Source organism: Gossypium arboreum, chromosome 6 (genome assembly GCF_025698485.1).
Source record: "Gossypium arboreum isolate Shixiya-1 chromosome 6, ASM2569848v2, whole genome shotgun sequence".
Lineage (NCBI taxonomy): Eukaryota > Viridiplantae > Streptophyta > Magnoliopsida > Malvales > Malvaceae > Gossypium > Gossypium arboreum.
The window spans coordinates 81,278,115-81,422,293 of NC_069075.1; the positions used below are offsets into that span (position 1 = coordinate 81,278,115).

At 36.0% G+C, this 144,179-nt stretch overlaps 1 protein-coding gene and 1 non-coding gene across 20 annotated transcripts; both read left to right on the forward strand.

The window, feature by feature from the left end:
* Positions 1-42,673: 42,673 nt before the first annotated feature.
* LOC128294552 (small nucleolar RNA R71) lies at positions 42,674-42,779 on the forward strand. The gene has a single exon (XR_008284862.1). It is a non-coding gene; the product is annotated as a small nucleolar RNA R71 (small nucleolar RNA).
* A 45,066-nt stretch (positions 42,780-87,845) lies between these two features.
* Positions 87,846-106,075, forward strand: LOC108486239 (type IV inositol polyphosphate 5-phosphatase 3-like). Of its 19 annotated transcripts, none has more exons than XR_008284233.1 (13): positions 87,849-88,003; positions 88,160-88,191; positions 88,316-88,475; positions 88,646-88,723; positions 89,672-89,744; positions 89,876-89,980; positions 90,225-91,128; positions 93,311-93,495; positions 94,578-94,686; positions 94,804-94,946; positions 95,028-95,265; positions 104,489-104,549; positions 105,735-106,075. XR_008284233.1 is itself a non-coding variant. In XM_053029718.1 (12 exons), exons 2-11 carry the CDS (start codon positions 88,162-88,164, stop codon positions 95,233-95,235), a joined length of 1,995 nt encoding a protein of 664 aa, XP_052885678.1. In that variant the 5' UTR covers positions 87,846-88,067; positions 88,160-88,161; the 3' UTR covers positions 95,236-95,265; positions 104,489-104,870. The 19 variants fall into 19 exon arrangements, 10 of the variants coding, with proteins under 10 accessions (XP_052885678.1, XP_052885683.1, XP_017645676.1 ...); XR_008284232.1 differs by having other exon boundaries at positions 104,489-104,543; XR_008284236.1 differs by having other exon boundaries at positions 104,494-104,549.
* Positions 106,076-144,179: the final 38,104 nt, after the last annotated feature.

Consider the following 144,179-nt stretch of genomic DNA (forward strand, 5'->3'; position numbering starts at 1 on the left):
AGAAAGAAAACAAAAAAATTTTGTTCATCCTTGTTCTCTCCTTTTTGGCCGAAAATACTAAGAGGAAGAAGAGATTTTTGCTTCATTTTCTTTGTTTAGAAGAGATCTAGAAGGAGATTTGGCTAAACTTGCATCAAGATTAAGGTATGTATGAGGTTGTGTCATGACATTCATGCATGTTTTAGTTGCCAACTTGATATTCATGTTAGCCATGGTTCAAATCCTTGTTATGCCATGGAAGTGGTATTTGGTCAAAGTTGATATTGTGATAAAGCCATTGCATGCTAAATGTGAAGCTTGATGATGATGCATGCAATGATGGATTGTCTACTCTTGAAATTTCTTTGTAGCAATCTTGAGTAAGACATTGAGTTTTTCTTTGTTTAACCATGACCGAAGTTGAATGGGGCATGATTGGGATGTATTCGGCCATGATGCATTCATGAGCATGGTTTATGCTTCATGCATGTTAGTTAAAACTTGTGTTTTGGATGGTTATGGACACCTTGAAATTCGGCCTTGCACCTATATGTGTAAATATGTTTGTTTGAAGAAGAAATTTGTTGAAGAATGTTGTGAAATTGCATGTACATCCGGCCTAGTACATGTATAGTGTGAAAAAAACCTTGAAATTATTTTTGATTTTTATGTATTTATGACCATGTATAATCGGCCACATGAGTAATTTGAGCACTTGATGTTATGTTAAGATTCTTGAGCTTAAATATATGGATGTATGTATATGTGGCCATATAATGGCGTTTTGATTCAAAGGTTGAATAATAAAGTGAGATGATATGAGATGCCGAATGTGATTGACTAGTATACATTATTGATAGAAATATTGAATACTTCTACTTATATTCGTTAAGCTCAAGAGCAAAGGGGAGCTAAATCCGATAAAGGGAAGGAAAAAGTGATCGAATAGCCGTTGAAGCCGTTCGACAACATCCGAGGTAAGTCCTCAAGAAATGACCCTACTCGAATTATGTGAAATGAAATATGGATGTGTAATGATTATTGATATATGTGTGTATGAGTATTTGAATGATACCCGGGCTAAGTCCCGAAGGCGATTATGCTAGTGATATGTTTGAGCCTTAGTAACGAAAATGAAACATGGATGTGTAATGATTATCGATGTATGTGTGCATGAACAATTGAATGACATCTGGGCTAAGTCCCGAAGACATTTATGCTAATAATTATATCCGGGTTAAGACCCAAAGGCAATTGTGCTAGTGACTACATCCGGGCTAAGACCCGAAGGCATTCGTGCAAGTTGTTAAATCCGGGCTAACACCCGAAGGCATTTGTGCAACTCGTTATATCCGGGCTAAGACCCGAAGGCATTCGTGCATGTGGTTATATCCGGTTGTATTCCGAAGAAGCTTGGGCTGAAGGTGAGCGTTGGTTGCTGTAATAAATTTAATTAGTACGCTCGAAAAGCCCAAAGGATAAGGTATGTTTACTTGTGCATTTCCAAAGTCGATATGTTTGAGTAACATTCGTTCAATCAACTAACGAATTTTCAGCTAATGAATTGGTTGATATCTTGTGAAAGTATATAATGATGAAGCGTGAAGTAAATATGATTATGTGTATGTGGATTAATGAAATGATTCATTTGGCTATGTGAATGTAATGCTTTAGTTAAAGCTGATTTTATTGCTTGAGACTTACTAAGCATAAAAATGCTTACCCCGTTGCTTTGGCTCTCTGTTTTATAGATTTTGCTCGTTAGCGATCGGATTCGGGATCATTAAAGTCGAAGTCATCTACACTATCAAAGCCTCCATTTTGGTATAATTTTGGTTGAACTTTGAAATGGCATGTATAGGACTACCCTATTGTTGAAGTCATGTACCTTTCGGTTTTGTGTAAGCTTGGATAGCCATGCGAAAATGGCTTATATCGTTTTAGTATGATTCTATAATCGTTTGTATGATGATCATTATGGGGTATGGAATTGTTTTGAAAAGATTAGCCATTGGAATGGTTAATCATGATCACACTTTGTGCTATGTATGCAAAAGGGCCAATTGAATCGTGGAAATCATGAAATTAGTAAAGGTTACCTTGAAAACAGATGCTGGCAGCAGCAGTGGTGTGGTTTTGAAAAATCACCAAAATTTGTAGGAATGGTATTAAATAGTGAATAAGTTATGTAATTGAACCTTGATGAGTCTACTTTCATATGGAAGAAACGAAACGGTCATAGAAGTTACATGTTAAGAGTTATTAAAGTTATTGTGAGACAGGGCCAGAACGGTTTCTGGGTCCCCTGTTGCAATTTTAAAAATTTACTGTAAATCATGCAGAAAGAATTAGAAGTCATGCCTTATATGTGCAGATTCCATTTTGAGTCTAGTTTCATTAGAAACAAACGGCACCAGTATTAAAGCCCTGTACAGAGAGATATTCAATTTGTAATGCGCGAAGGTCAGAGCAGTCGATCCCTGTAATATGGGTGACTTTAACTAATAAACTGTACCAATTGGCCTGGCCAAAAATTCTAGAAATAAATCCATGGAAGGATATATGAGTCTAAATTCAGGGAAAATTTACGGAACCAGTTTCCGAGTTTTGAAACTCGAGATATGATTTTTAAGGCGACAGTGATGCAGTTTTCCAGCCTGTCTGGAAATGCCAAATTGGTCGGTGCTTTAAGAGGATTTAGCTCGTTAACCCCTCGCGTCCGACACCAGCGATGGTCTCGAGTTCGGGGTGTTAAAATTTTATTGGTATCAGAGCTACGGTTTAGTCGATTCTAGGACTACCGTGATATGTTTGGGGTCTAGCTATACATGCCATTAAATGATGAATTGATAGTGTGGTGATTTCTAACAATTTGACTTCGTGTTTGTTTATAGCAATGGATCCCGATCCCAACCGAGCAATAGCTGATGATGTGGAGAGTGTGGCGCCTGCTCCCGCGCAAGGGACAGCACCGGCGGACTCTCAACCTATGGCCAGCAATCCGAATGATGAGGCTAGGCAAGCCTTTTATAGTGTGATGAATGATTGGTTTAACCAATACATTCGAACTAACACGGCTGTTCCACAACCTCCATTCCCGACAAATGCAACCCCAAGACCTACAATACCTCCGAGAATCGACCAAATAAGGTCAAGTAAGCCCCAAGTCGATAGGATTCGAAAACATGGGGCCACTGAATTTAAAGCTACGGATGATGACGATGCCGAGCAAGCTGAATTTTGGTTGGACAACACTATCCGGTGCTCGATGAGCTATCTTTACACCGATGAGTGCTTAAAGTGTACCATCTCCTTGTTACGCGATTCCGCCTACTATTGGTGGAGTACTCGACTTCGTGGTGCCTAGAGAGCAAGTGACTTGGGAGTTCTTTCAAACCGAGTTCAAAAAAGTATATCGATCGAGATTCATTGACCAAAAGCGAAGGAATTTCTTGATCTTAAGCAAGGCTCTATGTCGATTCTCGACTACGAACGAAAATTTGTGAGGCTTAGCCAGACGCATACGAAATTTCGTCCGAAGCTATTATGTAAAAACGCGAGGATGGGCTGAATGATGATATAAGGATGTTCGTTGGCATTCTCGAAATACGAGAGTTCGTAGTACTTGTTGAGCGAGCTTGTAAAGTCAAGAGCTTAGAAAGGAGAAACAAAAAGTTGATGTGGGAACCGGAGAATTCGAAAAGGTCCTCGGAAAGTCTCTTCAACAGCATTGAAGAGATTTCGAGATGATGTGAGCCGGTCTAGAGGCGCTTGGGCTTTTTAGACGAGATCGCGGTCGACCCCTGTGACCACGAGTCACTTGATCGCCATGGTGGAAATGATCGCCGAGAGAGAGCGAGTGTCCGCATTGTGGCAAATGGCATTCGGGAGTCAGAGGTTCTGTGATCGCTCTGCTATAAGTGTGAATCGGTGACCACTTTATCAAGGATCCGCCCGAGGTTGCTTGAACAAAATGTAAGTCAAAGTGGAAACCCGGTGCTACCACCGCCGAGGTAGGCCATTCAGAAATGCGGGCAATGCTAGTGGCGGTCAGAGAGGGTCGAGAGATGCTACAACAAGACCTGAGGCTCTTGCTCCTGCTAGGACTTATGCCATACGCGCACGCGAGGATGCTGCCTCACCAGATGTTATTACCGTACTTTCACTCTTTTCGATACTAATGTGATTGCTTTGATTGACCTGGTTCTACTCATTCTTATATATGTGAAACCTTAGCATCCAAGAAGACTTTGCCTATTGAGTCTCATCGAGTTTGTAATTCGGTGTCAAACCCTTGGGTCATTACGTGCTTGTCAACAAAGTGTGCAAGAAAAGTCCCTAGTATTCCGAGGTTCTTGTTTTCCGCGGACTTGATGCTTTTGCCGTTCGATGAATTCGACGTTATTCTTGGTTTGGATTGGTTGACCATGCACGATGCGGTTGTAAATTGCAAAAGCAAGACTATCGATCCGAGGTGCGCGAATAACGAGATAATTCGGGTTGAGTCTACGGACTTAAAGGGTTGCCACCGTAATATCGCAATGTTGGCCCGAAATATGTAAGAAAAGGGTGCGGCGTACCTTGAGTATGTGCTCGATGCCAAGGAGTCGAAAAGAAACCCGAATCTGTGCGATGGTTTGTGAATACCGGATGTTTTCCTCAAGAATTGCGGGTTTACCACTGTTCGGGAAATAGAGTTTGGCATCGAATTGGTACCGTACCACTCCAATTTCGATAGCTCCGTATTGTATGGCAATCGACGGAATTAAAGGAGTTAAAAGCTCGATTGCAAGAATTGGTGGATAGAGGTTTTGCTCGCCTGAGTTTTTCGCCTTAGGGTGCGCCGGTGTTGTTTGTGAAAAGAAGGATGGGACCATGAGGTTGTGCATCGACTATCGTCGACTTAATAAAGCGACGATAAAGAACAAATATCCGTTATCACGTATTGATGACTTGTTCGATCAACTCAAGGAGCCTCGGTGTTCTCGAAAATAGATTTGAGATCGGGCTATTATCGATTCATGAATTCGAGATTCGGACGTACCCAAGACTGCCTTCAGAACGAGATATGGTCACTACGAGTTCCTAGTGATGCCGTTTGGACTTACTAATACCCCTGCAGTATTTATGGATTTAATGAATCGGATCTTCAGACCATATTTGGATCGGTTCGTAGTCGTGTTCATTGATGACATCTTGGTCTATTCAAGAAATGAGACCGAACATGCTGAACACCTGAGGTTAGTGCTGCAAATTCTACGGGATAAGCAATTATATGCTAAGTTCAGCAAGTGTGAGTTCTGGTTAAGAGAGGTTAGCTTCTTGGGGCATGTGATATCTGCATCGGGCATTCGAGTCGACCCGAACAAAATTTCAGCCATACTTAACTGGAAGCCTCCGAGAAATATTACCGAGGTTCGGAGCTTTTTGGGGCTGGCCGGTTATTACCGACGATTTGTAAAAGGTTTCTCAATGATAGCCACGCCAATGACGAAGCTACTCCAAAAGGACGTAAGGTTTGAATGGTTGGAGAAATGTCAAAAAAGTTTCGATCAACTGAAAACTTATTTGACTAAAGCCCCAATTCTAGTGCAACCCGAATCGGCAAAGAGTTTGTCATCTATAGTGACGCCTCCTACTTGGGTTAGGTTGTGTATTGATGCAAGAAGGTCGAGTTGTGGCCTATCGTCGAGGCAATTAAAGCCACATGAGAAAAATTATCCGACCCATGATCTCGAATTGGCTGCCATCGTATTCGCCTTAAAGATTTGGCGACATTACTTATTTGGTGAGAAGTGCCATGTGTATTCGGATCACAAAAGTCTCAAATATTTGATGACTCAAAGAGACTTAAATCTGCGACAAAGACGTTGGCTCGAGTACATTAAAGGATTATGAGCTGGTCATTGACTATCACCCGGAAAGGCGAATGTGGTTGCGGATGCCTTGAGTCGTAAATCATTATTCGCTTCTGAGCGATGAATGTGCACTTGTCCGCTTGATCCGACAACGTGTTAGTAGCTGAATTGAAAGCCAAACCATTGTTGATACATCAAATTTGTGAAGTTCGAAGGTCGACAATGAGTTGGTTGCAAACGGGGCGAGTGTGTTCAAACAAGGAATCGGAGTTTCGGATCGATGATGACGATTGTTTGAGGTTCAGAGTCGTCTGTGTGTTCCAAAGAATTGAACTTATTTCGATATCTTGAACGAAGCCCATTGTAGCCGAATGGCGATCCACCCGGAATACGAAGATGTACAACGATTTGAAACGTCGGTTTTGGTGGCATGGTATGAAACGAGACATCTCCGACTTTGTTTCGAGGTGTTTAATATGTCAACAAGTGAAAGCGGAACATCAAGTGCCTTGAGATTACTTCACCGATCACGATACCCAAGTGGAAATGGGATCGAGTCACAATGGACTTCGATCCGGACCGCCATTGTCGATGAGTAAGAAGGATGCGATTTGGGTCGTTGTAGATAGATTGACTAAGTCGGCTCACTTTGTCCCCGTCGTACGGACTTTTCAATGGACAAACTAGGCGAATCAGACGCTTCTCGATTGAGATTACACGGGTGCCTATTTCCATCGTGTCGGATAGAGATCCAAGATTTACCTCGCGATTTTGGAAAAAGTTGCAAGAAGCTTTGGGTACCAAGTTGCATTTTAGCACCGCCTTTCACCCCCAAACCGATGGTCAATCCGGCGGATAATTCAGATACTTGAGGATATGTTGAGATGTTGCATCCTCGAGTTCGATGGTTCATGGGAACGGTATTTGCCTTTGATTGAATTCGCTACAACAACACTTTCAATCAAGTATTAAGATGGCACCCTATGAGGCTTTGTACGGTCGTAAATGCCGTACACCATTGTTTTGGACTGAGCTCGGTGAAAGCAAAATTTTCGGGTGGATTTGATTAGAGATGCTGAATGAAAGTGAAAGTAATCCGTGAAAGGTCAAGATAGCCTCCGATCGTCGAAAGTCGTGAGCGGATCTGAAGCGTAAAGACATCGAGCATCGTGGGAGATAAAGTGTTTCTCAAGGTTTCACCTTGGAAAAAGATACTCAGATTCGGAAGTGGGGGAGAGTTGTGACATCCCTAATTTGACCCTAGTCGGAAAGTGGTTTCGGGACCACTAAACCGAGTCTTATAAGTAATTAAAAGTTATATTCTATGTTTATGATGTTAGTAAATGCATGTGTGAAAGTTTCATGCATTAATTTGATCATTTCTATGTGAATTTATTAAAATGGACTTGTATGAAACATTGTTGAAAGGTGATAGGCTAATCTTACAATGGTCTAATAGTACATGCATGCAAAAGAGTGGTTTTGCATGTCAATTTGCCCAAAAAAAAGGGAAGAGTGGCCGGCCATGACAAGAATATGGGCAAGGGAACATGTTTCCAACATGTTTAGTTAGTGGATTATGTAGAAAAAATAAAGAAATGAAAAAAATGAGCATGGATGCCCCCCTTTTGTTGCCGTGAGTAGAGGAAAAGAAAGGAAAAAATTTGTTCATCCATTCTCAAATCTTGGCTGAAAATACTAAGGGAAAAAGGAAGGATTTTTGCTTCATGCTTGGTTTAGAAGAGAACTAGAAGGAGATTTGGTCATACTTGTGTCAAGATTAAGGTATGTTTGAGGTTGTGTCATGAGATTCATGCATGTTTTAGTTGCTAACTTGATGTTCATGTTAGCCCATGGTTCAAATCCTTGTTATGCCATGGAAATGGTATTTGGCCAAGGTTGATATTGTGTTAAAGCCATTGCATGCTAAATGTGAAGCTTGTTGATGATACATGTAATGATGGATTGACTACTCTTGAAATTTCTTTTAGCATTCTTGAGTAAGACATGGAGTTTTCTTTGTTTAACCATGACCAAAAATTGAAAGGGGATGGTGTGGGATGTATTCGCCATGGCATGCTCATAAGTGCGATTTATGCTTGTTGCATGATAGGTAAAATTTGTGTTTTGATATATGTGTATATGTGTTTGTACATGATGTTACAAATGGATGTGAAAATATATGCTAGATTGGGAAAATTTGATTAAATGTTCATGAGATGAAATTAGGTGATTAAAAGATGTTAGTTGACATTGTACATATATATATATTCGCCATTAAAGTGAGTATGTAGGTAATGTTGAATCAAGTTTTGGTGCATATTCGGTTAGGTGTATAATCGACCAAATGGGCGATTAGTAAGAATGGTTGCCGAATATACAAGCATACATATGCATGTGTAGTTGAATTATGAATGTTTAGCAAGATGGTTAAACTAGTGATTTATTGATTAAGCTCAAGGAGTTAAAGAAGGAGAATCAAGCAAGGGAAAGACGAAGGTCATCGAGTAGCCGACTTGGAACTATTTTACCCAACACGAGGTAAGTCATTAAGCACATATGTTTGATATTGCTTAAATGATTGTAAAATCTATGCAATTGTGTTTAATGGGATGCTATATATATATAAATGAAATTGTATGTGTATGGAGTGATGACAATTGTTGAATGTAAAAGAAATAGTGAAATGTGTAGAAAGTTTGCTTTCGGCACTAAGTGTGCGGGCAATACGTGTGTACGGTGATTGAGATTGGCACTAAGTGTGCGTGCTGGAAATATATGGCACTAAGTGTGCATGCTGGAAATATATGGCACTAAGTGTGCGAGCTCAAGGGTATGGCACTATGTGTGCGGGCTTAAATCGCATGGCACTAAGTGTGCGAAATCGAGTATTAAGCACTGTGTGTGCGTACTCTATATATATATATATAAATATCTCCGATCGAACAATTATATGGAGGGTGTGTCTCCATCGAGTTGAGTATGGACAGCGGATCGGGTAAGTACCTTGAGCTCATGACGAATAGGTAATATGTTCATGCTCGGGGTTGAGCTTGGTAAGCTTTAAATCTATGTGATGATTGCAATTGTATGATTGTGGTGAAAATGAGTTGGTGTGTAAAATGCCTCAAATATCTTATTGTATAGAATATGAAATGTGGATGTATGACTTGGTATGAGATTGAACCGAAGGTCCAAGGAACTATGATATAGTTCGATATGGATGGAGTACTTAGCCTCGTTCATTATTTCATGTTGTAATAATTTTATTAATGGATGGTTGTGGAATGCTTATGACTTACTGAGTTGTAAACTCACTCGGTGTTTTCTTGTCACCCATTTTAGGTCTCTTGGACTCGTATTGTTATGTGCTCGGAACCGTCGTTGAAGTCATCACACCGGCTGAAATCTTGTGGTATTGTTTTTGTTGTTGAAGAATATTTGGCATGTATAGGCTATTATATTTTGTCGAATTGTGGGTTGTAAACTTTAAGCCATGTGAAAATGGCCTATGTGGTCGTCGAGTGGGATGCTAGAACCTATAGCCACGAGTCTTAGAAACTCAAATTTTGATAAGGTGGCCATAATTTGTGTCATGTATGATGGATGATTAAGGCCAAGGAAAAATTCATGAAATTGGCATAGTCTACTGCAGTAACTGTTGCAGACAGCAGCAGTGGGATGAGATTGAAAAATCACTAAAAATAGTAGAAGTAGAATTAAATAGTGAGTAAATTATGGAACTGAACCTTGATGAATCTATTTTTATATGGACGAAATGAAACGACCATATGAGCAGTATACTGAGAAATATTAAAGTTCTCGTGAGACAGGGCCAGAACGGTTTCTGGGTCCCCTGTCGCGACTTTTAAAATTTACCATAAATTATCCAGAAATAATTAGGAGTCATGCCTTATATGTACAGATTCCATTTTGAGTCTAGTTTCATTAGAAACAAACGGAACCAGTATTAAAGCCCTGTACAGAGAGATATTCAAGTTGTAACACGCAAAGGTCAGAGCAGTCGATCCCTGTAACATGGGTGACTTTAACTAATAAACTGTACCAATTGGCCCAACCAAAAATTCTAAAAATAAATCCATGGATGGGTATATGAGTCTAAATTCAGGGAAAATTTACGAAACCAGTTTCCGAGTTTTGAAACTCGAGATATGATTTTTAAGGCGACGGTGACGCAGTTTTCCAGCCTGTCCAGAAATGCCAAATTGGTCGGTACTTTAAGAGGATTTGTCTCGTTAACCCCTCGTGTCCGACACCGGCGATGGTCTCGGGTTTGGGGTGTTACACAAGTTGAGCCCGAGGTTCATTGGACCATATGAGATATCCGAGCAAGTCGGTCCAGTGGCATATCGTCTGATTTTGCCCCCTGAACTCGAAAAGATTCACGATGTCTTTCATGTTTCGATGCTTCGACGCTATAGATCTGATCCATCGCACGTGATTAGTCCGTGGAGGTTGAAATTCAAGCCAATATGAGTTATGAGGAAGAACCGATTCGTATCCTATCACGTGAAGTGAAAGAGTTGCGAAACAAGCGGGTTCCGCTAGTGAAAGTGTTATGGCTCAAACACGGGATAGAAGAAGCTACTTGGGAAACCGAGAACTCTATGAAAGAGCGATACCCAACCCTATTACCGGTAAGACTTTCGGGGACGAAAATTTCTTAAGTGGGGGAGAGTTGTGACAGCCCAAAATTGACCCTAGTCGGAATGTGGTTTCGGGACCACAAAACCGAGGCATAAAAATAATTTAAAATTTATTTTGATGCCTATAATATGTGTGTGCTCATGTGTGACATTTTTGATGATTGATTTAGTGTTATAAAGGTGAATTCCACTAGAAAGGACTTAGTAGTGAACTTTGAAAGTACGATAGGGAAATGTGTGATGACTAATTAAAGCATGCATGCAAAACAATGGACTTGCATGTCAAATTCCCCTTTATAGGTGGTGGCGGCCATGACATGGTTTATGGGCAAAGAAAACATGTTGAAACATGTTTTGTTAATGGAGCATGAAAGAAATGATTAATAATTAGATGTGGGAAGAGAAACAAAAAAAAATGTGTGTGAGAGTGTAGCATTCCCCCCCATTGCCATGCAACTAAGAAAGAAAACAAAAAAATTTTGTTCATCCTTGTTCTCTCCTTTTTGGCCGAAAATACTAAAAGGAAGAAGAGATTTTTGCTTCATTTTCTTTGTTTAGAAGAGATCTAGAAGGAGATTTGGCTAAACTTGCATCAAGATTAAGGTATGTATGAGGTTGTGTCATGAGATTCATGCATGTTTTAGTTGCCAACTTGATATTCATGTTAGCCATGGTTCAAATCCTTGTTATGCCATGGAAGTGGTATTTGGTCAAAGTTGATATTGTGATAAAGCCATTGCATGCTAAATGTGAAGCTTGATGATGATGCATGCAATGATGGATTGTCTACTCTTGAAATTTCTTTGTAGCAATCTTGAGTAAGAAATTGAGTTTTCTTTGTTTAACCATGACCGAAGTTGAATGGGGCATGATTGGGATGTATTCGGCCATGATGCATTCATGAGCATGGTTTATGCTTCATGCATGTTAGTTAAAACTTGTGTTTTGGATGGTTATGGACACCTTGAAATTCGGCCTTGCACCTATATGTGTAAATATGTTTGTTTGAAGAAGAAATTTGTTGAAGAATGTTGTGAAATTGCATGTACATCCGGCCTAGTACATGTATAGTGTGAAAAAAAAACCTTGAAATTATTTTTGATTTTTATGTATTTATGACCATGTATAATCGGCCACATGAGTAATTTGAGCACTTGATGTTATGTTAAGATTCTTGACCTTAAATCTATGGATGTATGTATATGTGGCCATATAATGGCGTTTTGATTCAAAGGTTGAATAATAAAGTGAGATGATATGAGATGCCGAATGTGATTGACTAGTATACATTATTGATAGAAATATTGAATACTTCTACTTGTATTCGTTAAGCTCAAGAGCAAAGGGGAGCTAAATCCGATAAAGGGAAGGAAAAAGTGATCGAATAGCCGTTGAAGCCGTTCGACAACATCCGAGGTAAGTCCTCAAGAAATGACCCTACTCAATTATGTGAAATGAAATATGGATGTGTAATGATTATTGATATATGTGTGTATGAGTATTTGAATGATACCCGGCTAAGTCCCAAGGCGATTATGCTAGTGATATGTTTGAGCCTTAGTAACGAAAATGAAACATGGATGTGTAATGATTATCGATGTATGTGTGCATGAACAATTGAATGACATCCGGCTAAGTCCCAAGACATTTATGCTAATAATTATATCCGGTTAAGACCAAGGCAATTGTGCTAGTGACTACATCCGGCTAAGACCAAGGCATTCGTGCAAGTTGTTAAATCCGGGCTAACACCCGAAGGCATTTGTGCAATTCGTTATATCCGGGCTAAGACCCGAAGGCATTCGTGCATGTGGTTATATCCGGTTGTATTCCGAAAAAGCTTGGGCTGAAGGTGAGCGTTGGTTGCTGTAATAAATTTAATTAGTACGCTCGAAAAGCCCAAAGGATAAGGTATGTTTACTTGTGCATTGGAAAAGTCGATATGTTTGAGTAACATTCGTTCAATCGACTAACGAATTTTCAGCTAATGAATTGGTTGATATCTTGTGAAAGTATATAATGATGAAGCGTGAAGTAAGTATGATTATGTGTATGTGGATTAATGAAATGATTCATTTGGCTATGTGAATGTAATGCTTTAGTTAAAGCTGATTTTATTGCTTGAGACTTACTAAGCATAAAAATGCTTACCCCGTTGCTTTGGCTCTCTGTTTTATAGATTTTGCTCGTTAGCGATCGGATTCGGGATCACTAAAGTCGAAGTCATCTACACTATCAAAGCCTCCATTTTGGTATAATTTTGGTTGAACTTTGAAATGGCATGTATAGGACTACCCTATTGTTGAAGTCATGTACCTTTCGGTTTTGTGTAAGCTTGGATAGCCATGCGAAAATGGCTTATATACGTTTTTAGTATGATCCTATAATCGTTTGTATGATGATCATTATGGGGTATGAAATTGTTTTGAAAAGATTAGCCATTGGAATGGTTAATCATGATCACACTTTGTGCTATGTATGCAAAAAGGGCCAATTGAATCGTGGAAATCATGAAATTAGTAAAGGTTACCTTGAAAACAGATGCTGGCAGCAGCAGTGGTGTGGTTTTGAAAAATCACCAAAATTTGTAGGAATGGTATTAAATAGTGAATAAGTTATTTAATTGAACCTTGATGAGTCTACTTTCATATGGAAGAAACGAAACGGTCATAGAAGTTACATGTTAAGAGTTATTAAAGTTATTGTGAGACAGGGCCAGAACAGTTTCTGGGTCCCCTGTCGCGACTTTAAAAATTTACAATAAATCATCCAGAAAGAATTAGAAGTCATGCCTTATATGTGCAGATTCCATTTTGAGTCTAGTTTCATTAGAAACAAACGGCACTAGTATTAAAGCCCTGAAAAGAGAGATATTCAATTTGTAACGCGCGAAGGTCAGAGCAGTCGATCCCTGTAATATGGGTGACTTTAACTAATAAACTGTACCAATTGGCCCGACCAAAAATTCTAGAAATAAATCCATGGAAGGATATATGAGTCTAAATTCAGGGAAAATTTACGGAACCAGTTTCCGAGTTTTGAAACTCGAGATATGATTTTTAAGGCGACAGTGACGCAGTTTTCCAGCCTGTCTGGAAATGCCAAACTGGTCGGTGCTTTAAGAGGATTTAGCTCGTTAACCCCTCGCGTCCGACACCGGCGATGGTCTCGGGTTCGGGGTGTTAAAAATTTATTTAGTAAATCATCCAGAAAGAATTAGAAGTCATGCCTTATATGTGCAGATTCCATTTTGAGTCTAGTTTCATTAGAAACAAACGGCACCAGTATTAAAGCCCTGTACAGAGAGATATTCAATTTGTAACGCGCGAAGGTCAGAGCAGTCGATCCCTATAATATGGGTGACTTTAACTAATAAACTGTACCAATTGGCCCGACCAAAAATTCTAGAAATAAATCCATGGAAGGATATATGAGTCTAAATTCAGGGAAAATTTACGGAACCAGTTTCCGAGTTTTGAAACTCGAGATATGATTTTTAAGGCGACAGTGACGCAGTTTTCCAGCCTGTCTGGAAATGCCAAATTGGTCGGTGCTTTAAGAGGATTTAGCTCGTTAACCCCTCGCGTCCGACACCGGCGATGGTCTCGGGTTCGGGGTGTTACAAATTTATTTAGTAAATCATCCAGAAAGAATTAGAAGTCATGCCTTATATGTGCAGATTCCATTTTGAGTCTAGTTTCATTAGAAACAAACGACACCATATTAAAGCCCTGTATGAGAGATATTCAATTTGTAACGCGAAGGTCGAGCGAGCATCGATCCCTGTAATATGGGTGACTTTAACTAATAAACTGTACCAATTGGCCCGACCAAAAATTCTAGAAATAAATCCATGGAAGGATATATGAGTCTAAATTCAGGAAAATTTACGGAACCAGTTTCGAGTTTTGAAACTCGAGATATGATTTTTAAGGCGACAGTGACGCAGTTTTCCAGCCTGTCTGAAATGCCAAATTGGTCGGTGCTTTAAGAGGATTTAGCTCGTTAACCCCTCGCGTCCGACACCGGCGATGGTCTCGGGTTCGGGGTGTTACAAATTTATTTAGTAAATCATCCAGAAAGAATTAGAAGTCATGCCTTATATGTGCAGATTCCATTTTGAGTCTAGTTTCATTAGAAACAAACGGCACCATATTAAAGCCCTGTATGAGAGATATTCAATTTGTAACGCGAAGGTCGAGCAGTCGATCCCTGTAATATGGGTGACTTTAACTAATAAACTGTACCAATTGGCCTGACCAAAATTCTAGAAATAAATCCATGGAAGGATATATGAGTCTAAATTCAGGGAAAATTTACGGAACCAGTTTCGAGTTTTGAAACTCGAGATATGATTTTTAAGGCGACAAAGGACGCAGTTTTCCAGCCTGTCTGGAAATGCCAAATTGGTCGGTGCTTTAAGAGGATTTAGCTCGTTAACCCCTCGCGTTCGACACCGGCGATGGTCTCGGGTTCGGGGTGTTACACTTGATGCTTCATTAAGGTGCCCATTGTATCACGAATATGTCTCCAACTCTTGTTGACTTGTACAATCTAGTTTAGGATGGCTGATAGTAATACAATGGCCCTTGCGATAAAAGTTGGGAACATCATGCATGACATTGATCGCGTTATTTCATGATAGGTTTTAAATATTATAATTAATCGTTCTTGAAACTAACTATTATCGCGATGTAGGCAAGTGTACCCATTGAACAATAGTATAGTTTTAACAAGACCGGATTGTCGAACCCAAAAGAACTAAAAGTACTAGTAATGACTGTCTTTTTATTATCTAGCCTAAGAGAAAAGAGGTTTTTATTTTAATTAACTAATTATCTAAACTAAGAACGCACAGAGAATGGAATTGGAGAATTGCTTTTGGAAAATCGATTGAATGAAGACAATACCTAAGGAAAAATCCACCTAGACTGTACTTGTTATTCTGGCTCTCAATCAAACAATTTATTCTTAACTTGTTCCGTAGAGATCCTTAAGTTATGTTATTATCCCTATTCAAGACTAATAATGTCTAATCCCTAGATTGAATAACCAAGACTTTTCTCTAATTAACACTCTAGGGTTGCATTAACTCGATCTATGGATCCCCTTATTAGGTTTCACCCTAATCCGGCAAAATCTTGTCACCCTATGTCTAGGCGCGCAATCAACTCCGCTTAATTATGATAAATGTACTCTTAGACAGGGTCTATTCCTCCTCTCGAATAAGAGCTTATCTTGAATCAAGATCCGGGATATCAAAACAAGAATTAAGAACACATAATTAAGAACAAGTTAAATATTTATCATACAATTCGAAAATAATAACAAGATTCGTCTTAGGTTTCATTCCCTTAGGTATTTAGGGATTTAGTTCATAACTAAATAAAAAACATCTCGAATAATAAAGAATACAAAACATAAAGAAAACCCAAAACTCCTGAAGGGGAATTGAGGAGAGATCTTTAGTCTTAATGATGAATCCGGCTTCTGAGATGAATCAATCGGCTTCCTTGGAGTAATTCCTTACTCCCTATTCTATATGTCCCCCTTTTCTCCTCTTCTATGGTGTATTTATAGGCTTTGGAATGCCTATGAGCCCTCAAAATTAGCCTTTTCCAAATTGGACTCAACTTGGGCTCGGCACGGACACGCCTCTATGACACGCCCGTTTGCGATTACTTCAGGCTGTGCTTGAGCTTGTTAGAATGGCACGGGCGTACGGGATGCCCGTGTGAGGAAGTCTAGGCCGTGTTGAGCTCGTATTTTGGCCCATTTTCTCCGTTTTTGGCTCGTTTCTCATTCTTTTCACTCTCCTATGCTCTCCTAAGTATAAAACATGAAATTAAAGCATTAGGAGCATCGAATTCACCAATTCTAATGGAAAATCATTATAACATCCTGAAATAGGGCCTAGTCAGAATAGTGGTTTTGGGACCACAAATCTGACATCAAAATATTTATTTTGTGATTATTATGAGGCCTAGAATATGAGTATATGCATGTGTTAAAGTTTCATTTGGAAATTAGGGGCTAAATTGAATAAATTGAAAAACTTGGTTTCTAGAAGCAATTTGTATGAAATTGCTTGAAATTATGAATTAGAGGGTCTTGGAGAGCAATTTTCCCAAATTCTAAATTTTTGGACAAAAATGGGCTTGCATGGATGAAATTTTAAAGAAAGGGCATAAGGGCATTTTGGTCATTTGTCATTTTAATGAAATAAAATGGGAAAAATGAATCAAAATCAGCTCATTTTCTCCTTCATCCAGCCGAATGTCAAAGGTCACCATAGCTAGGGTTTTCAAGCTTTCCAAGCTAAATAGTAAGTGCACCCAAGCCCCGTTTTTCATGTTTTTTGTATTTTTGAAATCCTGGTAGCTTACTCTTCCTATTTCTACCCATATTTCATGCAAGGGTTTATGTTCAAAAATTTACCCATGCATGAGTTATTGATATTTTGATGGATTATGGAGGAATATGAAAGATAAATGTGTGTTAAACATCTTTTTCTAGTTGATTTTCATAAGAAACCCTTATAGGGACTATTTTGAAAAAGATGTAAATGTGTGGTAGAAATGAGAAATTAATGGATAATGTGGGCTACCATAAGAAGGAAAAGTGTTTGGCTAGGCTTGTGTAAGATAGAAAGTGTATGTGTTTCATTATCCAATCCTAGAGACTAAATCGTAAAAATGTGATAGGTTAGGGGCAAAATGGTCATTTGAACCGGGGGTTGATTAAACTTGAAATGTACAAAGTGGGGTATTAATGAATTAATTTTACTGTTATAAACCCCGAGGAACAAATTCTGGAGGTCGATCCTGGTAAATGCAAGGGTTCGGAATAACTGAAACATATTCCCGAAAAGAATACCAGGTAAGTTATCTAAAGTAAACCCCTAATATGTATAATTGCATGATTTATGAATGCATTATATTTGCATTTATTGATGGCATGAAAATGTATGAAATGCATATTTGATAATGAATTGTTGATGTAACACCCCGAACCCGAGACCGTTGCCGGTGTCGGACACGAGGGGTTAACAAGCCAAAACCACTTATAGCACCGACCAACTTGACATTCCCAGGCAAGCTGGAAAACTGCGTCACTGTTGCCTTAAAAAGCATATCTCGAGTTAAAGAACTCAGAAACTGATTCTGTAAATTTTCCCTGAATTTAGACTCATATATCCATCCCTGGATTTTTTTCTAGAATTTTTGGTTGGGCCAATTGGTACAGTTTATTAGTTAAAGTCACCCATGTTACAGGGGTCGACTACACTGACCTTCGCACGTTACAACTTGAATATCTCTCTGTACAGGGTTTAAATACTGATGCCATTTGTTTCTAATGAAACTAGACTGAAAAAGGAATCTGGACATATAAGGCATGACTTCTAATTCATTCTGGATAATTTATGGTAAATTTTCAAAGTCGCAACAGGGGACCCAGAAACCGTTCTGGCCCTGTCTCACGAGAACTTTAATATCTCTCAGTATACAGCTCATATGATTGTTTCGTTACTTTCATATGAAAATAGACTCGTCAAGGTTCGATCACATAATTTATTCACTATTTAACACCATTCCTACAAATTTTGGTGATTTTTCACATCCACGTCACTGCAGCTGGCAGCCTCTGTTTTTAAGGTAGGCTTTACCTATATTGTAGTTCCCATGGACCAACTATAGTCTAGTCATACTTAGGTCCACATATGATCATATTTAGCCATTCCAATGGCTGATCATGTGACCAACACTCTCATTCCAAACCATAATCACATCATGAAACCAAATATAATTACAAACCACATATGGTCAAATTCCATACTCCACTTTTACGAACCATTTTCGCATGGCACACATACATATACATCACAAAGTACTTAAAACAACCGAGGGTGGTCCTATACATGCCATATCCAAAACTCAACTAAAGGAGTACCAAAAAGGGCTTTGATAGTGTGGTTGACTTCAACTTCTATGATCCCGAATTCGATCGCTAACGAGCAAAATCTATAAACAGAGAAACAAAGAAACGGAGTAAGCAATTTATGCTTAGTAAGTTTCGAGCCATAATATACACACAACCAAAGCATAGCATTCAAGTAGCTAAACAATAATTCATATGCACAATTTCTCAAAGACATGCTTACTTCACAATCCTAACTCTTATATTCATACACAAATAACGGCCTAGTTAATGCCGATAGCTCATTTATCATTAGAGCGAATATTCATACGACTTACTCATAGTGTGCGAAGCACACAAAAACATACCTTGTTGCTGGGAATTTCACAAGTGCATTAACTGAAAATTTTCCAGCAAGTTCAAAGTTCTCGAATCACATACCTTCGGAGTTTATCCGGATATAGCTACTCGTTCAAACGCCTTCGGACATAGCCCGGTTATGGTAACCCGCACAAAGGCCTTCGGGACTTAACCGGATATCACAATTTGCACAATTGCCTTGGGCTTAGCCCGGTATCATAACTCGCCTAATTGCCTTGGGCTTAGCCAGATATCATAACTCGCACAATTGCCTTGGGCTTAGCCCGATATCACTCGAACATTCATACACATCTTTGTTTCAATTTCATAACACAACTTTTATGCACAATTCACTTAGCAAAAATATCATTTCGGCTCAATGGCCACATACAAAGGCACAATTTCGATTGCTTATTACTTCATTCAATCGAATCAAAATCTAAGTTTCGATACTCAAAACTTACCTCGGACGTGGTTGAACGATTTCGACGGCTATTCGACGACTTTTTCCTTCCCTTATCGGATTTAGCTCCCTTTGCTCTTGAGCTTAATTTAACAAATAAATTGGTTTTATCATTTGAGCATCGAAGAGGAATTCAAGATACCTAGCCAATATATATGCTCATTAGGCATCAAAGTCGCATATGTACGAAATCACGAATCGAACTCAACACATTAGTTAATATTCCTCTTAGCGAATTTTCTAAGCCAAGAATAGGCATCAATATGCTTGCCTCTAACCGAATGCATGCACACCAATTTCCCTCATGTGGCGAATATGCATGTCCATGTTGAGGCCAATTATGCACTTAATACCACACAAAAACAGCATGCATTTTACTAACTAACGATTACATATTGTAGCTCAATACACATCTCTCATGTACTTCATAACCAAACATCATCACAAGCAAATATATACCTTGAAATAGTATATATGTCATGTCAATACATCATGTGCAAACATGTATACACATATAGGTGCAAGGTCAATCTCAAGGGGTTCATACCCATCCAAACACAAATTTTACCAATCAAGTAACAAGCATAAATCATGCTCATGAATGCACCATGGCGAATACATCACAACCATACTCTTTCAACTTCGGTCATGGTTAAACAAAGAATTCAATGTCCTACTCAAGAATACTAAAAAGAAATTTCAAGAGTAGTCAATCCATCATTACATGCATCATCAACAAGCTTCACATTTAGCATGCAATGGCTTTAACACAATATCAACCTTGGCCAAATACCATTTTTCATGGCATAGCAAGGATTTGAACCATGGCTAACATGCACATCAAGTTAGCAACCAAAACAAGCATGAATCTCATGACACAACCTCAACATACCTTAATCTTGATGCAAGTATAGCCAAATCTCCTTCTAGATCTCTTCTAAACTAAAAATGGAGCAAAATTTCCTTCCTTCTTAGAATTTTCAGCCCAAAGAAAATGAGAATGGATGAACCAATTTTTTTCTTTTCCTTTCTCTCAACTCACGGCCAAGGGGGAAGCATGGATGAGACCATTTTTTTTCTTTCTTTGCCCATGCTCTTTATTTTATTATTTCACCTAATGCACCAACAAAACATGTTTCATGACATGTTTTGCCCATCCACTCTTGCCATGGCCGGCCACTTCATGTTGGGGGGGGAAATTGACATGCAAATCCCTTATTTTTGCATGCATGTTCAACTAGTCATCACACCTTTCCCCATCATACTTTCAAAGTTTACTACTAGGTCCTTTCTAATGAAATTCACATTTATAACTCTAAATCGAAACATCAAAATGTCACACATGAATTAACACATATTATAGGCATCAAAATAAATTATAAATTATTTTTATGCCTCGGTTTTGTGGTCCCGAAACCACCTCCCGACTAGGGTCAATTTTAGGCTGCCATAGTTGATAACCGTTTCAGTTGAGGTTAAAAAGGGAATTCGATAGATAAACCATGTTTTACATGTGGAATGAGATCCTGCATGTGTTGCAGTAAGGATTTAGCCCAGACAGGTAATCCGTGATCTCAAGTATTGAAAGGAATCTAGCCCGGACAGGTGTTCCTTGAACGATCAAGCCTCCCGAAGAATATGTGTGCACTATGGATTTAGCCCGGACGGGTAATCCGATTAGGGTCTGAATTTAGCCTGGACTGGTAATTCAGATCCAAGCTCATTAAGCATGTTTGTCACTATAAGGGATTTAGCCTGGACCGGCAATCCCGACATAACGTTATTAGTTCATGATATGGGGAATTTAGCTTGGGCTAGTAATTCCACCATGAAATGTGAGGTTTACGGGAGTGCATATATGTAAAATGATCATTCGTGAGAATTGACGGATACTGGGTATTCCATCGAGATTTCCTAGAAACTCAATGGGGTTAATATGATGTATGCTAACAAGATGATGAATGATGAACTCATCTATATAAATTACATGATGTTTTGTTAAGTGACTAACTTATTGATTGAGTGCATGTGATAGGAAATCATTTTATAATGATGATTCCATGATTTAAGTATGGATGTATGCTAATTACTTGGTAAGTTTACTTTCCGGTTATTCGAGCTTACTAAGCATGTGAATGCTTACCCCTCTCTTTTTCCCTGTTTTACAGAGCTCGAGGACTTATAAGGATTGGAAGACAATTGGAGAGTCAACACACTATCAACTAGTCAAACTTTGGAATAAAGACACTACTATTTTATTAATAGCATGTATAGGCCTTTGAGTATTTTGTCAAATGTGTAATTTGAATTACCAAATGAAGGCATGTAAAGATGCATTCATCTTTTTGTATAAGGCCATGGAAAATGGCATATTTGAGAGTAGGCTATGACCTGCCTTTATCTGCATGTTTATGCTCCATTATGATGGGTTGCTACAAGTGGCAACAAGTTCAAAAACGAGCCAAGTCTTGAATGTATTGCAATAACATAAGAACCCATAAATGCTAGATGGGAAATAACATTTTTCATGAAACCAATGATATGAGGTTTCCATGGAACTAACTTCATCAAGATCATTTACAAGTGTATAATCATGTTTTACTTTGAATTTGGTATCTATTAAGAAGAAGCAGTAGGAAAGGGGCGACTAAAGGCTTGGAAAATAGCCTATTAAGGTCCATATGGTTAGACACACGAGCGTGTGTCTAGGCCATGTGAGACACACGGGCCATCCCCATGGGCGTGTGGTACGATCGTGTGTCCCCTGCACCTAAAACTTTAAGCTAAATTATCACACGGGTAGGACACACAGGCGTGTGTCTTGGCCGTGTTAATTTAACAGAATGCTCAAGTTTTGAACACGGGGTGAGTTCACGGGCGTGTGAGTCCACACGGCCCACCTACACGGGCGTGTGCCCCTTTTTGCTAAGGAAAATGTTCTGAGGAGCCCAAGGGAAACCGAACGAGCCTAAATTTGTCCCATGTTGTCTTTTGATATGTTATAGGTTTCGAAGGCCTATATAAGGGACGAGATGTTCATGATTGAAAGGTTTTAAGTTTAAATGAAATTTTGTGACCTGGGTTCATGTACCAAAAGTGTAAAGTCTCGGTAATGCCTCGAGCCTTGTCCGGGATTGGATAAGGGTTAGGGGTGTTACAATCATCCATAAAATGCTTTAAACATGGGGTAAAAATATGTATAAATTATGGTTTATCAAATACCTCCACACTTAAGCATTTGCTTATCCTCAAGCAAAGTTCTCAACTCATAATCAAAATAAATTCTTCTCAACTTATAATTTCTATCGATAATATCTCAAATTAATCCAAAAGTAAGCATACATTGAGAATTTCAACTAAAAGAACATAAAAGTTTCAAACATTCTGAGTTGAGTATTTAATCATGCAAACATAGGTGTCTCTCCTCATCTGAGTAATTGCCTTTGATTCAGAATATCACAAAGTTTCACATCGTCACTGAAGATTCACTCAAATCACTCGAGGTGTTTAAGGATAATAAATGAAGCACTCAATAGTCAATAATGAAAAGTCATTACCATAGGCTTGCATGAAAATCAAATCTCCACCGCTATAATTTAAGATGATACATCAATCAAAAGGTCTTTAAAGGGTTGTAGTGAGGCTTGGTTAAGGGGGTGTGGTCACAAGCTGAAATAAAGGGTTAGAATCGAGATTGAATTGAAAAATTGCCTAACTAGAAAAAGAGTTAATCTTCACTTGCGTACAACAGAGCTTCTTTTTAGAATATGAAATTACAGATAAGTATACATAGTTTTTTTTTAAGAACAAGTTAAATATTTATAGACTAACTTATTACAAACAAGACATAGCTAAGCAATATATTCAACTCAAATCTCGACAAAAATAGGAATCAAATTAATTTAGGGGATTTCAACAATAATGGGTTAAGGGTTAATATTGAGGTTAATACAAGGAATGACGTTAGGCTCAAGGGGGTTTACTAGGGGTTAATCGTGGAGGTAGGCTTTTCATGGCATGAGTGGGTTAATCCTAAGTGCCTTAATCATTTTGATATATCAAAATCAAATGTTGTGGTCTCGACATCCATAATCAAGCAAGTTCTAGAATAACAGTTCAATACTGACGCGCTCAAATCAATAATAAAAGTGAGCATGAAAGGATTAATAGATGCTCAAAAGGCCTAAAAATCTCACAAAAAATTATGGCTTTTTGATGTTTAGACTCGTGAATTCCAATTCAAAGTAATACCTAGACTTGGGGAAACGACCTATAATTTTAAATTCTTAAAAATCAACTTATCATGCTTGATTCTCTATTGCCTTAAAGTTTAAACAATCAATGCATAAATCCCTATGTTTTAATTCAAGATATATCAATCAAAATCATAAATCAATTAAAATTTATCCTAAATATGATATGAGATCTTTTCAAGAGAACAAAGTAACCATTCAGGGATTTTTCTGATAATGACATGAATGCCCCCCCACACTTAAGATGTACATTGCCCTCACTGTACAAAGATAGGTATTATAGAATATAAAAATAAGATAGGCAGAGAAGTGAAACTTCCTGTATGATGAATTCCTCGAACTAGAGTTTTGGAGAGTAATCGGTTCGAGAGTGGAGGAGGATACTCCGGCGGTCGTAGAGGTTCATTAGTCCAAAAGTCTTGTGCCAAAAGAATATTATATCTAGTGGTAGCTATGGTCGTGGTCGATCAGGACATAGCAGTCGTGGAGAACCTTTCCCAGTGGAGTTTTAGCTCCTATGTGACGATGAGCTTAAGAGCTCTATATAACTGTGATAAAATCAGGAACTTTCTAGGGGATATTAGGAAGAATAATTACTCAAAAAGAAATAATCGAAATTAATAATTAAAAAATAAAATTTCTAAAATCTAATAAAAATAAAAAGTAGTTTCAATAAAAATTAAAAACATAAAATAATAAATAAATATTTTTAAACATCTTCATCGCTGGATGGTTCGCGAGGTGGGACTGGTGATGAGATGTGGAGGTGCTGACAAATCTGCTGTAGAGTAGCATCAATGTTGTCAAATCATTGAAAACACTGCTTGTAACACCCCGTACCTGAGACCGTTGCCGGAGTCGGACACGAGGGGTTCACAGACTAAATTCACTTATTTTCACAGTCTATTTGAAAATTTTCCAGACAAGCTGGTTACTGCGTCACTGTCGCCTTAAAAATCATATCTTGAGTTTCAAAACTTAAAAACTAGTTTCGTAAATTTTTCCTGAAACTAGACTCATATATTCATCTACAATTTTTTTCTAGAATTTTTGGTCAAGCCAATTAGTACAGTTTATTAGTTAAAGTCTCCCCTGTTACAGGGTGCGATTACACTGACCTTCATGCATTACGACTTAGATATCTCCCTGTACAGGGATTCAATACTTATGCTATTTATTTCTATAGAAACTAGACTCAAAAAGGAATGTATACATATATGGCATGACTTCTAAATGTCTCTGGTTGATTTATAATGAATTTCCAAAGTCAGATCAGGGGATCCAGAAACCGTTCTGGCCCTATCTCACAAAAACTTTAACATCTCATAATATACTGTTCATATGAATGTTTCGTTACTTTCCTATGAAAATAGATTCATCAAGGTTCGATTACATAATTTATTCACTATTTAATTCCATTCCTACTATTTTTAGTGATTTTTCACATCCACATCACTGCTGCTGCCAGCATCTATTTTTTTAAGGTAAACTTTACCTATTTCATGATCCTCCATGGATCAACTAGAGTTTATCATACATATATCAAAAGTGATCATGAATAACCGTTCCCATGGCTAACCGTTACCAACATTTCCATACCTCTCGACGGACAACATACAAAACGATTATAATGCTATGATCAAAGTATATTTAAGCCATTTTCGCATGGCTATCCAAATTTACACAAAACTGAAGGGTTCATGACCAACAACAAAAGGGTAGTCCTATACATGCCATTTCAAAGTTCAACCAAAAGTATACCAAAAGGAGCTTTGATAGTGTGGGCGACTTCGACTTCAAAATCCCGAGTCCGATAGCTGACAAACCAAAATCTATAAAACAGAGAATTAAGGAAACGGAGTAAGCATTTAATGCTTAGTAAGTTTGAGTTATGAATTTAAACACAACCAAAGTATAGCATTCATGTAACTAAACAGATAATTTCATATGCACAAATTCTCAATATCATACTTACTTCACATTACCAACCCTTATATTCATACACAAAGATCAACTTAGTCGAAGGCCAGTAGCTCATTTATCAACTGAGCGAATACTTATTTGTAAGGGCTCAACTAATTCAAAGCACATACGAAACATACCTTCGGAATTTAACCGGATATAACTACTCGTTCAAATGCCTTCGGGACATAGCCCGGTTAGAGTAACTCGCACAATTGCCTTCGGGACTTAGCCCGGATTTAGTAACTCGCACAAATGCCTTCGGGACTTAGCCCGGATTTAGTAACTCGCACAAATACCTTCGGGACTTAGCCCGGATTTAGTAACTCGCACAAATGCCTTTGGGACTTAGCCCGGATTAGTCACTAGTGCAGATGCCTTCGGGACTTAGCCCGGTTTTCATCCAAATATTCATACACATATCAATAAATCATGACACATCTATATTTCATTTTCATAATTGGAGTTCAAACACACGTCACGTATTAAGCAATCCCATTTTCAGCTCACTAGCCACATACAAACAGCATGGTTTAGTTTGCTTTTTGACACGATCTCAATGCACATACGGCTACCCGTCACACGTATAGACAAATTAATTCAACATAAAATTCAAGTAGAATCATCATATCACCGTATATTTGTTACGCTCATACGTCATGACTTAATCAAATCGTAAACTAAGTCTCGTTACTCGAAAACTTACCTCGGATGTTGTCAAACGATTTCGATGGCTATTCGACCACTTTTTCCTTCCCTTTATCGGATTTAGATCCCCTTTGCTCTTGAGCTTAATTTAACAAATAAATTGATTTAATCATTTGAGCATCGAAAAGAGGAACACAAGGTACTTAGCCCATATTTATACATTAGACATTAAAGTCACATACATGTGAAATCATGCATCAACTCAACATATTATTAATCCACACTCCCTTTTAGCCGATTGTCTAACCCAAGATAAAGGCATCAATATGCTTGCCTCTAACCGAATACATGCAACACTAATCTTCTCATGTGGCCGAGTATGCATGTATATGTTGAGGCCAATTATATGCTTAATACTTCCTACAAGTATGGTTACTTGTATTGTTTATATATCGTTTTGTTTCAAACTCAAAACTCGGCTAATACGCATTTATACACTAGTAATCAAATACTAACATTATGCATTTCATCATACTACCATTTCACATCTACTTTCTACCATGGCCGAATGCATCAAGACATCATTTACCCTTACAAGGCATAAATTTCACCATCAAAACTAACAAGCTTATAATCCCATGACCGAAACCTCTAACAACACCAATTAAAAATACTTCATGGGTTTGAGGTAAAACCAAGAAAGAAACTCATGAATATCGAGATATAAGCACTAACATTGTTCATCTAGATTTAGCATGACACAACATCCATCACCCTTATAATCACCATAGCCGAAACCTTACTCAATCCAAAATTCAAATCTCAACTTGGGTCACAAAAATAACTTGATATCTCACCCACAACATCAACACCAAGCAAGAATGATGCATCCATGGCCGAGTGTCATTTCCATCACATAGTAAGATTTAGTGTGACATCCCTAATTTAACCCTAGTCGGGAAGTGGTTTCGGGACCACAAAACTGGGTCACAAAAACATTTAAATACCTTATTCCATGCCAAATATATGTGAAAATGCATGTGTGAATTTTTAATTCTTTGATTTAGTTAAATTGAACGTGAATTGAAAGAAAAGGACTCATGTGAAAGGATTTAAATATATGTGGCTAATTTTAAGAGGTTAGTAAAAGAATGAAGTAAAATAGATGGAGTTGCATGTCAAATAGTCCATTTCCTAAGGATAGTGGCCGGCCATGACAAGATTATGGGCAAAGGGAACATGTTTCCAACATGTTAGGTTAGTGGTGTATGTAGGAAGCCATAAAATAAAAGCTAGCATTAAAGAATTGAAAAAAAAAAAGAAAAAAATGATGAGCATGGATGCCCCCCCCCCATTTGCCGTGAATTGAACAAGAAAAACAAAAAAAAAAGTGCTCATCCTTTCTCAAATTTTTGTATTGCCGTGAGTGAGGGAGGGGGGGTTTGGAGAAGCTTGGCCATACTTGCAACTAGATTGAGGTATGTTTGATGTCATTCCTTAAGATTCATGCATGTTTTAGTTGTTAGTTTGAAACCTACCTAGCCCATGGCTTAGATTTCTTTGCTATTTGATGGAGATGAAGTTCGGCCATGGAGGTTGTCTTTCTTGGTTGGTATTTTAATGTTGTTGTGACGAAGCATGAAGAGAAGTGAGATGAATGTTTAATAAAAGGAGATTTTTGTGCCATTGAGTTCTTGTTGTTATATGTGTATGTGCATGAGTATTCGCCATGCTATAGAATCCATGTTGCAAAATAATTAATGCTTAATGTGATATATAATAGTACTTGTGAATGAGCTTGAGAGTATCTAAATTATTAGTTGGAGGTGCCGAATGTGGTCTTGGATGAATTTTAAAGAACAAAGAAATTTTGGGTGACTATAGGTCAAGGACATTCGCCAAAGGCTTGTGTGCTAGCAAAGTCGGCCTAGATGGGGTAAATGTTAAGTGTTAAATGTTCATGAGATAAAATTTTGTGATTTGATGAATTAATGATGATAGTATAGTTGATGTCATGTATAAATATGTGGCAAGACGGTTAAACTAGTTAATTTATTGATTAAGCTCAAGAAGCTAGAGGTGGAGAATCAAGCAAAGGCAAAGGAAAGAACATCGAGTAGCCGAGTTGGAACCATTTTACTCAATACAAGGTAAGTCATTAAGCATATATTTGATATTGCTTAAATGATTTTAATATCTATTCAATTGTGTTTAATGAGATGAAATATGTACAAATGTATGTGTATGAAAAGATGATATTGTTGAACGTAAAAGAGATAGTGAAATGTGTAGGAAGTTTGCTTGGCACTAAGTGTGCGAGAAATAGATGTGTACGGTGATTTAGATTGGCACCGAGTGTGCGAGCTTGTAATGTATGGCACTAAGTGTGCGAGTTTGGACTATATGGCACTATGTGTGCGGGCTTGAATCACATGGCACTAAGTGTGCGTGATTGAGTATTAAGCACTATGTGTGCGAACTCTACACATATCTCTGATTGAATATTTATATGGAGGTGTGACTTTATCGAGATGAGTATGGACAGCGGAAAGAGTAAGTACCTTGAGTTCATGGCTAATAGATGCTATGTTCAAGCTCGGGGTGGAGTTGGTAAGATTTAAATCTATGTGATGATTTCAATTGCATTCCCGTAAATAAGGTATCGTGGAATAGATAAAAGTTCATTTGATTGCATGATTGTTGCGAAAATGAAATGATGTATGGAAATTACTTCAAATATCCTATTGAATAGTATATGAAATGTAAATGTATGACTTGGTATGAGATTGATCCGAAAGGTCTAAGGAACTATGGTATAGTTCGATATGGCTGGAACACTTGGCCTTGTTTCATTATTTCATTTTATGATAATTTTATTAATGGATGGTTGTGGAATGCTTATGACTTACTGAGTTATAAACTCACTCGGTGTTTTCTTGTCACCCATTTTAGGTTTCTTGGACTCGTCTCCTTTTGGGTGCTCGGAACCGTCAACGAAGTCATCACACCGCGAGCAATTTTGGTATTGTCTTCTTAGTCAACTTAGGAGAACATTTGGCATGTATGGGCTATTTTGTTTTGTTAAATTTTGGGTTGTAAACTTTAAGCCATGTGAAAATGGCCTATGGGGTCGCTTTGAGTGGGATGCTAGAACCTATAGCCACGAGTCTTAGAAACCTTAATTTTGATAAGGTGGCCATAATTTGTGTCATGTATGATGGATGATTAGTAAGGCTAAGGAAGGATTCATGAAATTGGCATAGTCTCTGCAGTAACTGTTGCGGACAGCAGCAGTGATATGAGATCGAAAAATCACTAAAAATAGTAGAAGTGGAATTAATTGCTAAAAAATTACGTACTCGAAGCTTGATGGGTCTATTTTCATATGGATGAAACAAAACGACCATATGAGCTGTATTTTAAGAGATATTCAAGATTTCGTGAGACAGGACCAGAACGGTTTCTGGATTCTATGTTTCGACTTTGAAAATTTACCATAAATTATCCAGAAACAATTAGAAGTCATGCCTTATATGCATAGATTCCCCTTTGAGTCTAGTTTCATTAGAAACAAACGGCATGAGCATTGGAGCTCTGTACAAGATGATATCCAGGTCGTAATGCGCAAAGGTCAGTGTAGTCGAACCCCAAACAGGGGTGACTTTAACTAATAAACTGTACCAATTGGCCCGACCAAAATTTTAGAAATAAATCCACGGATGGATATATGAGTCTAAATTCGGGAAAATTTACGGAACTGGTTTTCGAGTTCTGGAACTCGAGATATGATTTTAAGGTGACAGGGACGCAATTTGCCACCGGACTGGAAATGTGAAAAATAGTCATGTGACACATGAGAGTTGGTCCGAGAACCCTCGTGTCCGACTCCGTGACGGTATCGGAACGGGTGCTACAATTTTATTGGTATCGAGCTATGGTTCATCGGTTCTAAGACTACCGTAGCGCGTGTGAGTCTAGCTATACATGCCAATGTGTTAGTGCTTAAAATGTGATGACTTCGACGGTTGAAATTTTTGTTTTGATTAGCAAATGGAACCCGGTAGAGAGACCCTTGGCGGATGACGTTGAAAGTGTAGCGGCTGCTCTGCGCAAGGGACACCGCTGTTGAGCCTCGGTCATCCGCGAATAATCAAGATGAAGGCGAAACAAGCCTTCTTCACCATGATGAATGAGTGGGTCGCGAATATGCCCGAACCAATCCGGCTGTCCAACCATTCCCAAATTTAAATAATCCACCCAAGAGCCCGTAATTCCATCGGTTGTTGATCCTGTGAGGTCGAGTAAACCACCGTGGACTTTATTAGGAAGCGTGGGGCCGAGGAGTTTAAGGCCATAGTTACTTGATGATGCCGAAAGGGCCGAGTTCGCTTGATAACACCATTAGAGTGTTTGATGAACTGTCATGCACACCGATGAATGTCTTAAGTGTGCTATATCCTTGTTATGAGACTCGCCTACTATTGGTGGAGGACCTTAATTTCCATAGTCCCAAAGGAACAAGTTACTTGGGATTTCTTCCAAACGAATTTCAAAGAAATACATTAGTCAACGGTTCATCGATCAAAAGCGTAAGGAATTCTTGGAGCTCAAGCAAGGTCGTATGATGATGTCTCGAATCTGAACATGAGTTCGTAAGACTTAGTCGGTATGCTCGGGAGTGTGTGGCTGATGAGGTTGTTATGTGCAAAAGATTTGAAGAGGGATTGAATGAAGAGTTAAAGCTACTGGTGGGTATTTTGGAGATAAAAGAATTTGTAACACTAGTTGAATGAGCCTACAAGGCGGAAGAGCTCGGAAGGGAGAAGAGGAAGGCTAAATTTGAAGCTAGAGATTATCGTAAAAGATCGACGGGCAAGGCTCCATTTTCGGCTGTGAAGAAGTTCAGAGAGGACACAAATAAGTCGAGGGCGACTCCGGGGATTTCCATTAGAGCACGACCATCGATGGATTCACGAGCTACTTCGGTAGCTAGTGTGAGCAATAATCGTCAAGAAAATCCCGAATGCCCCCAATGTGGAAGACGACACATAGGTGAATGTTGGGGTAAGTCTGTTAATAGGGCCTGTTATGGATGCGGTTCGAAGGACCACTTCATTAGAGATTGCACAGAGCTAGATGAGAAGAATAAGATGCAAGGTGCAAGATCTAGTGGGACGACGGCTAGAGGTAGACCCCCGAGGATTTCAGGAGGTAGGGGTGGTAATCAGAGGGGGGTCTCTGATACGGTTGTTCGATCCGAGACTCGTGCTCATGCTAGAGCATATGCTATCCGCGCACGAGAGGAGGCATCCTCCCCTGACGTTATCACTGGTACTTTCACTCTCTTTGATACTAGTGTGATTGCATTGATTGACCCTGGCTCTACTCATTCATATGTATGTGAAACCTTAGCATCCAGTAAGACTCTACCTGTTGAGTCTACTGAGTTCGTAATTCGAGTGTCAAACCCTTTGGGTCAATACGTACTCGTTGATAAAGTGTGCAAGAGATGCCCCCTAATAATTCGAGAATCCTGTTTTCCGGCCGATCTGATACTTCTACCATTTGATGAATTCGATGTTATTCTTGGTATGGATTGGCTGACCGTGCATGATGCAAGGTGGATCGCAAAAGGAAAACCATTGATTTGAGGAGTGCAAATAATGAGGTAGTCCGAGTCGAGTCTACTAATTTAAGAGGAGTGCCAGCGGTAATATCTTCTATGACCGCTCGGAGATATGTGAAAAAGGGGTGTGAAACATACCTTGCGTATGTGTTTGAGAGTAAAGAGACGGAAAGGAAACTCGAATCGGTACCAGTGGTTTGTGAGTATTCAGATGTTTTTCCTGAGGAGTTACCGGGATTGCCACCGGTTCGAGAAGTGGAATTCGGCATCGAAGTGGTACCGGGTACTACACCGATCTCAATAGCCCCGTATCGTATGGCATTAACGGAATTAAAGGAATTGAAGGTTCAATTGCAAGAATTGACGGATAGAGGTTTCGCTCGACCGAGTTTTTCTCCATGGGGAGCACCAGTATTGTTTGTGAAGAAGAAGGATGGAACTATGAGATTGTGCATCGACTATCGTCAGTTGAATAAAGTGACGATAAAGAATAAATATCCGTTGCCACGAATTGACGATTTGTTTGATCAATTAAAGGGAGCCTCGGTGTTTTCAAAGATAGATTTGAGGTCGGGTACTATCGGTTGAGGGTCCGAGAATCGGACATACCCAAAACCGCTTTTAGAATGAGGTACACCACTACGAATTCTTAGTGATGCCGTTTGGGCTCACTAATGCCCTACGGTATTTACTGGATTTAATGAATAGAATTTTCAGCCATACTTGGATCGGTTCGTAGTTGTATTTATCGATGACATTTTGGTCTATTCGAGATGAAACGAACACGCTGAACACCGAGGCTAGTGTTGCAAATTTTACGAGATAAGCAGTTATACGCAAAGTTCAGTAAATGTGAATTTTGGTTGAGAGAGGTTAGCTTTTTGGGGCACGTGGTGTCCGCATCGGGTGTCAGGGTGGACCCGAACAAAATTTCAGCCATAGTCGATTAGAAACCTCCAAGGAATGTTACCGAAGTTAGGAGCTTTTTGGGGCTTGCCGGATACTATCGACGATTTGTTAAAGGTTTTTCGATGATAGCTGCACCGATGACGAAACTACTCCAAAAAGATGTTAAGTTCGAGTGGTCGGAACGCTATCAAGAAAGTTTCGATCGACTAAAAACCTGTTTAACCGAGGCCCCAAGATTAGTACAAATGAGTCCCAGAAAGAGTTTGTCATATACAGTGACGTATCCTTGTTTGGGTTAGGTTGTGTGTTGATGCAAGAAGGTCGAGTTGTGGCTTACGTGTCGAGACAACTAAAGCCGCATGAGAGAAACTATCCGACCCATGACCTTGAACTAGCAGCCATAGTGTTCGCCTTGAAAATATGGCGGCATTACTTGTTTGGAGAAAGGTGTCATATTTATTCGGACCACAAAACTCTTAAATATTTGATGACTCAAAGAGATTTAAACCTGCGACAAAGACGTTGGCTTGAGTTGTTGAAAGACTATGAACTCATCATTGATTATCACCCGGGAAAGGCCAACGTGGTGGCCGATGCTTTAAGTCGCAAGGCACTGTTTACTTTGAGAACGATGGATGCTCACCTATCCGTTTCACCCGATGAGGTGCTAGTAGTCGAATTAGAGGCCAAACCGTTATTGATTCATCAAATACTTGAATCTCAGAAGGTCGACGCTGAATTGGTCGCTAAACGAGTCGAATGTGTTTCAAATGAGGAATCGAATTTCAGATTGACGACAATGATTGCTTGACGTTCAAGGGTCGATTATGTATTCCGAGGGATTCGAACTTGTTTCGAAGATTCTGGACGAGGCTCACAGTAGTCGAATGTCACCCACCCGGTAGTACTAAAATGTACAATGACCTGAAACGCCAATTTTGGTGGCCCGGTATGAAACGAGACATTTCTGAATTTGTTTCAAGGTGTCTGATATGTCAACAAGTGAAAGCGGAACATCAAGTGCCATCGGGATTACTTCAGCCAATCATGATACCTGAATGGAAATGGGATCGAGTGACAATGGATTTTGTATCTGGGTTACCAGTGTCGGCAGGTAAGAAAGATGCAATTTGGGTTGTTGTGGATAGACTGACTAAGTCGGCTCACTTTATCCCCGTGCGCACGGATTTTTCGCTCGATAAGTTGGCAGAGTTATACATCTCCCAAATTGTTCGATTGCATGGGGTACCTACTTCTATCGTGTCGGATAGAGACCCAAGATTTACGTCGCGATTTTGGAAGAAATTGCAAGAGGCTTTGGGTACCAAGCTGCATTTTAGCACTGCTTTTCATCCCCAAACCGATGGTCAATCCGAACGGATAATTCAAATACTCGAGGATATGTTGAGATGTTGCATCCTTGAGTTTAGTGGTTCATGGGAACGGTATTTACCTTTGATTGAATTCGCTTACAATAACAGTTTTCAATCAAGTATTAAGATGGCGCCTTACGAGGCTTTATACGGTCGTGAATGCCGTACCCCATTATTCTGGACTGAACTTAGTGAAGGTAAAATCTTCGGGGTTGATTTGATTAAGGATGCCGAGCAGAAAGTTCGAGTAATTCGTGAAAGTTTGAAAGCTGTTTTGGATCGCCAAAAGTCGTATGCGTATTTGAGAAGAAAAGACATTGAATATCAGGTTGGGGACAAGGTATTTCTCAAAGTTTCACCCTGGAAGAAGGTGCTTAGATTTGGTCGTAAGGGCAATTTGAGTCCGAGGTTCATCGGTCCGTATGAAGTATCCGAACGAGTTGGGCCAGTAGCGTACCGATTAATTTTACCCCCTGAGCTTGAAAGGATTCACAACGTTTTCCATGTCTCGATGCTTCGACGATATAGGTCTGACCCGACACACGTAATCACTCCATCTGAGGTCGAGGTTCAGCCTAATTTGAGTTATGAAGAAGAGCCGGTTCGCATTCTGATGCGCGAAGTAAAAGAGTTGCGCAATAAGAAAATCCCATTGGTGAAGGTGTTGTGGCATAAACAAGGAATTGAAGAAGCCACTTGGGAACTTGAGGACTCTATGAAAGAGCGATACCCGAACCTATTTATCGGTAAGATTTTCGGGGACGAAAATTTCTTAAGTGGGGGAGAGTTGTGACATCCCTAATTTAACCCTAGTCGGGAAGTGGTTTCGGGACCACAAAACTGGGTCACAAAAACATTTAAATACCTTATTCCATGCCAAATATATGTGAAAATGCATGTGTGAATTTTTAATTCTTTGATTTAGTTAAATTGAACGTGAATTGAAAGAAAAAGGACTCATGTGAAAGGATTTAAATATATGTGGCTAATTTTAAGAGGTTAGTAAAAGAATGAAGTAAAATAGATGGAGTTGCATGTCAAATAGTCCATTTCCTAAGGATAGTGGCCGGCCATGACAAGATTATGGGCAAAGGGAACATGTTTCCAACATGTTAGGTTAGTGGTGTATGTAGGAAGCCATAAAATAAAAGCTAGCATTAAAGAATTGAAAAAAAAAAGAAAAAATGATGAGCATGGATGCCCCCCCATTAGCCGTGAATTGAACAAGAAAAACAAAAAAAAAAGTGCTCATCCTTTTTCAAATTTTTGTATTGCCGTGAGTGAGGGAGAGGGGGGGTTTGGAGAAGCTTGGCCATACTTGCAACTAGATTGAGGTATGTTTGATGTCATTCCTTAAGATTCATGCATGTTTTAGTTGTTAGTTTGAAACCTACCTAGCCCATGGCTTAGATTTCTTTGCTATTTGATGGAGATGAAGTTCGCCATGGAGGTTGTCTTTCTTGGTTGGTATTTTAATGTTGTTGTGATGAAGCATGAAGAGAAGTGAGATGAATGTTTAATAAAAGGAGATTTTTGTGCCATTGAGTTCTTGTTGTTATATGTGTATGTGCATGAGTATTCGCCATGCTATAGAATCCATGTTGCAAAATAATTAATGCTTAATGTGATATATAATAGTACTTGTGAATGAGCTTGAGAGTATCTAAATTATTAGTTGGAGGTGCCGAATGTGGTCTTGGATGAATTTTAAAGAACAAAGAAATTTTGGGTGACTATAGGTCAAGGACATTCGCCAAAGGCTTGTGTGCTAGCAAAGTCGGCCTAGATGGGGTAAATGTTAAGTGTTAAATGTTCATGAGATAAAATTTTGTGATTTGATGAATTAATGATGATAGTATAGTTGATGTCATGTATAAATATGTGGCAAGACGGTTAAACTAGTTAATTTATTGATTAAGCTCAAGAAGCTAGAGGTGGAGAATCAAGCAAAGGCAAAGGAAAGAACATCGAGTAGCAGAGTTGGAACCATTTTACCCAATACAAGGTAAGTCATTAAGCATATATTTGATATTGCTTAAATGATTGTAATATCTATGCAATTGTGTTTAATGAGATGAAATATGTACAAATGTATGTGTATGAAAAGATGATATTGTTGAACGTAAAAGAGATAGTGAAATGTGTAGGAAGTTTGCTTCGCACTAAGTGTGCGAGAAATAGATGTGTACGGTGACGAGATTGGCACCGAGTGTGCGAGCTTGTAATGTATGGCACTAAGTGTGCGAGTTTGGACTATATGGCACTATGTGTGCGGGCTTGAATCACATGGCACTAAGTGTGCGTGATTGAGTATTAAGCACTATGTGTGCGAACTCTACACATATCTCTGATTGAATATTTATATGGAGGTGTGACTTTATCGAGATAAGTATGGACAGCGGAAAGAGTAAGTACCTTGAGTTCATGGCTAATAGATGCTATGTTCAAGCTCGGGGTGGAGTTGGTAAGATTTAAATCTATGTGATGATTTCAATTGCATTCCGTAAATAAGGTATCGTGGAATAGATAAAAGTTCATTTGATTGCATGATTGTTGCGAAAATGAAATGATGTATGGAAATTACTTCAAATATCCTATTGAATAGTATATGAAATGTAAATGTATGACTTGGTATGAGATTGATCCGAAAGGTCTAAGGAACTATGGTATAGTTCGATATGGCTGGAACACTTGGCCTTGTTTCATTATTTCATTTTATGATAATTTTATTAATGGATGGTTGTGGAATGCTTATGACTTACTGAGTTATAAACTCACTCGGTGTTTTCTTGTCACCCATTTTAGGTTTCTTGGACTCGTCTCCTTTTGGGTGCTCGGAACCGTCAACGAAGTCATCACACCGGCGAGCAATTTTTGGTATTGTCTTCTTAGTCAACTTAGGAGAACATTTGGCATGTATGGGCTATTTTGTTTTGTTAAATTTTGGGTTGTAAACTTTAAGCCATGTGAAAATGGCCTATGGGGTCGTTTGAGTGGGATGCTAGAACCTATAGCCACGAGTCTTAGAAACCTTAATTTTGATAAGGTGGCCATAATTTGTGTCATGTATGATGGATGATTAGTAAGGCTAAGGAAGGATTCATGAAATTGGCATAGTCTCATCGCAGTAACTGTTGCGGACAGCAGCAGTGATATGAGATCGAAAAATCACTAAAAATAGTAGAAGTGGAATTAATTGCTAAAAAAAATTACGTACTCGAAGCTTGATGGGTCTATTTTCATATGGATGAAACAAAACGACCATATGAGCTGTATTTTAAGAGATATTCAAGATTTCGTGAGACAGGACCAGAACGGTTTCTGGATTCTATGTTTCGACTTTGAAAATTTACCATAAATTATCCAGAAACAATTAGAAGTCATGCCTTATATGCATAGATTCCCCTTTGAGTCTAGTTTCATTAGAAACAAACGGCATGAGCATTGGAGCTCTGTACGAGATGATATCCAGGTCGTAATGCGCAAAGGTCAGTGTAGTCGAACCCCGAAACAGGGGTGACTTTAACTAATAAACTGTACCAATTGGCCCGACCAAAAATTTTAGAAATAAATCCACGGATGGATATATGAGTCTAAATTCGGGGAAAATTTACGGAACTGGTTTTCGAGTTCTGGAACTCGAGATATGATTTTAAGGTGACAGGGACGCAGTTTGCCAGCTGGACTGGAAATGTGAAAAATAGTCTATGTGACACATGAGAGTTGGTCTGAGAACCCCTCGTGTCCGACTCCGGCGACGGTATCGGGAACGGGGTGTTACATTTAGACCATGGGCTAGGTAGAACTCAAGCTAACAACTAAAACATGCATGCGTCTCATGGAATATCATCAAACATACCTTAGCCTAGTTACATGCATGGCCGAACCTGTTCAACCTTTCTTCTTCCTTCCTCCTTAAAATTTTCGGCCAAGGATGAACCAAAGGATGAACACTTTTTTTTTGTTTTCTTTTCTTCAACTCACGGCAATGGGGGGGGAACAATCACACACATCCCTTCTTCTTTTTTTTGTTTCTCATCCTACTAACACTAATATTTTATTGCCCATGCTCTTTATTTTATTATTCCTTACATAATGCATTAGCCCAACATGTTTATGACATGTTTTTAGCCATAACATTTTGTCCACCCATGCTCATGGCCGGCCATTACTAATTGGGGAGGGAAATTTGACATGCAAGTCCCCCCCTTTTGATTACATGCACTAATAGCTCTTTATAGATTATTCTATCACAATTCAAAAGTATCACGCATAAGTCCTATTAACTAAATTCACATGCAATTAACGAAATCGAAGCTTAAAACTTTCACACATTCATATTCACATATTTTAGACAATAAATATCATATTTAAATAATTTGGTGACTCGGTTTAGCGGTCCCGAAACCGTTTTCCGACTAGGGTCACTTTTAGGGCTGTCACACTGCTGCTCGAATCGGTTGAGGCACTCAAAGATGTCAGCATATGAAGCCTCCGCATGAACTAGACGAAAGGGTGGTGGTGGCTGGGTTGGTGGGTCCTCGTGCTGTGGGGGGACATCATCAGGAATGTCCTCGTAGGCCTCTTCCTCAGTAGATTAGGTGAGATGATACTGGGGAGGGTAGGTTCCTCGGTGCCTCTCGATCATCCTTATGCTAAGCATGCTCGAGATGCCTTATGGAGACATCTGGCCGATGAGGGTGAGGGATGATTCTTGGGCCACGGTGTTGAGAAGCCCGAAGTGTCGCGCCAGTCGAGTCACGTAGGGGCCAATGGAGATGACCCCCTTCCGATACCACTCCATCTGGTGCTGAATCGCAAGGGCGATGAAATAGGCAAGGTCAATGACGTGCCCTTGCGACATACACCATAAGAAGTAAGCATCGTGAGTGTTGACGACGCCTGTGCTCTCTCGCCTCCCTGTAATCGTGTGAGCCAAAATGGCGTGTAGGTAGCTCAGGGATGAGAACTGATGCCTTGGAGCGGCTAGGATTGTAGGAGGCTGCGCCAGGGGACAAAGTGTGCCAGCACTTCGAGGGAGAAAAATATATGTGGTGAGTGAGAGCATATAGTTCATTTTCCTTCTTAAACTCCTCCGTATATAAGCCTAGTGCAGCACCAAACTCTGGGACGCTTAGCTGGCGGACTAACCCACTTAGGCGAAACTGGATCGTGCCAGGATCATAGTAATTTGTCATTACGGTCTGAAGATGGAACGTTGAGCATAGTTCCATCATGACCTCAAGATACATGGCTCGATAATCCCAAAGAACAACTCCTAAGGGTCGGTGGTTAGGAGGGCCCGAATCGCATCAGCCATCTGAACTTGTTCTACGGTAGCCCAGTTGATGCAGCGGCCTGCAATTTAAGGTCAGGCTCGAAGTATTTGGAAAAGCTCTTCATGGGGCCCTCGGGGGAACTGCAGGAGAGGGTGACGAATTTCCATGGTTAGACCCGTAGAAGATGACGCTCTCTTCCTCTCCTTCGAGGCAGGTACGGCAGCCTTTTTACCACGTGAAGATGACATGGTACCTGCGTTTAAAATCATCAAGTCATCTTGATGAGTGGTTAAAGTAAAGGGAATACAATTTTCAAATAAAAAGCAGAATTTCAGCCACAACCAAACATAACTAATATAATAATTTTGTGACCTTATCATTGTATGAAAATGGGCGTAGTAATGGCATGTGTAGGAACAAAGAGTGAGGCTTTTCTAACAACATGATTGAAAAATGAAAATTGAATGATAGACATTGGCATGGAAGTATCATAAGAATGAGCATGGTAAAGTCATGGGTATGGGGTTTCCCTAATAACTTGATTTAACATGCAATGTATAATAACTAACCTAAGAATGCAAACGAAATGATAAAATAATGAGCAAAATGAAAAATAGTTCAAAAGCAATGAAGATTATGCTAATAATAAGCATTAGTAATAAGTAAAATAGAAGTGAAAGGAGTAAACAAACGCTAAGGGAGAGAGATTGAGCGTTAAAAACGAAGTTGGAGGCGGACCACGGGCGTGGCAGGGAGGCCGTATGGAGTTGCAGCGGCTTGGGTTAGGGTTTTTGAATGGGGAAGAAAGTGAATAGTGTAAGATATTTATAGATTTTGGGGCACATGACCATGGCACACGCCCGTGTTCCCCAATTTCATCCCGTGTGATTCGTGAATTTCAAATTTGGGCGCGTCTAACATTTAGTACACGTCCGTGTTCCTCGGGCATGTGGGTTCACTCGGCCATGTCGTACAACCATGTCTAGCTTTGTTCACTTCTCCCACGCCCGTGTGTGCAACCCCACGCTCGTGTTAATTTAACAGGTTCGACCACGGGTGTTCCACACGGGCGTGTCGAACACCCGTGCTGTTTTGACAGGCTTGACCATGGTTCTTCCACACGGAGGTTTCACATACCCGTGTTGTTTTGCCAGGCTCGACCACGACCATATTGCACGGCCGTGGCGTTTAATCGTAGCCCGTGTTAGGAAATCTTTTACATTTTCATACGGCATTAAGCAGGCCTGTGTGCTTGCTCGTGTCTCTGTGGAAACACCTGTATTCAAGATTTCTATTAGTAAGTTAGGAGTTAAATACCAAAATTTAAAGAAATTAATATTGTTAGTGCTTGGGTTGCCTCTCGAGAAGTGCTTATTTATAGTCTAAGTTCGACTTACCTCTCCAGTGAATGGTCATGGTGGTTTGAGCAGTTTATACTCCTCATTCCTGCTATCAATCTCATCAAAATAAGGTTTTAATCGGGTGTTGTTTACCTTAAAAGTGCCGAACTTGGGATGACTCACCTCCACCGTACCGAATGGAAAAATACTGAGTACCGTAAGAGGGATTTCCTCATTCGGTGTGGTAGTGACAATGTGGGGATCTGCGGCATCTAATAAGACCTTATCACCAGCCTTAAGTTAATTTAGAAAGGTATCGGGCTCATTTTGGCGTAGTTTCGGTTTGTCGGGTGTTCTTGGTTTGTACGTCCTCCATTCATCGAGTTCCTCAATTTGTAATCTTAGATCTTCATGAGCAGGTCCTCTACTAGTGCTTGAGAATGACTCATGTGCTTCTTTCAGACTCATTTTCTGCAAAGTAGGTTGCACCATATTGTTAGTTTTAGTAGAATGGTTTAAATGATCACTTTCAATTCCTGATGTGTTGCTAGAATTGTGAGCTTGAAGCGTGATTATTTCGTCTCCCACCCGGAGTGTGAGTTCACCTGTGCCAACATCAATGATGGTTTTAGCAGTTGCTAAAAAGGGCCTTCCTAGAATTAATAGAGTGTTGCTATCCTCTTCTATGTCTAGAACAATAAAGTCAACGGGATAAATTTATCGATTTTAACTAGCACATCTTCAATAATACCTCTAGGGAATCTTATAGTTTTATCTGCTAATTGAATGCTCATCCTAGTCTGTTTGGGTTTCCCGAGACCTAGTTGCTTAAACATTTTGTAAGGCATGATGTTGATACTAGCCCCTAGATCAGCTAATGCATGATTAACATCTAAACTACCAATTAAGCAAGGAATAGTAAAGCTCCCTGGGTCTTTTAGTCTGTTAGGTAGTTTATTTTGTAGAATGGCCGAGCAAATTGCGTCCAGCTCCACATGCAACGCCTCATCCAACTTCCGCTTATTTGCTAAAAGTTCCTTTAAAAAATTCATTGCGTTTGGCATCTGCGATAGAGCTTCAATAAAGGGTAAGTTAATATGTAATTTTTTAAGAGTTTAAGGAATTTACCAAATTGTTCATCTGAGTGGTCTTTCCTTGTCGTGTTGGGGTATGGCACATGAGGTTTATATTCGATAGTCACTGGTTTGTTTGTATTCTGATCTACCTCACCTTGACCTTTGCTTACCACAGTTTCTTGCCTCGGTTCTGGTTCAGGCTCAATGACTCTTTCGTCATCTTGAATATTAATTGCGTTGAGTTGTTCCCTTGGGTTAGGTTCGGTATTACTTGGCAAACTTCCTTGTGGTCATTCGGAGATTAGTTTGGAAAGCTGGCCTATCTGAGTTTCGAGCCCTTGGAACGATGCTTGTTGATTTTTAAGTGTTGTCTCAGTATTTTGAAAACAGGTTTCTGACGCTGATATAAACTTTGAGAGCATCTCTTCAAGGTTTGGCTTCTTTTCCTATTTGTAGGGTGGTTGTTGGTAGCCCGGAGGATGTTGTGGTCTTTGATTTCCTTGACCGCCCCACGAGAAATTGGGGTGGTTCCTCCAACCTGCATTATAAGCATTACTATATGGATTGTTTTGAGGTCGAGGATTATTACCCATGTAGTTTAATTGCTCGTTATCCATGTTGTGGCCATAGGGTTGGTATTTCAAATGGTTTGTTCCACCTCCACTTGTTTCGCACTGCATTACTGGGTGAACCTGTGAAGAATTAAGAAAACAATCAATATTTTTATTTAAGAGTTCATTAGAGAGCATGGTGACCGAATCAACATTGTAAACGCTGGCTGTTTTCGTTGGCTTTGTCCTCATGACTTGCCACTGATAGTTATTTAGTGACATCTCCTATATAAACTCATAGGCATCTTCCGGTGTTTTATTTTTGATGGTTACGCCAGCAGCTGCGTCAACTATTTGCCGAGTCGAATGATTCAGACCATTGTGAAATGTTTGTACTTGGAGCCAAAGCGGTAACCCATGGTGGGGGCATCTTCTCAAAAGGTCCTTGTATCTCTCCATGCATCGTAGAGTGTTTCTAAATCCATTTGCACAAAAGAAGAGATATCATTACGTAATTTAGTCGTTTTAGCCGGCGAAAAATATTTTAGTAAAAATTTTTTGGTCATTTGTTCCCAAGTAGTAATTGACCCTCGTGGTAACGAGTTCAACCACTGTTTAGCTTTGTTTCTTAATGAAAAGGGAAACAACTAAAGACGTATGGCATCATCAGAAACGCCATTAATTTTAAATGTATCGCATAGTTCTAAGAAGTTGGCTAAATGAGCGTTGGGATCCTCATCCTGCAAACCATCAAACTGAACAAATTTTTGTATCATTTGAATAGTGTTAGGTTTTAATTCAAAAGTATTTGCAACTACATCACGTCTAACTATACTTGATTCAGTTCCTGTTAAAGAAGGTTTAGTATAATCATACATAGTGCGTGGAGTAGGATTTTGATTAACCGCAATTGCAGGAGGTAGCTGATTGCCTTGGTTTTCAGCCATCTCTTCGGTTGGGGGTTGAGTATTGTCTTCTTGCTCGTTCTCCGTGTATCTTAAGCTTCGTCTTATTTCTCTTTGGTTTTTACGAACTGTGCGATCGATTTCTTCGTCAAAAAGTAGTGGCCCTGACGGGTTTCTTCTAGTCATAAACTATAAAAACCTGCCATGAGATGGAAAATTAAATAAGTAATAATAATAATATTAAATTAAATTGCAAGAAAAATAAATGGCTAAAGTAATAAAAATTAAGCGTTCCTAATATCTCAGTTCCCCGGCAACGGTGCCAAAAACTTGATCGCGTTATTTCGTGATAGGTTTTAAATATTTATAATTAATCGTTCTTGAAACTAACTATTATCATGATGTAGGCAAGTGTACCTATCAAACAGTAGTATAGTTTTAGCAAGATCGGATTGTCAAACCCAAATGAACTAAAAGTACTAGTAATGACTGTCTTTTTACTATCTAGCCTAAGAATAAAGAGGTTTTTATTTTAATTAACTAATTATCTAAACTAAGAATACACAAAGAATGGAATTGGAGAATTGCTTTTGGAAAAATCGATTGAATGAAGGCAATACCTAAGGAAAAATCCACCTAGACTGTACTTGTTATTCTGGCTCCGAATCGGACGATTTATTCATTTAACTTGTTCCGTAGAGATCCCTAAGTTATGTTATTATCCCTATTCAAGACTAATAACGTCTAATCCCTAGATTGAATAACCGAGACTTTTCTCTAATTAACACTCTAGGGTTGCATTAACTCAATCTATGGATCCCCTTATTAGGTTTCACCCTAATCCGGCAAAATCTTGTCACCCTCTGTCTAGGCGGGCAATCAACTCCGCTTAATTATGATAAATGTACTCTTAGACAGGATCTATTCCTCCTCTGAATAAGAGCTTATCTTGAATCAGTATCCTGGGATATCAAAACAAGAATTAAGAACACATAATTAAGAACAAGTTAAATATTTATCATACAATTCAGAAAATAATAACAAGATTCATCTTAGGCTTCATTCCCTTTAGGTATTTAGGGGATTTAGTTCATAACTAAATAAGAAAACATCTCATAATAATAAAGAATACAAAATATAAAGAAAACCCAAAACCCCTGAAGGGGAATTGAGGAGAGATCTTCAGTCTTAATGATGAATCCGGCTTCTAAAATGAATCAATCGGCTTCCTTGGAGTAATTCCTTACTCCCTATTCTATGTGTCCCCCTTTTCTCCTCTTCTAGGGTGTATTTATAGGCTTTGGAATGCCTATGAGCCCTCAAAATTAGCCTTTTTCGAATTGGACTCAACTTGGGCTCGGCAGGGACACGCCCATGTGACACGCCCGTGTGCGATTACTTCAGGCCATGCTCGAGCCTGTTAGAATGGCACGGGCGTATGGGATGCCCGTGTGAGGAAGTCTAGGCCGTGTTGAGTTTGTACTTTGACCCATTTTCTCTGTTTTTAGCCTGTTTCTCGTTCCTTTCGTTCTCCTATGCTCTCCTAAGTATAAAACATGAAATTAAAGCATTAGGAGCATCGAATTCACCAATTCTAATGGAAAATCATCCATAAAATGCTTTAAACATGGGGTAAGAATATGTATAAATTACGGTTTATCAGACATCATCCATTGAAGTCATTGCTTCATGTTTTCTTGGAGCAGCTCTATCATAAACAATCTTTGCTTCTCCATAATTTACCATTCCTCATATACTCCCTTTTCATATACTTCGTCATCGTACCATGCAGACATCCTGCGTTCCTCGTCCCAACTACTAATTATCATATTCATCATCAACTGCATCTATAATTAAATTAAATAGTCAACAAGGTATCAAAAAATATAAAATATTAAAAAATATTAAAAAATATTAAAAATATTAACACACTATCTAACTCTTTTATCTTTCAACAAAGAAATTAAACTAATAAAAATTTTCACAGTCACAATCCCTGGTAATGGTGCCAAAACTTTAACTGCCTCCAAACGTGTGAACGCTTAGAGTAAAAATTGTGAAAATAAATAGATATAAAATCAATGTGGTATCTATAAGTGAATAGGTCAAGTTGTAATATAAATGAGTGTTACAACGGAACACCAGGAAGAAATTCGAGGATCGTACCTAAGGGATTGCAAATTGGAGAATTTTATTATTAAACTAATTACAAAAAATAATTACTAATCTAATCGAGTCACAAATTAGTAGTGTGAATCCAAAAGATTATGGTTAATTAACAAATAAAAGATTAACTTATCTTTGTGGTCGTAATTAACCTCAAGACTCAAGTTTTTATTAGAGAAATAGTTATTACCTAGACAGTATTACCTCTCAGCCTCTACTGCCTAACTAATTAACCAATACACGCTTACCTCTCAACCTCACTTTCCTGACTGGGATAAATACACGATTTACTTGGTAACCTCATCTCTTGATCCATTTTCCTATACTACTTCCTAGGGTCGTCAAGCCTAGGGTTTAAAAAACATGCATTCACAGAAACTAATCCTACGGTTCTTTCGTTAATTACTCCTAAAGCAGTTAATCAATTCCATAATTGAAGCATGCTAGATATAAAGAAAACACATAATTTATTCTAATATTCATACAAACATTAGTTGATCAAGCTAACGAAATATAAATAAAAGAATAAAATAGAAATAAAGAAATTGCTCATTGATAAATATAAGTGCGGATCTGAAGTAATCTTCTTTCGCAATCATCTTTATAACAGAACAAGAAGATTTCCGACTACGTGAACATAAAAATAAACTAAAATTGAAAATTGAAGAAAAACTATTTTTGTCTAACTTCTCCCCTTTTCGGGTGACCTTAAAATGACTTATATAGGCTACACATTACTTGGTGCCCACATAACCCTGGATACACTTTGATACTAATTAATGCAATATACTATTAAATGAATAGGGTTCAAATTAAGAAATATCCAAAAATTATTGTCCAATAAATTAGAACCTTTCTTTCCACATTATTGTCGTGTCGTCGTGATGTGGGGAATCTCCTCGCCGTGACGTAGCAACCGAAACTTTCTTCTCATCTTCGTTGCGTAGTTATGACCTGGAGAAACTTCTCTTCATAAGAAGTGGTGGATTTCTGCCCTAGGAGCTTCATTGTTCAGTGGTGCAACATGAAACTCCCTATGTCATGACACGACCATCGTCCTTTATGCTCCTTAACTTAAATTGGCATCCTACACACTTAAGTAGCCTATTAGTCACACCCGAGGCTTGAATTGGCCTAACAGATCGTCAAAATACTTAAAAGTGCGTAAAAATGCTTATTTTACATAAAATGATTATAAGCTAAGAAATACCAAAACACAATAAAATATGTTAAAATGCTTAGAAAACAAGCTCATTAGTGTGCTAAAAAGTAATTAATTTGCCACCACGATTTGTGGTAGATCAATGTGATTACTTCTTGGCAAGTTAAAACTAACCAATACATTTGATATGATGAGTTGGTGATTTGAACCATATATGGTGTTGGATAGGTACGTGAGTTATGCTAAAATTTGTGAAAATTTATAATGATAAGGAATTGAAGCCAAGGAAGTGGATGAAGGATCATATTCAAGTTGTTTAACTCGGGAAACACATATTTGGATATGACTTAAAAAGAAGAAAAAAATAAATTTAGAAAAAATAAAGAAAATAACCAAAAATAAGAAAATTAAAAAAAGAAAAAGAATAATTATTCAAAATATTAACTAAATAGAGAAAAGATAGATTAAAGCAAAGTGGAAGATGGAACAATAAACAGATTGATATGATGGATAGAAGGATAAATATCCAATTGAACTTTTTGAGATATAAATCCCAACAAACTCAATTAATGACTCTAATCAATCCTCCAAGAAATAATCCTTGGAAAATTGAAGAGTGAAGAATGAATTCCCATGACCCTTTGAAGAAAAATTGAGAAGAAAACTACTTTTAAAAAACTACTTTTAAAAATCATAAGAAAGAAATCTTGCACAAAGAAACATACTCCCAGAGTTGAAAACTTTATTAATTATAACAATTGTCCCCTTAATGAAAAATGAAGAAGCCTTGATATAAGCTAGCGAAGTACATCTAAACAAAAATAAGTTTTAAACTAAACTTTCTTATTTAATTAAGAAATAAAAACTCCTAAACAACTTAAAATACTTAAACAATATAAAAATTTGGAATAAATTAATAATAAAATAATAAAATCTAATAAATAAAATATTGGGCTCATATATAATAAAAATTAAGCCTAATAATTGAACCCAATATGATTTAACTCAAACTAAAAGCCCAAAACTCGTAATTCCTGTCATAATCCTGTCTAAAAATTTTGCTTGCGTAGTCTTCACTTAAATGGTCATAACCTAAGCTCTCAAACTCGAAGTCGTGTGATTCAAAATGTGTTTCAAAGCTAAGATATATATATTCAAACTCTATGCAGACATCTAAGCCCATAAATGTCTGGCTCCCATCTAAAAAATTTTTGCAAGTTGACTAATCTTTTCAGTTTGAAAATTGGCAGCTTGGTTGAATTGACTTTAATAAATTTCACTCATTCTGTGCATGTATTATTCCTCATTTCCTTGAAAAGTTTCATCGTCATATGTTTCCTTTGATTGAATATCAATTTGATTTGCTTTTCATTGTTAGGCTTGAGGTAGTGTAAGCTCATCACATCCTTGGGTCAAAAATCGGGCCTTGAGACTCGTATCATATAATGAATGCTTGGTATTTGGAATGACATAATTTAAGGTAGAAATTGTGACTTGATTAGTAGATGAACGAGATGGTTATGCCTTTGATATTGTTTAAGCATTTTAAGGAAATAGGTTTTGGCCAAAACATACATGAAACTTAGAAAATCTCGCCACTCAATGTTGTTATGGCCAAAATATACATGAAACCTAGAAAATCTTACTTTTAGGAAGCAAATTTCTACACTACCATTGTTAAATCAAACCTTTGAAACTTGAATAGGTTTTTAAAGAGAGAATATGGTTGAGAACTGATGTATATATTGGTCTTCGAATAGATTGACGGTACAAGATGGGTACATATACGCTCGCCTCGGTTAAGAATCGAGTCGTAAGTTTTGCCCGATCAATAAATTGGGTAAGCTTCAGACAGTTTGCAAATAGGCTAAATAAATTCAAATAAGGATTGGTTTAGAAAAGAAATAGCAAAAGTCAGTTATGGAATAGGAATATGGTTCGGCTAAGGTTTAAGAATGATCTAACACAATATTGATGTGTTAACCCAAAACTTATGTGAACGCTTAGTGAAGGATAGAAAAGGTAATAGAATGATTGAAGAATAGATTGAAGACCAAGGCCCTCTATCAAGATTGATAGGAACCTTCGGTATAAGTGAACACCACACTTTGGTAACAAAGTGATAGGTTCATAAACAAAGACGGTTTGACAACACAATGGTCACTTGATAAGTCAGATCAATCTTTGGAGAAAAACAAGAGAGAACAATCTCACAAAATAACAATTTTAGCATAAATTCGGCATTCAAAAAGTCCTTTTACAATAGTTTGAACAACTATTTATAGGAAATGACAAGCTAGCCAAATGGTCACTCTTGGCAGCTCATTGGACATTTAGAATCAGCTAGAACATGCTAGAATAGGCCATGGAAATTTCCATGAAGCGTCCTCAATTGCTGATGAATTAATGAGTTCAAAATATCCTATTGGAAGGTTCCGCAGAATGCAAACAGCCAGCTGGTGGTGCTTCGTTGAGCTGAATGGTCATGGGAGGTATTAAAATAGCTTGGAGAACTTCAAACGTCAGCCCCCTTTTAGCTAGTTGCTTGATGAAGAAGGGTGTCCCTTACTTTGCTGAAGGCGTCACCTAGAATAGAAAAAAAGGCTGCTACTGAATTTAATCCTTCTTGATTGTTGGTGTGCATGAAAAGTCAGCTAGAATTAATGTGTGTTCAGCTCCCTCCTTTCGTTGATTCATGCATGTGTTTACTGCAAAATAAAACAACAATTAAAGGGTTAAAACACATTAAAATCGGCAGCAGACAAACCAATTTAATTCATGTCATGCGGCTGGACAAAATGGTTAAGACACATTAAATTCGGCAGCATTCAAACCAATGTAATTTATGTCATGCGGCTGGACAAATTAAATTAGCAACAACTAATTAATTTGTTCTATTCTAGACACATTAAATTATGTCCTAAACCAGACATATTAAAACACCTATATTAATGTGAAACATATTTAATACATTAAATTAAAAATGTTCAGATTTAAGACACCATTAAAATAATTATTTATTTGAACTGAAAATTAACTAATTAACTAGCACTACTTAATGAATTTATTTCCGCACAAAACATGCATAAAATAAATAAATTAAAATCAGCTCAATAAGCTAGCTTTGTATCGAATTGAACTCCTTTGAGCTTAAACAAGCTAAGCCAGCTTGTAGGACGTTGGACCATGAGCTTGTTGAGTTGTTCACTTGCTGTTCGAATACTCCTTCTTTCCAAGTCCGATTTATGTAGCTTGGAATAGACTCTTGGAACCTCTTTGCTCGGGCTCGAGTGATTGGTCCCAATGGCAGCTCCAAGGGTTAGGCAATTAGCTCCGTAGCCAAATTCACATCATTCCCCCCTCTTCGGGTCAATTTGTCCCCAAATCGTCACCTACATCGAAAGTAGAGAGATCAGCAACATTAAAACTAGCGCTAACTCCATACTCGCCGGGTAAATCTATTTTGTAGACATTATCGTTGATCTGTTCTAACAGTTGGAATAGACCGTCACCCCTTGGTTGGAGTTTTGATTTTCATTGCTTAGGAAACCTTTCTTTACGCATATGGATCCAAACCCAGTCTCCAAGTTCGAACACAACTCGCTTGCGCCCCTTATTCGCTCCTCACACATATTGTTTAGTCCTCTTCTCGATATTGTCCTTGACCTTCTTGTGAAGCTTTTTAACAAAATCGGCTTTTCTTTGTCCATCTACATGCATTAGCATATTAGAAGGCAAAGGTACTAAGTCGAGAGGGGTTAAAGGGTTGAAACTGTATACTACCTCAAAAGGAGAATGTTTTGTGGCTGAATAAATAGTTCGGTTGTAAGCAAACTCCACATATGGTAAACATTCTTCCCACGACTTCAAATTCTTACAAATGATGGCTCGTAGTAAAGTCGACAAGACTCGGCTAACTACCTCAGTTTGGCCATCAGTTTGGGGATGGCACGTGGTTGAAAATAGCAATTTGGTGCCTAACTTCCCCCATAACATCCTCCAAAAGTGGCTAAGAAATTTTGCATCTCGATCGGAGACAATGATGTGGGGTATTCCGTGCAACCTGACAATTTCCTTGAAAAATAAATTAGCAATGTTAGTGGCATCATCAATCTTGTGACAAGGTAAAAAATGAGCCATTTTCAAAAAACGATCTACAACCACAAATATTGAGTCTTTTCCATGTTTGGTTCTAGGAAGACCTAGAACGAAATCTATCGAAATGTCTACCACGGTGCATCCGAGATGGGCAATGGTGTATACAAACCATGCGGCTTGATCCGTGACTTTGCTTTCTTGCAAGCAATACATCTGTCGCACTTCTTCATCATATTGCATTTCATTCTTGGCCAATAAAAATGTTCTTGCAATATGGCCAATGTTTTAGCAACTCCAAAGTGGCCCATGAGTCCACCACCGTGAGCTTCATTAACTAGCACGTTTCTTACAGAACCATTAGGAATACAAAGCTTACCTTTACGAAACAGGTAACCTTCGTGCTGATAATACTTTTCATAGGCTCCTTGCATACAACACTTATATGCTTCACCAGAATCAATGTCAGTTTGATAAAGATCTTTCAAAAATTCAAAACCTAGCAGTTTAGAATCCAATTGATTGACAAGTGTATACCTTCGTGATAGTGCATCGGTGACAATGTTTTATTTACCTTTCTTATATTTTATCACATAAGGGAATGACTCCAAATACTCCACCCACTTGGCATGACGCTTGTTAAGCTTTGTTTGTCTCAAAGGTGCTTTAAGGCCTCACGATCCGTATGAATGAAAAATTCCTTCGGCCAAAGATAATGTTGCCAAGTTTCTAAGGCCCGGATCAAGGCATACATTTCCTTGTCGTATGTTGGGTAATTCAACATGGCACCGTTGAGTTTTTCACTAAAATATGCTATAGGCCATCCATCTTACGCCAGAACAGCTCCAATGCCAATTCCTAAGGCATCACACTCAACCTCGAATGTCTTGTTAAAATCAGGTAAAGACAATAACGGAGCATTAGCTAGACTTTCTTTGATCCTATTAAATGCATTTTCTTGATCATCAGTCCAATTAAAAGGAGAGTTTTTCTTGATAATACCTGTCAAGGGGGCAGCTATGGTACTAAAGTTAGGTACAAACCTTCGATAAAAGCTTGCCAACCCATGAAAAATCCGTACTTGGCTGATGTTTATTAGGCGCTGCTATTCATTGATCGCCTTGACCTTCTCTTGGTCAACTTGTAAGCCACGGGCACTCACCACAAAACCTAAGAACACAACCTCATCAATGCAAAAAGAACATTTTTTTAAGTTAGCGTATAGTACCTTTTTTCGTAGAACTTCTAACACCGCACGCAGATGTTGAACGTGTTCTTCCAATGACTAGCTATAGATCAAAATATCATCAAAATATACAACGTAGAATTTTCCAATAAAAGCACGCAAAACATGATTCATTAAACGCATAAAAGTGCTAGGTGCATTTGTAAGATCGAATGGCATTACCAATCATTCGTACAAACCATATTTAGTCTTGAATGCAATTTTCCATTCGTCTCCCTCCCGCATACGGATTTGTTGATAGCCATTCTTTAAGTTTATCTTTGAAAAGAGTTGGGCTCTGCTAAGTTCATCAAGCATGTCGTCGAGGCTGGAATGGGGTGTCTATATTTGACGCTGATCTTGTTAATAGCGCAGCAGTCAATGCACATTCATCATGAACTGTCCTTTATGGGCATAAGCAAGACAGGAACCACACACAGACTTAAGCTTTCACGGATGTAGCCCTTTTCCATTAACTCGGCTACTTGCCTTTGCAACTCCTTCGTTTTCTTGGGATTACTCTGATAAGCCGGTCTATTCAGAATAGATGCTCCCGGCATGAAGTCAATTTGGTGTTCGATGCCTCGAATGGGAGGCAAACCACTTGGTTGGAAAGATATCGTCAAAATCCTGTAATAAAGATATGATAGAAGAAGGCAAAGAATTTTCAATTTCGTTAGTGTTCAAAAGACATTCTTTGTACATGAGTACAAGAATGGGTTGCCTTGCTAAAAACAACTTTCAAATCTCTCACTTCTTTGCAAAAACACTCTTTTTTTATCTTCTCTCTCATTTTCTCTTTCTTTTATCACTCGTATTTTTGAATCACTTTTCTCACTTTTCTCACTTTTTCCTCTCTTTTCCACTTTTTTTTATTTTTCCTTTTCATTCTTTTTCTCTCGCTCTTTTCCTTTTGTCTTTTCTATTGATTGTTTCATCTTGAGCTAGTCTTCATAGACTTGCTTCGATGTAAGAGGAGCTAGAGTGATGTTCCTTCTAAGATGCTTGAATGAATATCGATTTGTGTAGCCTTCATAGATAACTCGACGATCAAATTGCCAATGACGACCCAACAGAAGGTGTCCCACGTGCATTGGCACAACGTCACAAATCACTTCATCTTGGTACTTGCCTATTGAAAATGCCACATTTGCTTGCTTGGTTACCTTAAGTTCACCTCCGTCGTTTAGCCACTGTAACTTGTAAGGATTTGGATGTTTTGTCATGACTATACCAAGTTTTTCAACAAGCATGGTGCTCACGACGTTGGTGTAACTGCCTCCGTCAACTATCAAACTGCACACTCTCCCTTGAATATGGTAGCGAGTGTAAAAAATATTTTCTCGTTGTTGGTCATCTTCGACTCTTTTGATGCTTAGACTTCATTTTACAATAAGGATCTCTTCGTCAACGAGCATTTCAACTTTATCTTCTTCGTCAGTGGGGTTTTCGGATTCTTCCTCTTTTTCATCTTCGGACTCAATTTCACCATTTGGTCTAATCACCATTGTCCAATGATTTGGACATTGACTAGCAATGTTTCCTCTCCCTTGACACTTAAAACACTTAATATAGCGAGAACGATTAGAAACAGGTTCGTTCCTATTCTTACTTGTCTCGCCGCTTGGTTGGTTGGATTTAGTGGTTATGACAGGTTCCTTGGAACGAATAGGAGCTTTGCTCGGTCTTTGACTCTACTTGCTAGAAGACAAGGATGGATAAGCTCAATTGATTCCTTTCTTCTTCAATTACTTCTTGACCTTTATAGCCATATAGACCATGTCCATAACTTCGACATAGTGCTGAAGTTCAACTATATTGGCAATATCTCGAATCCAGCCCGCTAAAAATCTCGCCATCGTAGCTTCACGATCTTCCTCCACGTCGTCTCGTATCATCCCAACCTCTATTTCTTTGTAATAATCTTCGACGCTCCAATTACCTTGAGTTAGATTTTGCAGTCGCTGGTACAAATCTCGGTGGAAATGTGAAGGGACGAAACTTTTCCGCATAACAGCCTTCATTTCAGCCTAAGTTGAAATAGGTCTTTCTCTGTTTCTCCTACGACTTGTCACGAGTTGATCCCACCACACGATTGCATAATCGGAATACTCTATTACCACGAGCTTCACCTTTTTCTCTCCGAGTAATTGTGACACTCGAAGACGAGCTCTATTTTCTTCTCCCACTCCAAATACGCTTCGAGATCATTCTTGCCTTAGAATAGAGGAATTGTCATTTTGATATTCTTGAGATTGTCATCGGGACAATCTCTTTCTCTATGGCCCCGATATTATTGACCCCTTTACCGATTACCTCGAACAAGAGAGTAATCTCTTTCTTCCTCACTTGACTCATCAGGATCTTCTTGGAGTTGTATGGGACACCTACGCCCTCAGCTTGCATCTTCGGGGGTTCCTTCACGTTCTCCCCGTGCTTCGACCCGATATAGCCTATCTTCAATGGGCTCGAGCTTACGATCGGACAGTCGATCCATTTCTCGCATGAGGGCTTGTAAAGTTAAATCAGGGACTCCTCTGCCAACGACATTGGGAACAGGTCGCAATCCTTCTCCAGCTATTGGAATTCTTTCGGGACTTCTCGACATATAAGTTTGAAGCACACAACAAACCTCACAATTTCACTCACAAGAAAAAAAAAACACACAATTTTGGCTTTTATACTTTCAGATAGTCTCATTGCTCTCGTGCCTTTTTCTACTCAAGTTCGCCTCTCGAGGTTCTCCACAGACTACTTAGACAATCAACGTCCGTTTGTGAGTCGGCTTGCAAAAATAATCCTGGTTAGGTGGGGAAATGATATGGGACTAATAGGTAGGCTTGTAAAAAGAAATGGGAGGGTAGAAATGTGGCCTTTTTGGTTTTAAAAATGAGTGTTGAAATCTCGGGCAGAAAAAAAAAAGAAACTCTTTGAAACACAAATTTTTTTTACTTCCCTCTTTTTTTTAATTTTGAATTTTATATTCCTTTTTTTTTAATATTTCAACCTCTCTTTTTTTTACTATATATATTCCTTTTTTTATACTATTTTTTCACTGAATTACAATCTCGGGAGTGCTAAAAATAATGATTCTCGCCGCAATTTAACCAACTCTGATACCAAATGATATACGCTCGCCTTGGTTAAGAATTGATTCGTAAGTTTTGCCCGATCAATAAATTGGGTAAGCTTCAGACGGTTTGCAAATAGGCTAAATAAATTCAAATAAGGATTGGTTTAGAAAAGAAATAGCAAAAGTCAATTATGGAATAGGAATATGGTTCGGCTAAGGTTCAAGACTGAACTAACACAATATTGATGTGTTTACCCGAAACTTATGTAAACGCTTAGTGAAGGATAGAAAAGGTAACGGAATGATTGAAGAATAGATTGAAGACCGAGACCCTCTATCAAGGTTGATAGGAACCTTCGGTATAAGTGAACGCTACACTTTGGTAACAAAGTGATAAGTTCATAAATAAAGACGGTTTGACAACACAATGGTCACTTACAGATCAATCTTTGGAGAAAAACAAGAGAGAACAATCTCACAAAATAACAATTTTAGCATAAATTCGGCATTCAAAAAGTCCTTTTACAATAGTTTGAACAACTATTTATAGGAAATTACAAGCTAGCCGAATGGTCACTCTTGGCAGCTCATTGGACATTTAGAATCGGCTAGAACATGCTAGAATAGGCCATGGAAATTTCCATGAAGCGTCCTCAATTGCTGATGAATTAATGAGTTCAAAATATTCTATTGGAAGGTTCGGCAGAATGCAAGCAGCCAGCTGGTGGTGCTTCGTTGAGCTAAACGGTCATGGAAGGTATTAAAATAGCTTGGAGAACTTCAAACGTCAGCCCCCTTTTAGCTAGTTGCTTGATGAAGAAGGGTGTCCCTTACTTTGCTCAAGGTGTCACCTATAATAGAGAAAAAAATGCTACTGTTAAATTTAATCCTTCTTGACTGTTGGTGTGCACGAAAAGTCAGCTAGAATTAATGTGTGTTCAGCTTCCTCCTTTGTCTGATTCATGCATGTGTTTACTGCAAAATAAAACAGCAATTAAAGGGTTAAAACACATTAAAATCGGCAGCAAACAAACCAATTTAATTCATGTCATGCGGCTAGACAAAAGTGTTAAGACACATTAAATTCAGCAACATTCAAACCAATGCAATTTATGTCATGCGGCTGGACAAATTAAATCAGCAGCAGCTAATTAATTTGTCCTATTCTAGACACATTAAATTATGTCCTAAACCAGACATATTAAAACACCTATATTAATGTGAAACATATTTAATACATTAAATTAAAAATGTCTAGGTTTAAGACACCATTAAAATAATTATTTATTTGAACTGAAAATTAACTAATTAACTAGCACTACTTAATGAATTTATTTCAGCACAAAAGATGCATAAAATAAATAAATTAAAATCATCTCAATGAGCTAGCTTTGTATCGAATTGAACTCCTTTGAGCTGAAACGAGCTAAGTTAGCTTGTAGGACGTTACAACATGAGCTTGCTGAGTTGTTCACTTGCTGTTCGAACACTCCTTCTTTCCAAGTCTGATTTATGTAGCTTGGAATAGACTCTTGGAACCTCTTTGCTTGGGTTCGAGTGATTGGTCCCAATGGCAGCTCCAAGGGTTCAGCAATTAGCTCCGTAGCCAAGCTCGCATCAGCTGCATACATGCACTTATGCATATTTTGCTTGAGGACAAGCAATAACTCAGGTTTGGGGTGTGATAACTCTTGAAAAGAATTATATTTCATTCCTTTAGACCTAGCTAATTGCTTGTACTTGGGTACATTTAGTGGAATTGTAGGACATTTTATTAGTATTTTTATCATTGCATTAGGAGCTTGGATTGTGTTTACATGTTAGATACTTTTAATTGCATGTGGAAAGGTTGTGTTTGGTAGTTTGATAGGTGCAAGATATGGAGAAAAAATAAAGGAGTGAAGGTTTTCTGGGGCAAAAGGTTGGACAGTTTGCCAACATCGCTGTGCAAATTTTAGGAAGATGACCAAGTCAATACTCAACGCATACTAGTTTCAGCCAACTCTACTGGTACCAGAAAAATCTAATACTTATAAAAATCTAATACTGGAGTTGTTACACCCCTAACCTGTATCCGTCATTGGACTAAGGTTATGAGGCATTACTAAACAAAAATAAAATTCCAAACATTCACATATTCATACAATTCATATTCATAAATATATTAAGCACATGGCTAATTAAATATTAAACATGTTTTATTTATCATATTGCATTTAAGAATCATACCTCAAAATTTAACCGAATCTATACCTTTCAAATAATCACGTTTTCATTAACAAAATAAACATACGCATATACTTTCATTATATACGCAAACCATCATTCGAATTAACAATCAAAGTACATGTATATACGTACACATAATTATCAATTTTGCAAAACTGCATATAATGCTCATGGTGTACTATTACGTAAAATCACTATTAAATGGTCATTTATCAATGTCTCACTTACAAGCATTATTATACAAAACAATCTCAATAATTCACCATTAATAAACTTATAGCTAATTATGGTACTTATACATTTTTCCTTGCAAATCGAACTAAACTAATCTTTGTATATTTGAATATAGGCATGTCTCATATCATGCATTTCTAGTATACATTAAACATGCTAACACCTCAGCTCACGTTTATAAAAGAATAAACATACATCAAAATCAAATCATCAAATCATATTTATTTATATTTAAACGTAGCAAAACCAAGTGATCAACCACAGCCAATTCCACTTATCATTTCAAGCTATTACCAAAACATATAATACCATTCACATTTACTTTTCATTCACTTCACATATCATTATAATCAAAATGAGATAAACCATTGCCAAACGTAATCATATCCAAACTTTAAAGATAAGCCATATTCGCATGGCTCAATATATATACATATTCAAAGTTGAACAAAGTACATATTAGCCTATACATGCCATAAGTTCGAAAATAAACTTTTAATAATACTGAAAGTTGACGATAATGTGGATGACTTCGATAACGATCCCGGAGCTCGTAACTTACAATCAAAAAATATAAAATAGAATAACAAAAACACACAGAGTAAGCTAATTTAGCTTAGTAAGCCTTAAGCAAATTAAACAACTCATTGAATAATCAAAACATTCAAACTAACCAAAGTATATCCATAATGTTATACTTTATCTTAATAAAATACCTTGGCCGAATGTTAACAATCAATTATATAACACCACATAAATATTTCCTATATAACCAATTACTCAAGATCAATTATGTCATCACATAGACACTTATATAATAAGCCGAATATACAAGGTTCATCATAACATCACATGTGACCGAATATAAAATTTAAATAAAACTTCACATGTAACCTATAATTCAAAATTCAATAGAACATCACATATGGCCGAATATGCATATTCAAAATAACTTCACATATAACCAAGTATGCCAGTTCAAATATAAGCTCACATGTAATCGAATACTAAAATTCAATATAATCTCACATGCAGTCGAATATACTAGTTCAATATAAGCTTACATGTACTTACCTATGTAGCCGAACATATATAAGGTAATTTATCTCAATTTCACTTGCTCAATATCCACAATAATTTGAACTCTTATAATCATAGACTTGTAAACAAATCACCAGTATAAAACCTGCTAGCCATACGTCTGAATCACACACCGGCACAAGGCCTACTAGACCCAAGGTCTGATATTTATTCACTGGCAATAAGCCTGCTAGGCACGAAGCCTGATAAATGTCACCAGCACAAGGCTTGCTAGGCTCAAAGCCCGAATATCCCAATTATAGAATCATTCCACAACATTTCATATATCAAATAGTCCAATATTCCATGTAACACATACACACTTCCAGGGGTTTTAAATCAGTCGAATAAAACTTAACCACATTAAATCATTGATATATCACATTCGGCTAACATAAAAATAGATTATAAAATTTGAATCATTATAGTAAAATATTCTATGTTCAAAATAAACCGTGTTTAATTGCTTAAAGACTTACCTCGGATATCGACGGACGTTACAAAACGACTATTCGACTATTTTTGTTTTTCCCCGATCCAAGTCCGGTTTCCTTTGTTCTTGGTCTATATAATTTCAAATTAACCTCATTTAAATACAATTTCATTCAATTTAATCCAACAACACATAAATGGGAAAATTACCATTTTACCCCTAATATTTCATACTTTTACAATTTAGTCCAAATTGCACAAAACACAAAATACACCAAATCTCACAACAACATAGTTGAGCTAAATTTTCAAGATACTCATACTAGTCCATATATTTCATTTATTTTGCATTTTAGTCCTTCAATTTATTATTTTTTCAATTTAGTCCTATTAACTCAAAATCATCAAAAACTTCAATACAAAACTTGTTAATCTAATACATATTTTTTATATTTCATCATCAAACATCAAAAAAAAAATTCATCAATGGCATAACACAAAATATTCACCAAAATCAAAAATTCAAGCATGGGTCGGGTAGTATTCGAAGCAACGATCTTAAAAACATTAAAATGATCAAAAATCGAAGTAAAAACATACCTTGATTTAACTTGAGAAGTAGTCAAATGCCTAACTCTTTTCTTTTCTTTTTATTTTACTAGTTTCGGTCATGCATAGATAAAAGAACCATGGCTTTTAATTTTTTTATGTTTTAATATATTATATGTTAACTTTTAACATATTTTACTTATTTGACCTTATAAAAATAATAACATAAACTTATACATTATGGGTACATTCGACCATCACTAAAATAAAGGATTAATTGCAACATAAATACTCCATATTAAAAAGCCACTATCAATTCAACCTTTATGAATTAAACTATCAAGTTTTCAACTTACACAATTAAGCCCTTTTATTTAATTAAGCACACAAACAATCAAATTTTCATACGAAACTTTCACACATGCTAATTCACATATAATAAACACGGAAAATAATATTTAAATATTTTTTAATAAACACGAAAAATAATATTTAAATATTTTTTTACTCGGATGCGTGGTCCCGAAACCACTGTTTCAATTAGGGTCTAAATCGGACTGTTATAGGAGTTACCCTAGGAAGAAAAGCTTATAAAAAGCCAAATGAGGAAGCCCTAAATGTAAAGATCTAGAGGCAAGAATAGAGGGCAGCGACTGAGCAGAGACAAAAAGAGGAAATCGAAGGTAGTCACTCTCAACCACCACAGGGCACTATGGTCCTAGATTGCGGACTAGTTTGGTGACAACCATCTTCCTAAGTTCTTCCATTATTTCTTATTTTATTCTCTCGTGAATTGAATTGATCGAAACGATGTTAGGTATTATTTCGAACTTGAATTTTAAATACCAACCCATGAGCTAAATCTTATAAGGTTGGGATTACATGATGAAAACTTTTATTTTCTTTAATGGTTGAAGCATGTGTTTGATTTAATCTACTATTTCATTCAATTGTTTTTATTTCCCAATTGTATGCGTACATTCCCTAAACATAGATGCATGTACACTATGCCCATAAACTGAATCTAATACAAAAAGGTTAGATTAGTTAGACTGAAGTTGATTGATACAAGTGGGTATTCAACCGAATACCTATAGTATACTCTAGACATAGAGTAGCATTTGTATAGAATGAAGATAAAACAATGCAAGGTACTGTACACAGACCATATAGCTTAAGATCTTGCTCTCGAAAGAAGCAAGTTATTTTAGGTCTCTTTTGAGTAGTAGATTAAGTATGATTATGTTGAGGCATTACTGAAAGTAAGGGCAGATTCTTAGTAATCCCAACCTTCCAAATCGACATCATAGACCTTCAATCCATTGTCACAGTATATTTTCCATAGCACTCTTAGTTATTTATTTATTCACTCACATTTTATTCATGTAATTATTCTCATAATTGACATTGCATTTTTACCCTTGCTTTACTTTAACATTTTCCAATATTAGTTAGTATACATTTTGCACTTATCCTTATTATTTTAATTTACCATTGCGTAATTAACTCGGTCTTTCCATAACATTAATCATTATCATAACTTGACCATTTCTATATCTAATTTGATCCCTGTGGAGACAATCTTACTTATCATTTTATTACTTGATTCGAACTGTATACTTGCACAATTCGCATATCGTATTCACACGTGACATGGATTGAACCTATAAGTAGGTGTTTAGGGGTTTTTTAAAAGGTGTATTGACTGAGTATTATGCTGATTTTTAATTTAAGTTAATGTTAAAGCCTATTAGAGAAACCACAAGATTTATAACTGTACTGCGAAAGAGGGTAAAATAAGGTGTGGATCCTAAACTCAGTAACTTGATTGATAAAAATAATTATTATAATTTAATTGATGATTTAACCTAATAATTGTGTAACAGTCCGGTTTTGACCCTGTCGGAATAGTAGTTTCGGGACCACAAATCCGAGTCTAAAAAATATTTTAATATTATTTTATATGTCTTTGATATGTGAATTTACATCTGTGAAATTTCTGTGATTTAATTTGTCTGTTTCTGAGCTTAATTATGAAAAAAAGGACTTAATTGCAGAGAATGCAAAAATGGCCTTCTATTTGATTAAGTACCTAATTGATTTGTCTTGTTAAATATGAGGTCTTTATGATGCAAATAGACCATTGATATATTAAATGGACATTGTTGGACATCGATGATAAGCTTAAATGTTTATTGCACTAAGGTTAATTTGGTAAAAGGGACATTATAATATTTATAATAAAATAAAACATGTTTTTGGATGAATCATTCATCCTTATTGCCGAAATTCACAAGAAAAAGAAAAGAGAAAAGCTTACCTAGGGTTCGGTCCTTGTTCATCTTGATTAAGGTATGATTTTTCGTCTGTTTTTGATAATTTCTACGTTTTTGTGATCATTGCTTCGTGTTCTTCAAAGCCCATGTCTGAATTTATGTTTCTGTTAAATATTTCATGAAATTCCATTGTTGATATCATGAGTTTAGTGATGTTTTTGGATGAATTATGAAGGCTTGGTAGATGGATTATAAGTTTTGTCTTTGAATTTTGATGTAATAGAGTCATTTCGACTAATTTGTGAAAATGGGGTTTTGAAGGACTAAATTATGAATTAAATATGTTATTTGGGTTTGTATAGAAGCCATGTATATTCGGCCAAGCTATAGTCTTGGTGAATTTTGCTTATTTGTGATTTTGTGAAAAATGGACTAAATTGTCAAAGAGTGAAATTATAAGGGCTAAAATGAAATGTTCCCTAAATATATGTATATGGATTAAATTGAATGTAATAAATGATTGAATGGTTGAAATTGTATTGTATTAGATCAAGAACAAAGAAAATCATACTTAGATTGGGGGAAGTCCAAATTAGTCGAATAGTCGACTCGTTCTGTCCAAAATCCGTCCAAGGTATTCAAATTACAATTATGTGTTAATTGAAATAAATTCTGTACATATAAACTGTAATCTGTATTGGATGGCCTTGAGAGCCTGATAAATGGACTTTGAATAAATTTTGATAATATGATAGTATCCGAAAAGCTTTGTATGTTTCTAAAGAAAAGTTGACATCTGTCTGAGACATCGATTAAGACCCTGCCTGTAATGCCCCCACGCCCGAGACCATCGCCGGAGTCGAGCTTGAGGGGTTACCGAACAATATTTATCAAATTAAGAACTTCAAATCATTTATTTCTACATTCACAGCTTTCTAACTACCCGCGTCACGGTTACAAGAAAAATCATATCTCGAGTTACAAAACTCGAAATCTAGATCCGTAAATTTTCCCTAAATCTAGACTCATATATCTATTTACTAATTGTTTTCTAGAATTTTTGGTTAGACCAATTAGTACAGTTTATTAGTTAAAGTCCAATTAGTACAGTTTATTAGTTAAAGTCTCCCTGTTTCGTGGTTCAATCGCTTCCTCGACCTCTCTGTATTACTTAATCAGATATTTCTCTATACAGAAATTAAATGACTATGAGGTTTGTTTCTCTTAAAACTAGACTCAATAAAGAACCTGTAAATATAAATAAAAACTTCTAATTATTTTTGTAAAATTTATTATGAAATTTTAAAGTCAGAACAGGGGATCCAGAAATCACTCCGGCCCTGTTTCACAAAAGTTTAAATATCTCATAAAATATAATTTATATGCCTGTTTTGCAATCCACATGAAAATAGACTCATTAAGCTTCAATTTCATAACTTACTCATCATTTAGTTCCATTTATACTATTTTTAGTGATTTTTCAAATTCATGTCATTCTTTAAAGAATATTCTATTTTAAGGCAAGTTTCATCTTTCCATGAATTTTTATGAACTAGATAACCTATTAAACTTCCATAATATCAAACATGATCTAAATTAGCCATCACCATGACTTATCAATATCAAACATTTTTCAACCAAACATGGCCATATCATAAAATTATTTACACAAAATAAGTATATTGCTATACATGCCATACTTAAGTTTTAAAAGCCATTTACCCGATGAAAGTCCTTTGGATAGTGTGATCGAACCTTCGACCGTCCGATTCCCGAAATGGCTTGTTCAAAACTACAAGAAATAAAGAGGAGGGAGTAAGCATAAATGCTTAGTAAGTTCATATGTAAATAACAAGTAACATAACAATACAAATATACCAAACAACTTTAGCATGGTATCACCAAAACATATATCACATTTCTAAACATCATTCCTCATCTTACCACCTTATCATTGTTGTATCTATTTTCAACCCGAAGGTTAAGAACATACCTGTCCAAAGTGTCCATTTCACAACACTTACCAAAACGTCGCTTGCATCTTAAGTGTTCTTCCATTTCACTAGAAATTTCACCCGTTGAACACATCGGAATACAACTCGGATACACGGATAATTTGCACATAAGTGCCTCATATGTAATCAAGCTACCATGTAACCCGCCCATAAGTGAACTCGGACTCAACTCAATGAGCTCGGGCGTTCGCATCCATAAGTGAACTCGGACTCAACTCAACGAGTTCGGATGCCTAGTTACATTTCACGAACTCGGACTCAACTCAATGAGTTCGGATGCTCAACCATCCTAGTGACATGTCACTTGTATCCTAATCTATTCCTAAGGTTCAAACGGGCGTTTTCCTCAATCACACATCTTTGCCGTCTTCCACGGAATATCGAAATCCAGACTTGGTGATAGTTCATACTCATCAAGTAATTCACATAATTACATATTATTCAACAATAACCACAAAGCATAATATTTCATGATAATAATCAGCATCATATCATATAAACAACATTAAATTGCTTCAAATGACAATTATGTTACTACATTTACACATGAACTTACCTTGGTACCAAAATATAAAGATTTTGCAATTTAGTCCACAATCTTTTTTTTCCTCGATCGCGACTTGAATCTCGCTTTTATTGATCTATAATACCAAATTAATCTTATTTAATACATACATTCATCAAAACAGCATTTAATACGAACTTTGGAAAAATTACACTTTTGCCCTAAACTTTTGCATAATTACACTTTTGCCCCTAGGCTCGGAATTAAACTTTATTCCTTATTCTTATGTTTTATAACATGCTGATCATTTTTCCTTCTATGGCAACATCAAATTCTCTCTCTAACATATACTTGTGACTATTAGGTATTTTTGTCGATTAAGCCCTTTTACTCGCTTTTCCTCAAAACCGAGTAGCACAAGTTGTCTAACATAATTTAAAACCTCATATTCTATCATAAAACATCAAAATACACAAATTTCACCTATGGGTATTTTTCCAAATATAAACCCTAGGTTGAATTATTGCTAACATAAGCTTAATCGAGCTACCGGATTCCAAAACGTAAAGAACATTAAAACGGGCTTGGAATCACTTGCTATGGAGCTTGGAAGCTTGAAACAAACCCTAGCTATGGAGAACCCTTGAAATTTCGGCCTAATGAAGAAGATGGACAAAATTGGCTTTTAATTTTGTTTTTAATTCATTTTAATAACTAAATGACCAAAATACCCTTACTACTAAACTTTCCAAAATTCCTTCCATGTCCTAATTTTGTCCATGAACTTAAAATTGGTCAAATTTCTATTTAAGACCTCCTCATTAATATTCTAAAACAATTTCATACTAAAAACTTCTAGAATGCAAGTTTTGCAACTTATTCGATTTAGTCCCTACTTTCAATTTAAGCACTTTAGGCATAGAATTTCATCACGAAATTTTCACACAATCTTGAAATCATATCATAATCATCAAAATAATTATAAAATTATTATTTCTATCTCGGATTTGTGGTCACGAAACCACTATTCCGATTAAGCCCTAATTCAGGATATTACAACTCTCCCCCCTTTTAAGGATTTTCGTCCTCGAAAATCTTACCGGTAAACAGGTGTGGATATTGGTTTCTCATAGTTTCTTCAAGTTCCCATGTAGTCTCTTCTACCCCATGCTTTTGCCACAACACTTTCACAAGTGCAACACTTTTATTTCTTAGTTGTTTGACTTCTCGAGCTAAAATCTTAATCGGTTTTTCTTCATAAGTCATATCCGGTCGTAGTTTAACTTCTGTCAGTGAAATTATATGTGAAGGATTCGAATGATACCGACGTAACATAGATACATGAAACACATCATGAATCTTCTTTAATTCAGGTGGTAACGCTAGCCGATATGCTACCGGTCCAACTTTTTCAATTATTTCATACGGTCCAATAAAACGCAGACTTAACTTGCCCTTTCGTCCAAATCTAAGGACTTTCTTCCATGGAGACACTTTCAAAAATACCTTATCACCAACTTGAAACTCCATTTCTTTTCGTTTCAAATCCGCATAAGATTTCTGTCTATCTGAAGTAGCTTTCAAACAATCTCGAATCACTTTCACCTTTTATTCGGTTTCTTTTATTAAATCAACTCCATAAATCTGACTTTCCTTGAGTTCAGTCCAATACAATGGCGTCCGACATTTACGACCATATAATGGTTCATAAGGTGCCATTTTCAAACTTGTCTGATAACTATTATTATAAGCAAATTCTACCAATGGTAAGTTCCTTTCCCAACTATCTTGAAATTCCAATATGCAACATCTAAGCATGTCTTCAAGAATCTAAATTACTCTCTCTAATTGTCCATCAGTTTGTGGATGAAAGGCAGTGCTGAAATTTAACTTTGTACCTAATCCTTCTTGCAACTTTTTCCAAAACCGTGAGGTAAACTTCGGATCTCTATCCGAAATGATTGACAAAGGTATCCCATGAAGTCTAATAATCTCTCGGATATACAATTCAGCTAACTTTACATTCATTTCACGTTAACATTTATTTTGTTAGCTTATACATGCCATTGATTTCCAAAATAAAGTTTCTTTATATACCGAAATCCTGAGGTTGACAGTGTGATATGTCTCCGACCAAATTCGACCTCCGAGCTCTTAACACTACAAAACAGGGAAAAAGGAAACGGGGTAAGCACTTTGTGCTTAGTAAGCTCATGTAACAAGAATTATACTTACCTAATATTTTCAATACAATATAATAAACATTCATATATCCATTCAATGCATTATTACCCTAACATGCACAAACTCAACATTCAAGTTAGTACAATAATTTCCATGTATCAATAATATATATATATACCATGATTGATGTATTCATCAATACCATGATTTTCATTCCTTATTATTTTTCATATTTATCCCGTTGAATTTATCGAATTTCGATGGATTTTCGAGGTACACTTTTAGTGTACAATTCCGGTCCGTCAATTCATATTCATGTGCGACATTTCCATTTCAGAGAGCACACTCATGAACCTCAACCTTGCGGCGGGATTACCATCGAGCTAAATCCTCGCAATATAAACTCATAGAGTATTGTCGGGATTACCAATCCAAAGCTAAATCCTCGCAACGAAAATTACTCTAATGAGCTTGGATCCAATTACCATCCGAGCTAAATTCAGACCCTAATTCGGATTACCCGTCCGGCTAAATCCATTTTACACATATTCTTCGAGAGGGCTATATCAAGATAGGATCACCCGTCCGGGCTAGATCCTTTTTACCGTCGATTCCTTTTCAGAGATCTATCGAATTTTCCTTTCATTCAACCGGGATTTCTTCCCATTTTATCAAATATATCAATGTTTCATTAATTTTCATACAATGAACACTCAAATCATATTCACATCAATAACATACAATCTCAAGCATTTAAGAATATAATTCAAGTTATATGAACTTACTAAGCACAAAGTGCTTACCCCGTTTCCTTTTTCCCTGTTTTGTAGTGTTAAGAGCTCGGAGGTCGGATTTGGTCGGAGACACATCACACTGTCAACCTCAAGATTTCGGTATATAAAGAAACTTTATTTTGGAAATCAATGGCATGTATAAGCTAACAAAATAAATGTTAACATGAAATGAATGCAAAGTTAGCCATTAGTATGGTTAACAAACCTGGTTATAGATATGTGATGACATTATCTTATATAAATGCATGAATCTATCATGAAAATATGTTGAATTGAAAAAAAAATTAAAATTAATTCGTAAACTCCGGTAATGCCTCATACCCTATTCCGGCAATGAATACGAGTAGGGGTATTACACTGCCTGGGACACAGGCTTCGATTGAGATTTACGTATAAGACCATGTTTGGGACATTGGCATCGTATCTGATTTCTTGTAAGACCTTGTCTAGGACAGAGGCATCGATATTGAATTACACGTAAGACCACGTCCAGGACATTGGCATTGTACTTGGAAATGAACATCTGTATCGTTTCTGAACCGTTTGATGATAGCGTAAGAAATATGAGTATATGAAATGTATAACCTATGCAGGTACGTTGTATCGTACTAAATTTTTGAATATGAAAAACTCTGTCTCTGTGAAATATGTATGGAATTGGAAATGAAGCATGACATATATGTAAACAATGGTTTATGGTTAAGTATGAATTATTCTATAAAATGGTTATGAATCTATATGGTTGAATGGTACATTTATGCTTTAGTAATTATACCAATTGTATTTGGCTTACTAAGCTCTTTGTAGCTTACTCTATGTGTTTATTGTCTGTGTTACAGTTATCGTAGCTGCTGAAGGCTCGGGGATAGTCGAGGATCGTCACTACACTATCAATATTATTTTGGTACTTTTGAAAGTGTATATATTTTAAAGTATGGCATGTATTGGCTAGAAGGTCTATGTATATAAGTTTTGAGGTGTATATATATATTATGCCATGGGAGTTGGCTAACAATAATGAGTTTGTGTATAGTTTTGGTGTATGGTTGTAATGTGCTAAGTTCTAATGCGTTTTGGTCATTCTTAAGTATGGAATTGGTTAGAAATTTTGATATGAATGTTGTATATTATTGCTTGTAAAATTGGACCCAAAAAGGGGTGGCAAATTGGCTTAAACCAAGCCTGCATTGTGCCACACGGTCAGGGTACACGGGCGTGCCTTGTGGTCGTGTAAGAAAAGCAGTATTCTCCTAAGAACCACACGGTCTTAACACACGGGCGTGCCATATTGCCATGGGCTAAAGTCAGTAGCTAGCTAAGTATCACATGGCCATAGTACACGGGCGTGCCTATTGGTCATGTGAAAAAGTCAGTATAGGACCTATTTTTTGCACGGCTGGTTCACATGGGCGTGTTTAGTACCTGTGCATGGCACAAGGCCTAGTCGCACAGGCATGTGACTTTAACAGTTTGAAAGAATTGGTTAATTTCTGAAAATTCTGAATAGGTTCGGTTTAGTTTCGACCTTTTCTTAAATGTATGTTTTAGGTCTCGTAGACTATATTTAGAGATGATTGCTTATACAATGATGTTAAATAATATCTGTGATTATGAATTGGTCTGTAATGTTCTATCTGTCGGTAATGCCTCGTAACTCTAATCAAATGTCGGTTACAGGTTAAGGTGTTACATTTTATTGGTATCAGAGCTATGGTTTAGTCGGTTCTAGGACTATCATAGTGTATATGAGTCTAGCTATACATGCCATATATCTGAATCTGTGATAGTGTGATGACTCCTGACTTTGAAATGTGTCTTTATATAGCATATGGATCCCGATAGAGCTGTAGTTGACAATGTTGAAAGCAATGCGCCTGCTCCCACGCAAGGGACGGTGCAAGATGATTCACGACCGGCTATGAGTAGCCATGATAGCGAGGCTAAGCAAGCCTTCTATCAGATGATGAATGAATGGTTCACCCAATACATTAGAACCAATCCGACTGTATAACAACCTCCACCCCCAGTTCATCCTTCTCAAACTCCTGATATGCCACTAGTGAACCCGGTACAATTGAGTAGACCACCGGTTGATCAGATTAGAAAGTATGGGGCTGAAGAGTTTCGAGCTACAACGAATGATGATGCTGAAAGAGTCGAATTCTGGTTAGAGGATACAATACGAATGTTTGATGAAATGTCTCTGAATCCGGAGGAATGTGTTAAATGTGTTGTTTCATTTCTGAGAGATACGACATTTCATTGGTGGAAAACTTTAATATCTGTAGTCCCGAGTGAATGGGTTACTTGGGATTTCTTCCAATCTAAATTCCGGAAGAAATATATCAGTCAAAGATTCATTGATCAGAAACGTAAAGAGTTTCTTGAGCTTAAGCAGGGTCGTATATCTGTTACTGAATACGAACATGAATTTGTGAGATTGAGCCAGTATGCTCGGGAATGTATATCAAATGAAGTAATAATGTCCAAAAGGTTTGAAGATGGAGTAAACAAAGATATCCGTCTATTAGTTGGAATTCTGGAAATTAAAGAAATGGTTGTGCTCATTGAGCGAGCTTGTAAAGTTGAAGAATTAAGTAAAGAGAAAAGAAAAGTTGATTCTGAAGCCAGAGATGTTAGAAAGAGATTTTCGAGTAGATCATTTCAGTTTGTGCCAAAGAAATTTCGAGATGATCAAAGCCGTTCAAATGCTAATGTGGGACATTCAAACCTAGATCGAGCTAGATCGCATTTAAACTTCAAAGTCCCTGCTACTTCTGTTGCAAGTGTTGGGAATGTCTGATCAGAGGGACCTAAATGTAAACACTATGGTAAAAGACATCTGGGAAATTATAGATTGAATGATCGACGATATGGATCTCTGGATCATTTCGTAAGAGATTGTTTTGAACTTGCTGAGCAAGAGAATGTACAGAATCTGAAACTGAGCAACACCTCAGCTAGAGGTAGACCTTTCAGAAATGCAAGAAATGTAAGTAGCGGTCAAAGAGCTATTGGGGATACTGCTGTTAGATCCGAGGCTAGAGCACCTGCTAGAGCCTATGCTATCTTAGCTCGTGAGGAAGCCTCGTCTCCTTACGTGATTATTGGTAATTCTACTCTTTATGATACTTCTGTGATTGTATTGATAGACCCTGGATCAATACATTCTTATATCTGTATAAATTTAGTGCATAGTAAAACTTTGCCTGTAGAGTCTTCTGAATTCATAATTAGAGTATCGAACCCTTTAGGCAAAAATGTCTTGGTTGATAAAGTCTACAAGAATTGCTCATTAATGATTCGAGATATCTTTTTTCTTGCTGATCTGATGCTTTTACCTTTCGATGAATTTGATATAATTCTGGGAATGGACTAGTTAGCTTTTCATGATGCTATTGTGAATTGTAAATGAAAAGTCAGTGATTTGAGGTGTAAGAATGATGAGATAATTCGAATTGAGTCTAGTGATCTGCAATGAAAACACAGAATTTTGTAAAGAAAGGCTGTGAAGCCTACTTAGCTTATGTGTTAGACTCGAAAGTGGATGATAAGAAAGTTGAATCAGTGCTTGTTGTTTGTGAATTCTCTAATGTGTTTCCTGAAGAAATACATGTTTTGCCTCCGATTCGAGAAGTCAAGTTTGGCATTGAATTAGTACCTGGTACTACTCCGATTTCAATAGCTCCGTATAGAATGGCTCTGACCGAGTTAAAAGAATTAAAATCTTAGTTGCAAGAATTGACTGATCGAGGGTTTGTTAGACCGAGTTTTTCACCAAGGGGTGCTCCTGTTCTGTTTGTGAAAAAGAAAGATGGCACAACGAGAATGTGTATTGATTACCGTCAACTTAATAAAGTGACTGTAAAGAATAAATACCCTCTGCCTAAAATTGATGACTTATTCGATCAATTGAAAGGTGCTACTGTGTTTTCTAAGATAGATTTGAGATCGGGTTACTACCAGTTACGAGTAAAGGATTCTGATATTCCAAAAATTGCTTTCAGAACGAGGTACAGGCATTTTGAATTTTTAGTTATGCCTTTTGGTTTAATGAATGCACCTGCTGTATTTATAGATTTAATGAATAGAATTTTTAGATCGTATCTAGATCAATTTGTTGTTGTAGTCATTGATAATATTTTGATTTATTCAAGTGATGAATCTGAGCATGTTAAAATCTGAAAATAGTGCTACAGACTCTACAAGATAAACAGTTGTATGCAAAGTTTAGTAAATGTGAATTCTGGTTGAGAGAAGTTGGTTTTATGGGTCATATTGTATCAGCTTTCGGTATCCGAGTTGATCCGAGTAAAATTTTAGCTATTCTGAATTGGAAGCCTCAGAGGAATGTATTTGAAGGCTGCAGTTTTTTGGGACTTGTCGGTTACTACAGATGATTTGTAAAAGATTTCTCTGTAATAGCAACTCTGTTGACAAAATTACTTCTGAAAGATGTGAAGTTTGAATGGTCTGAGAAATGTTAGAAAAGTTTTGAGCGGTTAAAAGCTCTGTTAACTGAAGCTCCAGTACTGGTACAACCTGAGTCAGGTAAAGAATTTGTTGTTTACAGCGATGCTTCATTGAATGGACTCGGTTGTGTTTTAATGCAAGAAGGAAAAGTTGTTGCTTATGCTTCGAGACAATTAAAGCCGCATGAGAAGAACTATCCAACACACGACCTTGAGTTAGCAGCCATTGTATTTGCTTTGAAGATCTGGCGTCACTATCTGTTTGGTGAGAAATGTCATGTGTTTTCTGATCATAAAAGTCTGAAGTATTTAATGAAGCAAAAAGACTTGAATCTGCGACAGAGAATATGGTTAGAACTGCTAAAAGACTACGAACTTGTGATTGATTATCATCCAGGAAAAACTAATGTTGTTGCTGATTCTCTGAGTAGGAAATCATTGTCTGCGTTGCGTGCTATGAACGCTCATTTAGCACTGTCTGATGTTACCTTGGTTTGTGCTGAATTGAAAGCAAAACCCTTATTTTTACAATAGATTATCGAAGAAAAGGTTGATAATGAGATTATGGCTAAACGAACTCAGTGTAATTCTGATTCTGACTCTAAATTCCGGGTTGATGTTGATGGTTGTTTGAGATTCAGAAATAGACTTTGTATTCTGAGAAATTCAGAGTTGATAATGATTTTGAGTGAAGCTCACAGTAGTAGATTTTCTATACATCTGGGAAGTACGAAAATGTATAACGATTTGAAACAACTATATTGGTGGCCGGGAATGAAAAGAGATATTTCTGACTTTGTTTTGAGATGTTTAATCTGTCAGCAAGTTAAAGCTGAGCATCAAGTACCATCTGGGTTATTACAACCAATTATGATTCCGGAGTGGAAATAGGATCGAGTGACCATGGATTTTGTTTATGGTTTACCTTTGTCTTCGAGAAAGAAAGATACAATCTGAGTTGTAGTTGACAAATTGACAAAGTCAGCTCATTTTATTCCAGTACGATTTGATTTCTCACTTGATAAGTTAGTTGAGCTTTATATTTCTGATATTGTGAGATTGCATGGTGTATCATTATCGATTGTGTCAGATAGAGACCCAAGATTCACATCGCAATTCTGGAAGAAATTGCAAGATGCTCTGGGTACTAAATTACAGTTTAGCACTGCTTTTCCTCCGCAAACAAATGGTCAATCTGAACAGATTATTCAAATTCTCGAGGATATGTTGAGATGTTGTATTCTTGAGTTTGAAAGTACGTGGGAACAGTATCTACCCTTGATTGAATTTGCTTATAATAACAGTTTTCAGTCGAGCATCAAAATGGCACCGTACGAAACTTTGTACGGTAGAAAGTGTAGAACTCCATTATACTAGTCTAAGCTCTGTGAGAATAAGATTTACGGTATTGATCTGATAAAAGAAACAGAACAGAAAGTGAAAGTAATCTGAGATAGTCTGAAAGCTATCTCTGATCGTCAGAAATCATATGCAGATTTGAAAAGAAAAGATATCAAATTTAAGGTCGGTGATAAAGTGTTTCTGAAAGTATGTCCGTGGAAGAAACTGTTCCAATTTGGCAAAAAGGACAAGTTGAGTCCGAAATTCATTGGACCGTATGAAATTATCGAGCGAGTTGGACCGGTTGCTTATAGATTGAGGCTACCATCTGGGTTAGAAAAGATTCATAATGTGTTTCACGTATCGATGCTTAAACGATACAGATCTGATCCCTGTAATTTCACCATCTGAGATTGAAATTCAGTTCGACATTGAAATTCAGTCCGACATGACTTACGAAGAAAAGTCGATCCGTACTTTAGCTCGTGAGGTTAAAGAGTTGCGAAACAAGAAAATTCCATTGGTTAAAGTGATGTGGCATCGACACGGTGTTGAAGAGGCCATGTGGGAGTCTGAAGATTCTATGAGACAATAATATCCGAATCTATTTAACGGTAAGATTTTCGAGGACGAAAATCCCTAAGGGGAGAATTGTAACAGTCCGATTTTGACTCTAGTCAGAATAGTAGTTTCGAGACCACAAATCCGAGTCTAAAAAATATTTTAATATTATTTTCTGTGTCTGTGATATTTGAATTTACATCTGTGAAATTTCTGTGATCTAATTTGTCTGTTTCTGAGCTTAATTATGAAAAAGGACTTAATTGCAGAGAATGCAAAAATGGCCTTCTATTTGATTAAGTACCTAATTGATTTGTCTTGTTAAATATGAGGTCTCTATGATGCAAATAGACCATTGATATATTAAATGGACATTGTTGGACATCCATGATAAGCTTAAATGTTTATTATACTAAGGTTAATTTGGTAAAAGGGACATTATAATGTTTATAATAAAATAAAACATGTTTTTGGATGAATCATTCATCCTTATTACCGAAAATCACAAGAAAAAGAAAAGAGAAAAGCTTACCTAGGGTTCGGTCCTTGTTCATCTTGATTAAGGTATGAATTTTCGTCCGTTTTTGATAATTTCTACGTTTCTGTGATCATTGCTTCGTGTTCTTCAAAGCCCATGTCTAAATTTATATTTCTGTTAAAGATTTCATGAAATGCCATTGTTGATATCATGAGTTTAGTGATTTTTTTGGATGAATTATGAAGGCTTGGTAGATGGATTATAAGTTTCGTCTTTGAGTTTTGATGTGATAGAGTCATTTGGACTAATTTGTGAAAATGGGGTTTTGAAGGACTAAATTATGAATTAAATATGTTATTTGGGTTTGTATAAAAGCCATGTATATTTGGCCAAGCTATAGTCTTGGTGAATTTTGCATATTTATGATTTTGTGAAAAATAGACTAAATTATCAAAGTGTGAAATTGTAAGGGCTAAAATGAAATGTTCCCTAAATATATGTATATGGATTAAATTGAATGTAATAAATGATTGAATGGTTGAAATTGTATTGTATTAGATCAAGAACAAAGAAAATCATACTTAGATTGGGGGAAGTCCAAATTAGTCGAATAGTCGACTCGTTCTGTCCAAAATCCGTCCAAGGTATTCAAATTACAATTATGTGTTAATTGAAATAAATTACGTACATATAGATCATGTCTCATATTGGATGGCCTTGAGAGCCTGATAAATGGACTTTGAATAAATTTTGATAATATGATAGTACCCAAAAAGCTCTGTATGTTTCTAAAGAAAAGTTGACATCTGTCTGAGATATCGAATAAGACCGTGTCTGGGACACAAGCCTCGATTGAGATTTACGTATAAGACCATGCCTGGGACATTGGCATCGTATCTGATTTCTTATAAGGCCCTGTCTAGGACAGAGGCATCGATATTGAATTACATGTAAGACCACATCCAGGACGTTGGCATTGTACTTGGATATGAACATTTGTACCGTTTCTGAACCATTTGATGATAGCGTACGAAATATGAGCATATGAAATGTATAACCTATGCAGGTACGTTTTATCCTACTAAATTTCTGAATATGAAAAACTCAGTCTCTGTGAAATATGTATGGAATTGGAAATGAAGCATGACATATATGCAAACAATGGTGTATGGTTAAGTATGAATTATTCTATGAAATGGTTATGAATCTATATGGTTGAATAGTACATATATGTTTTAGTAATTAGACCAATTGTATTTGGCTTACTAAGCTCTTTGTAGCTTACTCTGTGTGTTTACTGTCTGTGTTACAGTTATCGTAGCTGCTAAAGGCTCGGGGATAGTCGAGGATCGTCACCACACTATCGATCTTATTTTGGTACTTTTAAAAGTGTATATATTTTAAAGTATGGCATGTATTGGCTAGAAGGTCTATGTATATAAGTTTTGAGGTGTATATATATTTTATGCCATGGGAGTTGGCTAACAATAATGAGTTCGTGTATAGTTTTGGTGTGCGGTTGTAATATGCTAAGTTCTAATGTGTTTTGGTCATTCTTAAACATGGAATTGGTTGGAAATTTTGATATGAATGTTGTATATTATTGCTTGTAGGATTAGACCCAAAAAGGGGTGGCAAATTGGCTTGAACCAAGCCTGCATTGTGCCACACGGTCTGGGTACACGGGCGTGTCTTGTGGCCGTGTAAAAAAAGTAGTATTCTCCTAAGAACCACACGGTCTTGACACACGGGCGTGTCATATGGCCGTGGGCTAAAGTCAGTAGCTATCTAAGTATCACACGGCCATAGTACACGGGCATGCCTATTGGTTATGTGAAAAAGTCAGTATAGGACCTATTTTTGGCACGGCTGGTTCACATGGGCGTGTCTAGTACCCGTGTATGACACACGGCCTAGTCGCACGGGCGTGTGACTTTAACAGTTTGAAAGAATTGGTTAAGTTCTGAAAATTCTGAATAGGTTCGGTTTAGTTTCGACCTTTCCTTAAATGTATGTTTTAAGTCTCGTAGACTATATTTAGAGATGATTGCTTATGCAATGATGTTAAATAATATCTGTGATTCTAAATTAGTCTGTAATGTTCTGTCTGTCTGGTAATGCCTCGTAACCCTAATCCAATGTCGGTTACGGGTTAGGGGTGTTACAAATTGGGCTTGGCTTAATAGCTAAGTAATTAATTTGTGAGTGGCCGAATCAAGTACGTTTCGAGCCCTAACTAATTGGCATGATAGGAATGTTGCTTGTTTGACTGAATAATTGAATTATTAACATTGTTATGAATGTTTGGTTATTTGATAAATGATTGGTTGTATGTATAGGATGTTTTTGAATGAAAATAAGGCTTATGCATGATACATTCATACAAGTTATTTGCTATGAAATGTTTATAAGACCGTTATGCATGCATACGGAAAAGTTGTGAATATATATGAAATTGTGATCTGTGAATGATACCATCTTAATGCGAATTTGAAAGGTGAATTATTTATTCCATACTTTGAAAGTATTTGATAATTGAGGGCATGTTGAACATGCCAATTTAATGTGAAAGAATTGAATTATGGTTTTGTATGATATTGTGTGACATATTGCATGTGCAGTAGGGTGGGTAATCTTTGGGGTTGACGGAGGAGTTCCATGGAGTACCGACGGTATATTAAGTCTGTATTTATTTCTAATCTGTGCACTGGACCTAGAGTACTGAGGAGATTGGCAATTTTATCATGTTATTTGTTATTCGACAGACTTTCTACATTTATGATTATTTGGTGGTTTTGCCACATTGAGCTTTGCTTACATTCATTGGAGTTTGGCAGATGGGTTTTGGGGAACTCGTGGTATGTAGCGGATGGTTAGGGTAGAAACTTTTTTGCATTGCATCATGCTTACGACATACTCGAATGTTATTGGTTTATGCTATGTATTGTATTATGTTGTATTGAATGGTATCAAAATTAATGATTGTTACTCGAATGAGTGATGGCCTATACCCACACATCTTTTGATATCGATTTGATAATGGTTATGTAATGATATGAAATTTCAATGATGGTTGTGTTCTTCTATTTATCCTAATATGTTTCATTATTTTTTGTATTTATGTCCATTTAAATAACTATTCGACTCACACTGAGCTTTCATAAGCTCACCCTATAGTGTTTAACTTTTTAGGTAAACCTCGAAACTAGAACCAGACCCGACATTTGGGGAATCACCTTGGACCTCGAACTATTTTTAATAAGTGTTATTAATAAGTCTCTATAGGTTTTGGTTTGTAATTTTTAATTATTTCTAGTCTGTAGCTTGGTAACTTTTCATTTGGGATTTTATTTTATTTTTTTGCATGCATGGATTTCTCAAGCATAATGACTGAAAAATGCATAATACTAGGCTTAGGTAAAATTTGACACTGTTCCCTAATTTCGGTTGCATTGCAAAGGAACTGTTTTTGAAAATTAAATTGATAAGGCAACTGGGTTTCCAAAATGACTTGAAAAATGGTTTTTATGCTGCATCAGTTTAACATCGAGTTTTAACAAAGAAGAGCGACAGGCAAACAATTTTTCTAAAATAACACTATTAATAATAAAATGAATCTTAAGTACAGATACCTAATAAATGAATGTTTTAAACTAATATAAAAGTACAACTACAGTTTTTCTCTAAAATGAATTTATTTAAGGTCTTCAAAAGTAACATAAGTTAGCTTAGCCATTTCGGTGGCTAATGTAGCCTTTCTAATCTAGTCATAATGTCTAGGCCGAGTTTGGGAAGTTACACCCTCGAATTCAATAAAAACAAGAGAAAAAAAAGTTTCGTATCACACCATGCACCACCTATAACGCGACATGCATACCATTTTGGCAACTTTCTGTTCTTGGTTCAATGCACTTTTCAGATATTTTCACCAAATTTGCACGATAAGTAAAGCACTAGATGGCTTATATGTATTGCCTTTATTAGTTGCTACACCCTTAAAGCCGTCATATCCAACCAAATCACCATTCGCAGCCCTTTTCTTCGGGATTCCATGAAATCCTTGTCTCTCATTTGCTTTATAACCCCAAACCATGCAAGAAGTTGAACCAGTTTTTGAAGATTATGCAACGAAAAGTGGGTTGAAGCTGCCATAATTCCCACAAGCTAAGTACGCAGTAAAGATCGAACCAAGCAAGGTGAAAAAAAAGAGGGGATTAGAAGAAGAGAAAGATCCCGAAAAAGATCTAAAGGAAGACCCGGAGGAAGAGGAGGAGGAAGGTGAACCGAGCAAAGCAAACGAAGCGTTGGATCCTGATTCTAACTAATTTAAACAATTTCATTTAATTTAAAATTTTTCTTTTAATTTGGATTTAGTATTTTATTTTTATTCCGAATGTTTTTAATTGTAGTTTTTGATTAATTAAGACTTTAATATTTTATATATGTAGTGTTGTTTAGTTTTTCTTAGTAGGAACCCCAAATTTTTCAAGGCACAACGGTATAGAGTTAAAACTGAAATAGGGGAGTAGTTATCTGCCACAAATCAATGTGGCAAATTAGGCTTTTTGACGTACTTAAGGAGCGTTTTCTCGAGCAAAATAAAGATTTTAACATAGTTTTTTGTTATTTTCATTATTTTCAAATTTTTCTGGTAATAAGTGAAAATGTCTCGTTTTTGTCTATATTTTTACCCAAATTGGCCACTAGTTTCATTTGGAGGCCTAACGTGTGCTTGAGTGCTGTAGGGACATGTTGGAGGTAAAAAATGAGCAAGAACGGCATCTAGGGGAAGGGTATTGCAATTCCGACCCTTGGAATTGTGAAACCTTCAACAGTATAGAAGACCAAAGATTCATTTTAGTGGTATCACGATATCCCCTTTGGATATCGCGATATCCACCTTTCAAGGAAGACCCTAAGTTTCAATACTGCCTGAGATACCACAATATCTTTTTTTGGATATTGCGATATCACCTTCGTCAAGGGGACAAACTTGGACAAAAAGGGCAATCATTGTCTACCTAGCTCACCAATCATAAAAGGCCAGTATAGGGGCATTTTTTGCAATGAAAAGCCATTAGAATATACTTTAAAATAGCCAAAAAAATTGCTGAGGAGGAAAGAGACACACATTAGCTTAGTTTTAGGTTTAGTTTTCTCTAAGTTTTCTTTAGTTTTTTTTCTGCACTTTTCTAGGTTTTTGTTTTTCTCTTCTTCTACCTTAGGTTATAATTTATTTTTTTGCATTTACTTCTTATTCTTATTGCTCTTAGCATTAGTTAGGTTAGTTATCATAATAGCTAAGGTTTATTTACATTTCCAGTTATTGGACCTTGCTTTCAAGACTCTTTAGGTTTTAGTTTAATGTATTCTTGTTTATTTTACTTTTAATATGTTAAAGTTTGTTCCTTTTATGTTTCTTGCTTTAGATTTATCTGTTAAATGATTTTGGTTTCATGCTATTTAAGTTTTCTTGCATAAAAATCTTACCTTTTATATTTTTTCAAGCTTTACTTTCATGGTTGCCTTATTTTCTATGTTTATGTTTATTTTCTTTACTTTGAGCAAGTGTAGCTAAACCTTTAAGGAGGTTGGTTGGTGGAGATATAGGTAAACTAACGTCCTTTGGACAAATGACTAAATCGTAACAAATTGGACTAATTTGAATAGAACTAAGAACTTAAGTAGTGATGCCCCTAAGGGAATATCATGATAAAGAAAGTGAGACCGAAAGGTAATCTTATCGCACACCTGTTCATTAGTCCCAGATTAACTAGCAAGATCGAAAGATAAACCAGACCTAATTCGTCTAAGTTAGTAAAATTGATATTAGAAGATAAAATGGAGCTACTTGGTAATTTATGCAATTTATGTCCCTAGTCCGAGATTTGGCAAACCACATCGAAGTCAACCAACATCCATTAGTTATTTGCTAGATAGTCCCTCTAGTTTTACATTCATTACAATTTAGTCCTTAGAGTAGAATATTTAATTTTCTTTCAAACTCATCTTTTTATGAATCGTTGTGCTATAAAATTGTATTAGCAGCCACTTAAACTCTATCGTGCATGCTATTTTTTGCTCAATCGCCTCTTCCTTTGGGTTCAACCCCTTGGAACTATAAATATTACAACTAACACCGTAAGCTTGTAGTAAAATCGAGCTTTAAAAATAGTTTCATAAATTGGGTGTTTTAATGCGCACGCATGCAACTAGTCAAGTAGTCTCACCAATTGTATTGTTTGAATCATGACAATCGAGTAATCTCTTTCCTTTATATTTTTACTGCACATTAGGGGAAATATGCCAGATAAAGTGTTGGGGTGAATTAGAATTTTTTTAAATTTTTTTTTATTTTATTTTTCCTTGTTTTTAATAGTTTTTAAACTTTTATTGCATGTTTTCTATGTGCTTGAGCTTGTAGAAATACAATTGATTGGTTAGGAGCATGTTAATAGGTTTTTCTGAAAAATTTGTAACTTTAGTTTGATAATAATTTATTCTAAATTTTTTATTTTAGACTACTTAGTTCAATTTATTGCACTATGAATAGATTTAAGGTGTTAAGTATGCCATATGATAAATAGGTATATGAATAGAATGCATGTTTAATTGAATTATAGGTTTTAGAAATTGATAGACTTGGCCGATTTAATCCATGAATAGAATTACCTAGGGACTACCTAAGGCATTGTTTGGTAGACAATTTTTTTAGCCAAAAAGTTATCCCATAAATATTTTCCCTAGTACCTATTTTGATCATTAATCCATTTCCTTGATGAACCAAAAATGAAACCCTAAGCCTAATAGATAATTTATTTGGTCTTTTATTTCTTGGTCCTTGCACAGATTTAGTCGTCCAACTATTGATATTGAGGGATTAGGTAGATATATCTCGATAGTTTCAAAAGAGAAAAAATTGAGTGAACTAAGGAATTTTATTGTATAGTGAGTATAAGAATTTTGAGCTTATAGGAAAATAAGGCAAAATGTCAATCGAGAAAATCTTGATGAAAAATAAAAACAAAGAGACTTGGAAAAAATATGCTCACATTTGTTCAAAAAAAATTTACGAGCTCGGATGATTGTACTCATGAATATTATACGAGGCCTTAGTAAATGGAGAGATAAGGAAGGTGAGAGAAGTAGATATAAGGTGGTGAGCTACATGTATAGTTGGGGGAGTATCGGGGATAATATCATGTGTCAAACTACTTTCGTGCTTAATTGTTTTGTCCAGCATATTCTTTGAATTTTAAACCAACCTAAACCGCAGAACGTTACAAGTCGAAAATTTCTATATGACTTAGGTAGTATTTTATATGGATGAACTTGTGCCGATTTTTAATGTTTTTACCACTTATATTCATTTGAATATACGTGTATATTTGTATATCTACTTTGATGGAAACTTATACTTAACATTATTTTATTCATTTGCTTTGTAACTTATTTAACTAACTTATCTAACTTTAGAAATTGTGAGTCAGAGTCATCTGCTCCGATGCCTAGGACAAAGCATCTCCCTAATTGGACTAGATAGACGACATATTAGTCTTTCAATCAGTTTGCTCATTCCCTATTAGACTAAAGACATTTTTAGGTTCATCTACTAATATAAATTGTTGTTCTATATTACGATCCTACCACGTAATACCACTTAATATTAGTTAAACATTACACAACTAGTGAGTAATATTTGCTTCCATTTTCTTTTGCATGCAAAAACCATGTGAGTACAATATACAAACTATTAATGTAATTCATGAATAATTTTATTAACCAATCTGTTCAAAAAATTACAAGTGTACTTAGACAAAAATACTACACTTAGGGCATCAAATTCAACACATCCAAGCATAGAAATCTAGAGAAAAGCCTTCAATTTTTTTTTATTTCATCCTTTTCTATTGTACATACCTCTTAGGTTCTTATTGTTTGATCTTTTTATCATTATGATTTTCATTCTTTGAGAAATCTTAACACATGTAAACACACACATTTGAGATGTAATAGCCCGTTTTTCAGTAATGTCAAAAACAATGGTTTTGGGACCACAATTCCGATGAGAGAGTCTATGAATATATTTAGTTAACATTTATGAGTTAAATATAGTATTATAGTGAATCATGATTTAATAAATTTTATTAATTAGTCATTTAGTCAAGTACAAGTGGTGTATACCAAAAGTCAAATAGTTTTGAAAAATGAGGTATTGAGACCTCATTTTTGTAAATTGAGCCTATAAATATTTTTATTAGATATTTATGGAATTGTTATATAGGTGAATTGAAGTTTGGTCTAAAAAATTTAGTGATTGGATGGTTAATTCAGAAAAAAAAGGACTAAATCATAAAAACTAAAAAAATTAATTACTATTGATTTTTGTTAATTAAATGGCTTAATTAATAACAATGCATGGGCTTACGTAGTAAATAGACCACAATGGATTAGTAGTGGACGGCTGGAATAATTTGTTTAGTAAATAATGCTAAAGTTTGTATTTTAATTAAATAATAAAATACTAGAACATAAAAAATGGAGAAAAGATTATCATCTTCATTTTCTTTTTATTTTTTTTCCCAACCGTTCCTCCATTTTTGAAAGTGTATGAAGGTTCAATCAACTATCTTCATTGCATATCAGGATTTGAACCAATCAGTAGATAAGCACAAAAAAAGAAAAATTACAGATTAGTCTTCGAAGTTGTGTTTGTGGTTGTTTTAGTTAGGTAAGTTCATATGAGACTTACTTTATTAATTCATAATATGTTTGTATTATATTGTTTTACTTATAGTTTGAATTGTTATGTAATTATTGTATTTTGGCATCAGATGGGTTGAATCATAAAATATAAATTAAATGAAAAATATGGATAAATACATGATATTGAATGAATGTGACATTGTTATATGATTGGATAGTATGTTTATAATGATGTTACAAGGTTAAAATTGTAAATGGATTTCTATTTGAAAGTTGAAAAGTGTGTATATGGTTGTTGGGATCGTAATGAACTGTATATGGTTGAAATGCCCGAGTGAACATATTAAAAGATAGGATATGATTAGCATGCCAATAGGGTTATTTGCACGTTGTATGGGATATATGTTTAGGTACGAAGATATTACTGATTATAATGGAATCCAACATTTGTTGCAGATTATTGAGTTATACTGGTGTGCTGAAGGGATGTATTGATATTGATTATATAATGCCTACGAGTTTTACACTTCAGTGCCCTGGTTTGTTGTAGTTTCAGCTCTTATGAGCATTCTGGTGTGGTATAGTTACTCGTGTATCTGAATCTATTTATTATAGTTTATCGGGCTACTGGGATAATGAAAAAGAGAAATGACGATGAAATGATAGGAGTCACACATTCAATTGGTTATATGATGAAGAAATGATACTAATGGTAAAATATTGAATAATATACTACATGTTATAATGCTATATTACTCTATTATACGCTAAACTCTTCTTAATATTGTAAAATGCCATGTTAGGCTAAATTGTATCAACTTATGAGTTTGATATGTTTATAATGAGCAAAGTTGAATGACATGATTGTACTTGTATATGAATTGGATAATATGATCTTATTTTATAAATAAAATAACGTTGTGGTGAATTTGTAAAGTTGTATATGTATGCATAAGGATGCTAAAGGAGTGCCATATTTTGTACAATTGTGTTTCAAATTACTTTAACTAGTTGAAATGACAAGGTATGTTTAGTTATCTTCATATGGATTTACTAAGCATTTCATGTGCTTACCTTGTTGTTTCCCTTCTCCTTTAAATCGCTAACTTGTGGAACGTGTCAGGCGGATCATCAAGAAGCTTACACTATCTGAATATTGATTCTATAGTCTTTTGACCATATTAAGGCTTGGTTATGTGTTGCATGTACTTAGGAGTTGTTTTGGTTTACTTATATAGTGGTATGGCTTGAAACCTTTATTAGTGTGATTATGACAAAGAATATGCTTGTTGAAAACATATGTATTAGTAAATGGTTTAAATTGTGTATTTGGTATTTGAGATGACATTTTGAGTATGCAATTATATAGGTTGTAACACCCCAAAATTGGGCTTAGAAGTTTCGAGGGTATTTTAACAATTTTAGCTTATAAGTTCTCTAAATTTCGTAAGATTGGTAATCGGTAATGTTTTCGACAATAACTATTAGAAAATTAAGTCAATTTTTGAAAATGAGTTTTAAATACATTTAATTTTGAAAATAAGACTGGTTTGTAAAAAAGTTAAAACTGGGAGTTTTAATGAAGCAATTTACCCATAATTTTAAAATCTTCTAGTTTGTTTTCATGAAAGCTAGCCCCTCTTATTGCTTGTGCCATCCCTTCCATTCTTCCAACACTCTTAATCAATTTTACTTCCAAATCCTAATTTCTCTAGATTTGCAACATCATTTGAACTATAAATTTCCATTGAAACCAAGAAAACACCCAAAAATCTATTTAATTTCAACATCTTCTTCAAGAGTTAGCTTTCTCGGATTTGAATCAAAGCTCTTCTTTCTTGCATTCAAGGTAACCATTCATCTTTCTAATAGTTTTAAATGTTATTTAGTTCTTTAAATCGAATTATTAGCCATTAAAATGTCTGTTTTAAATAAAACTTAAAAATTTGGTTGTTAATGGTGAATTTCAGGATTGTAGATTAAAATGTGGTTTTAAAGTGTTTTTAAACTTGTTTTAACATGATTAGAAGGTTTCTAAAGTAACTATGAAGTTTCGTTAAGAATTTCTCGATTTTTAATGAATTTTCGTCATAATGACCAAAACTTGTTAAAAAATGTTGAAATCTTGAAATGTGTACTTTTGTGTAGTTTAAAGGTTGAGAATTAGTCTAGATGAATATATAGATGAACGAAATTAGTTTCGTGCGAAAAGAATAAGTGTACGCTGAGATATTTGAATTTAAAGTTTTCCATGTCGAAAGTTTCGGTTAATAGTGAACGTAGCTTAGGCTATTTTTTTATTGTTTAAGGTGAGTCGGTGACTAATTGTTGATTGTGTGTTTGTGTGGTTTGCCTTATTGAAGTGTTAGAGTCAATAGGACCCTCAACGAGTAGAGACAAAGGCAAAGTAAAGCTTGTCTAAGCTTTCGGCTTCCGAGAGTAAGTGTTCTCACACCTATGACTAGATATGATATATGTATGCTTGTGGAATTGTAAAATTATGAACATATATGAGATGCTAAGACATATACTATAAGCTTATGATGATTGATGAAAAAGTGAAAATGAGGGTGTGTTGTTCATGCCGTGTAACCATAAATAGAAACAACTAAAAATTATACTTTCACTACTTAAACTCTAAAAACATAAATTATTACTAAAACAACTCGATTTTACTTTAAAACATACTAAAATAAGTGTAAAAAGATATCAAATAAGCATGATAAATCGTGGCAGATCAAGTGCCACACCTCGAAGGCTAAGTGTCATACCCTAAAGCTTTGTAAGTGTTTTAAAGCTCGAAATTAATGCTTTGAACAACTAGAATTCATCCCCAACGCCCATAAACATCCTCAAATTCATTCCTTGATAAAAATAAAAGGAAAAAAAAAACAAATCAAGACACAAGAAATGAACATCCAAGCATAGAAATCAAGAGAAAATCCTCTAATTTTTTATTTCATCATTTTCTCTTGTACATACTTCTTAGGTGCTTATTGTTAGATTTTTTTATCATTATTATTTCCATTCTTTAAGAGGGCTTAACACTTGTAAACACACACCTTTGAGAAGTCCTCATTGTTGACATTTTTTCTTTGTATTGAAAGATTTCCTTAGGGTTTTTGAGGTATAACATTTAAGGGTTTTAATCAAGTTTTGTAAAAACTAGAGGGTTATAGTTTAGCCACAAAGCTACGGAAAGGTTCTATCTCAATCTTGTAAAAAATAGAGATTGTAAAAGTTATACCTTGTCATTAAAATGTATAAATTCAAGTATAGTTAATTGAGAAATCCTTGGTTGAGGTATTCCAAGGTAGTGGATATAGTCAATTGGGGTCGAGCCACTATAAATCGAATTGTCGAAACTTTTTCTCCTTCCCTTATCATTTAAAAAAGTTTGTAAAGTTTTTAAAATACCAATTTAATTCCTCTTGGTATTTTCAAACCTAACATAATGTATATCAAACTTACTTTAATATTAATGAACATCTATTTAATAATAAAATATTTATAATGCACAAGTCATCTAAAGATATCACTTTTTAAGACATTATTATTTTAATATATTTTATTATGACGATGATGATGTGAAGGCATAGTTATAACTTAATGTTCCCTTATAAGGAACCTTTTCATTTCTTTTGCTTAAGATTAGGTTCGAACCATATATATATCACTTAATTATTTTACATTTCAAATCAAACAAGACAAGAATTGACAAAACATATATTAAAAGGTAAAAACATAAAGTTACATTATATACAATAGGAAAATAAAACTAATTGGGTCCATGCCATGAATTATTCAGTCTCTAAATTATGCAAAATTCAATGAACCTTCCAATCCATCATCACTTGACTGCCATGCACACTTAATAATATCCTATGCAATAAGATTATACGATAAAAATTAAATTAAAATATTATGTTGTATAAAACATAAAATGAATATACAAAAATTTAAGATTTTTATAATATAAAATTCATCTATAAAATTTTTATAAAATAATATATTTTAATGTAATTTTTAATTCAAAATAATTTGTATTTTCATTTAATGCATGAACCGATTATATATATATATATATTAAATTTATAATATTTTTTATAAAATTAGTTTTTATTTAAAATTTTAATAAATTGAAAAGTTAATGTAATTAAAAATATTTAATAAATTTAGAATAAGTTATATTAATAATATTTAATTTTAAAAATATTTAATATTAAAATAATACAAAAATTAGTCATGCTTTGAATATCAATATTAATATATTATAGTTTAAATAATATTATTAATAATTTCTTACAGATTATTTATTTTATATATTGTTAAATAAATTTTCTAAATTTTAAAATTGATAATATTCGATTTTTTTATAATTTTGTAATTTATATTTTCTTCTACTGTAATTAATAAATGTAATTAGTTTTTATTATATCTGAAAAATAAAAAATTAATTTAATAAATGTTATTAATATGCGTATTTTTTAAAAATTATATTTTAAGCTTAACAATTTAAAATTATTAATTTTAATATAATAATATTAAAAGTTAATTCAATTAAGTAAAATAAGAAATAAGGATTGAAAGAGTAATAAATGTTTTAAATAGACAACATGATTATTTATTCCTCATATTACTATAGAGTAACTCTAGTTCTATCTTCTTCAAAATTTTAAAATTTATTTTTTATTTTTAAGAATTTAGTTTCTTAAATTGTGTAATTTAAAAATTAAACTTCAATTGATAAGTACAAGTTTACCATTGAGGTTAAAAATACTTTTGTAAAGATAAAATGACAATTTTAGACTTGTAATTATAAATTGGAAGGTTTAACCAAGGATAAAAATAAATAATTTCATTAAAAATACTTATTCAAAAGTTAAAAGTTAAATAAATTAACTTTTGACTTTGGATTAAAATCCTAAGTTTAGTTTGAAAGGTACTTATTTATAAAAAAATTTAGTTTGGAATCAAGATTTAATTGAAAAATGTTTTCCAACCTCAATAATAAATAAAGTTTAAAATTCAAAAATTTAAAAAGTAGAGGATCGGAAGCATAATTAAATACAAGTTTCTCCAATTGACATTAGCTATTTAAAGAGTTAAAGAGCGTGTGAAATTGAGCTTGGTACACGGAAACAACTCAAGCTCACAGCTCCCCGAGTTCCAAAAATAAAAACATATCAAGTAATGGGGGATTAAGTCAATAATTGTAGTGATTATCATATCACCATCTGATTGTGCTATTGAATAATGGGTAGTCACTAAGTCTTTAATTAAGAGTCAAAAGACCCGAAATCCAGATTAAGTAATTAATTTAAGTAATACTATACTTTGGCTTCCATTGTTTTTCTCTCTTCTTTTTGCTCTCTCCATTTCTTTGCATTTTTTAAATTTTTTTTTGTGTATGCAGCTATGAAACAAGGCTCAAAGCCCCGGCCGGAGGTACTGCTTTTTTGTGTTTCTAAGCATTTTGCTTTCCCCTCTTTCCTTTTTCTTTTTGTTAGTTTTGGTTTTTTTTTTGTGCGTTTGAGATTTTAATTTAGTATAACTAAGAGAGAACTTGCAGAGAAGTTGGGTTGAAATCTGCTGTTTTGGTTGCTCCTGCCTACAGCTTTTTTGGCCTCGAGTTGTCATGCGTAAGTTGCTCAATATCAATCCCAGAGATTCCGATTACAGTGCCGACACCGATGATGGAGATGACATTGGTTCGGATTCTGAAACCGAAGGTGCTCTCACCAGTTTCCTTCTGACCCCATTTCTCATGTATTGGATTATTTTCCCAGTTTTCTGGGAATTTTGAGATTTTTTTGGTGGTTTTTATTTCTTCTAGAGTTGTTTTTACGGGCTGATTTCTGGTTCTTTTGGAATTTGAGTCTAAATGTGTGGGGTTTTGCAGAATTTTTTGATTGTGGCAATGGCATTGGCTCAAGGTTTAGAGGGATTAGAGAGGAGGATCCTCAGCCTGATCTAAATGGTAATAATCTTAATCCCTTATCAAAGTTGACGTTGTTAAGTTGCTATATGCCTATGTCATTTGTGTGTGCAAGCTAGTTATCTTCTATTTCCTTGACACCTTGAGACTTGAGTAGCATCATTTTCCCTTTTAGCTGGAAAGTTTGGAAATTTAAGTTGTTGTAAAAGACTTCTAAATACATGAGGAACATCCAATCTAAAATTTTGGATTGTCAATCTTTCATTGGGGGGTCGGTGAAAGTCAAACTTAAGTTGTACAGTCAGGTGGTTCATGAAGCTACGGAATTGGAATGGTTGTGATATCGGGATTGATATTTCCTTTCAACATAAAATAGTTGATGGTTTAGTAGAAAGCTTATCAATATATTTAGTCCCTTCAGCTGGTAGCTGGTTGTGCATCTCATGAAATATAGTTGATAAAGTTGGCTCAATTAATCAAATGACTTTTTAGACTTTCTATTTGTTATTTGCCTAGTGGATGGATTAATCAAATGACTGGCAAGGTAGTTTATTGATGGTTTTCTTTGATTTGATATAGCTCTATTCTTCTTTTCTTCGATTGCACAGTTCTAGCAATCATAAAAGGAAACTGCGGGTCACATGGAAATGGAGTTATCCTGTAGCATCTAACTAACTGAATTTTAGAGAAGTTCAATTTTTTTTACCCCTCTTAATTCTATTATGTACAAGCAAATCACCTTCCAAAGGCAGTGAAACAAATTCATCAGTTACTTTTACTTACCAGTGAAATTTTCAGGAGGGCACCTTTTGTATCTCTAGTTAAGTTTACCTCAGATATCCCTGCAATCAGACACTTTTGACTTTGGCATTCTGAGTGTAACCTTTTGTGGTTTGTGTGAATATCCAATTCAGGGAGTGAGGTGAAGTGCTCTTTTGATTTCTTTTCTCTTTGAATAGTCACAATCTTTTCCCGTCTTTTTGATCTCAGATTGTCTTCCAAGATTAAGGAGACGGAATTCAGAGACTTTTAGGGCACAATACATAAGCACAAAGGAATTAAGGTGCAGTGCTTCTCCCTTGTGGCATTGACACATAAATCTTAAACTAGTTGTACAATTTTGGTGACTCAAAGGAGTTTGCTTGTTATAGGTTTGTTGCTGAAACAATTTTTTTCCCCCTTTTTAATTAATAGAATATGCGTCGGTACCTGGAATGTTGGTGGAACGGTTCCACCTGATGACCTAGATATTGATGATTGGATAGATATCGATGAACCTGCTGACATCTATGTGTTTGGGTAAGTATTTTCCTCATATGCATTTTGAACTTTCTTCAATTGAAGTTGATTTCCTATCCTTTCCAGACTCTAATCACAATCAATGTTTTACAGGAAAACTGTTTGAGATAACTTTCATGTTGTATTTTTCACTTGACCTTAAAACAATTCTATTTATACACGTCAATTCAGAATTTGGTGCTTTCTTCCTTTTAGCAGTTACTCCTGAACTTGTTTATCTTAATGATAATTTCTTTATGCTCAGTTTTCAGGAGATAGTACCCTTAAATGCTGGGAATATTTTTGGTGCTGAAGATAATCGTCCTGTTCCAAAGTGGGAAAACATCATTCGTGAAACCCTTGATAGAATTCAGCCTGCAAATACTAAAGTAAAATGCTATAGTGATCCCTCATCTCCAACGAAATTTAAGCCATTTGATGATGTTCCTAATTTAGAGGAGGAGATAATTCTTGAAAGTGAAAGTGATATTGGTGAAGAAATTTATCCATTGGATGAAGACCCAAATGGTTTTGATGAAGTTGATAATTCATCCGGAAAAAACAGTGTGCTCAGAAGTTATGGAGTTTCATACTTTAATGATGTTGTTGAACTTGATGCGCCTCTAGAACAGGGTTTACAGAGGCAAATTTCTTCATCTAAGAGTTTAGATGGATTGAATTGCTTGCAGATGGAGGACTTTTATGAAGATGCAGGGGACTCAATTAGGCTACAAAATAGAAAATTTACCAGAACGCTTAGTGGAATTGCAGAAAACAGAAAATTAACCAGAATGCTTAGTGGAACTGAGAGGATTGGTTTGAGCTGGCCAGAGCCTCCACTAAACTTTCTTCCTCAGAATGTTTTGGAGAGACCAGGTTCTTTCAAACCAAGAAAATCTTTTAGAGCAATAAAGTCTTTTAAAACATATAATTCCTTCAAGTCTATAAATGATATGTGCCATATGGTATCTGCGATAGCTTTGCTTGCTGAACTTGACCTTGAATCCCTCATGAAGAGGAAAAGAAGATCATCATATGTAAGAATAGTAAGCAAGCAGATGGTAGGAATTTTCCTCACTATATGGGTTCGTAGGAGTTTGCGCAGGCATATTCAGAATCTGAAGGTGTCTACTGTTGGTGTTGGTGTAATGGGTTACATTGGTAACAAGGTTTGTTCCTCCTATAATATTATTTTCTTCAATTTTTTTCCTTGAATTGAATGTTTGATTTTTGTTTATTTGTCATGTTAGTCAGCACTACCTTAAACCCCCCTCTAAAATCTAAAAAAGTATATGTTAATACATGGCACAATTGCAGGCCCCCGCCCCCCCCACCAAATAATTTTTTTCGCTTCGCCCCTGCTTGAAAGATATAGTTTATATATATTGTTGTATTCTAGTTCCTATTGATTTACATTTTAGGTTGGACTCTTTGTGTTTAGTGCTTTTTGTAGCTAAGTTTGGTCTGCCTTACGTTTGAAGCTCAAGCTTCAGAATCCAAGCTTTATTATTTGGGCAGATGCGCACTTATGTTATAACAAATTGGCTACATTTTTGCCTCAAATATTGGTCGCCCTGACATCAAGTTAGAGGCCATTAAAGTGAGCTTGAATTTTGAGCCTCACCTTGTGTCATTTCTTGATGTCAATAATTGCTGTAGGTGCTTTTCAGTAGATAGTATCTAGAAAATGTGTTTTTCTGTAGTGTTTAATTGTATGATTTTGTCTTTCCATCTAATATAGGATTTATGACTGCCAATTTCAGCTTCAACAAGAATGCTGTGCATTCCTTTCAGAAGTTCTTAAATTGTATAACTGCACTGATAAATGGGACTTAATAATTTTAATTTACATAATTTTTTAAGGAAGATCAGATCCCATTTATAGCTAACATTAGAGAGTTTTTTTAGCAAGGGATGAGGTGATGCTTTAACTAAGTACACAAGAACGAATTAGAGGTAGAGAGGACTGGACAACCCTTGGGCACTTAGAGTGTTTTTGGTAGTTGATGGAAGTGAAACAGCGGCAGAAGTATGAGTGGGAGTGTGCAAAGTAGCATAGCTGAAGGTAAGTCACATTGGATCTATGCACACTTGAAAGGAGGTGATTGAGATGTGGACAATAAGGGATTGCATAAGGTAGTAACATGAAAGCTGATGGTGATTGAGTAAAGATGAGATTCTCCTCCAAAATGATGTTAGGCCATATAATACAGGATTAAGTGGGTGCAGTTGATGAAATCAATCAGGCTGATGAAACATTTAGTGTTGAAGGGAATAAGTTGTAAGATAGGATGCATGAGTGGTTTGTTTCTCTAGCCTTTTCACAGGTGATGCAGATGAAACCATGTGTCAACTAATGACTTATTGTAGGCACTCAGTTACTCCAAAGGGGTGAAAGGAAGAACCCATTGAGTTCTCATATTGTAGCCCACTGAACCAAAATGCTGTGACATCTCAAAGATTATGAAAGAATTTTTTTTGTAGTGAAAAACTCCACTCTTATTACAGGTGAATTTCTGAAAATTCTTTTCGTTTCTAGAAATTCTAGAAATCACTTTATTTCTTGGTGTCAAAATCAAAACAGGATATGTAGTATAAAACCGGGGAATCTATTCTCTTCTTTTTCCAAAAAAATGCTCTTGGAGATTGTGTAATGCTTACTCTTAAACACTTTGTTTACACCGTAGTAATATTTTTTGTTTCTCTCTTCATCTTCAGATTCCTATCTAATAATCTGGGACGTAATCCTGGACGCAAAGAATAAAAAAGGGAGAGTTCCTTGCTTCATTTTTAGAAATGGTATTAGGATTTGATCTATTCCACTACCAAAAACTGAAAGAGAGGGATTCAAACCCTTAGTATGAATAACTCACACAACGGATTAGCAATCTGACACTTTAGTTCACTCAACCGTCTTTGCTAATTGAGATAAGATAATTACCATGTTACAGCATGCAAAAAGAAAGGCTTGTAAAAAAGCCATTTTCTACTTTGTTATATGAGCAATGCAAGAGTCCTGCCACTTACCTTGGTTTCTCCAAACAAATAAGCTAGTCTCTACTGGACCTCTTGATATGTTGTGTAATATCTGCAAGAAGTAGCTGAAAGATGAGTTCAAGAGTGAGATAGTATGATTAAAATAAGCCTGTACAGTGCATCTACAATAATGATGCTGACATTTTGCTACCCCATGTCTTGTAACAATGAATTCTGCTTATGGCTGGTAATTTCTGAAGCAATTTATTAGATTCAGTGCTGTCATCTTCTTTTATTAAATTTTCAGTTGTTGGTCATAGTTATTCAATTCTGCTATATTTAGCTAATGTTATGGTCATTCACTTTTTTTTCCAGGGATCCATATCGGTCAGCATGTCCATATATCAAACACTTTTCTGTTTTATATGCACTCACCTGACATCAGGTGAAAAAGATGGGGATGAACTTAAAAGAAATGCTGATGTGCATGAAATACTTCGACGAACTCGTTTTCATTCTCTTTCTGCAATTGGACTTCCCAAACGCATCCATGATCACGAGTGAGTATAATAACTTAATATCTACTGGTCTGAGTTATTGGTTACTTACTCATCTATCATTCTAGTTCTTGAGATTGTTACATTCTGATTATTCATAATATATCATTAGTTCCCCTAAGTTTCAAGGATTGTAAGAACCTATAAAGCAAAAGAATATATGCTCACTATTTTCTCATTACTTGCTTTCTGCCCAATCAAGTGGCCATCTAATTAAACCAAGTCCAATTTGGTTGTGATGTTTAGTATTTGCTTCTTACTTTTGGAGCCAAAATTCATAATGTACATTTGGATCCAAAGGCAGACATTTTTTTCCCAAAAATTTAAAATGTAAATTTTTGGATTTAAAAAAAATGCCTGATTTTACCTTTTATACATTAAATAAACATTAAGAATTGATGTAATTCAGCCATTTCAGTCAATTGTGATCTTGCTTTTTACCATTTTCCTTTGCTTTATAGTAACTTTTGAAGAAGCAAATAAAAAAAGAAGTAATAAAGTAACAACCAAACGGAACCTAAAAGCGTGCATGTGCATTAGATTTTATTCTAGAAGCACATTTAAGAGAGATTATTAAATAGTTGTAAATTAAGCTTGTCTCAAAATTTTATACCATTGATACCTGTAAATCTCATTCATTACAGGGACTAGTTTATTAAAATAAATAAGTTGACACTAAATCATCCAAAATCAATTGATCCTTTTTGGAAGTGAAGGAGATACTTTTGTTGTTGAATAAAATGTATTTAGAAACAGTAGTCTTTATGGCATATTAAGAGTTGGAGTACTATTTTTCCATATACATGTTTGATAAATTTAAATGTAACAAGGTAGAACTGGGCCTCCTTATACAAGGAATGATTTGGATATTAGTGCCTATTAATTTGTTCTCGTAGGAGACATTCATAATTTAAGTGTATCTGTGAAAGTTATACTTTGTGCTTCTATTTCTTTATTCAATGAGATATATACTTGTTCAGTAAATTAGAAAATGCATTCTTTGGACTGTGCACTTATCCTACTCATCTATCATCGACCAGATTATTTATGCTTAGCAGAGCTGCTTATTTCTTTTTTTCCTTCAGAAGAATAATTTGGATGGGTGATCTAAATTACCGTATCAACCTGCCATATGACAAAGTACGTGATCTCATCTCCAAGGAGGAGTGGTCCAAGTTGATTGAGAGGGACCAGGTAGCTTATCAGTCCTACATAGTCTTACATCATTTTAATTTTTCTATCACATATGAACTTTGAGGCTGTTGATAGGATGCTAGTATACTGATTAAATATATTATCTAATCATGATAGCTTGTAGGAGAGCTGCAGAAAGGTCGTTCATTTGATGGATGGTCTGAGGGAGCTTTAAATTTTGCGCCAACATACAAATATGAGCTAAATTCAGAGAAATACTATGGAGAAGATCCCAAGGCTGGAAGGCGAACTCCTGCATGGTATGCTTAAACTAGATTATAAGATTCGTCCTTTACTGTGTGTTTGTCTTCTGAAATTTTCCAGTATACCTCATCTCTTAGGTGTGACCGCATCCTTTCTTATGGGAAGGGACTGAGGCAACTAATGTATAGGAGAACTGAGCTTAAACTTTCTGATCATCGCCCTGTTACAGCCATATATATGGCTGAGGTTGAGGTGTTTTGTCCAAAGAAACTGCAACGTGCTCTCAACTATACTGATGCTGAAATTGAAAATGAAGAAGTTGTGGCAGAGGTTATTGCATATTGATTTTGGAATGACTCCCTCGAGTTGTACCAGGTGAGTGGTACATAATGTTTCTCATCCAAGAATATAGGTAGCTTCTTTCTATCACTGGGTACTAATTTTTATGAGTCTCATGACTCGTACTAGGAAAATGAAGTAATGCTGGCTAAGAGTGTAGAATTATGGAATAAAATATGATAGACTTGGATAATTAAACATAACCTGTCAATAAGGGATTTGGAGATAGTTGAAGAGATTAGATGTTTTTGTTACGTAAAGTTTTAATTAAAAGATCATTAAGAATAATTTTTTGAAAGTTTTCAAGAGAGCATTTAGTAAAAATGTTCTGTCTTTTATTAACTAAAGAACTGAATTTAAATAGAGAGAAGAGTCATAACCTAATTGAGAAAATAATTCCCTTATTCTAATAAACTACTAAAAGATAAAATAAAATATTCCTAAAATCTCAAATAATTTATTCTAAGATTTACCTAAATAAAATTTATCTACCTAATTAACTTTAAAATATATCCCCAGAATAAAATGGGTTTCACATATTTTAACACCCTCTTTCAAGTTGGTGCATATAGATCAATCATACCCAACTTGCTTACAAGAAAATCAAAGCTTGTCTTAGAAAGCCTTTTGGTGAGTATATCAGCAATCTGTTGTTTTGAAGGAACAAATGGTATGCACACTTAGTCTTCTTCAGTCTTCTCCTTGATAAAGTGTCTATCAATCTCAACATGTTTAGTTCTGTTATGCTGGACTGGGTTGTGAGCAATACTAATGGCACTTTGCTATCACAGTACAACTTCATTGATGAAGGACCAATCAAGATTAATAACAATTGATAAAAGAACTCTAATAGAATTTAATTTGGCTACTGGAGCAAACGTTTCAAGATAATCTATCACGTATGTTTGAGTGTACCCTTTAGCCACCAGCCGGGCTTTGTATCTATCTAAAGATTCATCTGGTTTGAATTTAGTTGTGAACACCCATTTACAGCCCACAATTTTTTTTTCTACAGGTAATTCCATTATTTCCCATGTACTTGTTTTTTCAAGAACGCGCATTTCCTCTAAAATAGCCTCCTTCCACTCAGGAACCTGTAAAACATCTTTCACATTTTTTGGTATTTTCACAGCATCGAGACGCAAAACAAAGTCTGATAATGTTGAAGACAAGACTTTATAGGATATAAAGTTAGATATGGGATATTTGACAACATTTCTAGCACATTTTCTTTTAGCAATTGGAATATCTAATTAAGAAAATTCATTGGTTGGATTATGAGTTTTACCTTGAATTTTGACAAAATCTTGCGGGTCGGATTCTTGGTGATGAATCTGGTGGATTCCACTTTCTTGATTTTGATTTCTTCTTTAGTAAACAATTAACTCATTTGTTTGTTCTTTATTCTTATGATCAGACTCTACACATTTATACTCTTTTTTCATTAACAACATTAACATCATTAATTTCTGTGTTAATCATAAATTCACATTCCCCATTATTAGAATCCCTATGTTGTATATTCCTAGTGTCTTCTTGATCAATTATAGAATTTTCTTACTATAATTCCCTCCCTAAAGATTAGAATCAAAGTAAGATTGCGTTTAAACAAATATGATATCCATGGTAACAATAATCTTCCTATCAATTGGATCATAACATTTGTAACCCTTTTTATTAGAAACATATCCAACAAAGGCACATTTTTTTGCTCTAAGATCTAGTTTACCTTAGTTGTGAAAATAAACAAAAACACTACATCCAAAAACTCGGAGGGATAAATCTGTGATCAATTTAGAGTTAGGGAAGTTGTCTTTAAAGAGACGGAAAGGAGTTCTATAGTTTAGAGTTTTACTAGGCATTCTATTAATAAAATATGTAGCTGTTAAGAAGGCTTCGCCCCAAAGATAATGTGGTACCTGACTAGTGAACATCAAGGCTCTACTTACTTCCAAAAAATGTCGGTTTTTTCTTTCTGCAATCTCATTTTGTTGTGGTGTATTTGTACAAGAGCTTTGGTGGACTATTCCATGTTTGGTTAAGAAAACACCTAATTGGTCACTAAAAAATTTCTCACCATTGTCACTTCGAAGTACTTTTATTCTCCCAGCAAATTGTGTTTTCACCATAACATAAAAAGATTGAAACACATTTTTAACTTCAGACTTATCTTTTAATAAAAACACCCAACAAATGCGAGTATGATCATTAATAAATGTGATAAACCGACGTTTTCCTGGAAAAGTTGAGACTCTCGAAGGTCTCCATCATTATGAATTAACGATAAAGGTTTGGAAGCTTTATATTTTTGAGGTGGAAAGAATGATCGATGATGTTTAGCCAATTCACAAAATTCACAGTGATATGAAAGACTTTTATTTTTAAATAGAACATGTAACAAATATCTTAAATAGTAAAAATTAGAATGTTCAAGCCTATAATGTCAAATCGTAACCTTATCAAAACTAGAAGCAGAATTTAAACATAAAGTAGTTGTTGGTTGACTTAAATGGTCATCGTCAAGAAAGTAAATTCCACCAGATTCTTAAGCATTGCTAATCATCCTCCTCGAGACTATGTCTTGAAATTTACGCATAGATGAGTCAAATATAACATGACAATTCGAGGACTGGGATAATTTACTGACTAAGATGAGATTACAAGTTAGATTTGGCACATCTAAAAAATTATGTAAAACCAAGGAAGGCGAAATTTTAACAATGCCTTTCCCGGCTATTGCCGAGAACGATCCATATGCTACTTTGATTTTTTTGTTTCCTGCGTAAGGTGTTTAAGTTGAAAAAACAAAATGACTACTAGTCATGTGAACACTAGCTCCAAAATCAACGATTTGTGTGTTTGTTTTATAAGGCTTAACACTGAAAAAAACAGAAAAATCGGCACCTGATTGGGCAAAAGAGGAAGAAGGATTATTGGATGAGTTAGGAACAAAAGAATTTTTCCGAAACTGTGGTGATTGAAAAAGTTTGTGTAGATGCTCTAATTGTTTCTAAGTGAATGGAGACCCTTCTAGAGAACTTTGGCCTTTATAATTTTCATTAATTGTTTCAACAGTAGAACTTTCTTCCTCTGTTTGATTGCTGGATCTCTTATCTCCAATGAAGGTTGTTTTAATTATGATGCTACTAGAGATTTAACATAGCTCAGATGCCATGAAAGTTTTCAAGAGAGCATTTAATAAAACTGTTTTATCTTTTATTAACTAAAGAACTGAATTTAAAGAGAAAAGAGTCATAACCTAATTGGGAAAATAATTCCCTTATTTTAATAAACTATTAAAAGATACAATAAAATATTCCTAGAATATCTCAAATGATTTATTTTAAGATTTATCTAAATAAGATTTATCTACCTAAATAACTTTAAAATATATCCCAAAATATATGGGTTTCACATATTTCAACATCTTTATCAATAATGAGGGATTTCAAAGGTATTCTTACCCTATAAATTATGTTGAATCTTCTGTTTGGGAGTCAATCCAACTTCGATAGTCAAGACAAGCTACCATCCCAATTTGACTCAAACGAGGTAATAGTCCTAACATTAGTTATTTTGCTCAATCTATTCCCATGGATTACGGAACCTTTAGATTATCTACTAATTTTTTGTTTTTGGTGAAAAAATTATCTACTAATATTAGTTGTCTTTGGCATTACAATCAACCATATAATGTAACCTAATTAATATTAATTAAACATTAATTAATCAGGAGCTAATATTTGTTTATTAATTTTTCTTTAGATGCAAAAAAATTAAACACAAATAACATAAAAAATATTAAATAAGCATGCAAAAATTTTATGTATTCAATCGGTTCGAAAAATTACAAGTAAACTTGATGAAATAACTACACTAAAGGCACAAATCCTATCATATGTCACGTACGTGACCACACATTGCATTTGGCCGGAGCTTAATTTTAGAAAGAATGATCAACAAAGGATTGAAGCCTACACAAATTTGAATTGGTCAGGATTCATTATAGATAGAATTAGAAATCAACATCAAGTTACTGTACATTGGTATGAGGGAACCTAATAATTTCTTAAAGTCAAACAAAATTTATTGGCCTGTAATAGTGCTGAAGTAGAATATAGATCCATGGCACATGGGATATGCAAGATCATGCGGCTTAAACGTATTTTGGAAGAATTAAGATGATCTGTGACTGTACTATGAAGTTGTATTGTGACAACAAAACAGCCATCAATACCTCCCACATTCCAGTCGAACATGCTAGAGCAAATTAGGTTGATATTGATAAGCATTTCATAAAGGAAAAGATTGGGACTGGTATGATTTGTATGTTATTTGTCCCTACATCAAAACAAGTGGCAGATATTCTCAGAAAGATCGTTCAAATCAAACTATGAGTTTCTCACTAGCAAGTTGGGCATAATGGATATCTATGCACCAACTTAAGGAGTGTACAATTATGGAGTAAAATAAGATTGACTTGGATAATTATACATAATCTGTCAATAAGGTATAAGGTGCTTTCAATTAGGGGTTTGGAGATATTATAGGAGATTAGATTTTTTTCTTAAAGTTTTAATAAAGAAATACCTAGAATCATGGGTGTCTATTAATCAAGGGAATTTCATACAATATTCAGCGGTAGGATTTCTTTATAAATTAATTTGAATCTTTTTAGAATGAAGTATCTAGAAAATTACAGCCTTTTGTTCTAATCTTTCTCTTATTTTTTGTCCTAAAGTTTCTATTTTAAAATTTTAATTTTATCCTCGACTTTTGTCCTAGATCCATAGTCAGTAGTTTAATGATGATGTAGGATAAATAGGGGAATAGTTGAGGATCATGGGAAAGGGTAAGTAAATTCGACTGCAGATCATTAGAGAGAAGTTGTTTGTCAAGAGAATCGTTTTCTGAAAGTAATTGATTGGTATATATGCGTAGGTTGCATGGTTTTTTTCCGTTGAGAATTTCAACTTCATCAACTTGTAGGGATATATTTTGTTGATGCCATGTGGTACACTTAGTAGTTGCAAAACATCTTGGTCTATGCCATGTATCACATCCATCAAGGATGATACATGAAAAGGTAATTGGAAATTTTTTGAAGTAGATGAAATTGATGCTAATTCAAGAACCCTAGTGCCAAATATTTATTTCATCCAATGTGTTTCATTGTTGGAAAACTTGTTTCTTTGTTACATATTGTGAATGAAATTTCAAGTAACATTGATTTTAGGTGATTTCTGCAAATGTAGTTAAAATAAAAATAGAAAATTTATTTAAAATAAAAATTCAAACCATTAATTTAAAAATAAGATAAATGAATAATTCAAAACAAGTCAAAACAAAGACAACGATAATAAAAAATCTATTTAAATCTTTTAAATGCTATGACGACATTATTTTACTCGGCAAGATTGATGGTCGGTATAGCAATAATCTTTGATTGATGACAAAATTGATGGTCGATAGAGCAGCCATATTGGACTGATGAAGACAAAAAATTGTGGACAGTTGATGGTAAAAAAGGTACATTTTGCAATTGAAAGCGTTGTAATGGTGAGCTCTTATTATGAGTTACAACAGTGAATAACTAAATTAGGAATATTGATATTTGTGGAGATTGTTTGACTTCTGATGTATTTTTGTTAGTTATGGAGTTGTGGTTGGTATATTTAAGATATGGTTTGACATACATTAGGTAAGGCCCCTCAATGCATGCCTGTTGGAATCAGTAGATAGCAATCGATGATTGGATGGGGATAAAAAAGTCTAATTGGCATTGTTCAATCCAAAAAAGGTAGATTGTTAGATTCTGAAGAATTGAGTGGAAGAAATTTTTTTTATTTTCTGTATATTCAGTAGCGTATTACACCATAGTATTTATAGAAAAAGATTATACAAAAAGTAGAAACTAAATCCCAAACTTAAGGGGTTTGTCTCCTAAATTAAAAGGACTCTAATCTCAAGGGATATTGATTACCTAAAGTAGAAGATTACAAAAGATTTCTTCTAATCTCTACACTCTCTCTCTAGTTAGTGTATAGATATCAATCATGCCTAACTTGCTAATTAAAAACTCAAAAGAAGGCTTTGATAATCCATTGGTAAGAATATTCGCAACTTGTTGTAAAGTAGGAATAAAAGGTAAGCAAATTATCCCACCTCCAATCTTTTCTTTGATAAAACATCGTTCAATCTCAACATGCTTTGTTCTATCATGTTGAATTGGATTATGGGCAATACTAATCGCAACCTTGTTATCACAGTAGAGCTTTATAGGCATGGCTATAGATTTCTTCAATTCTTCAAATATATTCTTTAGCCGCATTATTTCACAAATTCCATGAGCCATAGATCAATATTATGCATCAGCATTGCTATGAGCTACAACCAGTGGCGGAGTTTGTGAAATTTGTTTAAGGGGGCGGAATTAAATTGTATATTTTTATGATAGTAAAAATGAAATTTCATCATTTTAATAGTCTATATCTTTATAATTTTTAAAGGATTAAATCAAATTTTTATTATTTAGGGGGGCAAAGTGTAATATTACCATTATTAATTTAAAATTTTATAAATATAAAGGGTTTAAATGGAAAATTTTCTATTTTAGGGGGTCAGGGCCTTTGCCTGCCTCCTTTGGCTCTGCCACTGGCTACAACATTTTGATTTTTGATTTTCCAAGTCACCAAATTTCCCCAAACAAATGTACGTTAGCCTAAGGTGGACCTTCTATCTGAAATTGAATTTGTCCAGTCTGCATCAGTGTAAACTTTGATACCTCACTGCTCATTTTTTCCTAAAAAATAACCCTTTACCAGAACTTTTTAGATATCTCAATATACAATAAACTGCCTCAAGGTGCTTTTCACGTGGTGAGTGTATGAATTGACTCACTAAACTTACAACGAATGCAATGTCTAGCGAAGTATGAGATGAGTAAATGAGTTTTCCTAATTTCTCATATCGAGACACATCCACTAGTTTCCCTTCTTTGTTTCCAAACTTTAGATTACCATCGATTAGTGTTTCTGCTGGTTTGCATTGACTTATTCCAATTTCTTTAAGCAAGTCATCCACATATTTTTTATGAAACCACCAAACCTCTTTTTAAACAAGCTATCTCCATGCATAAAAAATGTCTCAAGTTTCCTAAGTCTTTAATCTCAAATTCAGACGCCAATTTTTGCTCCAACAATTTCAATTCTGCTTCGTCATCTCTTGGACACCTCTACTGTCATGGCTTTCGACAGCTCTTGGACACCTTCTTGTTTCACTTCATGTTTGACTCACAGCTTTAATCCATTCTCGAAAACAAGTATTGCCTTTTTTCAGTCACATTTGAAATCTAGAGCACGAGTTCCTTGAACTCTTAAACATACTCCCCCATTGTGCCTTGTTACGTAAGTCATCGCAATTTTGCCCGAGTTTCCTCCCCTGCAAATTCTAGATAAAATTGTTGCTTCAACTCCTGCTGGAACTCTTCCCACATTCCAATCTCACTATGCATTTTATCTATGGACTTGCCTCGCTACCATAAAAGCGCAAAAACAATAAGAAATATAGAAGCATTGTTTACCTTACTCGCATTCTCCATAATGCATTTGGTATGGAAGTAGTGCTCCATCCTTTATAAGATATTGTCCTCATCGCATGTAGACCTTGTCTCCGCAAACTCTTTCGGCTTCAGGACATCTACCTTGCAATTGAGTGCTGCAATCGTCACTCCATTCCCTACGGCTGCTCGACACAAGGCAAACACTCCCTCGAGTTCCTTTGTTCTTGTGCTCAAAGCCTTCATCATGACCACTGTTTCCTCTTTCAAAGCCATCACCATGACCTTGAGAGCATCATTCTTCTCCGTCATCTTATTCTTGTGAGAATTTAACGTTATCTTATTCTTATGAGAATTTAACAACTCTTGTACTTTTTCCACATTGGAGCTGAGAGACAACATCACATAGTTCCTGGATTATTCTCACCAGTCCTCGAGTGATTTCTTCACGTCTCCCCATGGATTCCTCAAGATTGGCCACTCATTCCTCTATAGTCGACAACTTTTCCTTCATAAGGATTGGTTTTCTGGGCCACCAATGGGTCTCCTTTAACTCATTTTGATTGGTAACTTTGCAACCCAAGCTCGGTTACTATTTGTCACGGGGCTAAAACTTTAGTCTTGCAATTCGTGCAGCTTTAGGCGATTCTTTTGTTGCAAACACACCTAAGTCAGCCTAACCACCAAACAATTGAGGTTTCACAAAAAATTCCTCCAATGTATCAATTTATATAGCGGAAGCAATACAATTAAAAGAACACTTAAAAAAACATAATAGCCATAGAAAACTTATGCACGAGAGGTGTTTGAGTAAATGATTTTAATTGTATTACTTTATCAAGGAATACAAGAATACAATGGATGAATGGATCTAAATGGATGATTTACAAGTGAGGGGGAGACTATTTATAGTTCAGCTCTCCCAAAACCAACAGTTTAGATTAAGTTATATCGACGGACGAGATTAAGCCTATCCCTAAAATTAAGGGATTTTACAAGATTATGTAATCAAATTAAATTTAATGTTATAGATGTTATTCCCTTCAATCTTTTAAGATTAGTTTTCTTATTTAATAAGGTAGTTTATGTTTTCATATCTGCATCATTGGGCCACCCAATCTTCAAATGGATAGACTTCTCCAATAGTTCTTTACATCGAGCTAGTTCTTGTGGGTCAAATTATCCCCATGTCAATGATAGGCCTCCACGGGATGCATTGTGTGCAATGGTTACGGGCTTTGAACTGCGGCCTGTGATAAGGATATGCTTGTTTGAGAAAAGAGATAAGAAACGTGTATAGGCCAAGATCAAGAACTATGTCATTAGACGAAAGCTCTAATAATTAGAGTAACGGAAGGCTTTTGAAATAGCACCCTTGATTTATTAATAAAACCTTTATTTATGGATGTAAAGGTAGATGATTAAATTTAAAATAGAAATTCAAATAATTAATTTAAAAATAAAATAAAATAGCAATTTAAAACTAGAAAACCCAATAAGTGAAGCAAGTCTATCGATGTGGCAATTTCATCGTTTTATAGAAACCCAATAAGTTTTGGGTCGAGGATAACTTCAGCAGTTAGCATTGGCAATTTACTTGTCTATATGGTGTCCAATATTTGGAAGATATATATTGATTAAACTTGAACTTAAATATATGCTTATATTTCTTTAAATAAAATGGTTTGCTTTTCGATGCAGGATAGTTTGCTGGCAGAGCATCAAGGAATTCTAATCTATGCTTGAGACTTTGAAGGTTAGGGTGAGAGTCTACAACTCTTTATATTACCTACACCTTAGATTCATTCATTTCATTCTTTGATTTTGTTACTGTATTGTATATTTCAATCATTGTATAAATGCATCAGCACTAGGAATTTCACAAATAGGCTCTTAAACAAGAGCATATCTAGATATAGTTGAGCATATCTTTACATAATCGTTGTATCATTGTATAAGTATTAGCATAAAGTTTATCTAGATATGCTCTTCTGCTAGCAGTTTTTTCTATCTCAGAGAAAGCTGACGATGTAAAGATATTTAATCAATGCACGCTTTTTTGAAGTTGCTACTTTTTGGTGTACGCCTTTGACCTTCTGAAATTACATTCTTCTGTAATCTCTTAAATCCTGATTTCTTTCATCAATTACACAATTGAGATGAAGGAATAGGTTTTGTCAGTCATCCTAGAAAAAAACACCATTCAATCTAATCCTTAACCATCGAATCGAATTTTTATTTTCTTTTGAAAGGTACGAATTTATTAATGACAAGAGTAGCCAGTGCTTAAGCTTTTGACTGACAATTCTTCGGCCACCAAGGAGCACTGCTTTAGCTTTTGACTTCAACTGATTTAATTGTTTAATATCTTTTGCTGCTATTATCTATTAAGCTTGCGTGCGAGTATTGCTGGAGGCTAGAACCAGTGATAGAGTTATATTGTACAGAATACCATGCATATGTAATGTTTGTTGAAAAGTCTCAATAAATTTAAGCATATGAATTTGTTCATTCTCAGCACAATTTTATTGTCTTGGTTTTGTTCATTTGATATTATTAAAACTGGTGTTTGCTTAACTAGGGAATTTAAGTTTCATGCTTATGCTTGACAAAAGAAAAGAAACACAAACAAGGATCACAGTAATGTGTAATAAGAAAATGTTTAGAATTATAGCAAATTCGCTTTGAACCTTGCATTTGACTTTTATCACTTAACAAAGCTTAAGATGATTCATTATTTGCCTAGATAAAGCTTGAAGTGGCAGCCACATCACTATAACATGAGCAAAGCTCACAACCTAGATTCGTGTATCTTTCCTCTAAGATGCATAATTTAAGCCCGTAATTAGGCTGTCACTCTTGAAACTAAATTAAATAATAAAAAAAAGATAAATGCGAAAAGAACCTAATACTGACGGTATTATTACATAATTTACATATGCTTTAGGGGAAATTGGGGAAAATGACAGATTAGAAGAGGGTCAGAAGAGATGGACAGGCTATGGAAGAGGGTCGAATGAAGAGAGGGAGAAAGTGGGCCGATCTAAGACAAATAGAGTCGTTGGGCTAGAGACAAAAACAAGGGACCAAGACTGAGACATCAAGATGAAATGGTCTTGTGAGGAGGAACACTTAAGGAATCTAAGGTAGGACAATTGTTGATAAATAATACTCCGTAGTACAAGTTTGTTACTAGCAAATATGTACTATATATTTGTCATTGTAACAACTTCACAAGTTTATTTGAAATGAATATCAATTTTCTCCTTCTTCAACTTAATTCTCAAATTCTCCTCTCTTCATCTAGTCTTCTTCTTTATTGAGTTGCTTGATATCTTGGGTCACTCCGAGGTTGTGATAGATTGGTATTAAGTCACTAAAGATCCATTCTTCAAAGTTGGGTAGCCTAAGAAATAACTATCCATGACAAACAGGGCCAAATTGAGCTCCCTCGAGGAGCAGATGCATCAAGGCAAGTTGTACAGTTTTCCAAATGAAAATAAGGTTCTAATCTTGTAGGAGGAGAAAAATATATCCTTGGATGCTGAGTAGAGGTGTCCATGGGCTAGGCTCAATCGAAATTTTAAGCTCAATTGGTAGGTTTGGGTCTGGCCTGACCTAAAAAATGGGCTACTATTTTTGTCCAATCTCGACCCATATCATATATGCTAAACCCGAGTTCGGCCTGGCTCGTTTTTTACCCTAATTTCATTGATCCATTCTAATAAACCTTTGTTTCTTCTTTTTTGTCCCTTTTTTTCGATTCAATCGAAATTTAATAAGTTTAGAGTATTGTAAGAGAGAATCCAAATGATTTTTTCTTCGATCAAATTGAATTCAAATGGAATCAAAATGAATAAAAAGCAAAGCAACCAAAAAAACCCAAACTTTTGAAAGTAGTAAAAAGAGAACAAAATTGGGTTCAACTAAGGAAACGTAGATCCAAAGGGAAAGGAAGGATCGTGAAAAGGAAATGAAAGGGAACAATAGGTGAAAGATCAAAGATCCTCGCGTTCAATATTTTCTGCAAAAATAAAGAAATTAAAATAAGTGAAAAGCAGCAAAATGAAGAGAGGCAGCAGTGGAAGCCAGGACAAAGAAACAATAAGTAAGGAAAAAAAATTAGAGAATAGGTATTAAGGGGAAATAGGGGTTGGAAAGGAAAAGGGAAAGGGAAATATCAAGACTAGGCCTACTAGGTAGTGGGGAACAAGGGTAAAAAATTGGGGTTAATAAACATGGGTCGGCCCGGGCTCAGGATGAAAAATCTTTACATGAAGCCCGATTCATTTTTAAAATGGACCTTATTCCTAAACCCAAGCGTATTTCTTGGGCCTATAGTTTTACCCAAACCTTCCCATATTTTGGGTGGGCTTTTAGACCGTATCAAATGGCCCGGCGCATGGACAGGTCTAGATGCAAGACATGTGGAAACTTAGATATATCAACAAGATTCTAGAGATTTTGTTAAAAAAAAAAGATGAATCACCATCACTAGTATTTGTAAAACAAAACCTAGTCAAAAGCTTATGGTAAGAAACGCGTCTAAATAATTGCAATTGATGAACATGAAAGATACTTCTACTAATTAGATGAACTAGGAATATTATCTTCCAAACCATACCTTAACCAACCTACTATATAACCCCACTTTAATGACAAAACCACTACTGAAAGCCAGAATCCATTCATTTCTATTGAACCTCAATCGAATGAATACAACCAAAACCACCACAATCTTGACGTGTTTGCAGCTAGACTAAAGATTGAACTGCAAACCTTTGATGGAAACAATCTTAGGGGATGGTTGAAGAAATGCTGCAAATATTTCTACTTGGAGTAGCAGAGAACTAAAAAGTAGGCATTGCCTTTATGTATATAACAAAGCAAGCTAAGATTTGGTACGATGGGTACATTTTACAAAAGCATAGGGCCATGTAGTTGATTTATGTCATAGGTTTTGTGATAGAACTTTTATATTGTTGAGAATTCAATAATATAATCCAAAAAAGTTTAGTGGAAGATCATCATAAGAAATTTGAAGAATTGAAGCCCTTCATGTTACAATGCAATCTTTACTTAGAGGAAAGCTATTTTGCGTCTAGCTTTGTGAGTGATTTAAAAGAGGAGGTGAAGCACAGAGTTAAATCCCATGCTCTAGATACCTTAGTTGCTTTTTACAGGTAAGCTAAAATAATAGAACTTACCATTGAGATTGAGCACAAGAAGCATAAACAACCTTACAAGCATAATCACCATATTCTCATTCCTAGACACCAAAAATACCCTACAAGCCTGTTAATCCAAACTTGAAGACCATACTAAACCAACAAGCCAACAGACAATCTTTGTTGGAGTACAAAAGGGCCAATGATTTGTGTTTCGGGTGTGGTGACAAATTCTCTACGGCGCTAGTGCAAGGTTAAACATATTAATTCTATGGAAGAAGGTTTGATAACAGAAGAAGAACAAGATTCAGAATAAGAGACAAGTTAAGATAACAAACCAACTGATACAGAAAATTATTGAAGGGGGATTAGAGATCTCTATTAATGCACTAACTAGCACTGCTGGGTTTAGCCCCCCCAGAATTCAAGGATCCATCAAAGGGAGGCTAATGCACATCTTGATAGACAATAAGAGCACACTATTATGCCCCGAAATTTCAAAGTTTGGATTTTAAAAAAAATTAGGTAAAATGTCATTACATTTACAGAGAATTGGTTATTGTAAAGAGAATTTAATACCAGAAATTTAATTTTCGAGTTAAAAATTATTTTTTTAAAAAAATTTAGAAATTTTGGGCTTTATTAGATTGAGGGTTGATTTGAAGGTGAAGACCAAGAGAGAAAGCCTACCTTTAGTAATGACCCTCCAATGACCATTAGGGTATATAAGTTTGAAGAATATGTACATTTTATAATAAGACTTTGTGTTAAATGCAAAGTTAAATGGATCAAATGTTCCAATTGATGCGAAAAAGGTCAACACGGGCATCCCTAGTAATATTGAGAATAACTAAAAAAAGGAAGGTAAGGAGCATGCGAAGGCTATTACTTTTCGTCTAGAATGGTGGTGAAAGACCCAATTAGGAAACTGGTGTGATAGTAGATGATGCTCCAATTCTTAATGTCGAAAAGGAGATAAGTAACAATGAGGAGGATGAGAATGAAATTAGGGTAGCTAATCAACCTAGTATGAGAAAAATTCCATTTACAGCTAGGTTAGAAGAGAAAAAGAGAAAAGATAATGAAGACTTTGTAAGTTCTCTAAATATGTTTAAATCATTGAATGTTAATCTACCCTTAATTGAATTAATTGAAAAAAATGGCTAAGTATGCTAAATTTCCTAAAGAAATCATGTCTAGGTGCAAGAGGATAGGTAAGGGTGAGAAAATAGCTGTGAATGTCGAGTGTAGCACGATATTGCTCACTTAAGTTTAGGATCCCAAAAGCTATACTATACCTATAAAGATAGGGGAAGTAAATTTTGGGAAAAATCTTTTTGATTTAGAAGATAAAATTAAATCTGATGTTTCTTTCTATCTACCATAGATTAGGCTTAGGGAAGTTAAGAAACACTTTGGTTACTCTACAACTTGCTAATATATTTTTAGTGCATCCTAAGAGTGTGTTAGAGAATGTGTTAGTCAAAGTTAGACAATTTATTTTTCCAGTTAACTTCATTGTGCTAGATTTTGAGGAAGATTTAGAAATTTTCATTCTGTTAGGAAGGTCATTTTTGGCCACTTCTAAATCCATCATTGATCTAGAAAAAGGTGAGGTCATTATAAAAATCTATGGTGAAGTAGAGGTGTTCAAATGTGTTAATTTCTATTCAGAAATGGGAACTTCTAATTATCCTATTCATGCTTATCATTCACTTAATTCTTTAAATTCTCATTCTACTAATAAACTTGATCAAAGGTGGTTTAAAATTTCAGGTGTATGTTTGAGACCATAAGGGATAAAGCTTAGAAAAGATTTAATGATTTGGCGGTGCTCAAGAAAGAAGTGTTGGAAAAATCTGGTTTAAAAAATTGTTTTCTTTCACAGCGAAAAATTAAAAATTTTAAAACCAAGTCAATTTGTGATATTTATAATAATAAAATTTTCTCAAAAGTAATTGTTCTTTGAGTAAGACATATGCTAGACGTTCTCAACTTTCAATCGAACGACCTTCTCCGCTATTCTTGTATCACGAATTACTTCGAGTTTAGGCTTGAACAATTACAAAGCAAATACGAAACTAGAAACGATTTATTACTTTTAGTAGGAAAGTAATTTTCAATAGAAACTGGTAGAATTATGATTCCCAAAATATATGATTTATACTTAGAAAATAAATTCTCTCTCCTTTTTGGCAAGAAAACAATGTCTCAAATTTATGTAAAACTTATATAAAACTTATTGTGTTAATAGCTTTACCAGTGCGATCTATTTATAAGAAGAGATAGAAAAATCCTGGTTGAATTAATAAAACATAAATAATATTTATTTAATAGAAAAATCAGTCTTCTAGTTGAACTAAAAGAGGGGGCGGCACACCCTAGTAAAATCTACTGGGGTTGTCACCCCTCATATGTAATATGAGGGGATTTAGGCCTCTCATGCATTGGGTCTAATTTATATTAGTTTCATATGCTTTTAACCCAACACTTTATAATTTAATTCAACTCAAAACATGTTTTTCTATTTTTAAAATAAATATTATTTAATTAATTAATTTTTAATTAAATAATTTTCTCAATTCAATTCTAATTTCATTAAAGTAATGATAACTTTACCAAAAAGAATCTATGAGGAAATATATTTTATTTTCATATTCAACGGATTCACAATAACTATTTAATTTAATTCCATTTTGAAATTCAATTATTTAATTAAATAATAATTGAAAAACTTAAATTAATTCTCAAGTAATTTCTATACTCAGTGAAAAAACACATTCATTTGCGAATATGACCCATTTCTCTAACTTTATCATTTCTATCCATTTATGTTCATTTGATTTTGCAATTCATTTATGGTTTCAACGAGCTAGCGGAGGGATCAATTAGACATATGTAATTAGGGATCAAATAATTTTTAATTAAGTTTCAAATTTTTGCGTATTAATTATAAACTTATTTAGTCACAAAGTTATTTGACTATAGTATCACAGCTAAGCTCTCTTTAATTACATACCATTGCAAAAGTTACTCAATCAATGCTCGTCTAATAACCTTGTCATAAGTGTGTTACCCTCATGGGATATCCTTAATCTCTTTGGGATAAATATGTTCTCCCAATATGATATTATTTTATCTCACGGTAACTATTATATCTTTCTTCATGAAAAGTTAATTACTATCAAATAGTAATCAAGTTGTTTATCACAAATACAAATGACTCGTGACCACATTGACGTTTCATCTATCATGTAATGCCGATGAGAGGATATCATTTGCCCCTTTCTTGGGCTATAAATTTCACTATTGTAGTGATGCTACATATTGCAGAATTCATATGCCCAATGCACCAACTTTTGTTTCATTATCTATTTAAACTCAGGCTTTTACTTGCATCAAAGTATAAGAGTCATGCATACATAGTCCACCACCCACTTTGGATTAAGGTACGTTACACTATGAACATCACCAATGAATAAATACATAAATGGATTAATGACCTATTCTACTTGGGTCCTGTCTGATTTACTATCAATCTAGTCAGTCACATCTATGTCTCTATATTTTGGGAGTCATTCGCTTTGATGCTCAAGACAACGCATCTCCTTAATTGGACTTGATAGATGACATAATAATCTTTCAATCGGTTTGCTTATTTATGATTAGACTAATAACATGTTTAGGTTCATCTACTAATATAAGTTGTCTTTTTGCATTACGATCTGACCACATAATGTCGCTTAATATTAGTTAATTGTTAGATAAATAGTGAACCAATATTTACTTTCATTTTTCTTTGCATTCAAAAACCATTGAGGACAATAAATAAAGGTTATTAATGTAATTAATGGCTATTATTATTAAACCAATTTGTTCAAAAAATACAACTGTACATAAATGAAAATAATATACTTAGGAAACCAAATCCAACAATCTCCCACTTGCCCTAGTGAAGTAGATGAGTCATGTTTCACTCCTATACCTTCTATATGTTTCTCAAAACTCTTATCTAGCTGAGTTTTAGTAAACAAATCCGTAAGGTTTGTCCTCAGTTCTGATCTTTGACTACATCACAATGTCAATCATTACCATCTCCCTTTTGATACTTTCTATCAATGTGTTTGTCCTCATGTGGTTTCTTTGGTGTTTTGTTATATTCATATTGCTATAGTGTCATAGCTTTTTTTATACCTCATATTCGACCTCCTAGTAAAGTTAGCAGTGTAGCCCTACTTGACACATATGTACATTATGGACTAACTGCTTAGGAAAAAAATATAGCTCGATATCGGTGTTCTTGAATTTCGAAACATTTTGAAGTCAAAATTAGTCTATCTAATAGGAGAAAGATCTCCTATGAAATACACAAGCATATAATCCCTTGTTTGTATTAGCTTTTCCCAAACCAATAGTCGAGACCAGGTACCAAGTGTCACTATTAACTCGAGTTACAAAATTTGTCTTTCAAACTTGTTTTAATTACGAACTTAGACAACATTGAATTGTGAACCCACATTTACCATAGAATTTATTCCAAAACCCTCATTAACAACATGTTTCAAAAATTAACTTTAAATAAATTGCCTATTATACAAGTACTTAAGGTTTTAAAATCATTTTTTCGTATAGGCCTGGATATTTACACTTACTACAACTTCAGACTTAATTTTAAACCATACACTAGTCCAACCCCCAAGGCATAGCCTCTGAGGGTACCCCTCTATACGCATTATACAACTATCTCTATATGTGTGGTCATGGAAATGTTTGGCTTGGTTCCTCAACACGATCCCCAAGTCATCCCTTAACCTCACATTTAAGGTAAAAACAAGCATAAGTTTAGGTGAACTTAGTGAGATTATGTACAGTGTTAGTCATAACAGACTCTAATTTTTTGGATAAATAAGCATAAGAGTATAGAATTAAGACTCCCTAGTTGACTTAAAAGATTTTGCATTTTGACTAGCATGGTCGACGCCCACGCGTTCTCTGTATTGATTGTTGGCGGACATATCGGCTGAATTAATCATAGGTGTACTTTTTGAAGCAACCCTTTTTTAGGACTTAACCTTATCTGGCTCTATTTTTGGCTTCCATTTTACCTTCTTCACTCAGCTCATCAAATATAACCATACATGTGAATATGCAGATTATCGACTACTATTAGTGATAGACTTGCAATTGCCTTTGCCACAACAATGGATCCGTCATGCAGAGCCATTAGGGAGAGCTCAAAGAAGTTGTACGTAAGAAAAAAATCTCATGGGAGTGATGAAAACTTCACTCCAATGGTAAGGATTCTTTTCAGGGGAAAGAATGTTTGTCAAGACTATTCCTCTTTGAAAAAAGTCTAATGTGGGTACACCACCGCAATGATAGCCCCGTAGGGAGGAAACGAGCAAGTGGGATGGTAAGTTCGTATAGTCTCATGAGTGATAATGTTTTGGTTCGGTAAGTCAGATTGACTTTCATTTATGGGAAGAGTGAATCCCTAGGAGGGGTCTTAGTTGTGGGTGGAGTACTGGTAGTAATCCCACCATTGTCACTAGTAGGGTGGAATAAGAATGGGTTCGACCAAGTGGCGAGATTCGCTGTAAGTCAGCACAATACAGAAATGTCAATGACTCATTCGGGACATGGTATGGAAAAAGGGGAGTCCACCAAAGACTGGTTTGACCAGGAAAGTGTGCCAAGGAAGGTATGGCCTAAGGATCCATGGGTAAAGAGTCAAGAAAGTTACCATAGAGGTCATCGAACATATGGCGAGGTTTCTAGATTGTGATCAAGTGGAGAGTTTGACTAGATGAAGGTCTTATAGTGAGCTGGGTAGCTTGGAGGATCAAAAGGAGTTCGCCACCCTGACAAAAAAAACTTGCCTTGAATGAGCAGAAAGTTAAATTAAGTTTAATTTATTTCACATTTTTTACCCTCAAGCAACATGGTTTTTTATGTGTGACCTAGAGAAGGAACTCACTAAGTTCATTTAAACTTATAGCAGTGTGGTTGATGTTCGCAACACTTGTGGGGATGGTTAAGGACTTTGAGAAGGGACCAAGCTAGTTGTTGTTGAGATCGGATAATTGTGGATGGTTCAAAGTCATGAACATAGGAAAGAGGGGGTACCATTGGAGGCTTCACCTCAGGATCAATCATGTTGTAACTAGACGACATCCTTAGGGTCTAGATTCTGATATAGTTAACCCAATGTTAAAAACTTTAAGGGTCACATTGTAAACAAATAGTCTGATTAGGGACAGAAATTTAAGGGACTAAACATTCAGTGGCTTAAGGCCCTTGTTGTAAGAATTATTATTGGTTTTATTTTTAGTCTATTTCTAGCAACTAAGTTGAAAAAAATTAAGGATAGGTGAACCCATTCCATTTGTGACACTCCATACCCAGATCTGGCGGATAACCCTAGTTAGGGGTGTTACAATCCTCCCACTATAACTATCCAACATTCACAATGTATTCTATGTGTCAATGCTGTGAAGATATCACTTTGATCCGGATCATGTAGGTCAATTGGAAACATTAGAAGTAGAGCCAAATATGACTTACGAGATTTTTTTTTTGGTTAAGGTGTTGTGGCGAAACCATAAGGTAGAAGAAGCTATATGAGAGAGAGAAAGCACCATGAGATATCATTATCAGCATGTTTTCATAGGTACAAAATATCGATGATGAAATTTATTTTTGGGGTGGGGTAGTTGTCACACCCTGGTTTGGCGAACTGGATCGATTTAGGAGACTATGTTCGTGAAGACCGCCTAAGCTATGAGACTTAGAAAAATGAGGTTGGTAACTTTGTAGCGGAGTGCTACGAAGAACTTTTCCAGTATTATGGAGTACCAGTTCGAGTGATAGCGAAGTTGTAGCTAGGGAGAGGACCTTATTAGGCAAACTTTCCCCTGATAAGATCACCATATGTGTTTTAGTGTCATCGCTTAAGTAAGTATGATGGCTTGTAGGATACATTTAGGTCACTTTACATCCTATTGAAGCTACGTGTCAGTAATTAGGACACTTGTAGGGCCTCGTAAGATGTGATTAATTAGTGGAAACATGTGAGAATGAGTAATGATTAAAGATAAGCCTGATTGGGATTGGGACATAAGTTATCTATAAAAGGGATAAAGTGGTAGTGAAGAGAAGATTTTTTTTATTCATATTCTCCACTAGACTTTGTTACCATCGAAGGAGCTAGAAGAGTTCTTATTTGCTAACAAGGGTGTTAACTATAAGAGCCTAGGAGAACTTTTGTGCTAGTTGCCTACTGGTAAATTCTTAAACCTTCATTTAAGCTTTACCAAGTAGATAAAAATTAATTTAAGAATGGATTGGATGGAATTTCTTGGAATAATGGGTAGGACGGAAAATTTTACCCATAAACTATTTACATGTCTATAGATTCTTCCTAAATCCGAAGTTTTAGTCAATTCTGATTGTTAAAGAAGTTGTTTTATTGTTTTAGCCAAAGAAACAAGAGAATGTCCCAGTAACAAAGGGAAAGAACCAATAAAGTAGACAAAGCTCTAAGTAACGTATTTTGGTGTGTTCTTTTGTACCTTGTGTCTAATTCTATGCTAATTCATTTACTCCTAAATACCATTTAGTTAGGCAAGTGTTTTTTTTTTTGCCAGTTGTCTCTAGTCTTCATGTTTGAGAAAACCCCATTAAAGAGTCAATGCATGCATGCTTAAATGCGGTTAAACAGAACCAAAAAACTTGGTATATACACCGTATGAGTATTCCTTCCTTGATGCACAAGCTCCGTATCCAAATGGGTGTAAGGAGGTATCAGAGGGATTTTTTGTATTATGATAAAGAAGCCTCAGGATAAAATGTTTGCCTTTGGTATGGCACTTAGATGGAAACCATGATTGGTGAAAACTCGACCTTACGGGGGAACTCTCATGTGTTCATACAAGGAGGGGATATAGGAGGATATGGAGGAGATTTTGTTATATAGCTCAGATAAGTGAATATGAAGATACTGGAAAAAGATTGGTTCTTCGGTAACCAAGATCGGAAGCTAGCACAAGGAAGGGGGCATATGAAAGAAAAATTGTGCATGTGGTAGTGCATGTTGCATGAAAACATAGATAGTAAGCTTGTTAGTTGTAAATGGTAGTCCACACAAGTGGCGTATTTGCAGAGAAGATGATCTTGTAACTATCTTATAGGAGTCTAGAAACTAGTGTTATTCACTAATGGGCTGGGATTGATTGTGGCATCATCCACCAGTCGATCTACAGAATAGAGTACTGTATTTGCCAATTATGACGAGCTAGTTGGAATGTGACAGCCTTAAATTGACCCTAGTCGGAAAGCGGTTTCGGGACCACTAAACCGAATCACCGAAGTATTTGAATATGATATTTATTGTCTAAAATGTGTGAATATGAATGTGTGAAAGTTTTAAGCTTCGATTTAGTCAATTACATGTGAATTCAGCTAATAGGACTTATGTGTGACACTTTTAAAATGTGACAGGTTAATCTATAAGGATCAATTAATGCATGTTATAAGAATGATGGGTTTGCATGTCAAATTTCCAATTATAATGAGTAGTGGCCGGCCATGGATGGGTCATTGATGATAATATGAATTTTCTATTAGCATTATTAGTTTAGAAAATAAAATAGTGAATTAAGAATGATAAAACATGAGGTGAGTGGGAGGAGAAACCAAAGTTGTCTCACCCTTACTCCCCCATTGCCGTGACTAGAGAAAGAGGAGGAAGAAAAATCTTTAGGGAAGAAATTCGGCCAAGGTGGATAGCAAGAGGAAGGTAAGTTCAATGCCATTCTTGAAAAAAAAAACTTATGCACCATTTGGATGATTAGTTAAATTCTACCTATTTTATGGTTTGAAGATAGGTTTTGTATGAGTTAAGTTTCGGCTAAGGTGGATTTGTGTTGATGTCATTAGCATGCTAAGTGTGAAGCTTTGAAATGATACATGTGATGGTGGATTGATGATTCTTGGATTTTCTTTTTTGGCATTTGTGAGTTAGTCATTAAGTCCTTTGCTTAACCCATGGCAAAATTTGAAACGGTGTGGTAGCTAGAGCATTCGGCCATGGTAGAAAATGGAAGAGATATATGGTTGTTGTTTCGTGTTAAATTTAGATGAACGATGGTAGATGAGTGTTTGAACTATACAAATAATCATATGTGAGCATTGGGCGCTAAGGGTAAAGAATCGGCTACCTTATTATGTGCCAAGACCGAATGTGAATTTGGTTATGTTTGAGTAATTTATGCGCTTAAAATTGATGTAGTATAAATTATCATGTCCTTGCCGAATATATATTTGATCAAAGAGGAGTTTGTTATTGAATATTGGTTCGGCTACTAAGCTAGGAAATAATTGTTGGAAACATGGTATCTAAGCACTTATGTAGATATATATATATATGGCACTTTAAGTAAAATTGTTCATTTGATAAAGTTGGCTAATAGTTCAAGTAAGGATTACTCTATTTGAGAATGTACATGAATTGAGAGTTGATGTTTAAGTGAGGTAAGTATAGGTATATTCGGCTTGTAGTTTTATAAATGTGATATGAGTGTTTTGTTTTGTAAATGAGTAGTATGTTAAGAATGGTTCTAAAATATATATGGATGCCATGTGATTGTGTTTGATTGGGAAGCAAATTGTTTGATTTAGCTCAAGAGCTTAGAAGATCAAAGTTGGATAAGGGAAAGGAAAAAGTGATCGAATAGTCGTTGAAGTCGCTCGACAACATCTGAGGTAAGTTTTCGAGTAATGGAACTTAGATTATGATTCGATTAGATCATGTTATATAGCGAATCAAAACCATGCTCTTTGTATGTGGCTATTGAGCCGAAAATGGTAATGGTAGATAAGTGCCTTGTGTCTGAGTCCTAGTAATGGAAACGAAATAAAAATGTGTTATGATTTGTGGACATATGCACATGATTACTCGGATGATAACCGGACTAAGATCCGAAGGCATTCGTGCGAGTTGCTATATCCGGGCTATTTCCCGAAGGCATTTATGCTAGTGATTATATCCGGGCTAAGACCCGAAGGCATTTGTGCGAGTTGCTATATCCGGGCTAAGACCCGAAGGCATTTGTGCGAGTTGTTATATCCGGCTATATCCCGAAGATACTTGGGTTTGGAAGTGAGCGATCTTGCTGTAATAATTTCAATTAATACGCTCATAAAATTCCAAACGATAAGGTATGTTTCGTATATGCATCGGAAAGTTCGATTTGTTTTAAATAATATTCGTTCAATTGATTAACGAATTTTCGGCCTTTAGTTAGGTTTGATACCTTGTGTATGAATATATTGATTGAAGCGTGAAGTAAGTATAATTATGAGAATGTGCATTTATCAAGTTATTCATTTAGCCATATGAATGTTATACCTTAGCCGAATTAATTTCATTATTCAAAACTTACTAAGCATTAAATGCTTATTCCGTTTCTTTGATTCTCTATTTTATAGATTTTGGTTCGTCAGCTATCGGACTCGAGATTGTCGAAGTTGAAGTCGTCCACACTATCAAAGCCCTTTTTGGTACTCTTTTAGTTGAACTCTGAAAATGGCATGTATAGGACTGCCCTTTTGTTGTTGGTCATGTACCTTTTGGTATTGTATAAATTTGGATAGCCATGCGAAAATGGCTTATATATCTTGAGCATAGCATTATAATCATTTTGTATATTGTTCATTGAGTGGTATGGAAATTCTTGGTAATGATTAGCCATTGGAATGGTTAATCACGATCATTTTAGTGCTATGTACGACAAATGGCTAGTTGATCCATGGAAAATCATGAAATAGGTATAGTCTACCTTAAAAACAGACAGCAGCAGTGATGTGAATTTGAAAAATCACTAAAAATAGTAGGAATGGAATTAAATAGCAAATAAATTATGTAATCGAACCTTGATGAGTCTATTTTCATATGGAAGAAACAAAACGATCATATGAGCCGTATTTTAAGGGATGTTTAAGTTTTCGTGAAACAAGGCCACAGCGATTTCTGGATCCCCTGTTCTGACTTTGGAAATTCACTATAAATTAACCAGAGATAATTAGAAGTCATGCCTTATATGTACAAATTTATATTTGAGTCTAGTTTCATTAGAAACAAACGACATAAGTATTTAAGCCCTGTACAGGGAGATATCTAAGTCGCAATGCATGAAGGTCAGAGTAGTCGAACCCTGTAACAGGGGAGAGTTTAACTAATAAACTGTACTAATTGGCCTGACCAAAAATTCTAAAAAAAAATTTGTAGATGGATATATGATTCTAGTTTTAGGAAAAATTTACGGAATTAGTTTTCGAGTTTGGAACTTGAGATATGATTTTTAAAGTGACTGTGATGCAGTTAACCAGCTTGTCTGGAAATTTTAAAATGAACTGTGTATAAATAAGTAAATTAAGTCTGTTAACACCTCGTGTTCGACTCCGGCAACGGTCTCGGGTACGGGGTGTTACAATTTTATTGGTATCAGAGCTACGGTTTAGTCGATTCTAGGACTATCGTAATACGTTTGGGTCTAGCTATACATGCCATTTTGTGTTTATTTGATAGTGTGGTGATTTCTGACAGTTAAAAATGTGTTTACTTATAGAAATAGATCCCGATCCCAACCGAACGGTAGCTGATGATCTTGAGAGTGTAGCGCTGCTCCCTTTACAAGGGACAAAGACCGGACTCTCAACCTATTGCTAGTAATCGAATGATGAAGCTAGACAAGCTTTTTATAGCGTGATGAATGATTGGTTCAACCAATACATTCGAACTAATACGGTTGTTCCACAACCTCCATTCCCGACTAATACAACCCCCGCACCTACAATACCTCTAGTAACTGACCGAATAAGGTCAAATAAGCCCCAGCTTGATGAATCCGAAAACACGGGCTATGAATTTAAAGCTACGGACGGTGATGATGCCGAGCAAGCTGAATTTTGGTTGGACAACACTATTCGGTACTCGATGAACTATCTTGCACACCGATGAATGCCTAAAGTGTACTATCTCCTTGCTACGTGATTACGCCTACTATTAGTGGAATACGTTGATTTCATGTGCCCGAGAGCGAGTAACTTGGGAGTTTTCCAAACCGAGTTTGGAAAAGTATATCGATCGAGATTCATTGATCAAAAGCGGAAGGAATTTCTTGAACTTAAACAAGGTTCCATGTCGATTCTCGATTATGAGCGAAAGTTTGTAAGGCTTAGCCATGCGCTCGAGAATGCATTTCTTGTAAGTCGTGATGTGTAAACGTTTGAGGATGGATGAACGATGATATAAAGTCGTATGTTGGCATTTTAGAAATCCGAGAATTTGTGGTACTTGTCGAGCGAGCTTGCAAAGCCGAGGAGCTCAGTAAAGAGAAAAGAAAAGCTGATATGGGAGCAAAGGAGTTTCGCAAGAGATCTTTGGGAAAGCCCTTTCAACAGTCATCGAAGAAATTTAGAGATGATTTAGGCCGATCTAGAGACACTTCGGGCTTTTCTAGATGAGATCGTGATCGACCCCCTGTGAGTGCACGAGTCACTTCGGTCGCCAGTGTTAGAAATGATCGTCGAGACGAGCGGAGTGCCGATATTGTGGTAAATGGCATTCGGGGAGTTGTAGATTCCATGACCGCTCCTGTTACAAGTGCGGATCAGCTGACCACTTTATTAAAGATTGCCCGAGATTGTCTGAACAGAATGTAAATCAGAGTGGGAAACCGGGTGCTACTACTGCTCGGGGTAGACCATCTAGAAATACGGGCAATGCTAGTGGCGGTCAGAGAGGATCTAGAGATGCTACAACCAGATCTGAGGCTCGTGCTCCTGCTAGAGCTTATGCTATACGAGCACGCAAGGATGCTTCCTCGCCAGATGTTATTACCGGTACTTTCACTCTCTTTGATACTAATGTGATTGCATTGATTGACCGTGGTTCTACTCATTCTTATGTATGTGAGACTTTAGCATCCAGTAAGACTTTACTTGTTGAGTCTACTGAGTTCGTTATTAGAGTGTCGAATCCCTTGGGTCATTGTGTGCTTGTTGATAAGGTGTGTAAGAAATGTCCCCTAGTAATTCGAGGTTCTTGTTTTCCGGCGGACTTGATGCCTTTACCGTTTGATGAATTTGATGTTATTCTCGATTTGGATTGGTTGACCGTGCATGATGCGGTTGTGAATTGCAAAAGCAAGACTATTGATTTGAGCTGTGCAAATAATGAGATAATCCGAGTTGAGTCTACTGTCTTGAATGGATTGCCAACAATAATATCCTCGATGTTAGCTCAAAAATATGTGAGAAAGGGGTGTGAAGCATATCTTGCATACGTACTTGATAATAAAGAGCCAGAAAAGAAACTTGAATCGGTACCGGTGGTTTGTGAATATCCGGATGTTTTTTCAAAAGAATTACCGGGTTTACCACTTATTCGGGAGGTAGAGTTTGGTATTGAGCTTGTACCTGGGGCTACACCGATTTCGATAGCTCCGTATCTTATGGCACCAACGGAATTGAAGGAATTGAAAGCTCAGTTGCAAGAGTTGATGGATAGAGGTTTCGCTCGACCAAGTTTCTCACCTTGGGGTGCATCAGTATTGTTTGTGAAAAAGAAGGACGGAACCATGAGGTTGTGCATCGACTATCGTCAGCTGAATAAGGTAACAATAAAGAATAAATATCCGATACCGCGTATTGACGATTTGTTTGATCAACTAAAGGGAGCCTCAGTGTTTTCAAAGATAGATTTGAGATCGGGTTATTATCGATTCTTGGTCGAGATTCGGATATACCCAAAACGCTTTAACGAGATACGGTCACTCTGAATTCTTAGTGATGCCGTTTGGGCTCACTAATGCCCCTGCGGTATTTATGGATTTGATGAATCGGATCTTCAGACCGTATTTGGATCGGTTTGTAGTTGTGTTTATCGATGATATTTTGGTCTATTCAAGAAATAAAACCGATCATGCTGAACACCTAGGATTAGTGTTGCAAATTTTACGGGATGAGCAGTTATATGCTAAGTTCAATAAGTGCGAGTTTTGGTTAAGAAAGGTTAGCTTCTTGGGTCATGTGGTATCTGCATCGGGTATTCGAGTTGATCCGAGCAAAATTTCAGCCATACTTAACTGGAAGCCTCCGAGAAATATTACTGAGGTTCGAAGCTTTTTGGGACTAGCTGGTTACTACAGACGATTTGTAAAGGGTTTCTCGATGATAGCCACACCAATGACGAAGCTACTTCAGAAAGATGTTAAGTTTGAATGGTCAGAAAAATGTCAGAAAAGTTTCGATCAACTAAAAACTTACTTGACTGAAGCTCCAGTGCTAGTGCAGCCTGAATCAGGCAAAGAGTTTGTCATCTACAGTGATGCATCCTTACTTGGGTTGGGTTGTGTATTGATGCAAGAAGGTCGAGTTGTGGCCTATGCGTCGAGACAATTGAAGCCACATGAGAAAAATTATCCGACCCATGATCTCGAACTAGCTGCCATCGTATTCGCTTTGAAAATATGGCGACATTACTTATTTAGTGAGAAGTGCCATGTATATTCGGATCACAAAAGTCTCAAATATTTGATGACTCAAAGAGACTTGAATCTGCGACAAAGACGTTGGCTCGAATTGTTAAAAGATTATGAACTTGTCATTGACTATCACCCGGGAAAGGCTAATGTGGTTGCGGATGCTTTAAGTCGTAAATCACTATTTACTTTACGAGCAATGAATGTACACTTGTCTGTTCTATCCGACAATGTGTTAGTAGCAGAATTAAAGGCCAAACTATTGTTGATTCATCAAATTCGTGAAGCTCAGAAAGTCGATGATAAATTGGTTGCAAAACGGGCAGAATGTGTTTCGAACATGGAATCAGAGTTTCAAATTGACGATGACGATTGTTTGAGGTTCAGAAGTCGTTTGTGTGTTCCAAGAAATTCAGAACTTATTTCGATGATTCTGAACGAAGCTTATTGTAGCCGAATGTCAATTCACCCGGGGAGTACGAAAAATGTACAACGATCTAAGACGTCAGTTTTGGTGGCATGGTATGAAACGAGACATTTCCGATTTTGTTTCGAAGTGTTTAATATGTCAACAAGTGAAAGCGGAACATCAAGTGCCTACAGGTTTACTTCAGCCGATCATGATACCTGAATGGAAGTGGGATCGAGTCACGATAGATTTTGTATCTGGGTTGCCATTGTCGGCAACTAAGAAAGATGCGATTTGGGTTGTTGTTGATAGATTGACTAAGTCAGCTCATTTTATTCCCGTACGTACGGATTATTCATTGGATAAATTAGCTGAATTGTATGTTTCTCAGATTGTAAGATTACACGGGGTACCTATTTCTATTGTGTCGGATAGAGATCCGAGATTCACCTCGCGATTTGGAAGAAATTGCAAGAAGCTTTGGGTACCAAGTTGCATTTTAGCACCGCTTTTCATCCCCAGACAGATGGTCAATCCGAGCGGATAATTCAGATACTCGAGGATATGTTGAGATGTTGCATCCTCGAGTTTAGTGGTTCATGGGAGCGGTATTTACCTTTGATTGAATTCGCTTACAACAATAGTTTTCAATCAAGTATTAAGATGGCACCTTACGAGGCTTTGTATGTCGTAAATGCCGTACACCATTGTTTTGGACCGAGCTCGGTGAAAGTAAAATTTTCAGAGTGGATTTGATTAAAGATGCTGAACAGAAAGTAAAAATAATTCGTGAAAGTCTGAAGGCAGCATCAGATCGTCAGAAGTCGTACGCGGATTTAAAACGAAGAGATATGGAGTATCAGGTGGGAGACAAAGTGTTTCTTAAAGTTTCACCTTGGAAAAAGATACTCTGATTTGGCCGTAAGGGCAAACTGAGTCCGAGGTTCATAGGGCCGTATGAAATATCCGAACGAGTTGGTCCAGTGGCATATAGATTGATTTTACCCCCTGATCTTGAAAAGATTCACAATGTTTTTCATGTTTCGGCGCTTCGACGTTACAGATTCGATCCTTCGCACGTAATAAACCCCTCCGAGGTTGAGATTCAAGCCGATATGAGTTATGAAGAAGAACCGATTCGTATCCTAGCTCGTGAAGTGAAAGAGTTGAGAAACAAAAGGGTTCCGTTAGTAAAGGTGTTATGGCTCAAACACGGGATCGAAGAAGCTACTTGGGAAACCGAGAACTCCATGAAAGAACGATACCCAAACCTATTTACCGGTAAGATTTTCGGGGATGAAAATTTCTTAAGTGGGGGAGAGGTGTGACAGCCTTAAATTGACCCTAGTCGGAAAGCGATTTCGGGACCGCTAAACCGAATCACCGAAGTATTTGAATATGATATTTATTGTCTAAAATGTGTGAATATGAATGTGTGAAAGTTTTAAGCTTTGATTTAGTCGATTGCATGTGAATTCAGCTAATAGGACTTATGTGTGACACTTTTAAAATGTGACAGGTTAATCTATAAGGATCAATTAATGCATGTTATAAGAATGATGGGTTTGCATGTCAAATTTCCAATTATAATGAGTAGTGGCCGGCCATGGATGGGTCATTGATGATAATATGAATTTTCTATTAGCATTATTAGTTTAGAAAATAAAATAGTGAATTAAGAATGATAAAACATGAGGTGAGTGGGAGGAGAAACCAAAGTTGTCTCACCCTTACTCCCCCATTGCCGTGACTAGAGAAAGAGGAGGAAGAAAAATCTTTAGGGAAGAAATTCGGCCAAGGTGGATAGCAAGAGGAAGGTAAGTTCAATGCCATTCTTGAAAAAAAAAACTTATGCACCATTTGGATGATTAGTTAAATTCTACCTATTTTATGGTTTGAAGATAGGTTTTGTATGAGTTAAGTTTCGGCTAAGGTGGATTTGTGTTGATGTCATTAGCATGCTAAGTGTGAAGCTTTGAAATGATACATGTGATGGTGGATTGATGATTCTTGGATTTTCTTTTTAGCATTTGTGAGTTAGTCATTAAGTCCTTTGCTTAACCCATGGCAAAATTTGAAACGGTGTGGTAGCTAGAGCATTCGGCCATGGTAGAAAATGGAAGAGATATATGGTTGTTGTTTCGTGTTAAATTTAGATGAATGATGGTAGATGAGTGTTTGAACTATACAAATAATCATATGTGAGCATTGGGTGCTAAGGGTAAAGAATCGGCTACCTTATTATGTGCCAAGACCGAATGTGAATTTGGTTATGTTTGAGTAATTTATGTGCTTAAAATTGATGTAGTATAAATTATCATGTCCTTGCCGAATATATATTTGATCAAAGAGGAGTTTGTTATTGAATATTGGTTCGGCTACTAAGCTAGGAAATAATTGTTGGAAACATGGTATCTAAGCACTTATGTAGATATATATATATATATATATGGCACTTTAAGTAAAATTGTTCATTTGATAAAGTTGGCTAATAGTTCAAGTAAGGATTACTCTATTTGAGAATGTACATGAATTGAGGGTTGATGTTTAAGTGAGGTAAGTATAGGTATATTCGGCTTGTAGTTTTATAAATGTGATATGAGTGTTTTGTTTTGTAAATGAGTAGTATGTTAAGAATGGTTCTAAAATATATATGGATGCCATGTGATTGTGTTTGATTGGGAAGCAAATTGTTTGATTTAGCTCAAGAGCTTAGAGGATCAAAGTTGGATAAGGGAAAGGAAAAAGTGATCGAATAGCCGTTGAAGTCGCTCGACAACATCCGAGGTAAGTTTTCGAGTAATGGAACTTAGATTATGATTCGATTAGATCATGTTATATAGCGAATCAAAACCATGCTCTTTGTATGTGGCTATTGAGCCGAAAATGGTAATGGTAGATAAGTGCCTTGTGTCTGAGTCCTAGTAATGGAAACGAAATAAAAATGTGTTATGATTTGTGGAGATATGCGCATGATTACTCGGATGATAACTGGACTAAGATCCGAAGGCATTCGTGCGAGTTGCTATATCCGGGCTATGTCCCGAAGGCATTTATGCTAGTGATTATATCCGGGCTAAGACCCGAAGGCATTTGTGCGAGTTGCTATACCCGGGCTAACACCCGAAGGCATTTGTGCGAGTTGTTATATCCGGCTAAATCCCGAAGATACTTGGGTTTGGAAGTGAGCGATCTTGCTGTAATAATTTCAATTAATACGCTCATAAAATTCCAAACGATAAGGTATGTTTCGTACATGCATCGGAAAGTTCGATTCGTTTTAAATAATATTCGTTCAATTGATTAACGAATTTTCGGCCTTTAGTTAGGTTTGATACCTTGTGGATGAATATATTGATTGAAGCGTGAAGTAAGTATAATTATGAGAATGTGCATTCATGAAGTTATTCATTTAGCCATATGAATGTTATACCTTAGCCGAATTAATTTCATTATTCAAAACTTACTAAGCATTAAATGCTTATTCCGTTTCTTTGATTCTCTGTTTTATAGATTTTGGTTCGTCAGCTATCGGACTCGGGATTGTCGAAGTCGAAGTCGTCCACACTATCAAAGCCCTTTTTGGTACTCTTTTAGTTGAACTCTGAAAATGGCATGTATAGGACTGCCCTTTTGTTGTTGGTCATGTACCTTTTGGTTTTGTATAAATTTGGATAGCCATGCGAAAATGGCTTATATATCTTGAGCATAGCATTATAATCATTTTGTATATTGTTCATTGAGTGGTATGGAAATGCTTGGTAACGATTAGCCATTGGAATGGTTAATCACGATCATTTTAGTGCTATGTACGACAAATGGCTAGTTGATCCATGGAAAATCATGAAATAGGTATAGTCTACCTTAAAAACAGATGCTGACAGCAACAGTGATGTAAATTTGAAAAATCACTAAAAATAGTAGGAATGGAATTAAATAGCGAATAAATTATGTAATTGAACCTTGATGAGTCTATTTTCATATGGAATAAATGAAACTATCATATGAGCCGTATTTTAAGGGATGTTTAAGTTTTTGTGAAACAGGCCCAGAGCGATTTCTGGATCCCCTGCTCTGACTTTGGAAATTCACTATAAATTAACCAGAGATAATTAGAAGTCATGCCTTATATGTAAAAATTCCTCTTTGAGTCTAGTTTCATTAGAAACAAACGACATAACTATTGAATCCATGTACAGGGAGATATCTAAGTCGTAATGCATGAAGATCATAGTAGTCAAACCCTGTAACAGGGGAGACTTTAACTAATAAACTGTACTAATTGGCATGACCAAAAATTCTAAAAAAAAATTTGTAGACGGATATATGAGTCTAGTTTTAGGGAAAATTTACGAAATCAGTTTTTGAGTTTTGGAACTCGAGATATGATTTTTAAAGTGACTGTGATGCAGTTAACCAGCTTGTCTGGAAATTTTAAAATGAACTGTGTATAAATAAGTGAATTAAGTCCGTTAACACCTCGTGTTCGACTCCGGCAACGGTCTCGGGTACGGGGTGTTACATGGAACCTTTCTTTTTCTTAATGTCTAGTAGTAATCTTGATGAGATTGTTCTTCCCAAGAACTCACTAAGTTCTTACAAACTTACCTAGTTTCTTTTTCTTCTCTTGTTCTTAGGTTAAGCATGGTGACAGAAGGGATATAGCCAGATCCGCGACCATTTGTGAGATTTCTTATTTTTGTGGATAACATGTATGTGTTAAAGTGTTAGGTCAACTATTATAAACCACCATTTGGAAATTGTTAAGCTCAATTGAATGTTATTTTGAGCAATTCGAATGTTGAATAGAAGCGCTGACGGCATAATGTTATATATGATTTATTGATGTGAATTTAAATAGCCGTCAAAGATTTATTCATGCAACATTAAAAAATTAAATGAGGCAGGTTTTCAGTCTAAAATCGCACTTTCAAATAAAAGTGGACTTAACCTCAAAGAAATACTGTTTTGGCATAAGGGGTATCCACAAAAATGAATAATGGTCTTTTCTTGATAAAAGGGAAAAATGTGTAACTTCTATTCAACTTAACTTGTAATGCTTCATACCCGAATCCAGTGATTGGGTCGGGTATAGAGTGTTACAGCTTACCGCAAGAGTCGTATAGAGATTTCCCATTTTATGCCCTGACAGGTTTCCTTATTTATTGTCCTGGTAGACTCCATTTTCTCCATAAGGTGTACCTGTTCGGCACTAGATCATGCCATGGCTAACCATGGTGATTTTGAAGAATCAATAATCCCTTTTCGAGGTATCGCTCCGTAGGACCTATATACCGTTTACACGTTGTCGCCCCAAAGGACCTTTATATACCATTTACACGGTGTCACCCCAAAAGACCAGTAGATAACTATCAACACGATGTCACCCCAAAGGACTAGTAGATAATCGGTGTCGCCCCAAAGGGCTAGTAGATAATCGCCAACATAGTGACGTCCTGAAGGACCAGTAGATATTTGTTCCTCGATGTCGCCAAACTCCCTTATATCCCTCTTTTAATTCACCCATTCCACCATTACGCCATTTTCCTATCATTACTAACTTGTTAAAGTAACCACCTCCGAACTCTGCATTTTATAAACATACATTTCATGTAAGACATTGTACTTATTGCTATAACATACAATATACCATTTGTCAATATGTAAATGCACAACCACATTTAGCATCCAGAAAACATACTTACAAACATCCATATATTTTCACAACTTTATGTATGTATGCCATACTCATTCATCGTGATGATACACAACCATGGAATTCAGATTGAACTCATAGCAAACACACAAGTAGAGAATTCCAACATATCAACAACAGACACCCAATTGAAGTATAGAAACTCACCTTAAATCCTTCATCTTGGCAAGCTTAGCTTGTCCAAATGCTAGAGCCTACTTCGACTTGGCAGGTAAGCATGAAAACCATATATATATCGGTTAAACCAAAGGTGTTCAAACTTTAAAACTTTGAACCCATTATTATACAAAAGCTTTTAAGGAATCCTCACTTCTCTTTTCCTCTAATTCACAAGTGTAGAGACTCTTAAGAGCTTACTAGCTTACTAGATTCTCTACTTTCCAGATTCGAGTCTTACATTTACCACCACACGGAAAGCTTTCCTTAACTTTCTCTTCTTTGGAGCAACCAAAAAAGATAATGCAGATGACAAGAAAATATAAACGGACCTAGGAAGAATTTTTCTTCTGTTGAATAAGGCTTCTCACCTATATATATAACCCTTCCTTAACAATCTTCCAAAGAAAGATGAAATCCCAATACATAAGCCCAATACATAAGGTTAAGTTCCTTTCTTTGACTTTGTTCTTTCGATCCCTTAGGATTTAGATACCTATAATAAAATTAGCTTATCTCAAGCCCTTTATGCTAAATTGTTGAGTTAACCATAGTGATAACATGTAATCTTATACAAGTCTTGTGAATCTGTTACATGTAATCTGTAACACCCCTTACCCGTACCGGAGGCCGGGACAAAGTACAAGGCGTTACCGGACACATACTTAGATAGTTCAGAAAATATAGGTTATAAAATTTCATTCTAAATTAAAACCACTCAAACAACATCATAGTGTCCCTATTATGGACCTACAAGGTCCAAAACATACATTAAAATCGATTTGGGACTAAACCGAGAACTATAGAAAATCTTAGGAAAATTCTTAGATTTAAGCCTCGCAAGCCCGAGTGGGGGCAATGCACACGCCCGTGCGCATGGGACACACTCGTGTGGATGGGACACGCCTGTGTGCATGGGACACACACATGTCCCTTACCCGTGTGGAATTAATTGACTTTATTTTCCATTTCTAACCTACAGGGGTTTTTACACGGTCGAACACACACCAGTGTCCCTAGCCACGTCCTTCACACGGCCTAGACATGCCCGCGTCATCGTCCGTGTCTAAAAACCTGAGCATTCTGTTTATGAGGACACAATGCATTTAGGGGCACACGGCCAAGACACGCTCATGTGCTAGGTTGAGTCCTCCATACGATGAGACACACGGCCGTGTCTCTGCCCGTGTGTTTACTACCATGCATACTGACTTAAAAATTTTAGGTGCAGGGGACACATGACCGCACCACACACCTATAGAACTGACCGTGTGTCACACATGGCCTAGACACACGCCCGTGTGTCTATCCATGTGGACCTTTTTGGAGGCTACAATCCAAGCCAATGGTCACCCTCAACATCCACACACATCTGTGAACTTCTATGGTATTTAACATGGCTTAAGTATGCTCAATGACTACCTTCAATGGTCTATTGCATGTTAACCGCATCTCATTGGTTTTATACATGCTAGATTATCCTCTTTGTATTAAGGATTACCATATCATCAAACACATTTAGACTTGGCTCATTTTATAACTCATTGCCAATTATGACCAGGCCATCTCCAATTTGGCCACATTCCACATGTCCATTCATGATATACCATATTTAACCTTCACATGAACATTTAAACACCAACATTTACAATTAATAAGCTACAACCTACATCACAATGAGCCATGTCTTATGGCCATATACAAAATAAATAGGTATATTATTCAAGCCCTTACATTGGCTAACCAATGACACATATAACAAAATAACCAAATACCTATACATGCCACTGAAACATAGTAAAGGTATCTATATACCAAAGCAAGATAAGATGATAGTGTTGACAATACTCCAATCGTCTTCCAATCTTCACGAGTTCACGAGCTCTGTAAAATAGGGAAAGGAAAGGGGGGTAAGCATTAACATGCTTAGTAAGTTCAGATAATAGAAAGGTAAACTTATCGATTATTTAGCATACAACCATAAAAGATATTCATGCCAAACATGCATAGTATAAATCCCCTATCACATACACTCAATCATCAAGTTAGATTCCTCTCAAGCAATATAGCATTTATCTTAGGTGAGCTCATCAATTCAAACATTTCCATTCTCGTTTCTCATTATAGTCCCGTTGAGTTTCTCAAAAATCTTGATGGGTATCCCGTTTATCGTCAAGTCATGCTAGTGGCCATTTTAAATATACACTCTCGTGAACCTCACTCTTACGGCGGGACTACCAATCCAGGTTAAATCCCTCATAACATAAATTCAAGGAGTTTTTTCGGGATTACCATTCCCGGATAAATCCCTTACAATGATAATTACTCCAATACACTCAGATCTAAAATGCTAGTCTAGGGTAATTTCAGCCCTTAATCGTATTACCCATCCAAGCTAAATCCACAATGCACATATATTCATCGGGAGGTTCGATCAGCTAAGGAACACCCGTCCTGGCTAGATCCTTACTATACTGAGATCATCAGATTACTCATTCGGGCTAAATCCCTTTCTGTAACACATGTAGGATCTCATGTCATGTAAACAAGAATTTACCCATCGAACCTCCCTTTTTCATTCAACCGGGACAATTGTCATCTTTTTCATTTTACACTACCACATTTCATGGATTGTCATGCAATCAATATCTAAATTAACATACATTTAAGAATATGCATTTTCAAGTATATTTAAAGTTCACTTCGAGTTACACAAACTTACCTGGTAATTACTTCGGTTTCATATTTTGATTATTCTGAAACCTTTCGTTGTCCACAATCGACCTCCGGAATTGGTTCCTCATGGTCTAAATCAGTAAAATGAATTATTAATTCCTGACATTGTTCATTTTCGGCCTAAAACTCATCCTAGGGCAAATTGACCATTTTTCCCCTGACCTTTCACACTTTTACAAATTAGTCCCTAGACTCATATAAAGAAATACATGAAATTTCTTGACTACCCAAGCCTAGCTGAATATTTTTCATGCTTATACCAGTCCATATTTTCTTTTATTTCACATTTCTACCCCATATTTTATGCCTTTTTCAATTAGGTCCCTTTTTGGTGTTTTTATGAGAAATCACTTAGCAAAAGATGTTTATCTAATATCTAATTTTCATAAACCTCCATAAATCATCAAAGAACAATCATCTCATGCATGGGTCAAATTTCTAACATGAACCCTAGCTTGAAATAGGGGTAGAAATAGAGAGATAATGTTACGAGGATCTCAAAAAATATGAAAAACGTTAAAAACGGGGCTAGGGAACACTTATTATTGAGCTTGAAATGTTGGAAAACTCTAGCTATGGAGACCCCTTTAAATTCGACAGCATGGAGAAGAATATGGCTAAATTTTGCTTCCTTTTTCCTTTTTTATTAATTTTATTACCAAATGACCAAAATGCCGTTCCTTACTAACTTTTCAAAATTTTCCATGCATGCCCATTTTTGTCCAAAAAATTAGAAATTGGGTAAATTACTCTTTAAGGACCTCTAATTAATATTCCAAAGAAATTTCATACAAATTGCTTCTAGAATCCAAGTTTTTCAATTTATTCTATTTGGTCCCTAATTTCCAATTGGACACCTTATACTTAGAATTTCTTCATGAAACTTTAACACATGCTTATTTTCATATTCTAAACCTCATAAAAATTATAAAACAAATATTTTCACGTCTGATTTTTGGTCTCGAAAGCACTATTTCGACTAGGCCCAATTTTGGGATGTTAGATTTCTCCCCCCTTAGGGACTTTCGTCCTCGAAAGTCTTACTAGTAAACAGGTTCAGATATTGACTTCTCATGGCTTCTTCAGGTTCCCAAGTGGCTTCTTCCACCTTGTGTTTGTGCCATAAAACTTTCACCAAGGCTATATTCTTGTTCCTTAACTGCTTGACTTCTTGAGCCAAAATCTTAACTAGTTCTTCACCATAGATCATGTTCGGTCTAATCTCAACCTTCGTCGGTGAAATCACATGAGAGGGGTTCGATCTATATCTACGCAACATAGATACATGGAATACATCGTGAATCATTTCTAATTCGGATGGCAGTGTTAAGCGGTAGGCTAACGGTCCAACTTTCTCAATAATCTCGTAGGGTCCAATAAACCTTGGACTCAGTTTGCCTTTTCGACCAAATCTCAAGACATTTTTCCATGGAGATGCTTTCAAGAACACTTTATCTCTAACTTGAAATTCAATCTATTTTCTTTTCAAATCAGCATATGACTTTTGCTTATCCGATGCTACTTTCAAACAATTTTGAATCACTTTAACCTTTTCCTCAGTTTCCTTAACAATGTCAACTCCGTGAATCTTGTTTTCTTTGAGTTCCATCTAATACAGTGGAGTTCGGCACTTCCTGCCATACAAGGCCTCATAAGGGGCCATTTTCAAGCTTGTCTGGAAACTGTTGTTGTAGGCGAATTCCACCAATGGTAAGCATTTTTCCCAACTACCCTGAAACTCAAGAATGAAACACCATAACATGTCCTCAAGAATCTAAATTGTTCGTTTGGACTGGCCATCAGTCTGTAGGTAGAAGGCTGTGCTAAAACTCAACTTAGTATCCAAGGCTTCTTGCAGCTTTTTCCAAAATCTCGAAGTAAATCTTGAGTCCCTATCTGAGATAATCGATATCGGTACCCCATGTAATATCATAATTTTAGATACATACAAGTTGGAAAATTTGTCAAGAGAAAAATCTGTTCATACCGGAATGAAGTGAGCTGACTTCATCAATCTATCAATCACAACCCAAACAACATCTTTCTTTTTCGGTGTCAACGGTAACCTAGTCACGAAATCCATAGTAATCCTATCCCACTTCCATTCGGGGCCCATCACAGGCTGTAGTAAACCTGAAGGCATTTGGTGTTCAGCTTTGACTTGTTGACATATCAAGCATTTTGATACAAATTCAGAGATGTCTCTTTTCATGCCATTCCATCAGTACATTTTCTTCAAATCATTATACATCTTGGTACTCCCCTGATGAATAGACAAATGGCTATCATGTGCCTCTTGTAGGATTTTTTGAATAAGCTCATCATCTCTCGATACATAGATCCTATCTCTGAACATCAAGCAACCGTCGGTACCAATCCAAAAATTTGATTCAGTGCCTGACTCACATTGAATTCTCTTGACTTGTAAGTCACCATCATTGATCTGAGTTGTGCAAACTTCTTGGAAATGGCTATCATGTGCCTCTTGTAGGATTTTTTGAATAAGCTCATCATCTCTCGATACACGATCCTATCTCCGAACATCAAGCAACCGTCGGTACCAATCCAAAAATTTGATTCAGTGCCTGACTCACATTGAATTCTCTTGACTTGTAAGTCACCATCATTGATCTGAGTTGTGCAAACTTCTTGGAAATGGCTATCATGTGCCTCTTGTAGGATTTTTTGAATAAGCTCATCATCTCTCGATACACAGATCCTATCTCTGAACATCAAGCAACCGTCGGTACCAATCCAAAAATTTGGTTCAGTGCCTGACTCACATTGAATTCTCTTGACTTGTAAGTCACCATCATTGATCTGAGTTGTGCAAACTTCTTGGAAAAATGTCGGTCCCATCATCAGATAATGTAAAATGCATGTTCATAGCCCTCAATGCAAATAAGGTCTTCCTACTCAAGGCATCGGTGACTACGTTCGCCTTTCCTGAGTAGTAATCAATTATCAGCTCATAATCTTTAATCAATTCTAACCATCTTTGTTGTCTCATATTGAATTCCTTTTGAGTTAGCAAATACTTCAAACTCTTGTGATCTGTGAATATACAACAAGTTTCACCATACAAATGGTGTCTCCAAATCTTCAAGGCAAATACAATGGCAGCTAGCTTCAAGACCTGTGTTGGATAATTTTTTTTGTGTGACTTTAGTTGCCTCTAATCATATGCTATTACTTTGCCCTCTTGCATAAGCAAGCAACCAGTCCATTTAAGGACGCATCACTATAGACCAAAAATTCTTTTCCCGGTTCGGGTTGTACTAAAACTGGAGCTTTGGTCAGTAATGTCTTCAATTTCTCAAAACTCTGCTAACACTTCGTTGACCACTCAAACATAACATCTTTTTGTAGCAATCTCGCCAAAGGAGTCGCAATCATCGAAAACCCTTTTACGAAGCGTTGATAGTAACTGACTAAGCCCAAAAAGCTTCTAACCTCGGTTACGTTCTTCGGTGGCTTCTACTCAACAATAGCAGATATCTTATTTGGATCAACTCGGATGCCATCACCCAACAAATGTGACCAAGAAATCCAACCTCTTAGAGCCAAAACTCACTCTTGCTAAATTTAGCATACAATTGTTTGTCCTGTAAGATTTGTAAAACCGTTCTCAGATGTTCCGCATGCTCAGTCTCATCCTTGGAATAAATCAAGATGTCATCAATAAACACAACAACAAACTTGTCTAAGTATGGTCAGAATATCCTATTCATCAAGTCCATAAATACAGCCAGTGCATTTGTCAACCCAAAAGACATCACAAGAAATTCATAATGGCCATACCTCGTTTTGAAAGCAGTCTTAGGTATATCTGACTATTTTACTCGCAACTGGTAGTAACCGAATCTCAGATCTATCTTAGAAAACGCCGTGTCTCCGGCAGTATGTTTACTACCATGCATACTGCCTTAAAAATTTTAGGTGCACAGGACACACGGCCGTACCAGACGCCCGTGTGTCTATCTGTATGGACCTTTTTGGAGGCTACAATCCAAGCCAATGGTCACCCTTGATTAATCATCATTTATACATATTTTTACCCCATGCTTAACGCATTTTATGGATGATTTTTCCTTAGAATTGGTGAATTCGATGCTCCTAATGCCTTAATTTCATGTTTTATACTTAGGAGAGCATAGGAGAGCGAAGGGAACGAGAAACTGGCCAAAAATGGAGAAAATGGGCCAACGTACGAAATCAACACGGCCTGGACTTCCTCACACGGGCAGACACATGGCAGTGTCAGTTTGGCAGAATCGAAGCACGACTCACATGGGTAAAACACATGCCCGTGCCATTCTAACAGGCTCTAGCACGGCCTGAAGTAATCACACATGGGCGTGTTACACGGGCGTGTCTCTACCGAGCCCAAGTTGAGTCCAATTCGGAAAAGGCTAAATTTGGGGGGTTTTAGGCATTCTAAAGCCTATAAATTCACCCTAAAAGAAGAGGAAAGGGAGGCGGAGAAAAGGAGGCAGGGAACTGCTCAAGGGAAGCCGATTGATCCATCTTAAAAGCCGAATTCACCATCAAGACTAAAAATCTCCCCTCAATTTCTCTTCAGGAGTTTTGGGTTTTCTTTTTGTTTTGTATTCATTGTTCTTCTGAGATGTTTTCCTATTTAGTTATGAACTAAATCCCCTAAATACCTAAGGGGAATGAAACCTAAGACGAATCTTGTTATTATTTTCTGAATTGTATGATAAATATTTAACTTGTTATTAATTATGTGTTCTTAATTCTTGTTTTGATATCTCAGGATACTGATTCAAGATAAGCTCTTATTCAGAGGAGGAATAGACCCTGTCTAAGAGTACATTTGTCATAATTAAGCGGAGTTGATTTTGTGCCTAAAGATAGGGTGACAAGATTTTTTCAGATTAGGGTGAAACCTAATAAGGGGATCCATAGATCGAGTTAATGCAACCCTGGGTGTTAATTAGAGAAAAGTCTCAATTATTCAATCTAGGGATTAGACATTATTAGTCTTGAATAGGGATAATAACATAACTTAGGGATCTCTACGAAACAAGTTAAATGAATAAATCGTCTGATTCGGATCAGAATAACAAGTAAAGTCTAGGTGGATTCTTCCTTAGGTATTGTCTTAATTCAATCGTTTTTCCAAAAGCAATTCCCCAATTCTATTTTTTGTGAATTCTTAGTTTAGATAATTAGTTAGTTAAAACAAAACCCCCTTATTCTTAGGCTAGATAATAAAAAGACAGTCATTACTAGTACTTTTAGTTCCTTTGGGTTCGACAATCCGGTCTTGCTAAAACTATACTACTGTTTGATAGGTACACTTGCCTACATCGTTATAATAGTTAGTTTCAAGAACGATTAATCATAAATATATAAAACTTACCTGTCACAAAAATCGCGATCAACCCTCAATATCCACACACATCTATGAACTTCTATGGTATTTAACAGGGCCTAAGCATGCTCAATGACTACCTTCAATGTTCTATTGCATGTTAACCTAATCTCATTGGTTTTATACATTCTAGATTATCCTCTTTGTATTAAGGATTACCATATCATCAAGCACATTTAAACTTGGCTCATTTTATAACTCATTGCCAATTATGACCAGGCCATATCCAATTTGGCCACATTTCACATGTCCATTCATGATATACCATATTTAACCTTTACATGAACATTTAAACACCAACATTCACAATTAATAAGTTACAACCTACATCACAATGAGCCATGTCTTATGGCCATATACAAAATAAATAGGTATATTATTCAAGCCCTTACATTGGCTAACCAATGACACATATAACAAAATAACCAAATACCTATACATGCCACTGAAACATAGTAAAGGTATCTATATACCAAAGCAAGATAAGATGATAGTGTTGACAATACTCCAATCATCTTCCAATCTTCACGAGTTCACGAGCTCTGTAAAACAGGGAAAGGAAAGGGGGGTAAGCATTAACATGCTTAGTAAGTTCAGATAACAGAAAGGTAAACTTATCGATTATTTAGCATACAACCATAAAAGATATTCATGCCAAACATGCATAGTATAAATCCCCTATCACATACACTCATTCATCAAGTTAGTTTCCTCTCAAGTAATATAGCATTTATCTTAGGTGAGCTAATCAATTCAAACATTTTCATTCTCATTTCTCATTATAGTCTCGTTGTGTTTCTCAGAAATCTCAATGGGTATCTCGTTTACCGTCAAGTCATGCTAGTGACCATTTTAAATATACACTCCCGTGAACCTCACTCTTATGGTGAGACTACCAATCTAGGTTAAATCCCTCATAACATAAATTCAAGGAGTATTATCAGGATTACCATTCCAGGATAAATCCCTTACAATGAAAATTACCCCAATATGCTTGGATCTGAAATGCCAGTCCAGGCTAATTTCAGTCCTTAATTGTATTACCCATCTGGGCTAAATCCATAATGCACATATATTCGTCAGGTGGTTCAATCAGTTAAGGAACACCTGTCCTGGTTTGATCATTACTACATTGAGATCATCGGATTACTCATCCGGGCTAAATCCCTTTCTGTAACACATGCAGGATCTCATGTCATGTAAACAAGAATTTACCCATCGAACCTCCCTTTTTCATTCAACTGGGACAATTGTCATCTTTTTCATTTTACACTACCACATTTCATGGATTGTCATGCAATCAATATCTAAATTAACATACATTTAAGAATATGCATTTTCAAGTATATTTAAAGTTCACTTCGAGTTACACAAACTTACCTAGTAATTACTTCGGTTTCATATTTCGATTATTCTGAAACCTTTCGTTGTCCATGATCGACCTCCGGAATTGGTTCCTCAGGGTCTAAATCAGTAAAATGAATTATTAATTCCTGACATTGTTCATTTTCGGCCTAAAACTCATCCTAGGGCAAATTGACCATTTTTCCCCTAACCTTTCACACTTTTACAAATTAGTCCCTAGACTCATATAATGAAATACATGAAATTTCTTGAATACCCAAGCCTACCTGAATATTTTTCATGCTTATACCAGTCCATATTTTCTTCTATTTCACATTTCTACCCCACATTTTATGCCTTTTTCAATTAGGTCCCTTTTTGGTGTTTTTATGAGAAATCACTTAGCAAAAGATGTTTATCTAATATCTAATTTTCATAAACCTCCATAAATCATCAAAGAACAATCATCTCATGCATGGTCAAATTTCTAACATGAACCCTAGCTTGAAATAGGGGTAGAAATAGAGAGATCATGTTACGAGGATCTCAAAAATACGAAGAACGTTAAAACGGGGCTAGGAAACACTTACTATTGAGCTTGAAATGTTGGAGAACCCTAGCTATGGAGACCCCTTCAAATTTGGTAGCATGGAGAAGAATATGGTTGAATTTTGCTTTCTTTTTCCCTTTTTATTAATTTAATTACCAAATGACCAAAACACCCTTCCTTACTAACTATTCAAAATTTTCCATGCATGCCCATTTTTGTCCAAAAACTTAGAAATTGGGTAAATTACTCTTTAAGGACCTCTAATTAATTTTCCAAAGCAATTTCATACAAATTGCTTCTAGAATCCAAGTTTTACAATTTATTCAATTTGGTCCCTAATTTCCAATTGGACACCTTATACTTTGAATTTCTTCATGAAACTTTAACACATGCTTATTTTCATATTCTAAACCTCATAAAAATCATAAAACAAATATTTTTATGTTGAATTTATGGTCCCGAAACTCCTATTTCGACTAGGCCCAGTTTTGGGATGTTATATAATCTTTTACATTGGAGATTCAAAAATGTAGAAGAGGATAAGACTCTTCACTAGAGATTTACAATTTTATACGTATGTAATCTTCTATGTGTGCGTGTTTGTGGCATGAAAGGGATATGACTTCCTTGGGGTCTAAATTCAACATCTAGATATGAAGAGCCACTGGTAAGGTATGCTAGTTGCTAACTAGGTGAGAGAATATGATGGAACATTGGTAGGGCATGTTAGTTGCTAACTAGATTGACATGTATTTTGGGCCACTGGTAGGACATGTTAGTTGTTAAACAGGTTGGTAGCCACTAGTAGGGTATGTTAGTTACTAAACAGTTGGTATAAGTGCTGGGATTGGTAGGGCATATTAGTTGCTAACCAGCCTAGTGGTATGGGTGCTGTCTAAGATAAGACATATTAGTTTTTAACTATACCAAAGATCCTTAAACTCATGGGAGCATGCATGTGTTCAAAATGTTAAGAAATGTGATATTTGTTTTGATATGTGACCAGGGGGTCCGAGGTTTAACCCAATGAAGGATTTGAAAAGAGTAAGTTAATATGACTCTGTATGTGTTATGTTGCGTATATTTGCTGATAGAAAAGAAAAGTTGAATGTTAAGTGGTAAGTTCTGATCCTTGTTTGTTGTGTTGTGATCGATATTTTTGTGTGTCAAGTTTTAAATATTTATAAAGAATCGTTCTTGAAACTAATTATTATCACGATGTAGGCAAGTGTACCTATCGAACAGTAGTATAATTTTAGCAAGACCGGATTGTCGAACCCAAAGGAACTAAAAGTACTAGCAATGACTGTCTTTTTATTATCTAGCCTAAGAATAAGGGGGTTTTGTTTTAACTAACTAATTATCTAAACTAAGAATTCATAGAAAGTAGAATTGGGGGATTACTTTTGGAAAACGATTGAATTAAGACAATACCTAAGGAAAAATCCACCTAGACTTTACTTGTTATTCTGGCTCCAAATCGAACGATTTATTCATTTAACTTATTTCGTAGAGATCCCTAAGTTATGTTATTATCCCTATTCAGGACTAATAACGTCTAATCCCTAGATTGAACAATTGAGACTTTTCTCTAATTAACACCATAGGGTTGCATTAACTCGATCTATGGATCCCCTTATTAGGTTTCACCCTAATTCGGCAAAATCTTGTCACCCTATGTCTAGGCACGCAATCAACTTCGCTTAATTATGACAAATGTACTCTTAGACAGGGTCTATTGCTCCTTTGAATAAGAGCTTATCTTGAATCAGTATCCTGGGATATCAAAACAAGAATTAAGAACACATAATTAATAACAAGTTAAATATTTATCATACAATTTAGAAAATAATAACAAGATTCGTCTTAGGTTTCATTCCCCTTAGGTATTTAGGGGATTTAGTTCATAACTAAAAAGGAAAACATTTCAGAAGAATAATGAATACAAAACATAAAGAAAACCCAAAACTCATGAAGGGAGATTGAGGGGAGATCTTTAGTCTTGATGGTGAATCCGACTTCTGAGATGGATCAATCAGCTTCCCTTGAGTAGTTCCCTGCTTCCTTCTCTCTGTGTCCCTTTTTCTTCCTCCTTTAAGGTGTATTTATAGGCTTTGGAATGCCTAAGAACCCTCAAAATTGGCCTTTTCTGAATTGGACTCAACTTGGGCTCGGCAAGGACACGCCCGTGTGACACGCCCGTGTGCTATTATTTTAGGCGTGGTCAAGCTTGTTAAAGAGGCACGGGAGTATGGTCCATCCATGTAAGTTGTGCTTCGATTCTGCCAAATTGACACGGCTGTGTGGTCTGCCCGTGTGAGGAGGTCCAGGCCGTGTTGATTTCGTATGTTGGCTCATTTTCTCTGTTTTTTGCCCGTTTCTCGTTCCTTTCATTCTCCTATGCTCACCTAAGTATAAAACATGAAATCAAGGCATTAGGAGCATCGAATTCACCAATTTTAAGGAAAAATCATCCATAAAATTTGTTAAGCATGGGGTAAAAATATGTATCAATTACGGTTTATCATGTTGAAATGTAGCGTATTTTTTAAGCATTGGTATTTGGCGTATAGATTCCGCCATAATGAAGGTGTGTATGATTTAGCCTGATGAGATGTCTGAAATACAACAGTATGTGTTAGAAAAGATTGTGTTTGATTGGGAAGTGCCAGCTTTGTTAAGATTAATGATCTTGTCAGTGCAAAAGATGAAAGTATCTGCCTGATTTAAGGAACAAGGTATATGCCCGATGTTAGAGTCCGCCTGGAAATGTTATCCACCATGGTTAAGTATTCACCAGCAATATCGGAGTGTTTGCTCTAATGTCTTGGCGTGTAAAGTTAGTGTATTGGTCTATATGCATGAGTTTACAATTGTAATATCATTTTGCTTTTCATCTAAAGGGTTGAGTCTTTTCTTTTCTGGAACTCACTAAATTCTTATGAACTTACCTCTCTTTTCTTTCCCCCCTTCTAAGTGGTACTCTATTGTAGGTTGTGGAAGGGACTCGGCTAGAAATAGCGACCTCTGTAGTGAGCTTCACCTGTGTTTGTTTTGTAACACGCATATGTTTTATGGGGGTGGAGTGTAAATCTGATTTGAATATGAATCTATAATATAGTAGATTCATTTAACTACAGTTTTATTTGAGTGATACCCTTAAAGGATTTGATAAATTTTATGAATTATGTTTGTAAAGTGTATTCTTCTTGTATACGCCAAATTATTTTATATGTTATGACCGCTGCCAGAAATATTGTGTTTCCAAAGGAAAAGAATTTCAAAAAAAGTTTAAAACTCAATTGCATATAAACATCATGGCATATACCTGGTTGGATACTTGTGTTTTTGAAAATTTTCCAAGTTAAAATGCCATTGTATGTAACACCCCTTACCCGTATCCATCACTAGAATAGGGTTACGGAGCATTACAGGACTTAACAATTAAACAATCATAAGTTCTCATACATTTTTCATATTCAAATATAAAACATTAATATTCAATCATCCCTAATACGAGCCTACAAGGCCCAAATCATGCATTAGAAGTGGTTCAGACTAAACTGGGTGTTTCTAAAAATTTTATAACACTTAGGAAAAATTTTTCAAGTTGGGAGAGTCACATGCCCGTGTGGGTAGGCCGTGTGGATTTCACATGTCCGTGTGGCTAGGACATGCCCGTGTCCTCAACCCTTGTAACCTTTTGATTATGACTTCAGCATTAATTAAAAGTTACACGGCCAAGTCATACGCCCGTGTGCTAGGCCATGTGGCAAATTAAATTTTCGCATTTAAGGTGCAGACTTCACACAGCCTAGGCACACGCCCATGTCCTGAGGCCGTGTCTTTCACACGGTTGAGACACACGGCCGTGTCTTTACCTGTGTGTTTATGACCATTCATACTGACTTACAAAACTAGGGTGTAGGTGACACACGGTCGGACAACACGCCCACGGGGCTGACCGTGTGTTACACATGGCCTAGACACATGCCCGTGTGTCTACCCGTGTGGACAACTTTGAGGCTATTTCCAAGCCCTTTTGTCACCTTCACTAACACATGCATACTCTTATATGCCAATGGTGAATATCATGGCATTAATAGTTTACTTAAACATCCATAGTTTAACTCATGCATGACAATTACATGCCAAAGTATACATATTTGGGTCTCCATAACTTACTAAAATCATTCAAAACATTTCCTTACTTTAAACCATGCTATAACCTAACAAAGTGACATCAATCATCCATCAAGCATAGATTCCATATTTTATCATTCATTGTCAATGACCAACTCATCACACACCTTAAAGGCTTAAACACATCTCATGCATGCATCAATATCCAGGATTACAACCCAATAATCAATATGAGCCATACTTCATGGCCATATACAAAATGAATTAGTATACCAATATGAGCCATCACTTTGGCCAACCAATATGACACGTATAACAAAATAATAAGTCCCCTATACATGCCGTACTTAAATGTATTAAACCAAATATACCCCAAAAGATTTGTTGATAGTGTGACTTGAACTCTGACGTCCACGATCCTCGAGCTAGCTTAGAGATGCTAAGATAAAGGGAAAAAGAGAGAGGGGGTAAGCATAAAGCTTAGTAAGTTGTATGTAACTAATAAACAACATAAATAATACAATTTCTTGAGTTAAACATGCGACTAATTACCACCACATTATCAATTTACACACAATGGACATAATAAGAATCGAAAATAAATGTCATTGAACTTCACAACTTAACTTACTCTTTCTTAGTCATGCTAAATTTTCCATCATGAATCAAATTCCATACTCATGAGGCTTACGTACATACCTGTACTACTCATAGCTTATTCATATTTCTCCATCTCTTAACCTTGATCTTGAATGACCCGTTGAACCACTTGGAATACGGAAGGACGTTTGGGATTATCATACACCAAATAGGTGCCAAAGCCATGTCCTGGACATGGTCTTACATGGGACAACACATCGATGCCATATCCGAGATATGATCTTATACGAAGTCTCGAATCAGTGCCGCTGCCATGCCCCAGACATGGTCTTATACGAAATCACTTAATGATGCCGAAGCCATATCCCTAATATGGTCTTACACGGGATCACGTATCGATACCGATGCCATGTCTCAGACATGGTATTACACAGGATCTCATTAATCATGGTGTCGTGACATCTAAATCCTAAGTATTCCTTAAGGTCACTTGGGATTTCTAAGATACAAAGCTATCATCGAATTGTTATTAAATCATTTCAAGTCAAATTCCATAAGAGCATATACACATATTTCACATAACATCAAGCATTAAATGCACGATAATGAAATTGTTGAATTACTTACAC

Coding starts and splice junctions, on each gene's coding strand:
- LOC108486239 (XM_053029715.1), top strand. Junction 88,724..89,671: donor TCCTCAGCCTGATCTAAATG/GTAATAATCTTA, acceptor TTTTGATCTCAG/ATTGTCTTCCAAGATTAAGG. Junction 89,745..89,875: donor ATAAGCACAAAGGAATTAAG/GTGCAGTGCTTC, acceptor TTTAATTAATAG/AATATGCGTCGGTACCTGGA.